At 47.0% G+C, this 134,451-nt stretch overlaps 1 protein-coding gene across 1 annotated transcript; it reads left to right on the top strand.

Moving 5' to 3' along the window:
- The first annotated feature begins 45,952 nt into the window (after nucleotides 1–45,952).
- Nucleotides 45,953–121,350, top strand: ANAPC4 (anaphase promoting complex subunit 4). Its single transcript, XM_040425568.1, has 29 exons — nucleotides 45,953–46,106; nucleotides 49,964–50,114; nucleotides 51,923–52,028; nucleotides 52,109–52,241; nucleotides 54,194–54,268; nucleotides 57,684–57,710; nucleotides 60,646–60,687; nucleotides 62,610–62,694; nucleotides 66,203–66,307; nucleotides 66,745–66,828; nucleotides 76,083–76,169; nucleotides 81,784–81,848; nucleotides 89,613–89,655; nucleotides 89,736–89,812; nucleotides 91,185–91,285; nucleotides 92,938–92,989; nucleotides 94,595–94,650; nucleotides 94,839–94,885; nucleotides 94,998–95,054; nucleotides 108,165–108,221; nucleotides 108,863–108,956; nucleotides 112,026–112,123; nucleotides 112,227–112,288; nucleotides 113,959–113,997; nucleotides 114,076–114,177; nucleotides 115,617–115,694; nucleotides 117,319–117,489; nucleotides 117,975–118,098; nucleotides 120,838–121,350. The coding sequence occupies exons 2-29, from the start codon at nucleotides 50,007–50,009 to the stop codon at nucleotides 121,021–121,023; spliced, it is 2,361 nt and encodes a 786-aa protein (XP_040281502.1). The 5' UTR covers nucleotides 45,953–46,106; nucleotides 49,964–50,006; the 3' UTR covers nucleotides 121,024–121,350.
- The last annotated feature ends 13,101 nt before the right edge of the window (nucleotides 121,351–134,451 follow it).

Raw genomic sequence — 134,451 nt, 5'->3', positions numbered from 1 at the left:
CGCAGAAACGGTCGTTCCCGATTAATCTGCCTGAAAATCGGGCAGTGAACATCCACCTTAAAGCTAGGTTCACACCTGAGCATTTTACAGCGCGTTCCTACGCGCTGTAGAACGCTCAACAGGCAAAAACCAATGTTTCCCTATGGGCATGGTTCTCACCTGAGCGTTTTACAGCGCGTACGAACGCGATGTAAAACGCCCTACGCCCCAAGAAGTACAGGAGCTTCTTTGGGGCGTATTGTTGCGCGCAACACCTCTGTTTTTCATTGTACGCCTCTGTGGTCAATAGCAAGAACGCGCGTTTCAAAAATACAAAAACACCCCAAATTACGCCTCAAAAACGCCTTTAAACAGCACTTATCGAATACGCTCAGGTGTGAACCCAGCCTTACTTTCACCTTGTGCTGTAATCTGATAACCCTCTGAACTACTAACAGCTCATAAACACTTATTTGAGCCATATTCTTATCAGTAAGATAAGAATTGAATGTTTATGAGCTCTCACGAAATCAGATAAAGGTCACATGAGCTGTCTGACGGGACGCAAACGGGGAGATTTATCATCTCCCTTGCGCCAGAAAATTGGCTTTAAAAAGTTGCAAGCTGTATGATTTTAAAGGAAAAAAAGTGCAAGTGCCTCTTTTTCGCCGCCTTCGCAACTTTTCCAAAAGGGGGTGTGACCAGAGTGGGGAAGGGTTGTGGTCAACAGCCGAGACAAATTTATCTTCATTTACACCAGTTTTTCTGGTCGTAGATTTCTGTTTAGACGCATGGACGGCCGGAGGATTTGCCTAATTTGTAACGAGGCGTGTGCCTCATTATAAATTAGGTGCATTCTCTGCCAGCGCGAGGGAGATCAAAACCATCGGTCTTGATAAATCTCCCCCATAGAGCCTGATAAGAGAACCTCAACACTGTACAGAGAAAGGGGCTGACATTTTTTTTTTAAAATAAAGTCCAATTGAAAAAATGATTTTTAGCTCAAAATGAGTATAATGCAATAATTAAAAAAATATATAAATGCCCTCAAAGGTGTACGTAGCCTTTAAAGGGGTTGTCCCATTATAACAACTTATCCCCTGTGCACAGGATAGGACATAAGTATCTGATGGGTGGGGTTGCGACCGCTGGGTCCCATGCTAATTGTTTGAACAGAGCAGCACACATACATGTTTGCTGCCTCTCCATTCGAGTCTGAGGGACTGGCAGAGATACTTGACTGTCTCTGGCAGTGCCATAGAGTTAAATGGAGCAGCAGCACACATGCATTTTCATAACTCCATTCAGACGGGGGAACACAGGCCCCAGTTCTGACTGGCAGAGGCTTCAGTGGCTGGTACCACTCCTGTGGAAAGGGGATAAGTTGTTGTAATGGGACAACCCCGTTAAGTATAATGATAGAGCAAAGAAACGTAGGCAGAAAGACGAGTCGTCTCAATGTGTACTTAGATATTAGGTAGAACCTGTAAATGTGCAATAACCGAGGTTAATAAAGTATAAAATCTGTGTCTTGTCTGGCATTTCATTCCTTTTAGTAGTTACAATATACATATAAGTCTATATAAGATGCAGAAAGGACCTTGCTGCTGGAAAGTCATCTGGATTCTGCAAAAAAATAAAATATATACCGTGTGTATGTGTGTATATATATATATATATATATATATATATATATATATATATATATATATATATATATATATATATATATATAATTATTTTCTTTCAATAGGAAGCTGTACTGCCATTCACGTGGCTGCGATTTATCTTCTGCAACCGTTCCAAGAAAGGACATGTACAGTTGTGTTCAAAATTATTCAACCCCCAATGCTGTAAAGGGTTTTAGGGAATTTAGTGTACATTTGTAATTGTGTTCAGAATGAAATCTTACAAGGACTTTTTAAAGAACCAAATGCAACTAAAATTACATCAATTGTTTTTTTAATACAGTATTAAATGTTTTTTTTGTGATTTCTTCATTGACACAATTATTCAACCCCTTAAAGACTACCATTTTTAAGAACAGAGGTTCATTCAAGTGTTTTCGATCAGGTATTGAAAACACCTGTGGATGTCAAGGAGCAGCAATCAAGCATAATAAGCACCAATTAGGCAGATTTAAAAGGACTGTGATACTCAGCTCCTTCTAGACATTTAGGCCTCATGCACACGACCGTTTTTTTTTTTGCGGTCCGCAAAACGGATTTCTGTTGTTCCGTGATCCGTGACCATTTTTTCTTCCGTGGGTCTTCCTTGATTTTTGGAGGATCCACGGACATGAAAAGTGAAAAAAAAAACTAGGTCAAGTTTGCATTGAAAATGATAGGAGACACGGACGCGGATGACTATCTTGTGTGCATCCGTGATTTTTCACGGACCCGTTGACTTGAATGGGTCTGTAAACCGTTGTCTATGAAAAAAATAGGAAAGGTCTTATTTTTTTCACGGACTGGAAAAAACGGATCACGGACGCGGAAGCCAAACGTTGCATGTTCCGATTTTTCCACGGACCCATTGAAAGTCAATGGGTCCGCGAAAAAAAACTGAACAACGGCTGCGGATGCACACAACGGTCGTGTGCATGAGGCCTTACTGGTGTGTTTACAAACATGGTGAAGTAAAGAGAATGGTCCAGGAAGACAAGAGAAGAGGTGATTTCTCTTCACAGGAAGGGCAATGGCTATAAGAAGATTGCAAAGATGTTAAACATACCAAGAGACACCATAGGAAGCATCATTCGCAAATTCAAGGCAAAGGGCACTGTTGAAACGCTACCTGGTCGTGGCAGAAAGAAGATGCTGACTTTGACTGCTGTGCGCTACCTGAAGCGCAAAGTGGAGAAAAGTCCCCGTGTGACTGCTGAGGAACTGAAAAAAGATTTGTCAGATGTGGGTACTGAAGTTTCAGCTCAGACAATAAGGCGCACACTGCGTAATGAAGGCCTCCATGCCAGAACTCCCAGGCGCACCCCCTTGCTGTCTCCAAAGAATAAGAAGAGTCGACTGCAGTATGCCAAAAGTCATGTGGACAAACCACAAATGTTTTTGGATAGTTGTCTGTGGACTGATGAAACAAAATTAGAACTGTTTGGGCCCATGGATCAACGCTATGTTTGGAGGAGGAAGAACAAGGCCTATGAAGAAAAGAACACCTTGCCTACTGTGAAGCATGGCGGGGGGTCAATCATGCTTTGGGGCTGTTTTGCTTCTACAGGTACAGGGAAGCTTCAGCGTGTGCAAGGTACCATGAATTCTCTTCGGTACCAGGAGATATTGGATGAAAATGTGATGCAGTCCGTCACAAACCTGAGGCTTGGGAGACGTTGGACCTTTTAACAGGACAATGATCCCAAGCATACCTCCAAGTCCACTAGAGCATGGTTGCAGATAAAAGGCTGGAACATTTTGAAGTGGCCATCGCAGTCACCAGACTTAAATCCGATTGAGAACCTCTGATGGGACTTAAAGAAAGCAGTTGCAGCGCGCAAGCCTAAGAATGTGACTGAACTGGAGGCTTTTGCCCATGAAGAATGGGCGAAGATACCCGTAGATCACTGCAAGACACTTGTGTCAAGCTATGCTTCACGTTTAAAAGCTGTTATAACTGGAAAAGGATGTTGTACTAAGTACTAAGATTGAATGTCACTTGGGGGTTGAATAAAACTGATAATGATGTGAGCACAGAAAAGACATTTGTGGTTATTTCATTATAAATGTTATGTTATATTTGTCTGACTTACAAGTGCCTCTTTGATTTAATTGTAAACAAGATGACTGAAATGATCAAAATCAATGTCAAACTGGCCAAAACACTCAATTTCAGTGGGGGTTGAATAATTTTGAACACAACTGTACTTTATTTCTCGCCCATTCCATTGGGGGACACAGACCATGGGTATAGCTTAGGCCATTACTAGGAGGAGACACTATGCAAATAATAAAAAACAGCTCCTCCTCCACTGACTATACCCCCATGCTCCAACAGGAGGACCTCAGTTTTAGCTTAGTGTCGGATAAGGAGGTGACACTCCTGCTCCTGCACGGTTGTCCCTGTAGTTTTTTCTTCTCCTTTTTGTTTTTTTCTAAACAGAGGACGCAGGGTCGCATGGTGTGTCCCTGGTCTCTCAGTGGAGCGAGCGCCGGGTCGAATGGACGTCCCCGGCTACCTCTCTTTTCCCCCAGAAGATAAGTGGAATCGGGCTCGACCTGCAGCTCCGGTGGCCTACTAGATCCGGGGTCACCTAGTCCTGCCCTCTATCCAGTGCACTGCCACTCCTTGTGCCAGGTGACTGAAGAGGTGACCCCCCCTGCTGGTCCAGAACAGAGGGTGAAGACTGCAGGACTCATCTCTTTGTAGTGCCAAAGAAGGAGGGATCAGTGCGTCCCGTTCTAGACCTGAAGCTGTTAAACTAGTCCCTGCGGGTGCGGAGGTTCCGGATGGAATCCCTCCGCTCCGTTATTGCTTCTCTTCTTCCAGGAGAGTTCCTCGCGTTGGTGGACATCCGGGACGCCTATCTGCATGTCCCTATCGCAGAATCTCACCACAGGTTCCTGCGCTTCGCCATTGGCGACCGTCATTATCAGTTCGTCGCCCCCTTCCCTTTGGACTGGCGACAGCCCCGCGGGTATTCACAAAGATCTTGGCGCCGATCATGGCGCTTCTCCGTACCAGGGGCATATCTCTGCTGCCCTACCTGGACTACATTCTGATAAAGGCTCCCTCTCGTCCCCAGGCCAAAGACAGCGTTAGGATCACTGTTCAGACTCTGCAACAGTTCGGCTGGCTGATCAACTTCCCGAAGTCCTCTCTCCAACCTTCCCAGAGGGTGACCTTCCTGGGGATGGTTAAGGACACTACTGCAGCCCGGGTATTCCTCCCGGATTGCAAGTTCTCACGGATACGGGAGTCGGTGTCTCGCCTCTGCATTCCCTGTGTCTCTCCATCCGGGAGTGCATGCAGGTTCTGGGGCTTATGGTGGCCTCCTTCGAGGCAGTTCCCTTTGCCCAGTTTCACACTCAGCCTCTTCAGCAGGCGATCCTGTCCTTCTGGGACAGGACATCGAGGGGTCTGGACTCTCGGATCCGCCTTCCTCCTCGGGTTCGCATGGACCTCCCGTGGTGGCTGTCCCCTCAGAATCTGACTTTGGGGAAATCCTTCCTCCCAATCTCCTGGACAGTCATCACCACCGATGCCAGTCTCCTGGGTTGGGGCGGCGTTCTCCGGGCTCGGACGGTTCAGGGGGTGTGGTCAGAAGTGGAAGCCCGCCTCCCGATCAACATATTGGAGCTCAGAGCAATTTTCCTCTCTCTGTCTCATTGGATCCCGCTCCTAACGGGTCTCCCGGTAAGGATCCAGTCGGACAATGCCACAGCCATGGCCTACATCAATCATCAGAGCAGAACCCGCAGCCGGCCGGTGATGCAGGAGGTGAAGAGGATCCTCCAGTGGGCGGAGGCTCACGTTCCAATATTGTCTGCAGTGTACATCCCAGGGGTCGAAAACTGGACGGCGGACTTTCTCAGCCGCAACAGGGTGGATCCGGGAGAGTGGTCTCTGCATCCGGACATATTCGAGGACGTCTGTCGCCGTTGGGGCCGCCCGGACGTGGACTTGATGGCGTCCAGGCTCAACAACAAGGTTCCCACGTTCCTGGCCTGAGCTCGGGATCGGGAGGCATACGGGGTGGATGCTCTGGTGTCTCCGTGGCAAGACTTTGCACTCCTCTATGTCTTCCCACCACTACCTATACTCCCAAAGGTTCTTTGCAGGGTCGCGGCAGAAGGAATCCCGACCATCCTCATCGCCTCGCCGCGCCTGGTTCTCGGAGGTCGCTCGGATACTGGCGGTCGTTCTGTGGCCTCTTCCTCTCAGGGAGGACCTGCTGTCTCAAGGACCTCTCTTCCACCAGAATTTACAACCACTTCGTTTAACGGCGTGGCTGTTGAGACCACCATCTTAAAGAAGAGGGGCTTCTCGGACTCTGTCGTGAAGACCATGATCAAAAAGCCAGGAAACCAGCTTCCTCCTGGATATACTATCGTACCTGGAAGGCCTTTCTTGCCTTTTGTGAGAAGATAGGCGTTTTTCTCCTTCATTTCTCCGTTCCGGTGGTCCTCTCGTTTCTCCAGTCGGGTCTTGAGATGGGAATGTCTCTGAGCTCTCTGAAGGGTCAGGTCTCCGCTCTGGCCATTTTCTTTCAGCGGTTCCTCCGTATGTCCCTCCTCTGCCCCCCTGGGATCTGAACCTGGTTCTGTCTTCTCTCCAGGCGGCTCCTTTTGAGCCCCTGAGGAACATTTCCCTGAGTTTTCTCACCTGGAAGGTGGTCTTTTTGGTGGCCATCACCTCTATCAGGAGGGTATCAGAGCTGGCCGCCCTTTCCTCTAAAGAGCCCTTTTTGGTCTTCCACAAGGACAAGGTGGTACTGCGCCCTGTCCCTTCCTTTTTGCCCAAGGTGGTCTCCGCCTTCCACCTTAATGAGGACATAGTCCTGCCATCCTTTTGCCCCACTCCGGCGAATCCCAAGGAGCGCGCTCTCCATTCTGTTGTCCGTGCTTTACGGGTGTACCTGTCGGTTACTGCCCCATTTCGCCGCTCGGACTCCCTTTTTGTGGTTCCCGAGGGGCCTCGTGAGGGTCTGGTGGATTCGGTCGACTATTGCCATGGCCTATCGATCCCGGAGTAGGGTTCCCCCAGCTAGGCGCAATCGAGCCTCTACATCACAACTTTGTAAGGCGGCCACCTGGTCGTCCTTACATACCTTTACAAAGTTCTACCAGCTGCACTCTTTGGCGTCGGCAGATGCTGCCCTAGGGCGCAAGGTATTGCAGGCTGTGGTTCCTGTTTAACCGTTGGACGTTTTCCCTCTGGAGGTGCTGGTCTTCCCACCCCATTGACTGCTCTAGGACGTCCCATGGTCTGTGTCCCCCAATGGAATGGGCGAGAAAAGGAGATTTTTTTGTGAAACTCACCTGTAAAATCTTTTTCTCGTCTTTTCCATTGGGGGACACAGCTCCCACCCATTCTTGTCTGTTGCAGGAGGGGTTGATTCTATTCTAGTGGGACCTTATGGTTAATGGCCCGATGGCAGTGTTCCTTGGTTCTGCTTTTCTTTGTTAATATTCGGTTTCTGATCTCCTTCTCCTACTGCTTTTGCACGCACTGAGGTCCTCCTGTTGGAGCATGGGGGTATAGCCAGTGGAGGAGGAGCTGTTTTGTATTATTTGCATAGTGTCTCCTCCTAGTACTGGCCTAAGCTATACCCATGGGCTGTGTCCCCCAATGGAAAAGACGAGAAAAAGATTTTACAGGTGAGTTTCACAACAAATCTCCTTTTATGCGGTGTCCACACAGATGCCTCTGGATACTACAGTGGGTGTCCGTGTGTGGTTTAAAGTAGTTTTTCCAAGACTTTTATACTAATGACCTATCTTCTGGATAGTTCACCAGTATCTGATTAGTGGGGGTCTGACACCCGGGACCTCCGCTGATCACCTGTTTGAGAGGGCACTGGCGCTCGCAGCTTGGCCTAGGCCATGTGAAGTCAAGTTCATTGGTCACATGACCTAGGAGCAGCTCAGACCCATGGAAGTGAACGAGGCTGAGCTGTGATACCATGCACAGCCGCTATACAATGTAAGGTGCTGTACTTGGTGAGCGGAAGTCCCGAATACGACCGTCCCCCATCCCAGCCAAATATAATTTATCATCCTGCATTAGTAACATCATCCTAAAATCCTCCCAACACCCCTTCTGTATCATCAGCGCCACACAGACTTCTTACTTCAGTATTCATCACCACTCACTCCCCTGCCTGCCGCACAGACTGTCGACAAAGCCCCGCCCCCTTCAAACTAAGCCCCACCCCTTCAAACCAAGCCCCACCCCTTTCAGTCTCTCCTCCAATGGAGCTCCGCCCTTCTCTCACTCCACCTTACTTCATGCAGTGACCAGCGCGCGCTGTGTGTGTCAGCGTTCACCTCGTGCTGCCGATACACCAGCTGGCACTGCTGACATAAGGTCATTCGTAACCTCTCCTCCTCTTAAACAAACGACATTTATATATCACAGTTTGGGTAACCCACCATGGGTTCCCCAAACTAATAGTTTGTTTCTACTATCCTTTCATATCTTTATATATATTTAACCCATATTTAACCCACTATGAACCATTAGACCAACTGAATTAACTGTTTATATACAACAAGGTAATCACCAACAATGTTGGGATATTATGGACTAGTGATGGCACCTGCAACTGATCTCTGTACATGTTATCATGCATTCTCAGCAATTCCCTGCAACAAGTCAATTTTTCATTCTTCATCCACTACCTTCTGCACCCTTGTGTGGACACACATGTGCATGTGAGTACGTAAGTGAGCACGTTTGTTTGTGCACATGTGTGTGCACATGCGCTTCCGTGATGTATATTAAGAGCCCTCACATTGACATTATCTCCCCGCACGTCCCCGTCCCCGACTCCTTACACAATACTTTACACTACCACACAACATTGTTGTTCAAATTATACTGCTATTTTATTTAACCACTGACCTAGTATCTTCCTTACTGAATAGGTTTTTGACCAACAACCTAAAAACCTCCGGTATGTGCAGACTATTTTCTATTTTCCACATTATGGTTTATTTTTCAAAAATTGGTACCAGTCTTATTTTATAGAAAATAGGTTTGACTTTGATCGCACTGTAGAAGAAAGAGGTTTAGCTTGAAGAATCTTAGACATATGATACTTTTATCCATCTCTTGATTTGTTATGCGCACTTTTTAAATGTAATGATATATTCATTTACACTCCTTTTTTATGAATCTAAGTATATATTATTGCATATCCATTTTATTTATAGGTATTATTTATACACCCAAGCATTTCTGTATGTCCATTTTATCTTATATATAAGATGTCTCACCGCTATTATGGTTATTATCATTATTACTATTGTTATGTTTTTCATCTCTAGTCTAAATTCAATTTTATCTTTAATTTCAATTTTATCCTCATCCAATGTTTATTTATAATTATTATTATTATTATTATTATTATTATTTTGTTCCTGACTCAATTTTATCTTCCAATTATGTTTTTAATTTTTTTTTTTTATGTGTTTTTTTTAATGTATATTTAAATTCATATATTTTTTTTTGTATATGGTGTCCTTTAGACTTGATAAAGGGGTCATAAGTACCCCGAAACGCGTTGTCTAGCAATAAACCTGAAAAATACAAATCATCCAGTTGTGATAGTGCGCCTCCTACTTTCCATACGTTCGACCAAAACAGTCAAGCGTCCTTTATTCTTGTTCCCAGGCCTCTACTGCAACTGTCTTCAGTTCCTGCTTGTTCTTGGGGCATTTTCCCTTCAGTTTTGTCTTCAGCAAGTGAAATGCATGCTCAATCGGATTCAGGTCAGGTGATTGACTTGGCCATTGCATAACATTCCACTTCTTTCCCTTAAAAAACTCTTTGGTTGCTTTTGCAGTATGCTTTGGGTCATTGTCCATCTGCACTGTGAAGCGCCGTCGTCCAATGAGTCCTGAAGCATTTGGCTGAATATGAGCAGATAATATTGCCCGAAACACTTCAGAATTCATCCTGCTGCTTTTGTCAGCAGTCACATCATCAATAAATACAAGAGAACCAGTTCCATTGGCAGCCATACATGCCCACGCCATGACACTGCCACCACCATGCTTCACTGATGAGGTTGTATGCTTAGGATCATGAGCAGTTCCTTTCCTTCTCCATACTCTTCTCTTCCCATAACTCTGGTACAAGTTGATCTTGGTCTCATCTGTCCATAGGATGTTCCAGAACTGTAAAGGCTTTTTTAGATGTTGTTTGGCAAACTCTAATCAGGCGTTCCTGTTTTTGAGGCTCACCAATGGTTTACATCTTGTGGTGAACCCTCTGTATTCACTCTGGTGAAGTCTTCTCTAGATTGTTGACTTTGACACACATACACCTACCTCCTGGAGAGTGTTCTTGATCTGGCCAACTGTTGTGAAGGGTGTTTTCTTCATCAGGGAAAGAATTCTTCGGTCATCCACCGCAGTTGTTTTCCACGGTCTTCCTGGTCTTTTGGTGTTGCTGAGCTCACCGGTGCGTTCCTTCTTTTTAAGAATGTTCCAAACAGTTGTTTTGGTGACGCCTAATGTTTTTGCTATCTCTCTGATGGGTTTGTTTTGTTTTTCAGCCTAATGATGGCTTGCTTCACTGATAGTGACAGCTCTTTGGATCTCATTTTGAGAGTTGACAGCAACAGATTCAAATGCAAATAGTACACTTGAAATAAACTCTGGTCCTTTTATCTGCTCATTGTAATTGGGATAATGAGGGAATAACACACACCTGGCCATGGAACAGCTGAGAAGCCGATTGTCCCATTACTTTTGGTTCCTTAACGAGTGGGAGGCACATATGCAAAATGTTGCAATTCCTACACCGTTCACCGATTTGGATGTAAATACCTTCAAATTAAAGCTGACAGTCTGCAGTTAACCCCTTAAGGACTCGGGGCGTACCGGTACGTCCTAAGTTTAAATCGCGATTGCGGTGCGGCAGGGGTTAATCGCAACAGGATGTCCGCTGAAATCATTCAGCGGGCATCCTGTCACAATGCCGGGGGGGTCCCGTGACCCCCCCCCCCGTGTCGGCGGTCAATTCAGACCTGCGGTTTGTGGCTTTTACCTTATCCCTGTAGGGGGAACCTGATTGCATGGAAGGCAGCGCGCTGCCTTCCGGTGACGAGCCTGTGAGATCCAGCCCCCTGGATCTCACAGGCCGGAAGCTGTATGAGTAATACACACTGTATTACTCATACAGCCAATGCATTCCAATACAGAAGTATTGGAATGTATTGTAAAAGGGATTAGACCCCCAAAAGTTGAAGTCCCAAAATAAAGTTTTCCCCCCCAAAAATTAAAAGTTTCAAGTAAAAATAAACAAAAACGTCATTTTCCCCAAATAAAATTGGTAAAAAATAGGGGGAAAAAAAAGTATACATATTAGGTATCGCCGTGTCCGTATTGACCGGCTCTATAAACATATCACATGACCTAACCCCTCAGATGAACACCGTAAAAAATAAAAACTGTGCTAAATAAACAATTTTTTTGTCACCTTACATCACAAAAAGTACAACAGCAAGCGATCAAAAAGGCGTTAGCCCACCAAAATAGTACCAATCTAACCGTCACCTCATCCCGCAAATAATAAGCCCCTACCTGAGATAATCGGCCAAAAAATAAAAAAAACTATGGCTCAGAATATGGAGAGACTAAAACATCATTTTTTTTTGTTTCAAAAATGATATTATTGTGTAAAACTTACATAACTAAAATAAAAGTATACATATTAGGTATCGCCGCATCCGTATCGACTGACTCTATAAACATATCACATGACCTAACCCCTCAGATGAACACCGTAAAAAATAAAAAATAAAAACTGTGCTAAAAAAAACATTTTTTGTCACCTTACATCACAAAAAGTGTAATAGCAAGCGATCAAAAAGTCATATACACCCCAAAATAGTGCCAATCAAACCGTCATCTCATCCCGCAAAAAAATGAGACCCTACTTAAGATAATCGCCCAAAAACTGAAACAACTATGGCTCTCAGACTATGGAAACACTAAAACATGATTTTTTTTTTGTTTAAAAAAAGAAATCATTGTGTAAAACTTACATAAATAAAATAAAAAGTATACATATTAGGTATCGCCGCATCCGTGACAACCTGTTCTATAAAAATATCACATGATCTAACCTGTCAGATGAATGTTGTAAATAACAAAAAATAAAAACGGTGCCAAAACAGCTATTTCTTGTTACCTTGCCTCACAAAAAGTGTAATATAGAGCAACCAAAAATCATATGTACCCTAAACTAGTACCAACAAAACTGCCACCCTATCCCGTAGTTTATAAAATGGGGTCACTATTTTGGAGTTTCTACTCTAAGGGTGCATCAGGGGGGCTTCAAATGGGACATGGTGTCAAAAAAAACAGTCCAGCAAAATCTGCCTTCCAAAAACCGTATGGCATTCCTTTCCTTCTGCGCCCTGCCGTGTGCCCGTACAGCGGTTTACGACCACATATGGGGTGTTTCTGTAAACTACAGAATCAGGGCCATAAATATTGAGTTTTGTTTGGCCGTTAACCCTTGCTTTGTTACTGGGAAAAATTTATTAAAATGGAAAATTTGCCAAAAAAGTGAAATTCTGAAATTTCATCTCCATTTGCCAATAACTCTTGTGGAACACCTAAAGGGTTAACGATTTTTGTAAAATCTGTTTTGAATGCCTTGTGGGGTGTAGTTTCTAGAATGGGGTCATTTTTGGGTGGTTTCTATTATGTAAGCCTCGCAAAGTGACTTCAGATCTGAACTAGTCCCTAAAAATTAGGTTTTTGAAAATTTCAGAAAAATTTCAAGATTTGCTTTTAAATAAAATATCATTCCCAAAATTATACAAACATGAAGTAGACATATGGGGAATGTAAAGTAATAACTATTTTTGGAGGTATTACTATGTATTATAAAAGTAGAGAAATTGAAACTTGGAAATTGACAATTTTTTACAAGTTTTTGGTAAATTTGGTATTTTTTTATAAATAAAAATTAAAAATTTTTACTTCATTTTACCAGTGTCATGAAGTACAATATGTGACGAAAAAACAGTCTCAGAATGGCCTGGATAAGTCAAAGCGTTTTAAAGTTATCAGCACTTAAAGTGACACTGGTCAGATTTGCAAAGATTGGCGAAGTCCTTAAGGTGAAATAGGGCTGAGTCCTTAAGGGGTTAAAGCACATCTTGTTCGTTTCATTTCAAATCCATTGTGGTGGTGTAAAAAGCCAAAAATGTTAGAATTGTGTCCATGTCCCAATATTTATGGACCTGGCTGTAGATGACAATGGGGCAGAGGTGGTGAAATGGGCAAAAAGGAAACCTGTCCTTGTTGCCCATAGCGACCAATTACAGAGCAGAATGCAAAATGAAAGCTGCTCTGTGATTGGCTGCTACAGGAACCAAAGTTCTACTTTTAGATGGTTTCATAAATCTGCCCCATAATTCCACCTCTGGGGTCATATATCCCACCACTCACCCCAAAATCTATAGGAAGAGAATGAACAGACATGAAGAAAATTATATACAAGAACATGTATGTAGATGCTGTGATATTACAAAAATTGTCCCTAGAACACTCCTAGGGGCCAAGTGTGAGCCCATTACATTCAAAATGGCCGCTATCATGCTCACGCACTTCTTGTGATGTCATCATTAGAATGCCACCGTCATACTTGTCTCCCCCCCTGTGCCCCCCTTGCTATGCCGTGACCCTTTCACTTGTGATGTCATAAAGGGGAATCATGACATAACAATCAGGGGGTGTGGTCTAATCCCATAAATCAGGGTCGCGCCCTGACAGTGTCCGTTTCTCTAGCTGGCTGTCACCATGGGGAAGTCTAGGAAGAGGAGGAGGTTGACTGTACCTGTGGTGAATGCAGTAGAGAGCATGGATATCGGCCCACGGCAGTATCCAGATGATGAGGAGATGGAGTCTGTCCACGAGGATGAGAAGATGGATGTTGGCCCTCGCCAATATCCCGACGATATAGCTATGAAAGACCTTCAGGGGGCCACCACCACCATCAGGGCCTCAATCCCCGAAGGGGAAAGCGGCCATCGTGCATCATCTGCCGCCGGCTATAAGATCTGACCTCGGCCCCTTTAATAACATCTGCCCCTCAGCCAAATACCATCTGCTGCCTGGTTCCCACTACCATCTGCCGCCTGGGGCCATTTACCATCTGCGGCTTGGGGCCACTTACCATCTACCCCTTGGGGCCACTTACCATCTACCCCTTGGGGCCACTTACCATCTACCCCTTGGGGCCACTTACCATCTAGCCCTTTGGGCCCATTTACCATCTATCCCTTGGGGCCCATTTACCATCTATAGATGGTTTTCACCATCCAAACCCTCTGAAATTCCCTTGAAGATGAGCGGTGCACGACCAGGTCCGGTAAGTTTGGCCGCTTCCCTCCGTCTTCTCCTTGTGTATTTGTAAACAGTTTTTCATATGTGGATATTTGCTCTTCTAGGATCCGACTACAAAACAACATGAGGAACCGTCTCTGAAATTCTGCCAGAAGTGCGACCACAGACCTCCTCTTTAGAAGTTAGCGGACCTGAATCCAGCCAATCCTGAAGATGGAGCCACCGCCTCCTTTAAAGAGCCAGAGCCGCAAAAAATGTACTGAAAACCCAAAATGTTTCATAATAAACAGTTGTTTTTTTAAAGAAAAAAAATGGTGTTTTAATTCTCTTACTTATCAAATTTCACAAATTATAATCAGTCCTTATTTTCTATGGGTAGAGCTGGAGCCTGAAGGGGTGAGTTACCAATTTTCAAAAGTGTATTATTTAGCCACACATTTTTGCATAAAATCTGTGTGTACCAAAAAATCCTCCTCAGTTAATACTTCATCCACTAGTAATATATTTCCCTTAAGAGTATGTTCCTAAAGTGTTAGCCCATTACATTCAAGATGGCCACTGTCATGCTGAGGCACTGCTTGTGATGTCATTATTAGAATCCTGGCACGAAAACGCTTCTTGTTTCCATAGAAACACTATTTGTGAAGTCATCGGCCACAGAGTCTGAGTGTGTCATAATCAGTGGCCTGACTGAAGGGCATAGCTAGGGGTTAAACATCTGTCACCTGAGTGGCCTTCAATCCATGTAATGCCACACCATGCCTACTAGTAATACAGCTAAATAGTGACTGAATATTACCACCGTACTGGTACTAAACAAACCACTATAGGAGATCAGTATTACCCCCATACATAATAATAACAGAGTCACATAATGTGTGAGGCTGAAAAAAGACATCTGTCCATCCAGTTCGGCCTGTTATCCTGCAAGTTGATTCAGAGGAAGGCAAAAAAAAACATGAGGTAGAAGCCAATTTTCCTCATTTTATGGGAAAAAATTCCTTCCCGACTCAAATCAAGGAATTCAGAATAACTCCCTGGATCAACGACCCCTCTCTAGTAGCCTGTAATATTATTACACTCCAGAAATACATCCAGGCCCCTCTTGAACCCTTTTAGTGAACTCACCTTCACCACCTCCTCAGGCAGAGAGCTCCATAGTCTCACTGCTCTTACCGTAAAGAATCCTCTTCTATGTTTGTGTACAAACCTTCTTTCCTCTAGCACAGTGATGATGAATCTTTTAGAGACCGATTGCCCAAACTTAAACCCAAAACCCACTTATTTATTGCAAAGTGCCAACACGACAATTTAACCGGAATACTGAGGTTTTCGTTTAGAAAAAACAACTCAACCATTAACATGGGCCGGACTGGGACTTAAAAGCAGGCCTGGCACACAAATCTCACCAGCCCACAAACATAAAATGGCTACACAGCGATTTGGGACACAACGATGACCTATGTATTATACTGCCCTGTGTATGGATTCCATATACTGGGCTGTATGTTATATAGGTCATAGTCTCCTTACATACATCCTCCATATACAGGGCAGTATAATACATAGGTCATAGTTAGTGATGAGTGGCAGGGGTCATATTCGAATTCGCAATATTTATTGAATATTTTGTAGAATATTCGTTATATTCTACTATTTTCTACTCGAAAAATCGGCAAGGTAATGATCGCGTAATATGCGAATTTCTCGTAATGGGAATTTTCGGAATGCGAAGATTATAGCACTATATTAGCTAAAGTGCTCTATATTAGTTTTTTTTTGAATATTCGCTATATTGCTATAACTTTGTTTTTCAAATATTCGTAATATTCTAACATTCAGATGAGAAAAAAATTACAACTATTAAAAAAAAAGATTATAGCACTATATTAGCTAAATTGCTCTATATTCGGTTTTTTTGAATATTCGCTATATTGCTATATATTATTGTTTTAGAATATTACGAATATTCGAAAATCGAAGTTATAGCAATATAGCGAATATTCGAGAAAAAAAAAACGAATATAGAGCAATTTAGCTAATATAGTGCTATAATCTTCTTTGTCTAATAGTTGTAAGTGGAAAAATTCGCATTCCGAAAATCCCCATTACGAGAAATTTGCATTTTACGCGATAATTACCTTGCCGATTTTTCGAGTAGAAAATCGTAGAATATAACGAATATTCGAATTTGCGAATATTCTACAAAATATTCAATAAATATCGCGAATTTGAATATGACCCCTGCCGCTCATAACTAACTATGACCTATGTATTATACTGCCCTGTATATGGAGGATGTATGTAAGGAGACTATGACCTATATAACATACAGCCCGGTATATGGAATCCATACACAGGGCAGTATAATACATAGGTCATCGTTGTGTCCCAAATCGCTGTGTAGCCATTTTATGTTTGTGGGCTGGTGAGATTTGTGTGCCAGGCCTGCTTTTAAGTCCCAGTCCGGCCCATGTTAATGGTTGAGTTGTTTTTTCTAAACGAAAACCTCAGTATTCCAGTTAAATTGTCGTGTTGGCACTTTGCAATAAATAAGTGGGTTTTGGGTTTAAGTTTGGGCAATCAGTCTCTAAAAGGTTCATCATCACTGTGCTAGAGGAAAGAAGGTTTGTACACAAACATAGAAGAGGATTCTTTACGGTAAGAGCAGTGAGACTATGGAACTCTCTGCCTGAGGAGGTGGTGAAGGTGAGTTCACTAAAAGAGTTCAAGAGGGGCCTGTATGTATTTCTGGAGTGTAATAATATTACAGGCTATAGCTACTAGAGAGGGGTCGTTGATCCAGGGAGTTATTCTGAATTCCTTGAGTCGGGAAGGAATTTTTTCCCATAAAATGAGGAAAATTGGCTTCTACCTCATGTTTTTTTTTGCCTTCCTCTGAATCAACTTGCAGGATAACAGGCCGAACTGGATGGACAGATGTCTTTTTTCAGCCTCACACATTATGTGACTCTGTTATTATTATGTATGGGGGTAATACTGATCTCCTATAGTGGTTTGTTTAGTACCAGTACGGTGGTAATATTCAGTCACTATTTAGCTGTATTACTAGTAGGCATGGTGTGGCATTACATGGATTGAAGGCCACTCAGGTGACAGATTTTTAACCCCTAGCTATGCCCTTCAGTCAGGCCACTGATTATGACACACTCGGACTCTGTGGCCGATGACTTCACAAATAGTGTTTCTATGGAAACAAGAAGCGTTTTCGTGCCAGGATTCTAATAATGACTTCACAAGCAGTGCCTCAGCATGACAGCGGCCATCTTGAATGTAATGGGCTAACACTTTAGGAACATACTCTTAAGGGAAATATATTACTAGTGGATGAAGTATTAATAACTGAGGAGGATTTTTTGGTACACACAGATTTTATGCAAAAATGTGTGGCTAAATAATACACTTTTGAAAATTGGTAACTCACCCCTTCAGGCTCCAGCTCTACCCATAGAAAATAAGGACTGATTATAATTTGTGAAATTTGATAAGTAAGAGAATTAAAACACCATTTTTTTTCTTTAAAAAAACAACTGTTTATTATGAAACATTTTGGGTTTTCAGTACATTTTTTGCGGCTCTGGCTCTTTAACCACCTCCGGACCGCCTAACGCAGATTCGCGTTCCGGAGGTGGCAGCGCTGCGCACAGTCACGCATATACGCGTCATCTCGCGAGACGCGAGATTTCGCTCCAAGCCGGCCCGCGCATGCGCATCGCGGGCCGGCAAAAGTTAAAGAACAAGTTAGTCACCAGCCTGCCAGCAACGATCATTGGCTGGCAGGCTGGCGATTTTTAAAAAATCCAATCACAAGCCATATAACAGATCATATTAGTAAATATGATCTGTTATATGGCTTGTCTGCTCCTGTGCTGGTCCTTTTCGTCGGTTGGATCCAGCACAGGAGCAGACTTCACAGTGAGTAGCACCAACACTACACCTTAGCCCCAGATCACCCCCCTGCACCCCAATTAACCCTTTGATCACCCCTTTGATCGCCCCTGTCAATCACCAGTGAAAGGAAAAAAAGTGATCAGTGTAAACTGTCACTTTTTTTTTTTCACTAGTATTGGCTGTTAGGTTTTAGGGATAGTTTAGGCCCCTTGGTTAGGTAGTTAGCGTCAGTTAGCGCCCACCCCACCGCACCGCAGTCACTTTTATTCGCTGAATAGCGTATCGCTAATCAGCATTTGTACTTTTATAGTATCTGTAAGTGATCAAAACTGATCACGGTCAGATCTATAATAGTATTAGTGTCACTTTAGTTCGCCCTCCACCCAAAACGCAGTGTTTGCCCGATCAGGCCTGATCGGTCGCCCACACGTGCGTTCACCCACGCCCGCCCCACCGCAGTGACAAAAAATATATATTTTTTGATCACTGCACATTCATTTTACACGCACTGCGGCGATAAAAAAATCAGTTTTGATATTTTTTATCAACCGCAGCGGCCTCCGGTACTTCGCTAGCCTCCCCTTTGTAAGACAGGTTTGCTTTTTTTCTTGGGTAGTCTCAGGGAATACCCCTAAATTTAGTAGTCCAAAATGTCAAACAGGGGGTATTCTTCTGAAGAGGCCTACAGGATTCTGACCCAGTCGGATGAGGAGTGGGAACCCTCATCTGATGAATCTAGCGGGTCAGAATATGAACCTGTGGAAAGCAGTGGCTCTCTGACCCAAAGTTCGGACGAGGAGGTGGAGGTCCCTGGCAGCACCAGGCGTACCCGGCCCCATGTCGCTAGACCACAGGTTATGCAGGATCCGCTTCAAGAGCAGCAGAGTGGGGCTGTCGCTGCCGGATCACGTGGTGAGGCATACACCAGCAGCGCAGCCCTCCCTGGACCTAGTACCAGCACTGCCGTACAACATGGTGACGTGGCGAGCACCAGAAGGGCAGTTGAAGCTGGTACGGTGGCACGTGCACTAGTTACCCCGTCGCAGCCACCGCAAAGACAGGCCCGTAGAGCCCCTAGAATCCCTGAGGTGCTGGCAAACCCTGATTGGCAGTCACCAACTTCAGCCGCACCTGTAGTTCCCCCTTTCACCGCCCAGTCTGGAGTTCGGGTTGAGACGGCTCAAATCGGTTCGGCCCTGGGATTTTTTGAGCTGTTCTTGACTGCGGAGCTCTTGGACTTAGTCGTGGCAGAGACCAACCAGTATGCCACACAATTTATATCCGCCAACCCGGGAAGCTTTTATGCCCAGCCTTTCCGGTGGAAACCAGTCCAAGTTTCCGAAATTAAAATTTTTTTGGGCCTTCTCCTCAACATGGGCCTGACAAAAAAGCATGAATTGCGGTCATATTGGTCAACGCACCCGATTCATCACATGCCCATGTTCTCTGCTGCTATGTCCAGGGCACGATTTGAGGCCATCCTCCGTTTCCTGCATTTTAGCGACAACACCACCTCCCGTCCCAGAGGCCACCCAGCTTTTGACCGGCTCCACAAAATTCGGCCCCTCATAGACCATTTCAACCAGAAATTTGCAGATTTGTATACCCCCGAGCAAAACATCTGCGTAGACGAGTCCCTAATACATTTTACCGGGCGCCTTGGCTTCAAACAGTACATCCCAAGCAAGCGTGCCCGGTATGGGGTCAAATTGTATAAGCTCTGTGAAAGGGCCACAGGCTATACCCACAAATTTCGTGTCTATGAGGGAAAAGATCAGACCCTGGAGCCGGTCGGTTGCCCTGACTACCTGGGGAGCAGTGGGAAGACAGTCTGGGACTTGGTGTCACCCTTATTCGGCAAGGGGTACCATCTTTATGTGGACAATTTTTACACAAGTGTGGCCCTCTTTAGGCATTTGTTTCTAGAACGGATTTGCGCCTGTGGCACCGCGCGAACTAGTCGCGTGGGCTTCCCCCAACGGCTTGTAACCACCCGTCTTGCAAGGGGGCAGAGGGCTGCCTTGTGTAACGAAGAACTGCTCGCGGTGAAATGGAGAGACAAGCGTGACGTTTACATGCTCTCCTCCATTCACGCAGACACGACAATCCAAATTGAGCGAGCAACCCGTGTCATTGAAAAGCCCCTCTGTGTCCACGACTATAATGCGCTCATGGGAGGGGTGGACTTCAATGACCAGATGTTGTCTCCGTATTTAGTTTCCCGCAGAACCAGACGCTGGTATAAGAAGGTGTCTGTATATTTAATTCAATTGGCGCTGTACAATAGTTTTGTTCTCTACAGTAAGGCTGGGAGAACACGATCTTTCCTCAAATTCCAGGAAGAGATCATCGAGAACCTCCTTTACCCAGGAGGTTCCGTGGCCCCATCCCCCAGTGTAGTTAGCCGTCTACACGAGCGACATTTCCCCAGTGTCGTTCCTGGTACCTCAACCCAACCGTCACCCCGAAAAAGATGTCGTGTCTGTAGCAGGAGTGGAATAAGGCGTGACACCCGCTATTTCTGTCCTGACTGTGCTGACCACCCTGCCCTATGCTATGGAGAGTGTTTCCGGAAGTACCACACACAGGTACACCTAGCATAGGGATTGCATCTCACAGGACAGGCACACAGGGCTATTAGGGCCCTTTTACTCTCAGCTGCTGCAAACCTCTCCTTTCACCTGGGATAAAGTGCATAACGTACTTCGCCACATCTTTGGGCGATTTGCGCTTTGCACATTGTCCCATGGGGAAGGAGAGGTTTGTTCTATAAAGGTAAAAAAAACTAAACAAAAAAAAAATTACCGGTAAGTAAAAAAGTTAAAAAAGTTTAAAAAAGTTAATATGTTCTGTTCTAAAGTTAATAAAGTTATTGCTTTGCGGCCTGGTTTTTTCTTTTTTGTTTTGTTTTTTTTACCTTCCAGGTGGACCAACCGATCGACCAGCTGCAGCACTGATGTGCATTCGGACAGAAGCATTGTGCTGCTGTCAGATTACACGCAAGTCGGTGTATGCGGCGCTGCAAGACGAGATTTCTCCTCTGCAGTAAAAGATATGTTTGCCGAGGCATATGAGCTGAGGAGGTGGCGGTGTTCATATACTTTGGCAAACACTTTGTATATATAAAAAAAAAAATCCCGGCAATGATTTATTCATCCACATCGATTGATGTGAATGGAGAAATCTGGTTTGCCAGGGCATACGAGCTGAAGTGGGTATGGATGTTGGGCGGAGCTCCTATGTCCTGGCAGACGCCTTTCCCCTCCTTTTTCTTTTTTTGGCAGAGATTTTTTCATCCACATTGATCGATGCGAATGAAGAAATCTGTGCCGTTCATTTTTTTCTTTCAGCCCAGAGGCTGAACGGAAAAAAAAAATCTCATTACCCGTATGCTCAATATAAGGAGAATAGCAGAAACTCCTAATGCTGGGCATACATGTAATGATTGCGGAGACCCTCAAATGCCAGGGCAGTACAAACACCCCACAAATAACACCATTTTGGAAAGAAGACACCCCAAGGTATTTGCTGAGGGGCATATTGAGTCCATGAAAGATTGAAATTTTTGTCCCAAGTTAGCGGAAAGGGAGACTTTGTGAGAACAAAATCCAAAAAATCAATTTCCGCTAACTTGTGCCAAAATTTTTTTTTTTCAATGAACTCGCCATGCCCCTCATTGAATACCTTGGGGTGTCTTCTTTCCAAAATGGGGTCACATGTGGGGTATTTATACTGCCCTGGCATTTTAGGGGCCCCAAAGCGTGAGAAGAAGTCTGGTATCCAAATGTCTAAAAATGCCCTCCTAAAAGGAATTTGGGCCCCTTTGCCCACCTAGGCTGCAAAAAAGTGTCACACATGTGGTATCTCCGTATTCAGCAGAAGTTGGGGAATATGTTTTGGGGTGTCATTTTACATATACCCATGCTGGGTGAGATAAATATCTTGGTCAAATGCCAACTTTGTATAAAAAAATGGGAAAAGTTGTCTTTTGCCAAGATATTTCTCTCACCCAGCATGGGTATATGTAAAATGACACCCCAAAACACATTCCTTACCTTCTTCTGAGTACGGAGATACCAGATGTGTGACACTTTTTTGCAGCCTAGCTGGGCAAAGGGGCCCACATTCCAAAGAGCACCTTTCAGATTTCACAGGTCATTTACCTACTTACCAGACATTAGGGCCCCTGGAAAATGCCAGGGCAGTATAACTGCCCCACAAGTGACCCCATTTTGGAAAGAAGACACCCCAAGGTATTCCGTGAGGGGCATGGCAAGTTCCTAGAATTTTTTATTTTTTGTCACAAGTTAGTGGAAAATGATGATTTTTTTTTTTTTTTTTTTTTTTCATACAAAGTCTCCTATTCCACTAACTTGTGACAAAAAAAAAAAATTTCCATGAACTCACTATGCCCATCAGCGAATACCTTGGGGTCTCTTCTTTCCAAAATGGGGTCACTTGTGGGGTAGTTATACTGCCCTGGCATTCTAGGGGCCCAAATGTGTGGTAAGGAGTTTGAAATCAAATTCAGTAAAAAATGACCTGTGAAATCCAAAAGGTGCTCTTTGGAATATGGGCCCCTTTGCCCACCTAGGCTGCAAAAAAGTGTCACACATCTGGTATCTCCGTACTCAGGAGAAGGTGGGGAATGTGTTTTGGGGTGTCATTTTATATATACCCATGCTGGGTGAGAGAAATATCTTGGCAAAAGACAACTTTTCCCATTTTTTTATACAAAGTTGTCATTTGACCAAGATATTTATCTCACCCAGCATGGGTATATGTAAAAAGACACCCCAAAACACATTCCTCAACTTCTCCTGAGTACGGCAATACCACATGTGTGACACTTTTTTGCAGCCTAGGTGGGCAAAGGGGCCCATATTCCAAAGAGCACCTTTCGGATTTTACTCGTCATTTTTTACAGAATTTGATTTCAAACTCCTTACCACACATTTGGGCCCCTAGAATGCCAGGGCAGTATAACTACCCCACAAGTGACCCCATTTTGGAAAGAAGAGACCCCAAGGTATTCGCTGATGGGCATAGTGAGTTCATGGAATTTTTTATTTTTTGTCACAAGTTAGTGGAATATGAGACTTTGTATGAAAAAAAAAAAAAAAAAAAAAAATCATCATTTTCCACTAACTTGTGACAAAAAATAAAAAATTCTAGGAACTCGCCATGCCCCTCACGGAATAGCTTGGGGTGTCTTCTTTCCAAAATGGGGTCACTTGTGGGGTAGTTATACTGCCCTGGCATTCTAGGGGCCCAAATGTGTGGTAAGGAGTTAGAAATCAAATTCTGTAAAAAATGATGAGTGAAATCCGAAAGGTGCTCTTTGGAATATGGGCCCCTTTGCCCACCTAGGCTGCAAAAAAGTGTCACACATCTGGTATCTCCGTACTCAGGAGAAGGTGGGGAATGTGTTTTGGGGTGTCATTTTATATATACCCATGCTGGGTGAGAGAAATATCTTGGCAAAAGACAACTTTTCCCATTTTTTTATACAAAGTTGTCATTTGACCAAGATATTTATCTCACCCAGCATGGGTATATGTAAAAAGACACCCCAAAACACATTCCTCAACTTCTCCTGAGTACGGGGATACCAGATGTGTGACACTTTTTTGCAGCCTAGGTGGGCAAAGGGGCCCATATTCCAAAGAGCACCTTTCGGATTTCACTCGTCATTTTTTACTGAATTTGATTTCAAACTCTTTACCACACATTTGGGCCCCTAGAATGCCAGGGCAGTATAACTACCCCACAAGTGACCCCATTTTGGAAAGAAGAGACCCCAAGGTATTCGCTGATGGGCATAGTGAGTTCATGGAAGTTTTTATTTTTTGTCACAAGTTAGTGGAATATGAGACTTTGTATGAAAAAAAAAAAAAAAAAAAAAATCATCATTTTCCACTAACTTGTGACAAAAAATAAAAAATTCTAGGAACTCGCCATGCCCCTCACGGAATAGCTTGGGGTGTCTTCTTTCCAAAATGGGGTCACTTGTGGGGTAGTTATACTGCCCTGGCATTCTAGGGGCCCAAATGTGTGGTAAGGAGTTAGAAATCAAATTCTGTAAAAAATGATGAGTGAAATCCGAAAGGTGCTCTTTGGAATATGGGCCCCTTTGCCCACCTAGGCTGCAAAAAAGTGTCACACATCTGGTATCTCCGTACTCAGGAGAAGGTGGGGAATGTGTTTTGGGGTGTCTTTTTATATATACCCATGCTGGGTGAGAGAAATATCTTGGCAAAAGACAACTTTTCCCATTTTTTTATACAAAGTTGTCATTTGACCAAGATATTTATCTCACCCAGCATGGGTATATGTAAAAAGACACCCCAAAACACATTCCTCAACTTCTCCTGAGTACGGGGATACCAGATGTGTGACACTTTTTTGCAGCCTAGGTGGGCAAAGGGGCCCATATTCCAAAGAGCACCTTTCGGATTTCACTCGTCATTTTTTACTGAATTTGATTTCAAACTCTTTACCACACATTTGGGCCCCTAGAATGCCAGGGCAGTATAACTACCCCACAAGTGACCCCATTTTGGAAAGAAGAGACCCCAAGGTATTCGCTGATGGGCATAGTGAGTTCATAGAACTTTTTATTTTTTGTCACAAGTTAGTGGAATATGAGACTTTGTAAGGAAAAAAAAAAAAAAAAAAAAAAATCATCATTTTCCGCTAACTTGTGACAAAAAATAAAAAGTTCTATGAACTCACTATGCCCATCAGCGAATACCTTAGGGTGTGTACTTTCAGAAATGGGGTCATTTGTGGGGTGTTTGTACTGTCTGGGCATTGTAGAACCTCAGGAAACATGACAGGTGCTCAGAAAGTCAGAGCTGCTTCAAAAAGCGGAAATTCACATTTTTGTACCATAGTTTGTAAACGCTATAACTTTTACCCAAACCATTTTTTTTTTACCCAAACATTTTTTTTTTATCAAAGACATGTAGAACTATAAATTTAGAGCAAAATTTCTATATGGATGTCGTTTTTTTTGCAAAATTTTACAACTGAAAGTGAAAAATGTCATTTTTTTGCAAAAAAATCGTTAAATTTCGATTAATAACAAAAAAAGTAAAAATGTCAGCAGCAATGAAATACCACCAAATGAAAGCTCTATTAGTGAGAAGAAAAGGAGGTAAAATTCATTTGGGTGGTAAGTTGCATGACCGAGCAATAAACGGTGAAAGTAGTGTAGGTCAGAAGTGTAAAAAGTGGCCTGGTCTTTCAGGGTGTTTAAGCACTGGGGGCTGAGGTGGTTAAGGAGGCGGTGGCTCCATCTTCAGGATTGGCTGGATTCAGGTCCGCTAACTTCTAAAGAGGAGGTCTGTGGTCGCACTTCTGGCAGAATTTCAGGGACGGTTCCTCATGTTGTTTTGTAGTCGGATCCTAGAAGAGCAAATATCCACATAAGAGAAACTGTTTACAAATACACAAGGAGAAGACGGAGGGAAGCGGCCAAACTTACCGGACCTGGTCGTGCACCGCTCATCTTCAAGGGAATTTCAGAGGGTTTGGATGGTGAAAACCATCTATAGATGGTAAATGGGCCCCAAGTAATAGATGGTAAATGGGCCCAAAGGGCTAGATGGTAAGTGGCCCCAAGGGGTAGATGGTAAGTGGCCCCAAGGGGTAGATGGTAAGTGGCCCCAAGCCGCAGATGGTATTTGGCTGAGGGGCAGATGTTATTAAAGGGGCCGAGGGGCAGATGTTATTAAAGGGGCCTAGCGGCAGATCTTATAGCCGGCGGCAGATGATGCACGATGGCCGCTTTCTCTTCCGGGGGATTGAGGCCCTGATGGTGGTGGTGGCCCCCTGAAGGTCTTTCATAGCTATATCGTCGGGATATTGGCGAGGGCCAACATCCATCTTCTCATCCTCGTGGACAGACTCCATCTCTTCATCATCTGGATACTGCCGTGGGCCGATATCCATGCTCTCTACTGCATTCACCACAGGTACAGTCATCCTCCTCCTCTTCCTAGACTTCCCCATGGTGACAGCAGCTAGAGAAACTGACACTGATGTCAGGGCGCGACCCTGATTTATGGGATTAGACCACACCCCCTGATTGTTATGTCATGATTCCCCTTTATGACATCACAAGTGAAAGGGTCACGGCATAGCAAGGGGGGCACAGGGGGGGAGACAAGCATGACGGTGGCATTCTAATGATGACATCACAAGAAGTGCCTGAGCATGATAGCGGCCATTTTGAATGTAATGGGCTCACACTTGGCCCCTAGGAGTGTTCTAGGGACAATTTTTGTAATATCACAGCATCTACATACATGTTGTTGTATGTAATTTTCTTCATGTCTGTTCATTCTCTTCCTATAGATTTTGGGGTGAGTGGTGGGATATATGACCCCAGAGGTGGAATTATGGGGCAGATTTATGAAACCATCTAAAAGTAGAACTTTGGTTCCTGTAGCAGCCAATCACAGAGCAGCTTTCATTTTGCATTCTGCTCTGTAATTGGTCGCTATGGGCAACAAGGACAGATTTCCTTTTTGCCCATTTCACCACCTCTGCCCCATCATCATCTACAGTCAGGTCCATAAATATTGGGACATGGACACAATTCTAACATTTTTGGCTTTTTACACCACCACAATGTATTTGAAATGAAACGAACAAGATGTGCTTTAACCCCTTAAGGACTCAGCCGTATTTCACCTTTAAGGACTTGGCCAATTTTTGCAAATCTGACCAATGTCACTTTAAGTGCTGATAACTTTAAAACGCTTTGACTTATCCAGACCATTCTGAGATTGTTTTTTCGTCACATATTGTACTTCATGACACTGGTAAAATGAAGTCAAAAAATTTAATTTTTATTTATAAAAAAATACCAAATTTACCAATAATTTGTAAAAAATTGCAAATTTCCAAGTTTCAATTTCTCTACTTTTATAATACATAGTAATACCTCCAAAAATAGTTATTACTTTACATTCCCCATATGTCTACTTCATGTTTGGATCATTTTGAGAATGATATTAAATTTTTTGGGGATGTTACAAGGCTTAGAAGTTTAAAAGCAAATCTTGAAATTTTTCAGAAATTTTCAAAAACCCAATTTTTAGGGACTAGTTCAGGTCTGAAGTCACTTTGCAAGGCTTACATAATAGAAACCACCCCATTCTAGAAACTACACCCCTCAAGGTATTCAAAACTGATTTTACAAAAGTTGTTAACCCTTTAGGTGTTCTACAAGAATTAATGAAAAATAGAGATACAATTTCAAAATTTCACTTTTTTGGCAGATTTTCCATTTTAATATTTTTTTTCCAGTTACAAAGCAAGGGTTAACAGCCAAACCAAACTCAATATTTATAGCCCTGATTCTGTAGTTTACAGAAACACCCCATATGTGGTCGTAAAACGTTGTACGGGCACACGGCAGGGCGCAGAAGGAAAGGAATGCCATACGGTTTTTGGAAGGCAGATTTTGCTGGACTGTTTTTTTTTTTTGACACCATGTCCCATTTGAAGCCCCCCTGATGCACCCCTAGAGTAGAAACTCCAAAAAAGTGACCCGATTTTAGAAACTACGGGATAGGGTGGCAGTTTTGACGGTTTTATTGGCACTATTTTGGGGTGCGTGTGACTTTTTGATCGCTTGCTATTACACTTTTTGTGATGTAAGGTGACAAAAAATTGTTTATTTAGCACAGTTTTTATTTTTAATTTTTTACGGTGTTCATCTGAGGGGTTAGGTCATGTGATATTTTTATAGAGTCGGTCGATACGGACGCGGCGATACCTAATATGTATACTTTTTTTTTATTTATGTAAGTTTTACACAATATCATTTTTGAAACAAAAAAAATTGTTTTAGTGTCTCCATATTCTGAGCCATAGTTATTTTTTATTTTTTGGGCGATTGTCTCAGGTAGGGGCTCATTTTTTTGTGGGATGAGGTGATGGTTAGATTGGTACTATTTTGGTGGGCAAACGCCTTTTTGATTGCTTGCAGTTCTACTTTTTGTAGAACTGGAGCGCCGAAATCTCGCGATGCGCGAGCTAGCGCATTCGTAGTTCATTCCCTGTGCTGATGCCAGCACAGGGAATGAACATGATGCCGACACTGCGCATGCGCTAGCTCGCGCATCGCGAGATTTCGGCGCTCCAGCTCTGTGACGTCAGCCAGCAAGGAGGAGATTCGTAGGACGCGGGGCGGTGCTGGGCTCCTTTTCGCTGGACTCATCTCCGGACACAGGACTCATATCAGGTCATTTGCATATTGATCAAAAAGGTTTTTTAACACAATAAAAGCACAGAGAGCTGTGGGGACTGGGTATTGCAGATGTGCTAGCGGCCATCTAGCAGCCCATGTCCCCAGCTCTAGTCACAAAATCCTGGTGACAGGCTCCCTTTAAAAGACACAGGGTGGACAGATTAAGAACAGTAACATTGAGAAATGTTCGTGGGCATTAAGCTGACTTCATCAGGCACATATAAAATTGATAATAAAATTACCGTAAATAGAAATTAAAAAATTGAAAAATTCCAACAGCAATACAACTGGGAAACTGCTCAAAAGGTAATTGAAAAAAGGTTTCGGTGAAGGCGTGAAACTGTGGCACATGGCCAAAACTGATGACACAAGGCAAAATCTGTGGCTGACGACATAGAGAAGAACTACATTTTACAGAAGCAGCAGAACTGCATCACATCTACCACAACTAAGTGGTACGGCAGCATCTTGGCCAGTGGATCCGCCAATGTTATGTAGAGGCCTGCGTCTCTTCATAACTTTTGTGGACCCACCGTCAGATTTAGGGGTTCTTAATGCAGCGTCCTACATATGTGTGTAAAAGGGACACATTAAACATCTGCCTATTTATCTAATGTATTTGCATGTATGGTTTTTCCTATTTATCAGGCTGGCAATATCATTACACCCATTCGCCCCTAGGTGGTGCTGGTGCCACATAATATATAGCCAGGGGTTTGCTAATAAAGCTAGAACAGGAAGTGAATTCAGTTTAGAGTGTTGTAGAGAGGAGGAAAGCAAGTGTATGGAGGAGAGAAACAGGCCTTATCCACTATGTAGCTGCAATTTCATTCCTCCGGGACCTGATCAATCCTGGAGAGGACAAACTAAGAGTAGTTACAGCAGCTTCTCTCTGGACAGTAAGTCTATGTCTAAATATGAAGCAAACCTATAGAACCGACCTATCAGGGCCACATGACTTCCCCTGACGAAGCCATCCGGCGAAACGCGTTGGGTAGGTGGGGGACACTGGGATGTTTTTTTTTGCTACTAGATCATTTCCATGAACGTCAGAGGAGCTTTTTGATACTCTTGATCTCCCCGGCACTGTTGTTGTGTGGCACTATTATGCATTTTAACTGATTGGAAGCCAATATATGCACTACTCTTTTGGGAGATTTGAGCCCTACCCTATTTTACCATCAATAGATATTGCTGTAAATTACTTTGTATGCATTTTGGTCAAAATTATGTTCATTAGATTTTTTGCTATTCCTATATCTATCATGTATTACCAGCCCCCTCCCATTGGTCCCCCATTGTGCTTGTTTTTATTCCACTGAATCATGCAGACTCCATTGTATGTCTTATATTAATTGTATTCAATAAAGATTTTTTGTCAATTGAATGGTCATGTGTATTTCCATGACCTGGGTATGCACATGTAGCTGTAGGTCTTAACTATGAAGCAAGCCTAGTGAAGGTTAGAGCTGAGTCTGGCCTATGGACTTCACAAGCACAAGTGACCAGGGGCGTAGCTAAAAGCTTATGGGCCCTGGTGCAAGAGTTCAGCTTGGGCCCCCGTCCCTCAGTGCTTGTTGGCAAGGGGCAGGGGAGCACATAGCCTTCCTGCTGCCTGAGGCAAACATTGAAAGGGCACCCCCTCATGCCAAATTCTTAACCTAACCCCTTCCCTCCACTGTCTATAATGCCACTGTCTTATGTGGCACAAGGGTCTTTGGGCCCCCTCTGGCTCCTGGGCCCGGTAGCGACTGCTACCTCTGCACCCCCTATAGCTACGCCCTTGCAAGTGACCAAGAGTTACTTTCCAAGTTCCTGGACACAACTGGATGATTAAAGGCCATAATTATCCTTATTCACTAGAAGCCTTCCGGGATATAGTGAACCTGAATACTTCAGGAGAGCATCCTGCAAATAATGTCGCAGAGAGTTTGCCTGCCGTGAAGGAAAAACGCCCTTATTGGATAGCTTAACATAAATAGAAAACAGTATATTTAGTACCTGAGTGCTATAGTTTGGACCTAGAATAATTACAGAAGTCTTGCCTGTAAAGTGTCAGCCTTAAAGAGAACTCCTTAACTGACAATTGCCTAAACCTGATAAAAGGAATACTACTGAACCTATTTCTGAGTCATCACTCATGCCATACAAATGAACTGTATCTGTACTGACTACCTGAAGACAATTGATTCAGTAAATGTTCAACTGTTTGATTACAACAGACTCCTCATCATTTCTACTACTACACTCTACTTTTGCACCTTATGGTGTTGGCGTCACGAACACAGGGGGCCAGTCACCAAAGCACCTTAAACATCTATACCATCAAGGGCACCTCAATTTCCATCTGGCTGGTGTTCCCTGCAATAGAGAGTGCCCCGGAGGATTTAGTGCTGTCTTCCCATCCACTGCACTGCCGACCCAGGGAGGCTCTGCTAACCGTGAGCACAAACAACTACTATCCCCATCGGCCCACCGTAGCCTCACGTGTTTCCCCTGCGGTCCGGCTCGCTGCATTAAGACCGACATCTAAAACGCTGTTCTTAATAAATGACCCCCTAAATGCCCAGAGATCTGATCACTGCCGGTCCTTGCTGACTATGCAGTGCTGACTGGTTGATTCCTCATCTTTATGCATACCTCCCAACTTTGTAAACGAACAAAGAGGGACACACTGTGCGGCGAGCGAAGCGCACCGCAGCAAATGTTTTCCGCACTAGGCCACGCCTTTAACTCCACCCAAACACAACTATACACTTAATCCTACCCAGTCCCTTTAATGCCCCACAAAGTAATTATTCCCCCTTCATGCCACCACACAGTATTTATGCCCACATTTTGGCTCCTTCACAGATTTATGCCCAGTTATGTGCCCCCAGGAATATGCCGTTATGTGCCCACAGTAATATGCCCAGCTGTGCCACCAGTCATATTGTAATGGATGTTCCCGTGGCAGGTACCAAGAGATCAAAGAGACTGGCAACACGAGGAGTTAAATTGACAAGTTCCTTGTGGATCTTATTGTGTCTGTGTTTTCGTGAATGCTACACCCCTTGCTTCAGGTGTTGCTTTTTGGTAATTTACCTTCCCCATAAGTAGCCGCTTCTCACTCTTGGAGGTGCGGTTTATAGATTTTCTTCCTGTCTGGTTTCTTACTAGCTGGTCGGTTGTACTCTGTGGTGCTTCTGGAGTTGCCAGTTTTCTACTTTAAGCCAAGTCTTGTCTTTTCTTATTGTACAGGGTGGGCCATTTATATGGATACACCTTAATAAAATGGGAATGGTTGGGGATATTAACTTCCTGTTTGTGGCACATTAGTATATGTGAGGGGGGAAACTTTTCAAGATGGGTGGTGACCATGGCGGCCATTTTGAAGTCGGTCATTTTGAATCCAACTTTTGTTTTTTCAATAGGAAGAGGGTCATTTGACACATCAAACTTATTGGGAATTTCACAAGAAAAACAATGGTGTGCTTGGTTTTAACGTAACTTTATTCTTTCATGAGTTATTTACAAGTTTCTGACCACTTACAAAATGTGTTCAATGTGCTGCCCATTGTGTTGGATTGTCAATGCAACCCTTTTCTCCCACTCTTCACACACTGATAGCAACACCGCAGGAGAAATGCTAGCACAGGCTTCCAGTATCCGTAGTTTCAGGTGCTGCACATCTCGTATCTTCACAGCATAGACGATTGCCTTCAGATGATACGAGATGTGCAGCACCTGAAACTACGGATACTGGAAGCCTGTGCTAGCATTTCTCCTGCGGTGTTGCTATCAGTGTGTGAAGAGTGGGAGAAGAGGGTTGCATTGACAATCCAACACAACGGGCAGCACATTGAACACATTTTGTAAGTGGTCAGAAACTTGTAAATAACTCATGAAAGAATAAAGTTACGTTAAAACCAAGCACACCATTGTTTTTCTTGTGACATTCCCAATAAGTTTGATGTGTCAAATGACCCTCTTCCTATTGAAAAAACAAAAGTTGGATTCAAAATGGCCAACTTCAAAATGGCCGCCATGGTCACCACCCATCTTGAAAAGTTTCCCCCCCTCACATATACTAATGTGCCACAAACAGGAAGTTAATATCACCAACCATTCCCATTTTATTAAGGTGTATCCATATAAATGGCCCACCCTGTATTGTGTTGTTTGTATCTGGGCCTGAGACAGAGACTTCCATTTGTCCATCTGGGGAGGAATGGGTTGTCTCTGGTCCTAACCGTATTCTAGGGCCTTATAGGGAAATAAGGGCCTAGGTATACAGCATATGAATATTCCTACCTTCAAGGTCTGTTCATATTGTTAGGTATTTAGGGCCTGGACTAGGGTTGTCTAGGAAGTGACCTGTTTCTTCCCTAGTTTCCAGGACCAGTTACTGTTCCCCTTCCCTCCTGTGTTCAGTGTGGAGTCCCCCCCCCCCCCCCACACACTGACCGTGACACATATGCCCACATTGAGCCCCCAGTAATATGCCCACTTTGTGCCCACCAGTAATATGCCCACATTGTGCCCCAGAGTAATGTGCCCTCCAGTAATATGCCCACATTGTGCCCCCCCCCCCCCCGAAATATGCCCACATTGTGCACTCCCAGTATTATGCTCACATTGTGACCCCCCAGTAATATGCCCACATTGTGCCCCCACAGTAATATGCTCGCATTGTGCCCCCACAGTAATATGCTCGCATTGTGCCCCACAGTAATATGCTCACATTGTGCCCCCTCAGTAATATGCCCACATTGTGCCCCTCACAGAAAGTAAATATATAAACACCACATACCTGGTTCCTAGCAGCAGCAGGACATCGGCTCCTTTAGTCTGAAGGAGGCGGAGACGAGGCAGACTGCTGGCTGGCCACGCCCCCCACACAGACCAGAGGTGTGGAGAGTCGGCAGCAATGATGAAGCATGGAGCCGATGCCGGCGATGGCTCTCTGCTTCATTATGGCAACTGTCTCTGCTTCCTATGGACGCAGGGACAGCTGCCATAAAGCGGAACATAGTTCCCCCGTACCGGGACAACCACTGCAATCCGGGACTGTCCCGACGGTTTGGGAGGTATGTTTATGTGTGATATTTCCACCCTTCAGCCTGAACCGTGCTTGTATTAATGTTGTCCTATTTTCAGCGGGTAAATCACCCATAACAAGCAACCAGATTACTTCTTTCATTTTATTACTTGAACATGAAAAATGAGAGCTGAAGTGTGATTGGTTTTTATGAGCAGAGCCTCCATTTTTTGCCTGCGGTCTCAGAAATACTGCGGTCAGACTAACTAATAAATAATACCTCTCCCTGAGATTTTGGTTAACATTTAATCCGTTCCTTGTAATCTGTCTTTGTGACACTGAACCGTCGTGATACGCAGGTACCAGCGGTGCCGCACAACATCCGGTCCATTACAGGAGTGAGTGATCGTCTTGGCTTTCAGTTTAAGGGCTCATGCACATGGCCATTGCCGTTTTTGCAGTCCACAAACTGCAGATCCGCAAAACACAGATACCGGCCATGTGCCTTCTACATTTTGCGGAACAGAATGTCTGGCCATCTATAGAATATCCTTGTAAATATATTTTTTTGCGGGGCCGCAGAATGAACATATGGATGCGGACTGCACACGGAGTGCTGTCCATTTCTTTTGCTGACCCATTGAAGTGAATTAGTCCGCATCCGATCCCCGAAAAATGTGGACAAAAACAACGGTCATGTGCATGAGCCCTAAGACTTTGCTCCACATTTTAACATGAGGGACAAACACCTCTGATTATTTTAGCAGCCAGGGGAAGGGAATAGCGGGGCCCAGTGACATCATTGGAAAGAAGTAGAATTTACATATGCAGTGGCATGCCAAAGGGGGGGGGGGGGGGGTCCGCCCCTGGTGCCAGCTGTGAAGGGGGCGCCACAGCACATGTTGCAGGCAGTCGGGTAAGAGATAAACCGCTATAGCTTTCCATGACAGCCGGCTTTCTGTGTTGCTGTGCGAGGCCTGTAATCCTGTCTCGGGACGCCTCTTCTCAATATCCATAAGTGTCATATGGTGTGTGTGAATAGGGTGTCATCTATACAGTGTGGTGTGTGTGTATAGGGTGGGCATCACAACTGCGAAGGGGCATAACAACTGCATACCACCCATATTTTTGACCAGTCAAAGAAGGACACTTGCAGCTCATTGTGTGGAAGTCCCTGTCACTGGCTAAGGTGTGTCTTGGCTGTAGCCAATGTTTGCCTGAGCAGCATTCACAGCCATTTCCTGCCATGTAGCAAGAAGTGGGGTGCATAAGTGTGCTGGAATACCCCTTTAAATATTAGCGCAAAAATCCACAAATATAGACATTTTAAGGTTTAAATTTGCCCAAAGAATGAAAAAATATATAGTTCATAAGTTGAGATATAATGTACAGGTAAAAACCAGATGGACTGACTCTGGAACAACTAATTAATGTCCATTTATTACCCAGGTCAAAAAGAGGGACATTTAAGTAGCAAAGAGGGACAGAGGGACTTGGATCAAAAAGGGGGAGTGTCCCTTCAAAAGAGGGACACTTGGGAGGCATGCAACTGTTATGGGGGTGTAGCGGTCAGAGGAGGGAGAGACCGCAAAGCAGGATTCAAGTACAGTACAGCAGACAAGGAGACTGAAGCAAAAGCCGGCTTTATTAAAGAACCAGATGTAACTGCCGGAAAATCGAATTAACAGTATAAACAGGTTTACACAGATTACATGAACACGAGTTAGAATAAATGCGTTCCACAGTATACACATCAGAGTCCAGGCTACACTCAGCTAGTATACTCCTATCTAGCCCTGCTACCCAGGGGACGCTTCTACAGCGCACTGACTAAGTCCCTGACTCTATAACCTATCACAGATAAGCACCGGTGCCACTCACAGTTCTGCAGATTCTCCTGGATCCAATAAGATGCAGTCTGGATCCAGGTCCGGTCGCTTGCTTGGCTGTCTTTCTCTCTCTGATCACAATAGATGCAAATCTCCACCTAGTTCCAGCTCCGGCAGGAAGGATCCGGCTCGCACGGGTCTGGTACTGGTCTCTACACACGGTCCCACTCCTCTGGAGCACACAGTGAAGTCCTCTGTGTGCAGCTTCACAGCTGTCAGGAAAATCTCAGCTAATATAGCCTCCTGCTGCTACAGTCTTTTACTGTTATCTCTCAGCAGTCCATCTCTCCCTGTTATCTCAGCAAGGCCCCCAGCAACTTCTGGAACAGCCCGGGAAAACTTCTTAACTCTTTCTTAGCCTCTGGCCAGCACAACTCGGGTTACTGTTTAGTCACAGTTGCCTCTGGTGGCCGGAGGGAAACATGACAGTCTGCATAGATATAAGTGCTGGAAATGCTGCTGGTTGATTCAGGGCTGCCTCTTACATGCCTCCCCACTTAAAGGTGGCCGTCCTTGGCCTCGCTATATAGTCAATGGAAAACAAAGGGGTTAATGAAACATTTAAACGGCAGTACAACATTGTCCACAATACCTACAGGCAGACCAAATGAAATCATCATCAGCGTACCTGTTTGGTGGAACCCCTGCAGTAGACCTACTGGATCTCCGAAGGTCTTGACTATCTGCTAGGACTTGACTTTCTCTACTGGGAGTTGTTAACCTGGGCTCTTCCATTACAGCAGGAGATCTGGGTGTGGTCGCGGGTTCCTCCTCACTGCGAGACGGTAGTGGTTCTGCAGCAGGAGCCTCATCACCTACGGCCTGGGGACCTTCCGCAGTGTCAGGAACGGTCTTCACATTCGTTTCCATCTGAGATAACACATTCTGGGTATGGGGAAGGAGAAGGTGTCCTCTGAATAGGTGCAGGATCTGCGGACCGGCATGGCCGTAGCATATTCTTATGTAAAGTCCGTGAAGCAAACTCCTCATTTTCAACTTGCACTTCGTAAACCGGACCATTAGGGTACACTCTCTTGATCACTTTGTATGGCTGTACTTTCCAACGCTCACTCAATTCGCCTCTGGGGCGTTTCTCTCGTACCAGGACCCGGTCTCCAGGCTTGAGTGGCACCTCCTGGACTGGAGGACGGTCCGTATGAGTTCTCTCCTGTAACCGCTGGCCTGCCAAACGGCGGATGGTCTGGAGTCGCTGACGGTGTTCTTTCACCCATGAGGTGGTTGATCGCTCCATTAGGTCTTCTGGCTGTTCCAGGTTCAATTCAACGATTTCTCTACCAGCTCTCCTAAACAGTAACATATACGGGGTGTAACCGGTGGTGGTATGGACCCGATTATTGTAGGCCCAGACTAGTTCCGGCAGGTAATCAGGCCAGTGTATCCCTCTTGTCTTCCTCTAGCGTTCTCAGCATTTGTAGCAGCGTCCGGTTGAAGCGCTCACAGGCCTCATTCCCTTGGGGATGATAGCGGGTCGTTCTGGATATTTCAATACCGTACAGTCGGTGTAGCTCCTCCATTACTTTCCCTTGAAAGCACGCCCCATGATCTGAGTGGATCCGCTTTGGACACCCGTAGACCCGGATGAAATCCTGACAGATAGCGCGTGCTGCGGACTCAGCCGTCTGATCCCGAGTTGGGGAGACTACTGCAAACTTGGAGAAGTGGTCAACCAGTCATCAATAATTCCAGCGGTTCTTTGGTCTGTATAGACTGGAGGGGTGCCCTCTGTTCCGTGCTTTTAGTGAGTTCACACACTCGACACTGTCGGCAAACTTCCTCCACCACTGCCTCCAGTCGCGGACAATACACATAACGCTGCAGCCACTGGTAAGTCTTGGCGGGCCCGAAGTGAGCTCCAAATTCATGGGCTTCTTTGGCTATCTCACATGCCATGCTTCCGGGTATGACTACTTGCCACCTCGCCTCTAGGTCATTAAGCTGTTGCCACTTGCGGTACAGAACAGCTCCGTGCATTTCCAGTCTGTCCCATTGATGTAGAACGGACTTCATCTCGGCATCCAGGTCAGCCCTTACTTCGTTGTTGGGCTTCCTTCGCTGGGTTACCCAGCTTTTCATCTGCCGCAGTCCAACATCTTCATCCTGTAATCGGCCCCAGTCCTCATTAGTCCTCCTCAATGCCCTGGGTAGCTTACGGGCCTCCCCACTTGTCTGGGCCGCAACTGTGGGCAGAACGAACTTGCGGAAATCCGGAGTTTCATCTTCTTTTTGTTCATCGACATCCCCTATTGGGGTCTCGAAAGTAACCCTCAACAGGCCATCGGCATTAGTGTTCTCCGTAGCGGAACGGTAGGGAATTGAGAAGTCATATTTTGCAAGGCGAGCTGCCCAGCGTTGCTCCAGGGCTCCCAACTTGGCAGTGTCCAGATGGGCCAGGGGATTGTTATCAGTCCGTACAAAGATCTTAGCTCCAGTCAAATATCCTGCAAACTTCTCCGTCATGGCCCACACCAGGGCAAGGAGTTCTAGCCGGAAGGAACTGTAGTTGTGGGGGTTTCGCTCTGTCTCTCGCAAGGATCTACTGGCGTAGGCGATCACCCTCTCATGTCCATCTTGTACCTGCAACAGGACTGCCCCGAGTCCGTAGAGACTGCCATCAGTAGATAAGAGAAATGGTTTCTCAAAGTCGGCATAAGCCAATATGGGGGCCGATGTCAGAGCTTCTTTCAGGGCCTGGAAGGCCTCTTCCTGCTTCTGCCCCCAGGTAATATTTTGGCCCTTGGGTTGCCCAGCCGTTCCTCTCAACAACTCATTCAGAGGGCCCGCTATCTTGGCATAGTCACTCCAAGGAAGGCCTTCCACTCCCGCAGCGTTTTGGGCACTAGCCATTGTCGTATTGCAGCCACTTTGTCTTGGGACGGCAACACTCCGTCTTGGGACACCCTATGGCCCAAGTACTCGATCTCCCTCTTGAAGAAATGACACTTCTTTGGCTTTACCTTCAGGCCATGGGATCGCAGTCGCTCGAGTACCTGCCCTAGCCAATTCAGGTGTTCTTGAAAAGTAGCAGAGTATACGATGATATCGTCCAGGTATATCAGAGTGGCTTCAAAATTCAGGTCTCCCAGGCATCTCTCCATCAGCCGCTGGAAGGTCCCCGGGGCATTAGTCAGCCCAAATGGCATCCTGTTGAATTCGAATAGTCCCATGGGGAGTATGAGTGCCGTCTTTGCCTTGTCTTGCCAGTACCCGCTCGCCAGGTCCAAGGTAGAGAAGTATTTGGCTCGTTCTAGAGCAGTCAGAGACTCCTTGATACGTGGCAGAGGATATGAGTCTCGCGCGGTGCATGCATTCAACCGCCGGTAATCCACATAAAACCGAATGGTGCCATCCTTCTTCTTAACAAGCACCACTGGGGCCGCCCAAGGGCTCTGGCTACCCCGCACCACTCCGGAATCTATCATCTGTTTCAACAACGTTTTTACTTCCTGGTACAACTTGGGCGGAATCTGCCGATATCTTTCCCGAATTGGAGGAGTGTCCCCCGTCGGTATCTCATGTGTGATAGCATCCGTGCAGCCAAAGTCATCGGCGTGACGGGCGAATGCAGCCTGATTCTCCCACAGCATGTTTTCAACTGCCTGCTGTTGGTCTGAACTGAGAGCCTTCACATCTATTTCCATTTGATCCAAGATGGTTCTCCCATTCCATTCTGGGGTCGGCATTTCTTCTACACTGGCAGTAACTGCCAGGGTCCAAACAGCATCACCTACCGGAGCTAGAGTCACTTCTCTCCGACTCAATACTTCTCCCCGATGTAGGTACACATGAGCCAGTTCCACTCCTGGCGTCAAGGAAACTTCTAGATTTCCCATATTCATAGCTCTTATGGGTACTCGTCCATTCTGGACCACTCCCAGTGTTCAGGCCACCAGGACTTCCTGACCCAACTCTCCTAGGGCCGTCGGTTCGATGAACACCTCCATACCTTCAAGATTGCGGAAGGTTCCCACGGGTAACGTCAACACGGTCTCCCGTCCAGGGGGGATGGTGAGGGTAGCCTTTCCTGGCGCTCGGATCGTTCCCACAGACTGGTGTGCTGGGACATTTTTCTGTGTCCCACAGAATCGGATCAGCCATTGAAACGCTTTCTGAGTAGGTTTGTGCGGAGTGGCTTGCTTCCAATAGCCTGGCCCCCGTTTGGTGAACATTATCTAATTCCATTATCACAGGCACATCTTCTTTGAACGTCTCAGGGACCAACAGGATACCTTTCCGTCCCACTTCTTGCCCACATAGCCGTACATTTATCCACACGACTCCTGTGACAGGGATCTGTTGTTGATTGGCCGCTGTAACCCGGACCAGCGTCTCTCGCTCAGGCTTGGCCAGCGCTTGGAAGTAACGGTAGAAGAGTGACTCAGGCATAGTCGTTACTTGTGACCCGGTATCCACTAAGCAGTCGACCGGAATGCCTTCAAATTCAGCTTGAATGGTGGGACACCCTGCGATCAGGTGTTCGGAGCCATACTGGGTATCTTGGCTCTCCACCTCCCCCGCAGTACGCACCACTACTGCGGGGGCAGGAAGTTTAACGGTGGCTCTGGGCCTCTAGCCACATCACTCCGACACTCTCTGGCATAATGTCCATAAATTCCACACCGCCAACACTGTGCCCCTTGACGGCCTTCTCCTTGTCTGCGTATGGGGGGTGACCTTAGGACTTGATTGACGGGCCTCCTTGGAGGATATTGAGGAGCTTGGTGAGAAGGCGAATTAGGGTGAGGATATTCTGATATAGGAACCCATGGGGGCGCCTGATAAATTTGTTATCGGGCCGGGTAGGCAGTTTCAGGGGTATAGTGCGACTCCATCCGTTTTTCCAGATGTGTCAACTTTTCGTGCATAGCACTCAGAGAGCTCTGTAAGTCTTGTACTACTCTGACTAGGACCTCATCGCACTTTGAAACCCCGGGGGAGGTGACGGTCTGGGTCCGTATCACTCCGGACACACAACTTTCTTCTTTGCTCCGTGCCACTGCCTCTGCTAATATTTGTCTAAAGGTTAGTGTAGAGTCCACCCTAACTCGTTCCTGCAGGGCCCGTTTCAGGGGAGTGCTGTAGAGTCCCAGAATGAATTGTTCCCGCAGGATCCGATCTGCAGTTCCCATGGCGGTTACTCCGTCCGCCTCTTTTTTCTGCACCTCGGCCAACACTTCCTGTAGCGCCATTGCATACTGCGAGACACCTTCGTCTTCCCGCTGAATTCGGTAAAAGAATTTCGCCCTGAGGTGCCCTGCGCTGGCTGTTTCCCCGTATATCTCTTCCAGGAATCTCTTTTAATGTATTGCTCGTGGTTTCCGGTTGTAGTAGGACATTTTGTCGGGCCTCACCCTCTAGAGCGGCCAAAGCGATTTCTACTTGTAGTTCTAAGCTGACATTGTAAATCCTAGCAGCGCTCTGTAATCTTGACACCCAGAGTCCGACAGTGACATATTCTGGCCATCGAATTTAGGTAGCAAGTTAAACAACGTTCCAATAGGGAGGGCTCTTGCAGGGGTTCCACCATTGCCTGAGGTGCTTACATTAGCATTATGCACATTGCGTTCAGCTGCCTCCATCTCTGTGACTGTACCCTGCTCGCAGCGCCACTTGTAGCGGTCAGAGGAGGGAGAGACCGCAAAGCAGGATTCAAGTACAGTACAGCAGACAAGGAGACTGAAGCAAAAGCCGGCTTTATTAAAGAACCAGATGTAACTGCCGGAAAATCGGATTAACAGTATAAACAGGTTTACACAGATTACATGAACACGAGTTAGAATAAATGCGTTCCACAGTATACACATCAGAGTCCAGGCTACACTCAGCTAGTATACTCCTATCTAGCCCTGCTACCCAGGGGACGCTTCTACAGCGCACTGACTAAGTCCCTGACTCTATAACCTATCACAGTTAAGCACCGGTGCCACTCACAGTTCTGCAGATTCTCCTGGATCCAAAAAGATGCAGTCTGGATCCAGGTCCGGTCGCTTGCTTGGCTGTCTTTCTCTCTCTGATCACAACAGATACAGATCTTCACCTAGTTCCAGCTCCGGCAGGTACGGGTCTGGTACTGGTCTCTACACACGGTCCCACTCCTCTGGAGCATACAGTGAAGTCCTCTGTGTGCAGCTCCACAGCTGTCAGGAAAATCTCAGCTAATATAGCCTCCTGCTGCTACAGTCTTTTACTGATATCTCTCAGCAGTCCATCTCTCCCTGTTATCTCAGCAAGGCCCCCAGCAACTTCTGGAACAGCCCGGGAAAACTTCTTAACTCTTTCTTAGCCTCTGGCCAGCACAACTCAGGTTACTGTTTAGTCCCAGTGGCCTCTGGTGGCCGGAGGGAAACATGACAGTCTGCATAGATATAAGTGCTGGAAATGCTGCTGGTTGATTCAGGGCTGCCTCTTACAGGGGCAGAGAGATGGCATATCTACTTTGAGGGGGGTAAAATGAGGGCATAACTACTTTGAGGCGGCACAATGAAGGGATAACTACTGTGAGGGGGCACAACATAGGCATAGCTACTGTAAAGGGGCGCAATGAGGGCATACCTATTGTGAGGGGGGCACAATTAGGGTATAACTACTGTATAGGGGCACCAGGGGCAGACACAGACAGCAGAGGGCCCCTGCCTGGGCTCCCCCCTTCCCTCAGTGCTTTGTGGCAACGAGCAGGGGTGCACCTCACCTTTCTGCTGCCAGAGGCGAAAAATGAAATTGAAGAGGAAATTCTCAACCTAACCCCTTCCCTCCTGCCCTACTGTTAAAGACATGCATCACTTTTGCGTTGCGTGAAAATCGCAGCATGTTCTATATTCTGCGATTTTCACGCAACACTGGCCCCGCAGAAGTGAATGGGGCTGCGCAGACAACTTCAATATACTGCGTAGATAGCCACCCATATACTGCACAGAAAGCACACCAATATACTGCGCAGACCACTCAAATATACAGCGCAGACACACACAATATACTGCGTAGATAACCCCCCATATACTGCGTAGATAGCCCCCCAATAAACTGCGCAGACCCCACAACTTCAATATACTGGGCGGACACCACCCAATATACTGCGCAGACCTCCCTATATAATGCACAGACATCCCCCCCATATACTGTGCAGACAGACCCCCATATACTGTGCAGACAGACCCCCATATACTGCGCAGACACCCCCAATATAATGTGCAGACACCACTCCCATATACTGCACATACCTCCCTATATAATGCGCAGACATCACCCCATATACTGGGTAGACAGCCCCAGAATATACTGCGGAGACACCCCCCAATAGAATGTGCAAACACCCACATATACTGCGCAGACCCCCCGCAATAGAATGTGCAGACAGATCCCCTATATAATGCGCAGACACCCCCTATATGATGCGCAGACAGACCCCCATATACTGTGCAGACATCCCCCATATACTGCGCAGACATCCCCCCATATACTGCGCAGACAGACCCCCGTATACTGCGCAGACCCCATATAATGCGCAGACACCCCCCATATACTGCGCAGACAGACCCCCATATACTGTGCAGACAGACCCCTATATAATGCGCAGACACCCCCTATATAATGTGCAGACAGACCTCCTATATAATGCGCAGACAGACCCCCATATACTGCGCAGACAGACCCCCATATACTGTGCAGACAGTCCCCCATATACTTGGCAGACAGACCCCTATATACTGCACAGACAGACCCCCGTATACTGCACAGACAGACCCCCATATAATGCGCCGACATCGCCCCCATATACTGCGCAGACAGACCCCAATATACTGCGCAGACACCCCTCCTATATAATGCGCAGACAGACCCCCATATACTGCGCAGACAGACTCCCATATACTGTGCAGACATCCCCCCATATACTGCGCAGACAGACCCCCGTATACTGCGCAGACAGACCCCCATATAATGCGCAGACATCCCCCCCCATATACTGCGCAGACAGACCCCCATATACACTGCGTGCAGAATTATTAGGCAAATGAGTATTTTGACCACATCATCCTCTTTATGCATGTTGTCTTACTCCAAGCTGTATAGGCTAGAAAGCCTACTACCAATTAAGCATATTAGGTGATGTGCATCTCTGTAATGAGAAGGGGTGTGGTCTAATGACATCAACACCCTATATCAGGTGTGCATAATTATTAGGCAACTTCCTTTCCTTTGGCAAAATGGGTCAAAAGAAGGACTTGACAGGCTCAGAAAAGTCAAAAATAGTGAGATATCTTGCAGAGGGATGCAGCACTCTTAAAATTGCAAAGCTTCTGAAGCGTGATCATCGAACAATCAAGCGTTTCATTCAAAATAGTCAACAGGGTCGCAAGAAGCGTGTGGAAAAACCAAGGCGCAAAATAACTGCCCATGAACTGAGAAAAGTCAAGCGTGCAGCTGCCAAGATGCCACTTGCCACCAGTTTGGCCATATTTCAGAGCTGCAACATCACTGGAGTGCCCAAAAGCACAAGGTGTGCAATACTCAGAGACATGGCCAAGGTAAGAAAGGCTGAAAGACGACCACCACTGAACAAGACACACAAGCTGAAACGTCAAGACTGGGCCAAGAAATATCTCAAGACTGATTTTTCTAAGGTTTTATGGACTGATGAAATGAGAGTGAGTCTTGATGGGCCAGATGGATGGGCCCGTGGCTGGATTGGTAAAGGGCAGAGAGCTCCAGTCCGACTCAGACGCCAGCAAGGTGGAGGTGGAGTACTGCTTTGGGCTGGTATCATCAAAGATGAGCTTGTGGGGCCTTTTCGGGTTGAGGATGGAGTCAAGCTCAACTCCCAGTCCTACTGCCAGTTTCTGGAAGACACCTTCTTCAAGCAGTGGTACAGGAAGAAGTCTGCATCCTTCAAGAAAAACATGATTTTCATGCAGGACAATGCTCCATCACACGCGTCCAAGTACTCCACAGCGTGGCTGGCAAGAAAGGGTATAAAAGAAGAAAATCTAATGACATGGCCTCCTTGTTCACCTGATCTGAACCCCATTGAGAACCTGTGGTCCATCATCAAATGTGAGATTTACAAGGAGGGAAAACAGTACACCTCTCTGAACAGTGTCTGGGAGGCTGTGGTTGCTGCTGCACGCAATGTTGATGGTGAACAGATCAAAACACTGACAGAATCCATGGATGGCAGGCTTTTGAGTGTCCTTGCAAAGAAAGGTGGCTATATTGGTCACTGATTTGTTTTAGTTTTTGAATGTCAGAAATGTATATTTGTGAATGTTGAGATGTTATATTGGTTTCACTGGTAAAAATAAATAATTGAAATGGGTATATATTTGTTTTTTGTTAAGTTGCCTAATAATTATGCACAGTAATAGTCACCTGCACACACAGATATCCCCCTAAAATAGCTAAAACTAAAAACAAACTAAAAACTACTTCCAAAAATATTCAGCTTTGATATTAATGAGTTTTTTGGGTTCATTGAGAACATGGTTGTTGTTCAATAATAAAATTAATCCTCAAAAATACAACTTGCCTAATAATTTTGCACTTCCTGTACTGTGCAGACAGACCCCTATATAATAGAACCTATATATAAGAGAACAATCAATCAAGAACCAATATGAGAATAGCTCCTGCAAAGGGTTAAAAGCGCTTTTGAAATGGATATTTATACTACCCTCGGCAATTGCACACTGGGACGTAATTTTTCCCTACCCCCACACTGCGCAGACGCGTATATCGGGTGGATTTTCATGAGTTAACCGCGCTTGCGCACTGGGCCGTAATATTTTCCTACTTCGGCTCCCTGACGCATGCGCAGTGTCCCGGTGTGCTGCTGAAATCGGCAGTGAGATTTTCCCTATACTGTCCTTTTGCGCATGCGCAGATCGTCAAAACTAAGGCACGCCTCCACACGTCATCTCCGATGCGACAGGAAGTCAGGAGGTAGGGAAATCTCACGAAGTAGGGTAATGTAACGTTACACAGGTGTAACGTTACATTACCCTACTTCGTGAGATTTCCCTACCTCCTTACTTCCGGTCGCACCGCTAATGACGTGAGGAGGCGTTCCTGAGTTTTGACGATCTGCGCATGCGCAAACTGACAGTTTAGGGAAAATCTCACAGCGGAGTTCAGCTGCACACCGGGACACTGCGCATGCGCCGGAGAGCTTCAGTAGGGAAATATTACGGCCCAGAAGATCCATCCGATCTCCGCGCCTGCGCAGTGTGGGGGTAGGGAGATTTCATTGCCATATTTTCTGTTAAATATATATATATATATTTATAAATCCATAATTATTTATCTATAAATTTATCCACACTTTGCCTAGGGAGATCTCATGGCCATATTTTTAAATAAATATTTATTTAACAGAAAATATGGCCATGAGATCTCCCTACCCCCACACTGCGCAGGCGCGGAGATCGGATGGATCTTCTGGAGTTAGCCGCCCTTGCGCACTGGACCGTAATATTTCCTACTGAGGCTCTCTGGCGCATGCGCAGTGGGACACTGCAGCTAAACTCCGCTGAGATTTTTCCCTAAACTGTCCGTTTGTGCATGCGCAGATCGTCAAAACTCAGGAACGCCTCCTCACTTCATTAGCGGTGCGACTGGAAGTAAGGAGGTAGGGAAATCTCACAAAGTAGGGTAATGTAACGTTACAGGGGCACTCCAGATGTTCTGAAACTACAACTCCCAGAATCCTCCTTTCACTTCTGTGGGAGTTACTAAAACAGCCAAATAGGTTTGCATGCTGGGAGTTGTAGTTTCACAGCAGCTGGAGTGCGGAAGGCTGCTGCTCCCTCACACACCGCATCCGAAATTCCGAATCTGCCGCTCACAGCCCGGACCTCCCGCCCTGGGCGGTCATGTGACCGTGACGTCATCCAGCCTTTGTAAAGAAGATAGGAACCGATAGCGCGAAAGAGGAGCGGTGACGTCAGCAGGCCGCGCTGTCTGCAGGTCCGCCGTGGCGAAGCCGGTGCCGGGCGGTGAGTGAGCTCGGGTGTAACCTCCTGTCACCCTGGCAGACGCTGCAGGTGACGTCATCAGACGTGTGCCGCCTGGGAGAGGATGCATGTGACCTGTCATCCACACTGTACTGCACGTACATGGAAGTCTTTCCTTCTTCAGCCCGCACATGTGTAGCACCTATACAGTAACCTACATGACCGCTGCTGGGGACCTCCATTACTAGTGAGGTGTGCAGCACCTATATAGTAACCTACATGACCGCTGCTGGGGACCTCCATTACTAGTGAGGTGTGCAGCACCTATATAGTAACCTACATGACCGCTGCTGGGGACCTCCATTACTAGTGAGGTGTGCAGTACCTATATAGTAACCTACATGACCGCTGCTGGGGACCTCCATTACTAGTGAGGTGTGCAGTACCTATACAGTAACCTACATGACTGCTGCTGGGGACCTCCATTACTAGTGAGGTGTGCAGCACCTATATAGTAACCTACATGACCGCTGCTGGGGACCTCCATTACTAGTGAGGTGTGCAGCACCTATATAGTAACCTACATGACTGCTGCTGGGGACCTCCATTACTAGTGAGGTGTGCAGCACCTATATAGTAACCTACATGACTGCTGCTGGGGACCTCCGATACTAGTGAGGTGTGCAGCACCTATATAGTAACCTACATGACCGCCGCTGGGGACCTCCGATACTAGTGAGGTGTGCAGCACCTATATAGTAACCTACATGACCGCTGCTGGGGACCTCCATTACTAGTGAGGTGTGCAGCACCTATATAGTAACCTACATGACCGCTGCTGGGGACCTCCATTACTAGTGAGGTGTGCAGTACCTATATAGTAACCTACATGACCGCTGCTGGGGACCTCCATTACTAGTGAGGTGTGCAGCACCTATATAGTAACCTACATGACCGCTGCTGGGGACCTCCGATACTAGTGAGGTGTGCAGTACCTATATAGTAACCTACATGACCGCTGCTGGGGACCTCCATTACTAGTGAGGTGTGCAGCACCTATATAGTAACCTACATGACCGCTGCTGGGGACCTCCGATACTAGTGAGGTGTGCAGTACCTATATAGTAACCTACATGACTGCTGCTAGGGACCTCCATTACTAGTGAGGTGTGCAGCACCTATATAGTAACCTACATGACCGCTGCTGGGGACCTCCGATACTAGTGAGGTGTGCAGCACCTATATAGTAACCTACATGACTGCTGCTAGGGACCTCCATTACTAGTGAGGTGTGCAGCACCTATATAGTAACCTACATGACCGCTGCTGGGGACCTCCATTACTAGTGAGGTGTGCAGTACCTATATAGTAACCTACATGACCGCTGCTGGGGACCTCCATTACTAGTGAGGTGTGCAGTACCTATATAGTAACCTACATGACCGCTGCTGGGGACCTCCATTACAAGTGAGGTGTGCAGTACCTATATAGTAACCTACATGGCCGCTGCTGGGGACCTCCATTACTAGTGAGGTGTGCAGTACCTATATAGTAACCTACATGACCGCTGCTGGGGACCTCCATTACTAGTGAGGTGTGCAGTACCTATATAGTAACCTACATGACCGCTGCTGGGGACCTCCATTACTAGTGAGGTGTGCAGCACCTATATAGTAACCTACATGACCGCTGCTGGGAACCTCTGATACTAGTGAGGTGTGCAGTACCTATATAGTAACCTACATGACCGCTGCTGGGGACCTCCATTACTAGTGAGGTGTGCAGTACCTATATAGTAACCTACATGACCGCTGCTGGGGACCTCCATTACTAGTGAGGTGTGCAGTACCTATATAGTAACCTACATGACTGCTGCTGGGGACCTCCATTACTAGTGAGGTGTGCAGCACCTATATAGTAACCTACATGGCCGCTGCTGGGGACCTCCATTACTAGTGAGGTGTGCAGTACCTATATAGTAACCTACATGACCGCTGCTGGGGACCTCCATTACTAGTGAGGTGTGCAGCACCTATATAGTAACCTACATGACCGCTGCTGGGAACCTCTGATACTAGTGAGGTGTGCAGTACCTATATAGTAACCTACATGGCCGCTGCTGGGGACCTCCATTACTAGTGAGGTGTGCAGTACCTATATAGTAACCTACATGACCGCTGCTGGGGACCTCCATTACTAGTGAGGTGTGCAGCACCTATATAGTAACCTACATGACTGCTGCTGGGGACCTCCGATACTAGTGAGGTGTGCAGTACCTATATAGTAACCTACATGACTGCTGCTGGGGACCTCCATTACTAGTGAGGTGTGCAGTACCTATATAGTAACCTACATGACTGCTGCTGGGGACCTCCATTACTAGTGAGGTGTGCAGCACCTATATAGTAACCTACATGACCGCTACTGGGGACCTCCATTACTAGTGAGGTGTGCAGTACCTATATAGTAACCTACATGACCGCTGCTGGGGACCTCCGATACTAGTGAGGTGTGCAGTACCTATATAGTAACCTACATGACTGCTGCTAGGGACCTCCATTACTAGTGAGGTGTGCAGCACCTATATAGTAACCTACATGACCGCTGCTGGGGACCTCCGATACTAGTGAGATGTGCAGCACCTATATAGTAACCTACATGACCGCTGCTGGGGACCTCCATTACTAGTGAGGTGTGCAGTACCTATATAGTAACCTACATGACTGCTGCTGGGGACCTCCATTACTAGTGAGGTGTGCAGCACCTATATAGTAACCTACATGACCGCTGCTGGGAACCTCTGATACTAGTGAGATGTGCAGTACTTATATAGTAACCTACATGACCGCTGCTGGGGACCTCCGATACTAGTGAGATGTGCAGCACCTATATAGTAACCTACATGACCGCTGCTGGGGACCTCCATTACTAGTGAGGTGTGCAGTACCTATATAGTAACCTACATGACCGCCGCTGGGGACCTCCATTACTAGTGAGGTGTGCAGCACCTATATAGTAACCTACATGACCGCTGCTGGGGACCTCCATTACTAGTGAGGTGTGCAGCACCTATATAGTAACCTACATGACCGCTGCTGTGGACCTCCGATACTAGTGAGGTGTGCAGTACCTATATAGTAACCTACATGACTGCTGCTGGGGACCTCCATTACTAGTGAGGTGTGCAGTACCAATAAATGGAAAGAGAACATCTGGGACACTTAGGGTTGTTCCATCTGCTGCTACATGGGACTAGGCAGCGGTCCTAGGGAGGAGTGGGCCGGGGGTCCCACTGTAGTGAATGAGAACCCCACCGAGCGGGACAAGTGTCGCCGTCATTCCTGGATTTCCATGTAACAGTATCTGCCTAAAAACACTGTAAAAAAAAAAGTCACCAAAGCCACAGACCCCCTTAAAATGCCAAAAGGAAACCCCTAGGTGTGACAGCAGCCTTTGGAACATATAGCATATCGCCACTACTGATATAGATCAGCCTCTATAAGTGATGGTTTAATATATGCAAATGAGCAACCGGGGCGTTACCATTGCACCTACAGGCGCAGTTCTCTGCACTCTGACAGGGCCAGGCAGTTAAACATCATCACTGCCCGGTCCTGTCAAAGTGCAGAGTGTGCGGCCATTGCAGAGAGCAGAGCCTCTAGGTGTACTGGTAACGCCCCCGTTGCTCCTAGAGGCTCATTTGCATATAGTAAAACATCATTGTTCTCAGTAATGCGGGCACATATGAACATGGGACCAACACAGATTCCTTCAGCTGCCAAGTGCACATGTAACAGGTCAGCCAGTGTCATAGGGACAAAACTGCTGACAGATGCCCTTTAAGCTACTTTCATGACATCATAATGGCAACATTTGTAATCTAGTTTCTCTTCCTCCAGATGCCGGTGAATTATCGTATTTGGACGTAGTTGAAATTCTGCCATGCCTTCGTTTCGGCAAGTCGGGGAGAAGCAGTTGCCCCATGAAATTATATTTATGTCATGGTCCCCCAAGAGGGACCTGATTGCGCTTGTCAACAAAGTTGGAGAGGTAAGTTTCTGAATGATCGGCTGCAGGGCGTAGCTAAAGGCACATGGGCCCTGGTGCAAGAGATCAGTGCTTTTTGGCCAGGCGCAGGGACGCACTTAGCCTTTCTGCTGCCTGAGGCAAAAATTTAAATGCCCCCCCCCCCCCCCCCCGCCAAATTCTCAACCTAACCCATTCCCTCCAGTCCTACTGTTAAAGGGGTTGTCCTCTTTTTACTACTGATGACCTAATATCCAATCAGTGGGGGCCCGACCCCCTGCGCAGCCAGCACTTGGAATGGAACAGGAAGCACAGATCCGTCCAAAATAAAGTGGATCCTGCAGCACAACTCCCATTCTCTTCTCTTCAGTGGGAGCTGAGCTACAGTAAACCAGCACGAACACTGCACTTCGAATGGAGCTGTACTTCCCGCTCCATCCAAGAGCTATTTCCTGCAGGGACCAGCTGGGTGTCGGACCCTCACCAATCAGATATTACTGACCTATCCTGAAGGGTAGGTCATCGATATCAATAACCCCAAAAAAGGGAACCTGTCACCTGGAAAACACATATTAAACCGGCCACAGTACCTTAAAGTATCCCCCAGTGTGTTGCTAATCATGATTTTCTTTCCTCATTCTGTCTCCTCATATTTGTTAAAATCGCAGTTTTAATGTCTGTTGGCGCCTTCTCCAAGTCAGGCTTGAAGTCGTGGGGGCAGCGGCCTCCTTGCTTCAAGGCACGATAAGCCCACCCCTTACCCCTCCTCTCTACAGTGTGATGGACATCTTGCCGTGATGCCGGGACCGTGCTCTTCTCGGGCATGCGCCGTGCGCTGCCTGTTACAGTGCTATCCCGGCTCCCTCACTCACCGCCTTAATTTTGCAGACTGTGCATGCGCCGTTCAGTTCTATCGTGCTCGCGCCCAGCCGTCACTTCTCGTCTTTAGCGCGAGCGTGATCACTGGCTTGCGTTCTGATCACGCTCACGCTAAAGACGAGAAGCGACGGCCGGGGCGAGTGAGGGAGCCGAAGCCGGGACCGCGCTGTAACAGGCAGCGCCCGGCGCATGCCCGAGAAGAGTGCAGTCCCGGCATCACGGAAAGATGTCCATCACACTGTAGAGAGGAGGGGTAAAATATTGTCATAAAATAATCAAGGCACATAAACTCCCCTTCCAGCATTGGCGCTCAGATCCTTCCTGCTGGGCTTTGCTTGCAGGCAGTGATGATGCGCTGTAAACTCCACATGACCACTGCAGCCAGTGACTGGCCTGACCAGTATCCTCTGCGTACAGACACACCATCACTGCAGCCAAGAAGATGACACCATGGATGCAGTGGCAGGGAGGATCGGAGCAGCAACACCGGAAAACGGGTGAGCAGTTGTTCTCTTTATTATTTTATGCCATTGCTGGCTTTGGGGGGCATATTTTTAATACGTTGGACAACCCCTTTAATGAACTGTATGAGCAACGTCTTACTATGGGGCTCCATTCACACGTCCACAAGTGTTGTCCACACCCGTTCCGCAATTGTGCGGAACGAGTGCGGACCCATTCATTCAGTGGATGTGGAGAGTACACTATGTGCTCTCCGCATCCGCATTTCCGCAGCGCGGCCCCGATCTTCTGGTCCACAGCTCCAGAAAAAAATAGAGCATGTCCTATTCTTGTCCACAATTGCGGACAAGAATAGGCAGTTCTATGGGGGTGCCGGCCGGGTGTATGCGGGTCCGCAATGCACTACGGACGTCTGAATGGAGCCCAAGATGACTTTTTCTAAATCGGTGATCAGTGTGACTGTATTCTTCCTGTTGATGTTGTCTCATCAGGTTTTGCTCCATAGACTGGCAAATATTCAGAGGGTGTGGATTTTACCCCCTAATGAAAATACCGGGAAGGAGGTGACATGCTTAGCGTGGAGACCTGATGGCAAAAGTAAGTGGCTCTTCTTTACTTTTTGTCTTTGATAAATCTCTATTCTGTGAATATTTTTCTTCCTTTCTTTGTCCCCGCAGTCTTGGCCTTTGGTCTCGCTGACACCAAGAAGGTGGTGCTTTGTGATGTGGAAAAGCCTGAAAGCCTTCATTCATTCTCAGTGGAAAGGCCAGTGTCCTGCATGCAGTGGATGGAAGTAACAGAGGAGAATAGGTGGATCCACAGATAGGTCACTTCAGAAACATATTAATGGGAATTGTCTGAGTTTAGAGGAAAAAATTAATAAATAAAAAAACAAAATACAACGTTTTAGGCTACTTTCACACTAGCGTTCGCGGTTCCGCTTGTGAGCTCCGTTTGAAGAGTCTCACAAGCGGCCCCGAACGCATCCGTCCAGCTACCAATGTATTCTGAGTGGATGCGGATCCACTCAGAATGCATCAGTCTGGCAGCGTTCAGCCTCCGCTCAGCAAGCGGACACCTGAACGCTGCTTGCAAACGGATCCGTCCAGACTTAAAATGTAAGTCAATGGGGACGGATCCGTTTGAATTTGACACTATATGGCTCAATTTTCAAACGGATCCGTCCCCCATTGACTTTCAATGTAAAGTCTGGACGGATCCGTCTGAAGCTACTTTCACACTTAGAATTTTTTCTACAATATAATGCAGACGGATCCGTTCTGAACGGATCCCAAGTCTGCATTATATGAGCGGATCCGTCTGGGCAGACCCCAGACGGATCCGCTGTGAATGCAAGTGTGAAAGTAGCCTCAGATGTAAAATACTCAGACACTCTTCAAACACTGCACACAAGGTGTTCACCCACATGTCAGCTATCTTAAAGCTGACCAGGCCTGGGGTTGTGCCTGCAAAGCGCCTTAGGACAGTAGTGGCGAACAAGAGGCAGCATTCAGAGCCCTCTCTGTGGGCACACAGCTCTCTGTGGGCATGCATAGGGTTGCCACTTGTGCACTATTACTAATGAGCACTCCCATTGTGGAGCGCTCGTTAGTACTGCCTTTGCCCCCCTCTTCTCCATGTGTTAAAAAAATAAAATAAAACTCACCTCATCCATTTGATCGCGCCGCGGGGAACAGTCGCTGCTTACTGGATGCACAGGGCAGGACCTGCTCTCCAGCGTGATGACGTTTCGCAGCATTGATTGGAAGCAGCAGGACCTGCGGAACATTATCATGCTGGAGCGCAGGTCCTGTCCTGCGCAGCCTGTGAGCAGCGAGTGTTCACCGCAGCACGATCAAATGGATTAGGTGAGTTTTATTTTTATTTCTTTTTTGCACAAGAAGAGGGGGAAGGAGGCATTAATAATACTATGGCCTCTAAGGGTCCATTCAAACGTCCGCAAAATGGGTCCGCATCCGTTCCGCAATTTTGCGGAACAGGTGTGGACCCATTCATTTTCAATGGGGCCGGAATGTGCTGTCCGCATTTGCGGATCTGCACTTCTGTTCCGCAAAAAAAATAGAACATGTCCTATTCTTGTCCGCAATTGCGGGCAAGAAAAGGCATTTTCTATAAGAGTGCCGGCGATGTGCGGTCCGCAAAACACATACGTACGTGTGAATAGACCCTAATGGGGAAAATATTAATACTGTGAGCCACTAATGGAGGCAAAATAATACTAGGGGAGCATTAATGGGGACCTTATTAATACTGGGGGCCTTATTAATACTGGGGTCACTTCTGGGGCATTATTAATGCTGGGGGGCCTCTAATGGGGGCTTTAATAATACTGGGGGCCACTAATGGGGGCCTTATGATTACTGGGCGCCACTAATGGGGCATTATTAATACTTGTGGTCACTATTGGGGCATTATTAATATTGGGGGCCACCGTTTATTATTTTGCAAATGTAGTGGAATCTGTGCCCCACCTTTGTTAAAAGAAAACAAAAAAAAAGACACATAAATCATCTACCAAAGGTCTTATTCATATTCATCCACTTATCGCCCACCTATTAGAAAGTGTTGCTGTGGCTGGATATATGTGTCAGTATCCACTGCTTAGGATAACAATAGATCCAGAGCTTGAAGTGTGTGAGCGTCCGTCCATCCATAGAATCGATTTATAGATTTCTATTGTATGTGCTTCACATGATGATTTTATATTCTTAATTTTTTTAATTTTTTCTGTTTTATCCCAGTGTCTTGAAGTCATTTTATAACGCAGAAGATGAGTCCAGCGTTCTTCTTCCAAGGCTGCCTGCTTTGCCCAAAAAGTAAGGATATCTTGTTGCTACACTTTTTTTGTTTTGTTTCTTTGGTTTGGTTAGTTTTCTCACTTTTCCTATTGGGGGACATAGAACTATGAGCTGTGTCCCCCAATGGACTCGGTGAGAGAAACTTTACAGGTGAGTAAAGGCTCATTTACACGAGTAATTAATCATTTAGCCGATTGACGACACAAGTGACCTACCGACACCACACCAATGATAGCGACAAGCAGTTAGATGCAGGGAGTATTGTGTACAAATTTGTTTATATTCGATCCCACACTCACTTAAATGATGACGGTTGACTGTGTGCAGACAGGTTTAGTCATCGTGCCTATCGGCGGAAGGTCACAGAAAGCACATTTACATTACCACAATTCATTAACGACAAACGATAATTTACTTTTCTCATCCGTGTCATTGGGGGATACAGCAAAGACCTTGGGTATAGGTAGGAGGCAGTCCCACCAGCTATACCCCTCCTGCAGGCACTGAGCTGATCAGTTTTAGCTTAGTGTCCATAGGAAGCAGACATCTGTTCTGCTGTCTTGCTTTTTCACGCACTTCGGCCCAGGGTGGAATTATCTCCCAGTTACCCACCTGGCAGCACAGTGGGATGCCCCCAACATCCTCAGTAACCAGGACAGAAGAAAAGGTGGTGTGGAGGACCATCAAATCCTCCACTGCCTGCCAGCCTCAGGTCTTATCTATCTCGGACACCGGTCTGCCCCAACCAAAGGGAGCAACTTGGGAGGCTGAAGGACCTTGCTGGAACCAAGGCTGGAGTCAGGTGAGTATGGGACAAAAACAGTGTCCCCCCTTCCTTCCCGGATCCTCTTGGATGACACCACTGCCTTCTGCCTTACCTTTGCTGCGGCACTGCTGTCCCCAGCAAGCCCCCTCCCTGCTGCAGCTATGACGCAGCACCACTGGCCCCAGCAAGCCCGAGTCCTGGGGTAGAGGTGGTACTCCAGCCACTATCGGAAGGTTTCCCAAGCTTTCCCCGTGCCCTCTGGTTCCCTCATCTTGCGCGCGGTGCTGGCTCTAGCCTCCAACTCTGGCCGGCACATCTGCGTCTTCCATCGCAGCAACCCCTCATTTCTACTTTAGGCCCTGGCTTTTTTCGCGCCCCTTCCAACTGGGGGAGGGCCTGCCACAGCTCTAAACATTGACCAGCGTACCAAGGACTCCCTCCTGAATGGGTTTCGGCCTTCCTTTTTTTCTCCACCTCCGTTCTGGTTCTTCCTCCCAGCTCTTGGATGAAGGCTCAAGTGTTCTGGCCTGCTTCTCGAACACGTGGCTCTACAAACGGGTAGGCTCTGCCCTAGGTGGCACCCCTGTCCTCCTATATCTCTCCTGCAAGCTATTAGATTGATTTTGTTAGGCGCTCTCTGTTTCCATAGTTTTGTCATCCACCAGGGGCTCACTTTCCTCCCTCTAGGTCCCCATAATTTCCTACCCTAGAGGGGAAGCACACAGACAGGGGTCCACCATTGCTACCTACTTTGCTTGCGCACGCTGTAGTACCAAATTTAAATGTGGTCAAACCGAGCTGTTATGCAGCATTTGTTTGGCTCCAAGACCCCCCATCCCCCAGGGTTCAGAACCCGAGTCAGCACGCTCCCTGTCTACAGCGGTATCCGACCTGTCTAAAGCGCCCCTATCCATAGTCAACATGTTAGGTTGCTTGGCCCCGCAATCCTCGCAGCAGCCCCCCTCCTCAAGAGACATTATGAATTTGTCTAGGGACCAGTCCCGTAAATGGAGCAGATCCTCAGTGGCATCTTGGAGATCTGCTTCTCCTCCCTCCTCTGTTTCACCGCTGCTCTTAGAGAGCTGTGCTCCTATGTCGAAAAGGAAGGACGACATTTCTGATGGAGAGGTTATCGACTCTGAGGACTCCTTAGATGAGGATCAATTCACTAGCCTCGCTTCTAAGGTTGACAGCCTCATTGCAGCAGTGAATGACACCTTGCACCTCCAGATTCAGGAATCCTCCAGCACACAAGGATCCTTTCGAAGCCCCATAATAGAGCATACGTTTTTCTCCTCTCATAAAGACTTCGAGTGCGCTATCAAAAAGGAATGGGTGGTTTCGGATAAGCGCTTCTCTAAACCTAAGTGTCTGGATCTCGTATACCCCTTCCCAGTGGAGGTGGTAAAGACTTGGTCTTTCCCCCCGGCAGTAGACTCCCTGGTATCATGCCAGTCCAAGCACACCACCCTTACCCTGGCTAAGGCAACCTTTTTCCAAGACCCGAAAGATAAAGAGAAGTCTTTCGCTAAATCCACCTTTGAGGCCGCAGGTTCAACCTTCCTCCCAAATCTTTGCCTTCTTGTGGGTCAGCAGGGCAACCACTGACTGAGCAGAGCAACTTAGGCCTGGCCTACTTGCTGGTAGTTCCCGGTAAGAATTTGCGGACTTGGCATTCCAGATTACGCAGGCTAGCGAGTATATCTGTGAGGCCTCACTTGATGTGGCCAAGATAGTGGTAAGAGCATCATCCATGTCTGTTGTCATTCATAGGACTCTTTCAGTGAAAGACTGGGCAGCGGATCAGTCTTCAAAGAATTCCCTTACGGCTCTTCCTTTCCAGGGTCATTTGTATGCAGGACACAGTTGGCGTACCCAGGTTTTTAATTAAAAAATTGAGTATGCATAGTCACTGGAAACATGAATAGTCAGGCTGCAGCTGTAGAAGAATGTGAATAATTTACCCTATAAAGAGTATATCTGATCGGTGGGGGTCTGATTGTTGGGCCCCCTATTCATCAGAAGAATGGGGGTTCCATGCCCCCATGTAAATTGTACAACGTCTTAAATAGGCGACTACACAGTTGTTTGGCCTTGCAGGTAGATGAAGCATCAGTCGGATCTGGTAGCTAAGCTATGAACAGAGAAGAGTGGATGTTACAGTATTTCCACTTGATTTCCCAGAATTTTAATATTGATGACCTGTCCTCAGGATAGGCCATTAATATCTGATCAGTGGGGGTCTGACACCCTGCACCCCCACCGATCAGCTATTTCAGGGTGGCTCTGAAGCTGGAACTACACAGCAGTCCGTGGTGTAGTGGATGGAGCTGGTAGCTGCATTCATTTTATGGGAGCAGCGCTGCAGTTTCCAGCTCTGTCCAGTATACAATGGATGGAGCTGTGGAGTTCTGGCGCCAGAGCACAACTGTAACAGCTGATCGTCAGGGGTGCGGGGTGTCGGACCCTTACTGATCAGATATTGATGTCCTATCCTCAGGACAGGCCATCAATATAAAAATCACAGAAAACCCCTTTATCCAGTGTGTGATACATCTGAGGGGCATCAATGGGTATTTACTCGAGGATTTAGAGGGATTTTCTAGAAAGGAAATGAAGTCGTGTGTGTTGTATAAACTAATTCTTTTCTTTTCTGTTTATTTATAGTTACAATGCCACAGCTAAAATATTCAGGTAAGGAAAAATTCGAATTTGCATTAGTAACATAGTAATATATAAGGCCGAAAAAAGACATTTGTCCATCCAGTTCGGCCTGTTATCCTGCAAGTTGCAAATTTGTAAAACATTTGTATAAAGGAATACAAGAAGCAAGGCACATTTTCTGTTGGAGAGGTTTAAATAAATGGATCCTGTGTCTAGATATTAATGGTTATTGTGCCACTGCTGTCCTTTTCTTGTTGGGGGGGGGGGGACGTTCTTCTAATGTATCCAGTGCTGGTGAGACGGAGAGGCCTTTACTACATAGAATTCACAATAGCAGCAATCACTGTGCAGACCCCTGTTCAAATGTCCTTCTCCACTGTCTAAAGAGAGACACACCTCGGAGGGGAGGGGAGCAGGGAAGCTACTGAGCATGTGTGTCCACCTCTGTAAGCAGAAGAAGGTGGACCGGAAGGAGGAACAGCAGGGGCCCTACTAGAGAGGAAAATGTGATGTATAGAAAAGAAAGAACAGTTCTTTTAATGCATTTATATTGTATTAATACTGCATTTGAGATGCTGTATTCATTCCACAGTAACACATTTTGTGGGATAATCCTGTTAAAAAACTCCCTTTTCCCAACACCCCCACCCATACACTCCCACTCTAAGGCTACATGCACAGGAACGTTGTTTGTTTCCGTGTCCGTTCCATTTTTTTGCGGATAGGATGAGGACCCATTCATTTCAATGGGTCCGCAAAAAATGCTGTCAGCACACCGTACTATCTGCATCTGTATGTCTGTTCCGTAGCCCCGCAAAGAAAATAGAACATGTCCTATTCTTGTCCGTTTTAGGCATTATTACAATGGATCCGCAAAAAAAACGGATGGCATACAGATGTCATCCGTTTTTTTTTTTGTTTGTTTTTTTGCGGACCGCAAAACACATACGTTCGTGTGCATGTAGCCTAAGTCAGAGTTTAGTTACATACACAGATCCAATATTGCGCACTGTGTCAGTAAATACCATAAAAAGCATCTAAAATAAAATGCACTCACACCATTGATGTTTTGGAAGTCGCCTAAAGGGTTATCCAATCCCTATAATGACCCCCCCCCCCCCCCCAATGCCCGGGCCCCTTGTATACATTATATGTACCTGTTTCCCAGCACCTGCGTCGCTCTGGTCCCCTGCATGGCCACCGCTGCATCTCCCCGTCGCGTGGATCAAAACATCCAGCAATGGATGGGGAGCATCCAATAGCAGGCTGCGACGGGGACAAGCATCCCAAGCGTCACCTATGATGCTAGGGAGCCTCCAACCTGTCGTTACCTGCTATTGGTTGCTCCCCCTGTTGCTGGATGTTTTGATCCGCACGATGGGGAGATGCAGCAGCGGCCGTGCAGGGATCAGAAGCAATGAGGGTGCTGGGAAGCAGGTACGTATAATGTATACGAGGAACCTGAGCATTGGGAGGGGGGGGCATTTTAGGGGTTGGATAACCCCTTTAATTCAAAACCTCTGCAGCATTGCGCTAAAATCTCCTGCGTTGGAATGGGTGAAATTTTCAGCAGTCCCAGAAGAAATCTGCGACAGCATGATGCAGATTTTGGCAATTTGACAATTTTTTCTGTAGCATGTGACAGAGATTTTGTTAGGCTACTTTCACACTTGCGTTAGTGGATTCCGGCAGGCAGTTCCGTTGCCAGAACTGTCTGCCGGCTCCGGAAATTCGTATGCAGATGGATAGCATTTGTTTCTGGATCCAGATGCGGATCCGTCTGACAAATGCATTGAAATACCGGATCCGTCTCTTCGGTGTCATCCGGAAAAAAACGGATCCAGTATTATTTTTTTCGCATTTTTAAAGGTCTGCCCATGCTCAGACCGGGAAACCATTTTTCCGGAACACTTGGTACCGGATCCGGCATTAATACATTTCAATGCAATTAATGCGAGTGTTCCGGAATTTCGGCCGGAGAAAATACTGCAGTATGCTGCGGTATTTTCTCCGGCCAAATACCGTAAGAGTGACTGAACTGAAGACATCCTGAACGGATTTCTCTCCATTCAGAATGCATTAGGATAAAACTGATCAGTTATTTTCCGGTATTGAGCCCCTAGAACGGAACCCGATACCGGAAAAGAAAAACGCTAGTGTGAAAGTGTCCTTAGACTTCATTCTCATTCACACAATGAATTTGCCACATGTGAATGTGACCTTGTAAATCTCTGCTGAGCGGACTTGTGCTACATTTGTGCTCCTTCACACAAGAGGGTTTTCCATCCGGATGGATGGCATCCGGCCTGAATCCTGACCCATTCATTTCTAAGGCTCTGTGCGTTGAGGAAAAATCGCAGCATCTTCTATACTGTGCGTTTTCCACACCGCTCTGGCTCCATAGAAGTGAATGGGACTTGCGTGCAAATGTGTTTTCCACTGATGGCTGCTGGGAGATGTAAATTGTTATTCTTTAGATTTTTTTTTTTTTTTTTACACGTGTCAAAAACGCATTGAATCGAGATACAATCCGGATGGAAAAAAAACAGTGAGCGCAGTCGCAGACAAAACTGATTGAGCTTGACTGCAAATCCATCAGTTTTTTCCTAAACCCATCCTGACACAATCCTTATCGCCTTACTGCCTGGCTGCGCAGGGAGACACGTACACGGCTGAAATCTTGATAAAAGCAGCTGTTTAATCCATAAACTGCATTGTCATTGCAATCTGCCACAAGGTTATGCTGCTAAAACATTAAACGGCCTCTTAACAGTCAGCCTCCTGCAGCCACGCTGCTCTGATGTTCTGTCACATCGGTGCACGCGATCCTCTAATGCCATCACTAGAGCAAATACTCCCAGGTGAACTGGTTGTCTGTTGTGGGAGTCTCACCTGATACCGCGTTATACAGTATTTAGTGTCAGAAGTGTGACTTACTGTTCCCTATGTTTTTGTTATGTCACAGTGAGGAGAAATCTGATGAAATGAAGCTTTTGGGAGATGTTCGGTAGGTGAACGCGATGACAATTTCCATAAATCGTCCTAGCCTGTGCTCTCCTTGTTTCGGTTATTGCAGGATAGGTGATAAATATAGGATTGCTAGGGTCTGACCGCTGCTTGAATGGAGCGGTGGTCACACATGCGCTCTACAGCTCCATTCATTGTCTATGGGACTGACGGAAATAGTCGAGTACAGCACTTGGCTATATTTCTCAGCCCTAGGGCTCATTCAGACGGCCGTACATTTTTTTTTTTGCGGTCGGTAACAATGCGGCTTGTTTTTTTTTGCGGACAGTTCAGTCTGTCCGCAAAAAACGGAATATATGTTTCAGTTGTTCTGTATGCATTCCGTTTTTTGCGGATCCATAGACTTGAACAGGGCCACGGAGCTGTTTTACTCACACACACGTTCTCTATTTTTTGCGGTGCAGCGGAATGGAACTGTGTGCTGTTCGCATCTTTTGCAGTCCCATTGAAATGACTGGGTCCGCACCTGTTCCTACAAAAATGTGGAACAAAACATACAGCCGTCTGAATGAGCGCCTACAGACATTGACTGGAGCCACAGGACAAGTGTGACCACAGCTGCATCCAAACTCCTCGTTCTAGTGATTAGTGGGAGTCCCAGCAGTAGGGCCCCAGTAATCATGTGTGTCACCAATCCTAGGGATAGATGATGATATTATTTTTCCTGCTTAATCCAAAGGACCCTTGCTTGGCTTTTTTGGTCTTCGCTGTATGCTATATGCACAGTATATTTACACCCCAGCTGGGACCACCTTCCACTCATGCAAAACTGAATAAAATATTAATTAAATATGTTTATCTGTATTTATGTATCTATAGTGCCATGTTACATAGCCAGTAATCTAGATCTAGATCTCTCCACTATCCCATATAGTTAAAGTGTAACTGTCATTCATTTTTTTTATTCTTGTAATGTATAGAGGCAGTGATACTGACCATTTTTGTAATATACTTTAATTACTGAAATTGTACATTTCTATTCGAAAAATAGCTCTAAAATGACCCATATTGAGCCTTAGCAATGCTCCTGTCTTCTGTTTACATAACACAGTGTTAGCAAGTCTCCATTGTTATTAAAACAGAAGACAGAGGAGCGTTGCTAAGGCTCTAATGGGCCATTTTAGAGCTATTTTTCTAATAAAAATCCATGATTTTAGTAATTAAAGTATATTACAAAAATGGTCAGCATCACTGCCCCTATACATTACAAGAGAGAATGCACCAAACGGATATGCCACTGACTATACTGGCAAGTCATAAATGCAGGTATAAAAAGCTGAGACTTTCGCCAATATATTCCTGTCAGGAAAATATCGGAGCCCATCATGCACCTCTGCCATGCTGAGTGACCGTGACGTGGTGCATGATGGGCTCCGATATTTTCCTGACAGGAATATATTGGCGAAAGTCTCAGCTTTTTATACCTGCATTTATGACTTGCCAGTATAGTCAGTGGCATATCCGTTTGGTGCATTCTCTCTCTGTGTTTCATATGATTATTTGCTACATTTTGGTGTAGGATGCTTTTGTGGTGCATGTGGACCGCGCCGACATCCTCCATTGTATGCATATTTTGCTGGGGATAGTCGTCTGCTGTGGTCCACATTCGGTGGGGCTGCTCCCCTAATGAAAGACACGCCACAGTGTTAGGGGTTGAGCAGCTCCTCCAGAATTGCCACTGTATTTCTGTGTTTTTGCTCTATACATTACAAAAATAAAAAAAAGAATGAAAGTTACACTTTAAGCTTTGCCCTCCCTTGTTTTTTTTTACAAATTCTATTAAATTTACTAGATCCATCAGTAGATGGTGATGGGCATCACTGGTACTTTATCTTTACAAAAATTTACTAGCAATGTGTCTCTGCAGTCAGATGTTAATATTCTTTCCTTTTGTTCTGTAAGACTTAATGCTTTAGTCCTTGGTGGAGTCTCGGGAGAGATCGAGATCTATGCGTATGGGATGTACAAGATCGCAACAATCGTAGAGGTATTATATTTAACACTGTGTAACGTATCCTTATATTTTTTTCTTGTGCAGTTTACGTAAGCATGTGATGTCTTTTACTGCATGCCTATCCACAGATCTGTTTTTTTTTTTTTTTTTCAGCAAGGCGCACACCATAAGCCTTTATTGATTTGATATTCTCAGCACTGTCCTCTGAACACGTATCCCATTTCCCGGTGTTTCTCACCCTCTACACCATACAATTCTAAGAGCTCATGCATTTTGCCTTTTATCGATTTGTATTGTACAGAGCCTTAATACAGCTCCCATAGTTTGCTTTAAAGCATACCTAACCTTTCAACTCACTTTGCATTAATGAATAATACAATGTTTACAGGGGGAAATTATAACACGATTTCTGTCCGTTATCACTTCTATCTGTGCATTCTGAATCTCTAGTTTGCAGTTCTCCTAGATCTGGTGGGTGGAGACTAGTTGCCATCCACTGCATACAGAAAGTAGAGGAGAATCTGCTTCCTAACGTTCTCTTACGCACTCAGAAGCAGCCCAATGATGATGGATGACATTACAGAGTAGTACTGACCTGTATGGTTGTGAAGAAAGCACTTGGTATGAGATATAAACTTCCTACTTAGCTGAAGCAGTCTCTCTTCCTGTGCGTGTCTCTTAAGTTCCTGCTCACTTCTCCCCCCACCCCTCTCCATTGACTTGTGTTGACATGTGTAATCTGACCCTACTATGATCTGCTTCAGTCCTGGGTGCATTCAAAGCAAATTTCAAAGAGAGAAGCATTTAGCAAATAGTGGGGCAGAGAGATAGACAGCTGATAACAGAACTAGATATTTCTCTCTGATAAAACATATTACATAGTTTCTTATGGTCGCTTGTAATATTGGTTCATGCAAAGTTGTGTGAAAAGTTAGTGGCCATTTAAAGGGTACCTAAACTTTGCTGAAACCACAAAAGTGCAGCAGCGCTTATCAGACTTTTCCAGCGTGTGGATCCCTATTCCGCCTGCTGGAAAAGCCAAGTAGAGCCGATTCTTCGTGGTATCAGCAAAGCATTAGGTCCCCTTACATATTTTTCTTTGAGCCTAAACAGGAGTGTATACAAAGGAGGGGAGAAGTGTCAGTCTTTTCTTTACAGGTAACCTTCCTTGTGGATCCACTTCTGACTTTGGTTTAAAACTGCAAAAAAAAATTGCTGCATGGATTTGCCATAGATTTCCGTCTTTGCGTTGCAAAGGCTGAAATTTGCAACAGAAGTGGAGCAGGCTACAGATTTAAAATCCAGACTGCATGTCAGATTATGTGCGGGTGTCATTGTGGAAACTTTGCTGCTACTGTAAATGCCATGGATTTACCACACAAGTGGCCATAATCTGTAGGTTCATGCCCCGTACGTGCCAGATTACACAGGTATTCTTTCCTAGAAGCATTGATAATGGAGGCACCATACGGCAGCACATGAAGCAGCTATAGCTGTGCAATATGGACACATAAGGACTCGCTCTGCAGCCGTACATGGTCCATGCCATGTCCACGGACCCTGACATAAATTCTTGGAGTGTTTTAGGAAACTGAAGCACCCATTGGAGAAGAACATGTCGATATGAGAACATGCATACTCCATACAGGTGTTGGGAGGATTTCTGCTGAGATTTCTTAAAGGGGGTTTCCGAGATTCTGATATCGATCACGTATCCTCAGGATACATAATATCAAATTAGAGGGGCTCCAACACCCAGAAATCCTGTTAATCAGCTGTTTGAAGAGGCCTGCAGCGCCACAATCTCTTTCTAGGCTAGTATTGTCACCTTCATCGGTCATATGACCTAGGTGCCGCTCATTCCTATTCTAGTGAATGGGGCTGAGCTGCAATACCAAACACAACCACTATACAATGGATGGCGCTGTGCTTGGTAAGCTGTGAGGAGAGGACTATTTCTTAACTCTTGGCTACCGGAGGTTTTTGCGTTTTCATTTATATTTCCGGTCACATAGCTGTATGAGGGCTTATTTTTTGCGGGACAAGTTGTACTTTGTAATGCCACCATTAATTATGGCATAAAATGTAGTGGGAATTGGAAAAAAAATGCAATCCCTCCACCGTTTTATGGGTTTTGTTCCCACGGCGTTTCGTTTACGGCAAAACTGACCCATGCCCTTCATTCTCTGGGTCAGTACAATTACAACGATACCCCATATGTATAGGTGTTTATTTTTTTACATCACCATATTCTGACCCCCATAACTTTTTTATACTTATGTCTACTGAGCTGTTTAGGGGCTAATTTTTGCGGAACAATCTGTACTTTTTATTGATGCCAATTTGGAGTGTGCGTGACTTTTTGATCACATTTTACCCAAAAATTTTTTTGTAAGAGTAGCAATGAAAAAATGGCAAATCGCCACACCATTCGCCATATTGGAATTATTTTTCCCTCTTTTAGGCTATGTTCACATAAGCGTTCAGCCTTTCCGTTCTCCTGCTCCGTTATAGGAGCAGGAAAACGGAAAGGACGGATTCGGTTCATAACTGAGCCGAACGGAGCCTACGGATCTCATAGACTATAATGGGGTCCGTTAGGTTTCCGCTCAGAAGATGATTTTGGAGCGGAGACAAAAGTCCTGCATGCACAACTTTTGTCTCCGCTCCAAAATCATCTTCTGAGCGGAAACCTAACGGACCCCATTATAGTCTATGGGGGTCTATGAGGTCCGCAGGCTCCGTTTGGCTCAGTTATGAGCCGAATCCGTCCTTTCCGTTTTCCTGCTCCTATAACGGAGCAGGAGAACGAAAAGGCTGAACGCTGATGTGAACATAGCCTAAATTATATGGGCGTTTTCAGTCGCAGTGATACCCATGATGTTTATATTTATTGTTATTTAGGTATTTATTTTTTAATTATACGGAAAGGGGGGGTGATTAAAACTTTTAAATATATATATATTTATTTTTTTAAATTACAAATTTTTGTGATAATTTTGTGGCTCATATATGAGCTTATTATGTTTTTTAAATTTTTAATTTTGTTCTTTCAGGGATTTTATATTTGCCATTGAAAGTCAATTTTGCTAATTTCTTATCCTGGCCTGCCATCTGTTTTTGCACATTTAGATGCCGTGACCTCACTTGGTCACGGCATCTAAAGCATTTAATTACCGCGATCGGCATTATTGCCGGTCACGGTAATTAGTCGCAGGTCTCTGCTGTATGAAACAGCAGAGATCTGCCGGCCATGATGCCCGCTGCACATGCGAGCAGGCGCCATGTTTGCACATCGCTCTAGCGCCGTACATGTAGGGTTTTCCAAGATTTTGATATTGATGACCTATCCTCAGGATGGGTCATCCGTATCAGATCGGCGGGGGGTCCAACCTCTTTATGTGAACAGTTTTGACTACTCTGCCACTTTGCTATGTTCTCTCAGTGCAGCACATGAAATGGCGCCATCTTCTCTGCACATTGTTCATGGAGGGATTTAACATTCATGTGCCAATTATGTTTGTCTCATTTCGACTTTCAGGTGTTTGGGTCTTGTCTTGGATTGTGCCTGTCCAGTGACTTAAAATCCCTTTCTGTAATTACTGAGCTGAAAACAAGCACCACTCCTGTGGTCACCTACTTCCAGGTGAGTGGTCGTGTCCTTTACAGGAAGGACAGCTTGCTTTTTATACTGCTTCCTGGCTCACTAAAACATCCATTGGGGCACGTTTATTAAGACCGGAGTTTTGTACGCCGGTCTTAATAAAGGCGCTGGCGGTGGTTCCGCCGAAGTTATAAAGAGGTGCAGGCCTCTTAATAATTTTGGCGCATCCAACGCTAATTCTAAATGTAGGACATCTTCCAATCTGTCTTACATTTAGACCATTTTCTACTCCTAAAACAGGCTTAGAAAGTGATGAATGAGCCTGCCCACGCCATGCCCACAATTTTAGACCTGGCGTGAGCGGGGAGAAGTCACAGATAGCGGGGCAACTAACCTTTGCACCGCCATCTGCGCCAGAAATACACCTAATTTAGGAGAATTTCAGAATGGTAAATGACCCCCTTTTGTTTCCTTCACAGCTGGATACCAGTTTACTGTCTGAATATTTACCAGAGGTCACCCGAATGGCGAGAAAGTTTACCCACATTTCGACCCTTCTTCAGGTAGGTTTTTCTAAGTAGCCTGCTTGAACCCTGGCATTGTGTCATTATTACAGTGTAGCTCCACCTCTGCTGATGTGTTCATGCAGTTTTAATGTGGGTTCAAGCACTACAGTTAAAGGGGTTGTCGCACGTCAGAAAATGGCATTTATCATGTAGAGAAAGTTAATACAAGGCAATGTATTGTGATTGTCCATAGGTGGCAATGTGGAAATCACAGTACGTTAGTAAGTGCTTTGTATTAAAGGGGTTCTCCGGGCTTTTAATATTGATGACCTATCCTCAGGATAGGTCATCGATATCAGATCGGCGGGGGTCGACACCCGGCACACCCGCCGATCAGCTATTTGAAGAGGAGGCGCGCGCCGTGCCAGCGCTGCCTCCTCTTCACTGTTTACCTTCTCGCCGTCGCCTCTGCAGCAGTGAGCAGGTGTAATTACACCCGAGCTGTCCCATTTATTTCAATGGGACTGATCGCTCCTATACAATGAATGGGAAGGTTAGGTGTAATTACACCTGTTCACCGCTGCAGGGGCGACGGCGAGAAGGTAAACAGTGAAGAGGAGGCGGCGCTATCCTGAGGATAGGTCATCAATATTAAAAGCCCGCAGAACCCCTTTAGCTGTAGCTACATAATGATGTATCTCCCATGGCTTTCAGTATAACTTTTATGCTGACGACACACAAATTTACCTCTCTGGTCCGGACATCACCACCTTATTATCCAGAATTCCACAATAATATCTTCTATTTCTCGCTCATATCATTGGGGGACACAGGACCGTGGGTATAGCTTGCTGCTGCCACTAGGAGGCGACACTAGGCTGAAAGCTGTTAGCTCCTCCCCTGCAGGCTATACCCCCTCCAGCCTGGAGAGAGCATTTCAGTTTTTAGCTTAGTGTCGTAGGAGGCAGACCTCCCTGCTATTTTTTCTTTTGATTTTATTATTTTTATCTTTAATTCACAGACTACTGGAAGGGGGCACAGGGTCGCCTGCGTCCCTGTATCCCCGGGAGGCTGGCCGGTGTATCTAAGTCACCGCCTTGCCTCCCCCAAGAAGGCAAAGTGGACCAGGGCAGCCTCGCTCCCCTGCTTCCCCCCAGCAAGAGGGCCACCCTCTCTTCAGCCCTTCTCTGCCCGGACCCCTGTCGCATGGTGCCAGCGGTCATAGGGTGGCCCTGCTGGTGTTGCATCATAGGGTGAAGAACACAGATGAAGACAGGTAAGTAATCTGCTTCATCCCCCTAGCTGCAGGAGAACTCCTCCATCTTCCACCCCCCACCCGCCCGCCCGTCCGTCCGTCAGCCCGATCTCCGGCCTCACTGCTCTCGCCGCATGGGGGGGAACGTATTGCAGATTGGGGCGCCGGGCATTACCTTTCAGCCGCAGCGGTTCCAGTACCGCTGTGGTCAGGGCCGGACATGGGGAACATAGGCATTCTGACCTCACTTCAGCATTAGGCTGCCGTTCCCGGGCTGGAAGGGGGAGTGGCTTGCCGTTCCCGGGCTGGAAGGGAGCGTGGCTCGCCGTTCCCGGGCTGGAAGGGGGCGTGACTTGCCGTTCCCGAGCTGGAAGGGGGGGTGGCTTATTCTCCCGCCCTGATTCAGCTTCCTGATTCTTCCTCGGCGCTGCGTGGGTAGGACACAGGACCTGGGACCTCCATACTGGTAGGCAATCGATACCCCCATCCAGCAGGAGATTTGACCATGTCTGACCCGGCCACTGACCCCCACCAGGCACCCTGTAGGACCACTTACTATGCCTGCTCCTTATGTTCGGAGAAATTCCCTCGTAGTCAGTCACTATCACTGTGCTCTGCATGTCAGAAACCTGCACAGAGCTATCCCCCTAGGGCACAACAGCCCACAGAAGCCCTGGAGCGGCCTGTCCAGGGGGAACCAGACTGGGCAAGGTCCCTGTCACGGGCAGTGGAAGACCTCTCAAAAATCTCCCATTCCACCCTTTCATTGCTGGGTCGTTTGGTAGAGAAATCACCACCGGCGCAACCCGCACAGTCGCATAGCGCACAAACCAGAGGCAGACTTCCTAGTAAGCGCCCCAGAGCAGGCACCCGTTCCTCTGACGCTTCAGCATCCCCCCCTGCTCCTGGATCCCATTCACAGGCGTCCTCCCTTTTAGGCGACGCACTGTCAGAAGGAGAGCTTGGGGATTCGGATGCAGATATGGATCCGGAGCACTCTTCTTAGATTGCATCCATGGTGGATAGCCTGATATCGGCAATAAGGGACACCTTCCAGGTTCAGGAGGACCTTCCCTCCACTAGCCAACAAGGGGTGTCATTTCTGCGTACGAAGCAGAACCCCAAATCGTTCCCACTACACAACGATTTTTCTATCGTTGTCACGAAGGCTTGGGACCAGCCAGGTTTGCGTTTCATTATTCCGAAACGCCTAGACCTACTCTACCCTTCTCCACGCGAGTCCGTGGACAAATGGTCCTCCTCACCGAAGGTGGACCCACCGTTTGCTCGCTTGGCAAAATTCACTACCATCCCGGTGGCGGATGGCTCGTCCCTCTAGGATCCAGTGGACCGCCGCATAGAGTCACTCTCTAAGTCGATCTTTACGGCGAGCGGTTCGGCATTGCGGCCGATTTTCGCCTCTGCCTGGGTAGCCAAAGCTGTTTCGGAGTGGTCCCTCCGTTTGAACCAGGACATAACGTCCGACCTCCCTCCCGCTGAACTTCAATCGTCAGCGCTCCAAATTTCTCAGGCAGGGAAATACCTCTGTGAAGCGGCTCTGGATGCTGGGACTATGATCGCCCGTTCCTCAGCTCTCGCCACTTCCATCCGCCGGGAGTTGTGGCTCAAGGCCTAGAAAGCCGATTCCTCATCTAAGCGCTCCCTGTTGAGGCTTCCGTTCTCGGGGTCTCGGCTATTTGGGTCCAAATCGATGAGATTATTTCGGAGGCTACGGGTGGAAAAAGCACCCATCTGCCCCAACCCAGGGCAAAGCGGCTTTTCGGGCACCCGTTCAGCACCCACCTCAGCGGCGGGGCCGCCCAATCAGGATCGGCGGAAAGGACCGTCCGCGGCCTCAGCAGCCTCGCACAGCCCCAGGTAAGCAGCCTTCAGCATGAAGGTTTGTCCCCACCCTCACTGGTGGGGGGGCGTCTTCTCCTGTTTCAGGAGTTTTGGCACGCCCATATTCCGGACGCATGGGCGCTCGAGGTTGTCTCCTCGGGCTACAAAATAGAGTTCAGGTCTCTTCCCCCCAACTGCTTCTTCCTCTCCCAGCCCTCCAGGGATCCCATTCGGGCCGCGGCTCTTTTGCACGCAGTCCAGTCACTTCTCTCACGGGGGTGATTTCCCCTGTCCCCTTGGAGGAGCGGTTTACGGGTTTTTATTCCAACCTGTTTGTGGTCCCCAAAAAGGAGGGCGATGTGAGGCCAGTGCTGGACCTAAAACTGTTGAACCGTTATCTGCGGGTTCAAAGGTTCAGGATGGAGTCCCTCCGTTCCGTGGTTGCTTCACTGGTGAAAGGGGAGCACATGGTGTCCTTAGACATCCAGGATGCATATTTCCACATCCCCATCGCCACAGCCCACCAACGGTTCCTTCGATTTGCCATCCAGGCAGCTCATTACCAGTTCGTCGCTCTGCCGTTCGGTCTGGCAACGGCCCTGCGAGTATTTACAAAAGTTCTTGCCCCTCTTCTGGGGATTCTGCGGTCCAGAGACATTACTCTTCTCCCGTATCTGGACGACATCTTAATCAAGGCACCTACAGCGGCTCAATGCGAAGAGAGTCTTCAGATTACGATGAGCACCCTCACACGCCTGTCTCCCACCACTCAGATCAGATTCTTGGGCATGACACTGGACTCTGAGGCTGCCGTGGTGCGTCTACCACTGGACAAGAGATCGGACATTCAGAGGACGGTGCGTCTGCTCATTCAGCGCCACAGGGTGTCGATTCGCAGCTGCATGCGAGTACTGGGCCTGATGGTGGCCTCCTTCGAGGCGATTCCATTCGCCCAGTTCCACACCAGGGATTTTCAGAGGCTCATTTTGTCCTCCTGGGACAAGTCCCAGGATTCTCTGGACCTCAGGATCTCTCTGTCCCACCCAGTGCGCGCGGCTCTTGGCTGGTGGATGGTACCGGACCACCTGTCCTCGGGGAAGTCCTTCCTCCCAGTGTCATGGACGGTGGTCACGACCGACGCCAGCCTCCGCGGCTGGGGAGGGGTCTTCGGTACCCGGACAGCCCAAGGCGTTTGGTCTCCGTCGGAGTCCAAACTACCTATCAATATACTGGAGCTCCGGGCCATCTACCTCTCCCTCTGCCATTAGACCCCCTACTTGCAGGGCCGTCCGGTCAGGATACAGTCGGACAACGCCACAGCGGTTGCCTATATCAACCACCAAGGGGGGACTCGCAGCGGGACGGTGATGAACGAGGCCGCAAGGATTCTGCAGTGGGCGGAAGCCCATGTTCCGGTGATCTCGGCTATATTCATCCCGGGTGTGGACAATTGGACAGCGGACTTCCTCAGCCGAACGACAGTGGACTCGGGGGAGTGGTCTCTCCATCCGGAGGTGTTCGAGGACCTTTGTCTCCGGTGGGGACGCCCGGAAGTGGATCTGATGGCGTCCAGGCTAAATCACAAACTCCCGTGCTTTCTGTCTCGCGCAAGAGATCCGATGGCGTACGACGTGGACGCCCTCGTGGCTCCGTGGGACAACTTTACGTTTCTGTACGTGTTCCCTCCGTTACCGCTCCTACCAGAATCAGGATGGAGGGCATTCAGACGCTTCTGATCGCCCCAGACTGGCCTCGTCGAGCTTGGTACTCAGAGCTCATTCTTCTTCTGGGAGACGTGCCGTGGCCCCTTCCACTGAGGCCCGACCTGCTCTCACAGGGCCCAGTCTTCCACCAGGGTTTAAATACGCTACGTTTAACGGCGTGGCTATTGAAACCTTCCTGTTGAAGCAAAGGGGTTTCTCCGATGCGGTTGTTCGCACGATGATTAGGGCTAGGAAGCCCTCCTCCGCCAAGATCTATTATCGGACGTGGAAATCTTTCCTCAAATTCTGTGAGGACAGGGATCTTCCTCCCAGGCAGTTTTCCCTCCCTACGGTGCTGGCTTTCCTTCAGGCGGGTTTAGAGCTGGGACTAGCTCTTAGTTCGCTGAAAGGTCAGGTTTCTGCTCTTTCCATTTTTTTCCAGCGTACACTGGCGGTGTTGGGTCCGGTCAAGACTTTCATACAGGGAGTGGCTCACACCGCAGTCCCTTATCGGCCACCGTTGCATTCCTGGGACCTGAATCTGGTGCTGGTAGCGCTCCAGTCCGAGCCATTTGAACCTCTGCGATCAGTCTCCCTTCGCATGCTTTCATGGAAGGTTGCGTTTCTGGTTGCAATTACCTCCATCCGGCGGGTGTCGGAACTGGCGGCTCTCTCGTCAAAAGAGCCCTTTCTTGGTGTTTCATCAAGACAAGGTAGTACTCCGGACAGTGCCGTCCTTCCTGCCGAAGGTGGTGTCAGCGTTTCATGTTAATGAGGACATTGTTCTGCCCTCTTTTTGCCCTGAGCCTTCTCATCCTAGGGAGGTGGCTCTACACCGTCTGGATGTGGTACGGGCCTTGCGGATCTACCTGGCAGTGGTGGCCCCTTTTAGACATACGGGCTCCCTGTTCGTAATCTCGGAAGGTCCTCGTAAAGGTTTGGCAGCCTCGAAGGTGACGATTGCTCGGTGGATTAGATCGGCCATTGCAGAGGCCTACCGCTCTAAGGGCAAGGTTCCTCCTCCCGCTATCACGGCTCACTCTACCAGGGCGGTCGGGGCTTCTTGGGCTCACCTTCACCACGCTTTGGCGTCTCAATTGTGTAAGGCAGCGACTTGGTCCTCTTTACACACCTTCACGAAATTTTACCGAGTGCATTCTTTCGCCTCGGCGGATGCTGCTCTTGGCCGCAGAGTTTTGCAGGCCGCAGTGTAGTGTCTTACCGGAAGGAGTTGGTTTTGTTCTGGGCCAGTGGTTGTTTCCTGCCCCGGGGACTTCTTTAGGACGTCCCACGGTCCTGTGTCCCCCAATGATATGAGCGAGAAAACGAGATTTTTGTGAACTCACCTGTAAAATCTCTTTCTCGCTTTATTCATTGGGGGACACAGCACCCACCCATTTTTTCTTTTATTATGAGGCCAGTGGGTCCGAGTTGCCGGTTGGGGCTGGTGTCCGGTTTGGTTTTTTTGTTGGGCAGTGGTCCTTACTGGTTGTGTTTTGTTTCGGTACTGTTTCTCCTACTGCTGAAGCACAAACTGATATGCTCTCTCCAGGCTGGAGGGGGTATAGCCTGCAGGGGAGGAGCTAACAGCTTTCAGCCTAGTGTCGCCTCCTAGTGGCAGCAGCAAGCTATACCCACGGTCCTGTGTCCCCCAATGAATAAAGCGAGAAAGAGATTTTACAGGTGAGTTCACAAAAATCTCGTTATCCTCCTCCTCCTCTCGCTTTCTAAAACTTAACATGGATAAAACAGAATTCATCATCTTTCCCCCATCTTGCTCAACATCCCCAACAGACCTATCTATCACGATCAATGGCTCCACACTCTCCCCGGTCAACCAAGTCCGCTGCCTTGGAGTGACCTTGGATTCTGCCCTTTCCTTCCGACCGCACATCCAAGCCCTTTCCACCACCTGCCGCCTCTAACTCAAAAATATCTCCCGCATCCACGCTTTCCTCAACCAAGGGTCTGCAAAAATTGCTTGTACATGCCCTCATCATCTCCCGCCTAGACTACTGCAACACTCTCTCCTCTGTGGCCTTCCATCTAGAACTCTCGCACCACTCCAATCTATCCTAAACTCTGCTGCCCGAATAATCCACCTTTCACCCCGCTACTCCGCTGCCAATCCCTTCACTGGTTCACCTATTTCCCAGCAAATTCAGTTAAAAATTTCTAACAAATACATACAAGGCCGTCCACAACCTGTCCCCTCCCTACATCTCTGAGCTACTTTCCCGATACACCCCCACACGCAATCTCCGATCCTCACAAGACCTCCTTCTCTCCTCTTATCACCTCTTCCCACAATCACCTCCAAGATTTCTCCCGTGCATCCCCCATACTCTGAAACTCGCTACCCCGACATATCAGACTCTCACCTACAGTGGAATCCTTCAAAAGAAACCTGAAAACCCACCTCATCAGACAAGCCTACAAACAGTGACCCTGCTGCCTCTATACCGCCATGACCAGCTTCACCCGCACCTATTGTGTCCTTCTCCCATACCATGTATACCCTGTAACTCATCATGTTCATGCTTAGTGCAATTGTCTGTATTATGTATGTGCACCCCTTATCATATGTACAGCGCCATGGAATGAAGGGTGCTTTAATAATAAATAATAATGATAACTGCCATTTGCTGAATGAAAGGGGCAGAAGATCTCATTTGGGAATTGTGCCCTTTTGTTTCTGACCAGCTTTATTCGGCCATCCTCAGAGACCTACAGATCCATAGAAAGTCAATAGATCGTCTATGGATCCATAGATTGGCTTTGCTCAGAGAGCCGAACGTGCAATCCGAAAAGAAGGGCCACAGAGCTTAGCTAGAGGCTTCGGCCCTTTCTTTTTTGCAACCATCCAGACCTCAGTGATCAGAACCTCTGATAATCCACTATGACATGTCAGAGGTTTTATAAAATGATAGGCACCCTTTGAAGGTTTGTACCCTTCTTGAATTTTGGATCCAGTTCTTGTTTGTGGCAAGAAAATGTTAAGTGATGTCCGCCTAACACCATAGTATGACGCAGTATAATGGATTTCCCCAGCAGTCCCTTAAATTTACAATATGAATTGGTTCCGGGACGACCATTGTATGTTGAAACATTTGTAACTTGAGTCCATAACTCTATGGAAAACTGGTAATTGGTCCCAAAGCCTCAAAAATGTCATCCCAAGATAAGAGAAAATGAAGATTTAGGAAAAGTAAGCAGATACCTACGATACATAAAGCAAGTCCTACGTATAACAGTCAGGAATAGATGCTGGAAGTTACTCTCATCGAAGACACAAACTTCTTCAGGATCCCTTGTAGTTCAGTGTACCATGTCCTCACCCGGTGTCCAAAGGAGCAGTTCACCCTGGCACAGACAGAGGGCAGTACAGACCAGTTCAGCGCATTTTTTCACATGTTGTTTCCTGTGATATTTGAAGCTGTATTTTGCCGCTTCTTTTTTTAACCAATGGATGTTCAGTTTAATACAAAGCTGCTTTCCATTGAAATGAATGTGAGGCTGTTTTGAGGCAAAAAACGCTCCAAAATCAGCGCCAAAAAACGGTGTGTGAACTGACCCTAATGCTGCACTGTACTGAGAAGCTACTAGACAGCCAATACAGGTGTTTTACCAGGGAATTGCCCACTACAAGTGAATGGAAGCGTACCGCACTTTCCCCGCTCCGTTCTCGGTGTAGTTGCGGGACCTGCACTTATCAGACAATGGGGGCATATCCTAGCGATATGCCCCCATTGTCTGTGATGGGAATAACCCTTTAAGTTCAGTTTCAAGATACAATGGCCCAGAAAAAAGCATTGTATGCTGAAAATATCGTGTCCCGACGCCATTGTATCTTCAGGGAGTACTGTACACCTCTAAAGGCCCTTTCCTCGGGCCGAGAATCCAACAGATAACAAACGCTCGTTGGCGATTATCTGGCAGTACAAAAGGTGCCGCCGATTACCCGATGAACGAGCGGAACACTCATTCATTGGGTTAATCGCATCAGTCATGTGGTGACAAAAATCATTGTCTGCAGGCAGCAGGTCGTGCTGTGTAAGCAGCCTCTGCGGCCAACAAACAATCCGTCTGTATGGGAACGAGCAATTTCATTAGCGATCGCTCTTACCTATACTGTGGAGGAGATCACGGCAGACGATTGCTGGGAAGGAACGCTTTCTTCCCGACAATCTCTTTCAAAATTGGCCCGTGTAAACAAGCAATGCTTCTAGGGGGAGAATAGATTCATAATGAAGCCTCCGGTGGAACATGGCACGTTTCTTTCCATATGAAACCAAGAAAATGCCTTCCCCGTACAGATTTACAGAAGTGGGCGCTGTTATCACCGCTCTCTACAACTCGGAAGGTTATATGTTCATGAATATGAGCCCTAAAGCAAGGGTCAGACGGGTAGCAAGCTGAAACAAATGTTGAGGAGGTTTTTTTTTTTTTTCATTTTAATTTCCATTTCCACATTTTTCCGATAACAATCATATTCTTTTCATTGTGTGCAGTATATAAAGTTATCGCTGACTTGTATGTGTGAAGCTTGGGAAGAAATTCTAATGCAAATGGATACTCAGTTAACAAAGTTCGTACAGGTTAGTACATCCAAGTGTGTGTGTGTGTTTTATGTAGGGATCACTAGTTAATAAATAAATCATTGAGCAAAATCTGCCGTCAGATTCTTGCTATTTCTTTTATGTGCGATGCACCCTGCATGATAAAGAACATGTCTTCGATAACGATGTCTGCTCTCCTGACATGAAGTAACACTTCCAGAGCATCTTTTCTTAGAACCGTCATGTCTTTCTACTGGTATTCCTCCTGTTAATAAGTTGACAGCTGGGTGTTACCATTTTGCATAGCACAGGTTTGTAAGGAAAGATGCTCCAGAATTCTTATATTATGAGGAATGCAACCAAGGGCAGACCGGGGGCTTAAAGGGCTTCTGCACTTTGTTTAAACTGATGATTTATCCTCTGGATAGATCGGCATCTGATCGGCGGGGGTACGACACCCGGGACCACCGCCGATCAGCTGTTTGAGAAGGCAGCGGCGCTGGCAGTAGCACTGCAGCCCTATTACTGTTTACCGCAAGCCCAGTGACGTCACGACTAATACTAATAGCCTGGGCGGGGCTAAGCTCCATTCAAATGAACAGAGCTTAGCCCTGCCTAGGCCATTGATACAAGTCGTGACGTCACTGGGCCTGCGGTAAACAGTGAGAAGGCCGCGGCGCTACTGCCAGCGCCGCTGCCTTCTCAAACAGCTCATCGGCGGGAATCCTGGGTGTCGGACCCCCGCCGATCAGATGCCGATGATCTATCCAGGGGATAGATCATCAGTTTAAAAAAACTGCAGAACCCCTCTCATGTGTCCCTATTTTGTAGTTTGGCCCTGATTGACAGAAGGCCAGCAATACCATATTGCGACACATTATACCACCCCAGCAGAGCCAAATATCACAGTGCATCACAAAATACTGCCCCAGCAGCACTAAATACCTCCCCAGAAGCTGCCCCTCTGTGGTGGCCAGTGCCAGCTGCCACGTTTTGTCCTCCTACGCCACTTGCCTCAGGATGGCAATACAGCTGAATTCAGGAGTCAGGAGGAGAGTGTCAGATCACTACTTATCATGGCTGGCAGCCGTGAGGAGGGCTCAGGCAGCCACTGGGCATCAGCCCACCGGGAAATTTCCCGGTAGGGTCTATGGCCAGTCCGCCCCTGAATACTACTACTCACTAAAACCTCTAACTACACGCATCCCTTCTTGAAAGTACATCTAACACAGGAATGGCTTTCTCTTATGAAACATCTGCTTAAGATAGTATATATGATATTAGGGGTGGGCGGTATAGGCGATATGCAATATAAATTTGGGCCACGATATGGATTTTCGCCATATCGCCTATATCGCCGGACCGCGATATGATCGCTCTCTCTGCGCGCACCATTTTCTCCTGAGCCGGCCGGCACAGTGGAGGGAGAAGGAGGGAGTCCCTCCCTCTCCACTGTGAGCGGCTGCCGCTGAACACCAATGAGGACAGAGTAGGAGGAGGAGGGGAGGGACTGTGGCCACTGCACCACCAATGAATGTGCCGGCCATATCCCACAGGGTCCCCCTCCTCCCCCCCATCATTAGTGGCAGTTCCGATCGGAGTCCCAGCAGTGTAATGCTGGGGCTCCGATCGGTTACCATGGCAGCCAGGAGTCATGCTACTGAAGTCATGGCTGCCATGGTATGTTAGTGAGCAGCATTATACTCACGTGCGCTGTGGCCGCCGGGCGCTCCTTCTTCTGTCTGTGCGGCGGATTGCTAATGCTTATAGCATTAGCAATGCGCCGCACAGACCTATGAGAAGGAGCGCCCGGCGGCCACAGCGCACTTGAGTATAATGCTGCTCACTAACATACCATCGCAGCCAGGACTTCAGTAGCGTCCTGGCTGCCATGGTAACCGATCGGAGCGCCAGCATTACACTGCTGGGACTCCGATCGGAACTGCCCACTGCCACCAATGATGGGGGGGGGGGGGGGGGGGGGGGGGGGAGAAGGACCCTGTGGCCATTGCCACCAATGATGAGGGTCAGGGGGACCCTGTGGCCACTGCCACCAATGATTAATACTGGGGAGGGAGGGAGGGGGGTGGGTTTGAGTTACCAGAGGGGGCGGATCAGAGGCTGGGGGGCAGATCAGAGGCTTTTGGGGGGGGCAGATCAGAGGCTTTTGGGGGGGGCACATTAGAGGCTGGGGGGGCACATTAGAGGCTGGGGGGGGCACATCAGAGGCTGGGGGGGCACATCAGAGGCTGGGGGGGGCACATCAGAGGCTGGGGGGGGCACATGAGAGGCTGGGGGGGGCACATGAGAGGCTGGGGGGGGCACATGAGAGGCTGGGGGGGGCACATGAGAGGCTGGGGGGGCACATCAGAGGCTGGCTGCCATGGTGAGTTCCCTGCTGTTGTGTGCACAAAGCACAGGACAGCAGGGAGAGTGTAAAGTCCTATTCACCCTAATAGAACTCTATTAGGGTGAATATGACAAGGGTTCTAGCCCTTAAGGAGGCTAATAGTTATTAAATAAAAAGTTTAAAACCCCCCCCCCCCCATATAGAAAACAATATATCGCAATATATATCGCATATCGCACATGCTTAAAATTATATCGCAATATAGATTTTAGGCCATATCGCCCACCCCTATATGATATATAATTATATATCATATATATTATTTTTTGTGGGGGAGGGGTTGTTGTATACTTTGGCCATTACTTTAAATTTGTGGCCCAGGTCGTATCAAAACAGAACCAGAATATTTAAAGGAGTTTTCCAAGATTTCATTACTGATGACCTATCCTCTAGATAGGTCATGAGTATCTGATCGGTGGGGGTCCAACACCGAGGACCTCCGCCGATCAGCTGTTTGCAAAGACAGCGGTGGTCCTCTGAGAGCCATGGCCTTCTCGCAGCTTTTCCTAGGCCAGTGACATCACATTCAGGACAGGTCATCAGTTTAAAAATCATCGGAAAACCCTTTTAAATTTTTAAAGGGAAAAGAAATTGCATATTTTCTTGGAAGACAAAAAGCTATGAGTGGTAATAATTTGTGTGGGTTTGATATATATTGAGTGATATGGATGCATTATACAGTCATGTGAAAAAATTAGGACACCCTTTGAAAGCATGTGGTTTTTTGTAACATTTTTAATAAATGGTTATTTCATCTCCGTTTCAACAATACAGAGAGATTAAAGTAATCCAACTAAACAAAGAAAACTGAAGAAAAGTCTTTTCAAGATCTTCTGTAAATGTCATTCTACAAAAATGCCTATTCTAACTGAGGAAAAAGATAGGACACCCTCACATGTATTCCCTCTTAAATTGGCTCAGATCTCACACAGGTATATCACACCAGGTGCACATAATTAGTAGATCGTTACTCTGCATGTTGAATGAGGCTTGCCCTATTTAAACCTCAGACATTTAGTTTGGTGTGCTCCTGACTGTTGAAGTGAGAGTGAGCACCATGGTGAGAGCAAAAGAGCTGTCAGAGGACTTCAGAAAAAAGATTGTAGCAGCCTATGAGTCTGGGAAGGGATTTAAAAAGATCTCAAAAGATTTTGAAATCAGCCATTCCACTGTCCGGAAGATAGTCTACAAGTGGAGGGCTTTCAAAACAACTGCCAACATGCCCAGGACTGGTCGCCCCAGCAAGTTTACCCCAAGAGCAGACCGCAAGATGCTAAAAGAGGTATCCAAAAACCCTAAAGTGTCATCTCGAGAACTACAGCAGGCTCTGGCTACTGTTGATGTAGAAGCACATGCCTCTACAATCAGAAAGAGACTGTACAAGTTTAACTTGCATGGGAGGTGTGCAAGGAGGAAACCTTTGCTTTCCAAGAGAAACATCGAGGCCAGACTGACATTTGCCAGCGATAAAGTTGACAAAGACCAGGACTTCTGGAATAATGTTCTTTGGACAGATGAGTCCAAAATTGAATTATTTGGACACAACAGCAGAGGACATGTTTGGCGTAAACCAAACACAGCATTCCAAGAAAAGAACCTCATACCAACTGTGAAGCATGGAGGTGGAAGTGTCATGGTTTGGGGCTGCTTTGCTGCAGCAGGACCTGGTCAGCTCACCATCATAGAATCCACGATGAATTCTACTGTGTATCAGAAGGTGCTTGAAGAACATGTGAGACCATCAGTTAGAAAATTAAAGCTGAAGCGGAACTGGACCATGCAACATGACAATGACCCAAAACATACTAGTAAATCAACCAAAGATTGGCTGAAAAAGAAGAAATGGAGAGTCCTGGAATGGCCAAGTCAAAGTCCAGATTTGAATCCCATTGAGATGCTGTGGGGTGACTTGAAAAGGGCTGTACGTGCAAGAAACCCCTCAAACATCTCACAGCTGAAAAAGTTCTTCATTGAGGAGTGGGGTAAAATTTCCTCAGACCGATGTCGAAGACTGGTAGATGGCTACAAGAACCGTCTCACTGCAGTTATTTCAGCCAAAGGAGGTAACACTCGCTATTAGGGGCAAGGGTGTCCTATCTTTTTCCTCAGTTAGAATAGGCATTTTTGTAGAATGACATTTACAGAAGATCTTGAAAAGACTTTTCTTCAGTTTTCTTTGTTTAGTCGGATTACTTTAATCTCTCTGTATTGTTGAAACGGAGATGAAATAACCATTTATTAAAAATGTTACAAAAAACCACATGCTTTCAAAGGGTGTCCTAATTTTTTCACAAGACTGTATGTCTTCATGACATCCAGGTAAAATGCAGATATGTCACAGAGGATTGGTCCCTGGCGGTGCGGAGAGGAGTTGGAAATTTCATTTATTTCACAGGCTTGTTATTGATATTTACTTTTTGTCATTTTTATTTCTTTTTCTTGTGTCTGGAGGAAGTTTCCCGACAGGAGCCAGTGTTATCCAGCTTTGCAGATCGTATTTAATAGTCACCTAATGGAGTCTGTTCCTTAGATGGTTATTAGCAGTGGACGGCATACAGATCATGTCCTCTCCCCATGTTTCAGTTAGAAGCCTCTGATGTTATCACACTTTTTCATGGCAATGGTCCGCATGTAGAAAGGAAGGCTCGCGCATTTTGGTCCCAGTTTGCATGCGTCGTTTAACATGTTTTGTGACCGGGAGCTGATCATTTTAGGAGGAACTGGGCTGACAAGGAGCCTACCCAAACTAATGGCATAGCACGAAGGCAGCATGATTTGCTATCAAAGGCGATCGCTTTGTATTTATTTTCTAGCAGCATCTGTGGTCAGTAGATAGAATGGGAAATACTGATTGTGGCGTCTACAGCTCAAAGGGGGCGTCCCATCTGCTCTCCTAATGGGAAAAGCAGCACAGTTCAGGGAAATAATGATAGTAGTAGTCATTCTGATCTCTCGAGAATAACCGTATACAATATCATTTATTATGATTCTGATTATGAGAAATTTTGTTAAAGGGATTCTGTCACCAGATTTAACCCTATTAAGCTAGCTGACATTAGCGATGTACTAATGTCTTTTATCTTTTGCCCCCGTTACGCCAAAAATCTAACTTTTATAATATTCTAATTAGCCTCTAGGAGGGGGGGGGGGGTTGATTTTCCCACACATATAGGATTCTGGATTCTGAGGTTTATTAATTAATCCAATCACATGATCCTTTACTTTATATTTTTATACTTTCAGGAAAAAAATACAACGACTTCTGTTCAGGATGAATTTATGGATCTCCTGCTTTGGGGTAAAGCAAGGTAATCTGATTTTATAGCTCAGTCGATTTAATAGTGATGCAGAAAGGAGGGTATATTTCAAAAATGTGTTGGTTTAATCAACAATAGTGTTGTCTTGCGCTTTGAAATAACTTTCCCTTTAAAGGGGTTATCCGACACTAACAAATGCTCCCCCGTATGCCGGGCCCCTCGCACTGAATCTACTCACCTGGCATCCGCGTCGCTCCTGGTCCCTGCACTGCCGCAGCTGCTTTTCCTCGTGCGATAATGAAAACATACAAGGGGGGGAAGGGGGGAAGGGGGGGGGATCTCAATAGCGGAATTGGAAATGCTAATGTGAAAGTACCGTAGCCTAAGTAGATTCAGTGTGAGGGGCCCAGCATATGGGGGGAGCATATGGGCGGATAACCCCTTTAAAATAAGTGTGTACCCTGGAGTTTTACAGAGCAGTTGTGGTCTACTGTACCACCACTCTGGGTCTCCAATTTCATATGAAGCATTCTGTATGAATAGGATAGCAGTAAAATGATGCGGTGGTCAATTGTGTGTGCTGCTGCTCCATTCAAAGGCTATAGGACTGATGCAGGTAGCTTCACAGAATATTCAGCTGTTCTTGTCAGTCCAGTCAACTTCGAACGGAGCAGCAACACACAAAGTGCTTCCTACTGGGGGGCGTACAGAGAGACAGAACGGGGACATTGAGACTCCAATTCACATGTTTGGTGGGGTCCCTAGCAATCAAATGACTAACAGATGCTAAGAACTGGCAGAGATTAAAAGGGTTTTCCAAGATTTTTGGATAGGTCTTCAGTATTGAGAAACTGCACTCCTCAACATTGAAATGGCAACACCAAGAAGGATAAGCCGTAAGGTTATGCAAATGAAGAAGGTAGCAGCTGTCACATTGATCTGCAGATGATAACATTTTCCAGCACCTAGCTCCAAACTGTGGCATGTGAAAGGGGAGTAAACGCTAGATTGAAAGAAATGTTTTTTAACCACATGAAACCTCAAAAATTTGATCAAGTTGTGTTTGATGATTGTACAATGCTTCCTATTCATTGACATGCCAGTTATCACCACTTGTCGCACACTGAGAGGAACAGAATCCTTGAACTGAGAAGAGACCTTGGGTTATCACCCCAGCAGATCACTACACACCTAGGCCGAGATGTCGACACTTTTCCGGTGAACAATAATGAGCTGGAATGACAGCAAGAGGTGCACAGAGGCAAATCTCTGCACAGGCGCATCATCTGATTATAAGAATGGTGCGTAATGATCCATTCTGTACTACAAATTGGACATCACGTCCCAAGCCTAGGGCAGCGAACAGTGTCTACACAAACCATCAGAGGGTGTTTGTACGACATTGGGCTACGAGCCAGACATCCAGCTACAGGTGTTCCAGCAAGACGGCAGTGGAGGCTGGAATGGAGGTCCGTCCTCTTCAGCTATGAGTCCTGCTTTCTCGCCCAGTTTCCTTGGGGGACACAGAAGACCTTGGGTATAGCTCATCTCCCTAGGAGGCGTGACACTAAGTGAAGACTGTTAAGCCCCTCCTCCCCAGCTATACCCTCAGCCTGGAGAGAGAGACTGCCAGTTTTTGCTTAGTGTCCAAGGAGGCAAGACACTCCCTGCTCTGCAGGGCTGGTTTCTCCTTGTTTAAATTTTAGATTTTTACTTTTTTCTTTTCTTTTTGTTCCAGATCATCAGGGACAACAGAGACGCACTAGACCTCTCTGTTTCTCCCGGGGTTGAGCTGCGCCAGTGCCGGTCACCCGCACGGCTGCCTCCCCCACAGAAGGCAAGGTGGATCAGGGCAGCCCAGCTCCCCTACATCCCGCCAGCGCAAGGGTCGCCCGCACGCCAAGTCCCCCTTCCAGCGTCCTGCCACTACGGTGCCAGTAGCTGAAGGGGCGACCCTGCTGGAACGGACCGAGGGTGAAGACGTCTATGGTGAGAGATTGGCTGCTCCAGCCCAACGTCCCCGTCCCCCCCCGGTCTCCTGCGTGCCTGACCCTATACTGGGCCTATGGACCCTTCTGTCCCTGCTAGACCTAGGCTGGCCCCTGGGCTGCCGCAGGGCGACATTCTGCTCCCTCTCTCCTGGCCTCCATAGGTCATTGGCACCCTTCTCCCTACAAGAAGAATGCCTGGGGAGCTGCAGAGGTCCGCAACTAGCTGCCCCTGACTGAGGGGTTATGCAGGCGTCCCACCCTCACAGGCACCCGGTCTCAGGGTCCCCCTCCCTCTTACCGGCTACTGCTTCAGGGCCAGAGCCTTGCTGCTCCTGACCCTCCTCTGCCCTCACGGGCACCGGCCCAAGGGCAAGGTGGTTGTGGCTGTTGGCCACATGGTGCGCTGTTATAAGCCAGGGCCCGCTCCATGGGTAAAATGGCTGCCGAGCGCAGGGTCCTCGCTTCTGGGCAGCGGGGTGGGCACCCGCGGCCTGCAATATGAGCGCTATGCTTCAACAGCCCCAGGCCGACCGTCGGAACATTCCGGTCGGCCGGGCACCGCAGGTTTTACGGCCGCGATCCCGGCGCTCTATCCGGGTCCCCGCCTCTTCCGGCCCGCGGGGTGGGCACCCGCGGCCGGCATGTGCATGCGCCGCTTCGTTCCCCGGCCGGTACTTGAATACTGTGCGGCCCCGGTCAGCCGGGCGCCGCTAATAATTTAGGCCCCGGCTTCACGGCCTACAATTACTAGGCCTCTGTTGGAGGGGGCTGGAACTTCTCCAGGCGGGAATTCTTCCCGCCGGGAGGTTCCCCCGCCCCCAGGGGATCGCAGCGCCGCCCTCCAGGCCGGATCCCTGTTAACCCTTTGGGTACAGGCCGGCTTCAGATGGCCTGTATGGGTGCCCCCAGGGGATCGCAGCGCCGCGGTACAGGCCGGCTTCAGATGGGCCTGTATGGCTGCCCCCAGGGGTTCGCAGCGCCGCCCTCCTGGCCGGATCCCTGTTTAACCCTTTGGGTACAGGCCGGCTTCAGATGGGCCTGTATGGAACCCCCCAGTGCCCCTGTAGGTGGCTCCCCTTTTCTGTTATATATATATATATATATATATATATATAAAAAAAAAAAAAAAAAAAAAAGAAAAGAATTTTTTTATATATATAACTTGTGGGCTGCGCAGGACGCTGCAGCCTCATGTCAGTACATGCCCCCCTTCCCTAGGCGGCATGTCGCACTCCCCGGCTGCGGCGCTGCCAGGGTCATTTTACCCTTCTAGCCCTCTCTCACGATACGGCGCTGGTCAAGTGCATGCGGCCTTTTCTGTAGGCAGCATTCGTCACCCTCTTTAGTTATGGTACTGCCATGTGCGGGACCCCCCTCCTGGGCGGGATACTGTACTCTCCCTGGCTACGGTTTGGCCTTGTGCATGATCCCCCTTTCATTGGCGGACTACTGCAGTTTCACCGGATACGGTGCTGGCCGTGTGCACGACCTCCTTCCATAGGCGGAACGCTACACTCTCACTAGATTCGTTGCGATCTGTGCATGACCCCTTTTTTCTTAGGCGGAATACTGCACTCTCACCAGATACGGTGCTGGCCATGTGCACGATCCCTTTCCATTGGTGGAACGCTGCACTCTCACTGGATTCGTTGCCGATCATGTGCGTGACCCCCTTCCATAGGCGGAATGCTGCACTCTCTGATTTCGCTGACGCCCATAGGCATGACTCCCTTCCGTGGACGGCATTTGGCACTCTCACTGGATTCACTGCCAGCCATGTGCATGACCACTTTCCATAGGTGGTATGATGCACTCTCATTGGATTTTCCCTGTGGCGGCATACATACACTCCCTCGGTCGGTGATGTTCTCTCGCCGGTACGTTGTTGGCCATGTGCATGAACCCCATACATGGCGGGGTGCTTGCACTCTCACTGGATCCGCTGCCGGCCATATGCATGACCCCTCTTCCGTGGGCGGTGTACGCACTCTCACTGGATTCGCTGCCGGCCATGGGCACGCCTCCTTCAGGTGACATGCACACATTCTCACCGACTGATCGCACTCTCCCTGGATGCGATGCTGACCGTGTGCATGACCCCCCCCCCCCCCCCCCTCTTTTCTGGGCGGCATACTACACTCTCACCGGATACGTTGCTGGCCTTGAGCATGGCCCTCTAACATGGGTGGAACGCTTGCGCTCCCATTGGATACCGTGCTGGCCTTGTGCGTGACCATCCCTCATTCCATGGGCGGAATTTTGCACGCTCACGAGATCCAAGGCTGTCCTTGTATGTGCCGTATTGGACTTGCACATGTTCCCCTTCATTGGGAGTAGTTACACTCTCACGAAGTTTCGGGTTGGGTGAGTTGTTGCACACTCACTTAATGCTAGGATAGCCCTGTGCATGCCCCCCTTTCACTAGGTGGACCTCCTGCATTCCTGCTGGATACTGTGTGGCTATGTGCATGGCGCCCTTCGGGGCGAAGTATGGTATGCCCTACTTCTCTGACGTAGGTACGGCCTTGGGCATTCCCCCCTTTTTTTTTTTGGGGCGGGCTTTTGCACCCTTGCCGACTGCAGTTTGCCAGGTAGATACTGTGGCACTCTGGCTGGCCTTCGCTGAGTGATATTTTGGCAGTGAGTGGACGTTTTTGTGCGTTGTTGGGCCGTGTATACCTTCTCGTCCCGTAGGTGGGTTGGCCTTCTCACTGCTTACGGGGCTACTCGTACGTATCCCTCCTTTCCTCCTGCGACATATTTTTTTCTCTTGGGAGACGGTGTTTGCAGCAAGCCTTGCACTATTCTCTAAAGAGATCATTCTGTCCACCTGTGTAAGCCTAAGGTGTTGTCCAACAAACAATAAATGAATGCCTTATAGATAAGTAGACGGCCTCTACCTGCTCGCTACTGCTCCGAGCTGGGCGGTGCTCATTCGTCTTCCCGCAGCATTGTTTCCCTGCGCTAGTGGTCACATGGTCGAGAGTGCTGTCTGCAGCGCCCTTCGCATTCTATGTTGGCTCTGGTGGGACTACGGTCCCCTCGCCTACTACTATTTCCTTCTACCAGGTTCGGGCCGCTCTTCTTGGGAAAGGTCACCCAACTTCTCTTGGGTGCTCGCTTACCCAGGTCCGGAGGACATCCACCTTGAGTTCTTCAGGATATTCGCCTTCTGCGAAGCGGTGAACGGGGCGTCTCAGTGTAGCGGGGTCCTGCTTTTGAGCTGTCCTATGGCTTCTCTATGCCCACTCCTCCTTTCTTTTGGAGGGTGTTATCCCGGCCTCTGTCTCGACTGCCTTTTCTCGCCGGTTCTGTTTGGCTCCCACTCGGTACGGATCTCTCCGATGTGGCTTCTGTTCCGGCCACGCTTCAGAGGATGTTCCTTCTCTGCCCTCCCCTCTGGGAAGAGCATGGTTGTTCAGGTGGATGGTTCTGGTGTCTTGTCCACACTGACTGTACTAGCTGTGTACCTATCTAACGGGTCTACCGCGTTCTGTCCTCCCGCTGGGTGCAGATTGCGTTTTTTCCATTCTAGGCAATGTTTCTGCTATGGATTTACCTTCTCGGTAACTTGGGAGGACTACCATTTAGTCCGTCTTCCTGTGGTGGCTACATCGGCTTGGGCTTTAGCCTGTCTTGTCCTGGCATCGGGCGGTTGCTGGGCGGACCCTTCGGTTCCTGTCCGTCTGCTCCCCCACTCCGGGTGGATACGGGACAACATTGTTCGGGGCCGACGGGACCAGTTCTACTGACCGTTCTGCCCGTGTTACTGATCATTGGGTTTTCGCCCGCTTGCCCAGGCGACTCTAGTGAGCTCGCTAGTGTTCGCTTCTAGCCGAGTTTTCGTCCAGGATCTGTGGTAGGACTTAGGACTTTACCTGGGGTTCTGTGGGAAGCTGGGCGTTCCCCCACTCTGCCTTTCTCTCTCCATGGTTCTGTCTTTCTCCAGCCCGGCCCTGGGGCTGGGACTCCGTTGCTTGAGGTATCAAGTGTCGTTCCTGTCCTTCCTCTTTCAGCGTTCCCCGACCCTCTGGGCCTGTCAGGAACTTCTTCCATGGAGCGGCTCTTGGGTTCCTTTGTACTGCCCTCCGTTACCGTCCTGGGAACCACATACTGGGCTCTTGGCGCTCCAATTTTTCCTTGGAGTCGTTACAGAAGTCCTCTGTACTCCTTCTGTCCTGTACGGTTGGGTTTCTGTAGCCATCGTGTCTCTGACTGGTGCCTGAGTGGCGGCCCTTCTTGTTCCGAGCCTTCTGTCTTCCCCCAGGACAGGGCTGTTCTCCATTCCGTCTCTTCCTTCCTTCTGAAGGTGATGTTTGTCCTTCATTTCATTGAGGCAGTCGTCCTCCCCTTCCCACCCCCGGGAACGGACACTTCACCGATTTGGACGTTTGTTTGGGCCTTGCAGTTTTTTACTTGGAGATCTCCGACTCTTGTCGACGTTCGGTCTCTTGTGTTCCCAGGAGGTCCGCGCAAGGGTTGAGGGCCTCCAGGGTGGCTTTCCTCCGCTTTCTCAGTGTGGCTCTTGCTGTGGTTGTCGCACCAAGGGCAGGGTTCTGCTTTTGGTGTCACCATTCATTTTGCCAGAGCTGTCGGTTTTTCCTGGGCCGGAGGCATTAGGCTTCGGCCATGCATTTGTAAGGTGGTCACTGGTCTTCCTTGCACACCTTACCGAGTTCTACAGGGTGCATACTCGGCCTTCGGCGTATGCTGCCTTGGGCCGCCTGGTCTGCAGGCGGCGGGTTTTTTGTTGCCTTCGGGTGCTTCGCCTTGGTGCTGTGGTCTCTCCCCCTTTGGACTGCTTTTGAACGTCCCAAGGTCTTCTGTGTCCCCCAAGGAAACTGGGCGAGAAAACGAGATTTTTGTATAACTTACCAGTAAAATCTCTTTCTCGCTCTTTCCTTGGGGGACACAGCACCCACCCATTCTTTGTTCTTCTCTGACTGTTTCCGAGTTTGTTTTACCCTTTGGGTAGTTGGCTTGTTGGTTCCACTTTTTGGACTTTGCCTTTTCTCACTACTTGGACACGCAACTGGCAGTCTCTCTCTCCAGGCTGAGGGTATAGCTGGGGAGGAGGGGCTTAACAGTCTTCACTTAGTGTCACGCCTCCTAGGGAGATGAGCTATACCCAAGGTCTTCTGTGTCCCCCAAGGAAAGAGCGAGAAAGAGATTTTACTGGTAAGTTATACAAAAATCTCGTTTTTGTCTCGGATTCAGTGATGGCCAGAGATTGTCTGAGGACCACATGAGCATTGCCTTGAAGAGGCCTTCACAAGGAAACGTCACGCCAGGCATACTCCCTGGATTATGGTGTGGGGTGGCATAATGTACGGTAGCTGGACCCTTCTAGTCCTTCATTTCAGGTACACTAACAGCTCGGCGTTACATTGATTTGGTTGTAGAACCAGTAGTACGGCCATTTCTCCAAAGTGTTTCAGGAGCCGTTTTTCAACAGGACAACACCAGACCGCATGTTGCTCATACTACTGTGAGCAGCCTATATGGCCTAAACGTGCTACCATGACCAGCAGCATTTCTGGACTCCCCTCTAGCACATTTGGGATGTCATTGGTCGGCAATTGCAAAAGGAGCTGCTAGTAGCAGATCTTGATGATTTGTGTGCCTAAGTGCATTCAGCATGGCAGAACATTCCTCAGACAACCATTGATAACCTCAATGATAACATGCCAAGGCTGGAAGTGCGTGTGTTTCTGCGTATGGTGCTCATACTCAATACTGAATAAAACAAGATGTTTTGAATATTTAGTTTCTTTTCTTATCATTTGCACTTGTATTTTTGTATTATTATTTTTTTTGCCTTTAGTCCCGAGCTCCAAGAATTACTGATGAATCAGCTAACAGTTAAAGTGAGTTCTCATTTATCTCTTCTCAATCAGATTTCCAAAGGGGTAAACATGAGGCGCAAACTAATAGAATTTCATTTCAGGGCTTGAAGAAGCTTGGACAAGCTGTAGAATCTTCGTACTCCACTATTCAGAAACTAGTCATCAGTCATTTACAAAGGTAAGTTCCACTGATGTACATCCCACAGTTAAACCAGGCATAATGCCTTGTAGGACTAGCTCCGCTGAATGAAATGATACCTTTTACTTAAGGACCCTTTATACGGGCCGACAATTGAACAGATTATCGCTAACGAGCATTACTAGTAATGATCTTGCAGTGTAGAGGCACCACCGATTACCTGATGAACGAGCAAAACGCTTGTTCATCGGGTAATTGGATCTTTTGTGCAGCACAAAAGATCATTGTTTCCCAGTGGCAGATCTGACTGTGTAAACACGATCTGCTGCCGGGAAACAACGAGACAGTATGGAGAAGAACGACGACATTAGCGATTCCTCCTCCCCATACTGTGGACTTCTCCGCTAGCGATCAGTCGTCCCTTGTAAAGGAACCTTTTGTGATCCGTTGCCTCATTCTGGAGAAAAAGTACTTTTAATCCATATGCAAATTAGCAGTTAAGAGCACCAAGGGCGGGCCCAAGTCACTCTGTGCACCCTTTCTCCTCTTGCTTCCTCTGCCAGCCCCTTCATTCCTTGATTGACAGGGCCAGGCAAGATGACTATGCAATAATATGGCCGCGTCCTTCAAGAAGAAGAGTGGGGTGTTGGCAGTGGAAGCAGGAGGAGCAAGGGTGCACAATGATTTCTCCAGAATCAAGCAACGGATCACAAAGTGAAGGGTATCATTGCATGAAGATGAGCTATCCCCACAAAGGATTTTGCCTGGTGTATGGTACGGCTTTCAGATGCAGTTTTGAATCTGAAACAAGGCATGGATCGTAAAAGAAAGTAAAGAGTGTATGAAAGGGCAGATTCAGCTTATCCTCTTTTTGAGTTCACACCTGGTTTTAACATCAAAACTGCATCAGAAAACTTGATCAAAGCCTGTCCATGTATTTAACACAAACGATCGTATGGATGGCCAACAGCAGACTTCTGTCTTCTAAAAGTGGGCTCTGTCAAGATTAGGGATGAGCGAACTTGTGTTCTCAAGTTCGACATACAAGGCTCGGGTTATCTATGAATTCGGTTATGGATTCCGCTACCACAGACCATAACGCAATTCTTAGATCACCTGAACCCGAACCATGTACGTCATACTTGAAAACACAAGTTCACTCATCCCTAGTCAAGATGTAAAATTGCAGCTCCAAGTTAAAGTGTATGACATGATTGACCAAGTTTGCCATTTTGCACAAGGCTCGAGGAGTCAGTGACTCTCCTGATCAGCCAGTCTAGCCTGTAATGTTGCTGGTGGAATCCTTTAGATGAACGATCTTACAGACGATTGATCAACTGCATTGCAACCGATCAAAATCCTTTGTATGTTGGCTAAGTGATTCCATAACATGTATCCTCTGTTCTTGCAGTGGTTCAGAGGCATTGCTGTACCACCTCAGTGAGCTGAAAGGGATGGCCTTATGGAAGCAGAAGTATGAGCCTCTTGGGCTGGATGCAAAAGCTATTGAAGGTGCATTTATGAGCGGATGAACTTAGTCTCACATACTGTACATGGTCCCTAAGTGCACGGTAGAACGGTTTTTATGCGTAAAGGCCATTATACAGCGTGGAAGGGAGGATTGGAGTGGAAAATTGGCAGCAGCACGTTCCAAGGCTGTTAGATTCCAAAAAAGTAACACCTTTACCTAATGCACTTCTGTCACGAGACAAAAGCAAGGTATTTATATAGAAATTGCCCATAGGGGTTGCCCAGATCTCCTGCTATTCAACTCCTGTCATCCAGCTGGAATAACCATTGTGAGCTACTGGGTATTAGGCAGCCTTTATTCTCCAGGCACTCCTCCTACATGTCCTTTTCAGCTGGATGCTAGGCACAGTATACAGCCCTCACACTCTTGTTTTGAGAGTAGCTGAGGTGGGTCCTAAACAGGTTACCATAAAACACATAAAGACAAATTTATCACTGAAATATGCCCCTTTTGTGGTATGAAAAATGTGCAAACTGTACGTTTGTGACTTTTCCAATGGCAGTTGTGCAAAAAATGTCCCTAAAAAGGGGCGCGGTGAGGGGCAGGGCTGGCGGCCCTACAACATTTATCATCTTCTGTGCCAGTTTTCTGGTGTAGATGAACATTGAAATTAACCCCAGACAGGTGCTAGCGTAGATTTTAGTTCAGGCGCACAGACTGCCGGATGCTGCGCCGAGGCGAGATGTTCTGTAACCTTAGGTACTCCAGCTGTTGTGAAACTACAATTCCCAGCATGCACACTTACTTGGCTGTTCTTGTAACTCCCATAGAGGTGAAAGGAGGATGCTGGGAGTTGTAGTTTAAAAACAGCTGGAGTGCCGGAGGTTGCTGATCCCTGCTCTAATAGGAGAGTGGAATAGGAAAGCTGCAGTATCTTTTTTTTTTTTTGGTAAAATTGGTAGGTTTAAGGATAAGACAAATTTATCAAACAACATGCAACATTTGATAATTGTGGCATAAAGTACAGGAACAAAGACTGAAGCAAAAACTGACTTCACATATTCTGGAAGCAGAAGGAGGAGCAATAAATAAAGAATGGGCCATTAAATGGGAGATCAGAGTGGCGAGTAAGATTATATGGGCATTACGTGTCATCAATAAAAAGAAAAAGAATGAAAGGGGTTGTCTCACTGCAGCTAATGGCATTTATCATGTAGGGAAAGTTAATACAAGGCACTTACTAATGTATTGTGTTTGTCCATATTGCCTCCTTTGCTGGCTGGATTTGTTTTTCACATTACATTACATCACATTATACACTGCTTGTTTCCATGGTTACGACCACCCTGCAATCCAGCATCGGTGATCGTGCTTGGATACTATAGGAAAAAGCCTACGCCTACGCACCCTCCCACGGTCCTAGCCACCAGAGAGCCTGACGTTTTTTTTTTCTAAAGTGTGCAAGCACGCGACCACCGCTACTGGATTACAGGGTGGTCGTAACCATGGAAACGAGCAGTGTATAATGTGATGGAAAAATGAATCCAGCCAGCAAAGGAAGCAATATGGACCATCACAATACATTAGTAAGTGCCTTGTATTCACTTTCTCTACATGATAAATGCCACTTGCTGAAGTGAGACAAGTCCTTTAAGTTTCCATGTGAATTAATGTTTGCCATTTTCTGTTGCAGATGCAATCATGTCTGTTGGTTCCTTCAGTCTTAAAGCAAATGAGCTTCTGCAGTAAGAACCACGATTATTTGTATGGATTATGTATTTCAGGAGTTTTATTTATGACGCTGGATAGGTCAACCCTCGCAGGTCTGTCAGCATCATATGATACTGTATGTAAGGGCATATTACAGTCAACTACAGGTGCATACTACTAGTAGCCAAAAGGGTATAAAACAATGTTGTATGGCATGGCTACTAGAAGTCCTGAGAGAATCCACCGGGCACCTAGCTCACGAGGAGAGCAGCGACAGGCTACTGTGTTTGCTCGAAGACACACAAGCCATCAGTCACTGCAAGGAAAGGTGGAAGCTCTCCACTCATGAATACTCTGGACTCCTAAACGATGTGTCCAATGAATTGTTTCTGGACCACTAGGAGCCAAACAACAGAACATATTTCTATGCCATAAACCTACAAATATGTTCCACAAGGGAACACAAAGACACCATGCCCAATATAATATCACAAAATATAGTCAATTTATTAAATAGAAAATCAAAAATACATGAATAAAAACATAAAAATGGGACAAACATCAGAAAGGGTAACCATGACCACAATTGCTATACCAAATCTCTGACCACTGATTTCAATGCACCCGAAAAAGATGTAAAACATGTCAAACATATCAGAGGGAAAGAGGAGAAAATATATCAATACTCACTCCTATAGGTAGCCCAGAGATAATTAAGCATACATATTAGAGGGGGGCGTCCTATTCGACCCTCATAGTGCCATACTATATAGGGCTACATAAATATCACAAAAAAGTGGCCTAAACGGGTGAAAATGCTCCAAACCCAGACACTGTAGCAGCGTGTCTATAACCGGGGAACAATTCCTCCATATGCGGTCCGCAGACAACAGTAATCTCCAGCAGAAAATGCGTACAATGGAGGATGCCGGGGCGGACCGCATTCACCACAAGGACATCTTACACAAAATGATACATTGTGCAGATGAAAAAATATACAGAAATCACTGCAAAAAATGCACCAAAATGATACGCAACTGACAATACTAGCTAATTCCTCAGGCCGATGTTAAAAGCTGAGAACTTTGCCAATATCTTCCAGTCAGGAACATATCTGAGCCCCTCATGCACCACGTCACGGTGTCTCAGCACACATGGGGTCTCGCATGCCTCCACAGTGGTATCACCAATGCACTGTGAGTTGATTTCTAGCACTGATTCAGACCCTGTTCACACACCATGGGCAGGTTAGTGGTAGGACCCCATGCGTGCTAGGACCCCCTGCTGAAGTTGAGTGACCCTGCTTGAGGTCACGACAGAGACACATACAAGATGTGTTCCTCGTAATGCCCTTCTTTATTATAATGAGCAGTGCACTTATTTATACACCCAAAAAGCTGTAAAAGTGCCCTAGTGGAGACAAGCTTTCAGTTGCTATGTTTAGTTTGAGATAAGAAAATGAATGATCACTATTGGGGGGGACTAGGGGCCCACTGTTGAATTTGTACTCCTTCCTTCCAAGGATAAATCCCCCTCCTATTTAAGTGCAGGTTATACATAGATATAAAATGAATATATATACAAAATGGCCACCTTTATGCTTTCCCTCAGTCTTAATACAGATTTCCTGCTTTTTTCAGAGTTATAGACAGTGGTATGAAAAACTTCAAGGCATTTTTTCGATGGCTGTATGTAGGTAAGAAGCATAATAGGTTTTTACTACAGGGATGACACAGTGGAGCATAACAGAGGAGAACTTTGACTACTTTCACTACAGTTTGACATAGACATTTAAGAATTACATGTTCATTTTAGAAACTGACTTATAAAATATAAGGACAAGTTATAGTCTGTATAAAAAATAATATTGAATTGACTTTCTAGCCATGTTGCGGATGTCAGAAGATCATGTTCCTCCTGAGTTGAATAAGGTAAGATGTCATTTTTAATGTTCAACTGAACCTAAATATCTCTTAGACATGTAATGACTGGTGTGTATAGAGTAACTTTCTTTTATTATATGCTTAATTGCTTTGTGTTTAGATGACTCAGAACGAAATCACTTTTGTGGCAGATTTTATAACAGAACATTTTGAAGAGGTAAGTCTCGATGATATACACCGCGTTCCAAATTATTACGCAAATTTAATTTAAGTGTCATAAAGATGTAATTTTTTTGTTTTTCAATTAAACACATGGACGATATCGTGTCTCAGGGCTCTTTGCATCACTGAAATCAATCTCAAACACCTGATAATTAGTTTGCCAGGTGAGGAAAACTACTTAAAGGGGTTGTCTAATGAAAAATATTCTTCGGTTTTCAAACCAGCATCTGGACCTGAATACTTTTGTAATTGCATGTAATAAAAAATTTTGCATAGCCATCGAGTTATTCAATGAAATGTATCTGTATAGCACCACCTGCTGTTTGTTCTTTTTCTTATTTCTTTGACCTGCTTACTGAGATGGCCGCACATGCTCAGTTCAATCCTTCATCTGCCCCCTGAGCTGTGATAGGGAGAGCTGAGACACACCCCCTGAGCTGCAGCAGAAAAGACACGCCCCTTGAGCTGTCAGCTTGATATAAATCTAGCAGAGCAATGAATGGGGAGATCTCTGGATCCATGTGAGGTCCAGGGCTGGTTCTAGCTTTGTTAGAAAGAGATGGTCGTGTACTGTATGATATCTGATTTTCATTTTTTTTAAATCAATCTTGAGATAACCCCTTTAAGAAGGACACATTCCACATTATTAAGCAGGCCACCGTTTTCAAGCAATATGAGAAATAAAAAGGAACTCTCTGCCGCCGAAAAGCGTCTAATAGTGCAATGCTTTGGACAAGGTATAAAAACTTTAGATATTTCACAAAAACTTAAGTGTGATCATCGTACTGTGAAGAGATTTGTGGCTGATTCAGAGCACAGACGGGTTCGTGCAGATAAAGGCATAATGAGGAAGGTTTCTGCCAGACAAATTCATCAGATTAAGACAGCAGCTGCTAAAATGCTATTACAAAACAGGTATTTCAGCTGCTGGTGCCTCTTGAGTCCCGCGAACCTCAAGGTTCCATAAGCCTATAACTTTTTTAGTGAACTCACCATCACCACCTCCTCAGGCAGAGAGTTCCATGGTTCCACCAAAAAAACGGAATGTACTCCATATGCATTCTGTTTCCGTATTTCCATTTTTCCGTTCCGTTTAAAGATAGAACATGTCCTATTATTGCCCGCAAATCACATTCCGTGGCTCCATTCAAGTCAATGGGTCCGCAAAAAAACGGAACACATACGGAAATGCATACGTATGTCTTCCGTTTGCGTTCCGTTTTTTGCGGAACCATCTATTGAAAATGTTATGCCCAGCCCAATTTTATCTATGTAATTACTGTATACGCCATACGGAAAAACGAAACAGAAACACAACGGAAACAAAAAACGGAACAACGGATCCGTGAAAAACGGATCGCAAAACACTGAAAAAGCCATACGGTCGTGTGCAGGAGGCCTTAGCCAGTGTTTTACCATTTAGTATGTACGGGTGACTTGCATTATTCCTTCCCATGTGCATAACCTTACATTTGTCAGAGTTAAACCTCATCTGCCACTTCTCTGCCCAAGCCTCCAATCTATCCAGATCCCTCTATAGCTATGTACTGTCCTTTGTAGTATATATGCAGTATACTGTCCTCTGTAGTATACAGTATACTGTCCTCTTCCGTGTCCGTTACTTTACACAGTTTAGTGTCATCTGAAAAAATTTATATTTTACTGTGCAAGCCTTCTACAGGATCATTAATAAATATATTGAAGAGAATAGGGCCCAATACTGACCCCTGAGGTACCCCACTAGTGACAGTGACCCAATCTGAGTGTGTACCATTAATAACCACCCTCTGTTTTCTATCACTGAGCCAGTTACTTACCCACATACAGACGTTTTCTCCCAGTCCGAGCATTCTCATTTTATATACTAACCTTTTATGTGGTACAGTGTCAAATGCTTTGGAGAAGTCCAGATACACGACATCCATTGATTCGCCGCTGTCAAGTCTAGAACTTACCTCCTCATAGAAACTGATTAAATTAGTTTGACATGACCGATCCCTCACAAAGCCATGCTGATATGGCGTGATTTGCTTATTTTTATTGACGTACTCCAAGATAGCATCTCTTAGAAAACCTTCAAATGGTTTTCCCACGACAGATGTTAAACTTACCGGCCTATAGTTTCCAGGCTGTGTTTTTGGACCCTTTTTGAATATTGGCACCACATTTGCCATGCGCCAATCCTGTGGGACATTCTTTGTCAGTATAGAGTCCGCAAATATCAGAAATAAGGGTCCGGCTATGACATTACTTAATTCTCTTAGGATACGGGGGTGTGTGCAATCTGGTCCTGGCGATTTGTCCATTTTAATCTTTTTAAGACGCCGCTATACTTCTTCCTGGGTTAGACAGGACACTTTTAATGGGGAATTTACTTTTACATTCTGCATTTCATCTGACAGTTTATTTTCTTCAGTGAATACAGTGGAGAAAAAAATATTTAAAAGCTTTGCTTTCTCCTCATCGCTCTCTGCAATTCCCCTCTCATTACTCTGTAGAGCGCCGACACCTTCAGATTTATACTTTTTACCATTTATATAATTGAAGAACATTTTAGGGTTAGTATTACTTTCTTTGGCAATTAATCTCTCGGTCTCTAGTTTGGCGGCTTTTATTTGTTTTTTACATATTCGATTTTTTTCCTTATAGTTTTTCAGTGCTTCCTCACTACCCCCCTGTTTTAGTGATTTAAATGCTTTCTTTTTGTCATTTATTGCTTTCTTTACAGTTCTATTTATCCACATTGTTTTTTTTCTTGTTCCTTAACCTTTTATTCCCATACGGTATGTACCTCTCACAATTAGATTTTCTCGTCCATATTCATTGGGGGACACAGGAACCGTGGGTATATGTCCTCTAGGAGGCGTTGACACTAGTAAAAGCTGTTAGCTCCTCCCCTGGCAGCTATACCCCCTCCAGCCTGAAGAGAGAGCTTCAGTTTTTTCTAGTGTCAATAGGAGGCAAGACCTCCCTGCTCTGCAGGGTAGCTCCTGAAGATTTTTTATTTTAATTAATTTTTTTTCCTTCTTTTTCAGATGGGAAACAGTGGACGCCTTGCTGCCTCCTCAAGGTGGACCAGGGCAGCCTCGCTCCCCTGCGTCCCGCCAGCAGAAGGGTCAACCGTCCAAGCTTCTTTTCCAGCGTCCTGCCACTACGGTGCCAGTAGCTGAAGGGGTGACCCTGCTGGACCAGAGGAAGGGTGAAGATGGCGACCGGGAAGAGAAGAGGATGAAGAGAGGCGAGTACACGGGACTAGGTAAGTATGTCCCTCCTGGGTCGCCCCCTCCCTCCCTACCTGGTGGCAGTAATGCAGAGGTTAACAAGGCACAGGGCTTCAGTATAGCCCAGGACCCTGCAGCCATTCCCTTCTTCCCCCTATGGTAGGTTTTATTCATTGCCTAGCAGGGCGGCACATAGGGGGTTAATGTCAGTGGACCCCTGGCAGGCGTTCCATGACAAGCGGTGAGCAGGGAGTCCGAGCGCACGGCCAGACAGATAATTCTCCGCCTGTGTTATCACTGAATGCAGAGCGGAGATCATATTGGGCTCTAGACCGCCATGACCAGAGATCCGGAACGGACGCCGAGCGCACCACTCCGGAAAGGGTTAGACTGCAGGAAACTCGGCCGTGCACTGCATGGTGTTCCAGCCACCATGTTTTATTTGCCCAGACGCGCCGGTGTCCGGCCACGGGGTGGAGCCTCCGTCCGTTGCCGGGCGGGCTCAGATCACGATGCTTGGTCCCTCTGCGGTCCGGCCGATGCACTAATCGGCTGTGCGCAGGGGCCTTGGATTGCCGCCTTGCGGCTTGCTGAAGGGCCGCAATTCCTCCCCCGGGGAGGGTGCGCGCTCCGGCGCGAAAACTTTGCGCCCTTAACCCCCTCCCCCAGTAACCTGCTAGCTCCGCCCCAGTCATGAAGATGGCCTTAACCATAAGGGGGCGTGGCACTCCCAGTGCAGTGTTCCTCATGATGGAGGAATTTAACCCTTTCCTGCCTTTTCTGCCTTTTGTGCTTGAGGCCGTCATTTGAGTAAAAAAAAAGAGATGTGCGTCCCCCCTCCCCACCCCTCATTACCGACTGTCTGTGCGGTACCACATTGGGCCCGTGTCCTATCTCGGATAAGGAGCACCTCTCATAGTTCCCAATCCGCCCTCCGAGCTGTTTGGTTGATAATTCTCCTTTACAAATTCCGTGGAGGACAGCTGATGTTCCCAATCCACCCTCTGGGTCGTTTGGTTGATAACTCCACCTGCGCAATTTAGTGATGGAACTCTGAAGAATTCCAATCTTGATTATTCTCCACCTCCGCAATACAGTGGAGAGCCTCTGGAATCCCAATCCACCCTCCGGGTCGTTTGGTTGAGATTTCCACCTGCGCAATTTAGTTAGTGATGGACCTCTGAGGAATTCCCAATCCGCCCTCCGGGTCGTTTGGTTGATAATTCTCCACTTGCGCAATTCAATAGAGGACCTCTGACATTCCCAATCCACCCTCCTGGGTCGTTTGGTTAATTCTCCACCAGCGCATTCAATAAGGGACCTCTGACTTCCCAATAACCCCTCCCGGGTCGTTTGGTTGATAATTCCACACCTGCGCAATCCAGTAGGGGTCAGCTGGGACTCCCAGTCCACCCTCTGGGGTCGTTTGGTTGATAATTCTTCACCGGCGTCATTGAATTAGGGACCTCTGAACTTTCCAATCCGCCCTCCCGGGTCCTTTGGGGGATAATTCTCCACCTATGCAATCCACCTCAGAAGTCGCTTGATTGATACTGCACCGCCTGCGCAATCCGATAGACGGACCTCTACAAGCTCCCATCACACCCCCTGGGTAGTTTGGTTGATAAGTCCCCACCTGCGCAGTCCACAACTGCCAGGGGCGAGATTCTGAGGAGTAGACCTACGTGCGAGTGGGAAACAGCACATCTTTTTCCTCGCAACACCACCCTTCCTCCTTGGGTCACGCTCAGACAAGGACTCACCATATACATGAGTCCAAAGCAATCTCCTAAGATTGCGTCTAAGGTGGCCAGTGGTACTTGTCATATGCATTAACCCTTCCTTAGGTGGAGTAATTGCACTACTTCGGGATACAGCACCTGTCTTATACATTATCCCCTGCCATAGGTGGACTAAGTACAATGACATGGGGTTCGGGACCTGCTATATGCATATCTATTCATGATGACATTGTCAGTGGTACATTGTGTGCTGTATGCATTACCCCCTTACTTAGGTGCAACAATTGCACTCCCACGGGTTACAGGATTCGCCATATGCACTAGTTCTCGCCGTGGGCATTCTCCCCCCCCCTCCCCCCCTTCATAGGTGGGGTATTCTCCCTACCACTGACTAGTACTTGCCGTATGCATCCACCTCCCTTGGGTAGCTAATTGCGCTACCATTAAATACGGTTCCGACTGTCGCACTATCCTTCCATAGGCGGAGTGTTGCACATCACCGTGCTTCTGTTGCATTACCCCCTTCCGCAAGTGATCCAGTAGCGGGGAATAACTAAACCTCTTTGGATGCTGCAATTCTGCGGCACCACGGCTCTAGGTGCCTTCACTTATTTCCAAGGGGGCGTGGCAACAGTCGGTTCTCGCAGGTGCCTGGCACTCTTACCCTAGTGCTATATGGGTGCCACCAGTGGACACGGTGGCTATTCCTTTCTTTGGTGCTGGTTTCGCCCATGATTACAACATCCTCTGTCTTCTCAGGGGGTTCCTAGCATCACTTATGTGTCCTAGAGTACCCCCATCTCCATGTACCTTCGTTGTTCCAGTCGGTCATGATATTGTCCGCATTAATACGTAGTGCGTACTCCATTGCACATGTATAGTGAGTACGTTCCAGCAAGTCGAGTGTTTCACTGACTCCGTATTCTCTATCCACCACTCCCCCTTCTCTGGGAAAGTGGTTATGCTGGCACTCTGGTTTAGCTCCCACAGCTTGTTCTACTCCACAGGTGCAGCTTTTCGCTAATGCTCGAGTTCGTGGTCACTCCAGTGGGACATCCCCCTCAGGTAGGGGTCCTACCCTGGAGCTAGCTGGGCAGTTGCGCCAGTTCTGCGCTCTTCCAGGTAGAGTTTTCAGGTTAGCTCTACTTAACTGGGGCAGTATGGTACGTGGCTTCTACGGATAGTCTCAGACCTCCCCCTCAGTTTTGCGCTGACTGGGCAAGCGCTGGCTACTACTGTGGGAGCGGTGTTGCTTACCACTACATGCTTGGGTTCTTACTGCACAGTTCTTTCGTCAGGTGGTGGACTCTTTTAGCACTGAATTCGGTGGCCTCTACGGGTGACCCCCTCCTCTGCTGGGGTATGGGGCTAGCTATACAGTGTGACTCCCCTTGCCTGGCTTCCTCCTCAGGCGGTGTTTTTGCACAGCCATTTAGTCCTTGGCTACTTCTGTATCGGTATCTACACGAAAGCTTCCCACCTTTCTCTCCAGGGCCAGAGTTCCGGAAGCATACGACGTGGACGCCCTGATTTTCCTTGGCGGGAGTTCTCCCTCCTTACGTGTTTCTTCACCTCCTTCCCAGGGTTCTACGGAGGATCCAGATGGAGGACTTTCCGACAAATCCTAGTCGCTCCGAGTTGACCCCGTCGCGCGTGGTATGCTGACCTCGTTCTCCTTCCTGGAGACGTCCCTTGGTCACTGCCACTCGGAGACGACCTTCTTTCCCGGGGTCCGGTCTTACTTCAGTATTTTCGATGACGGCGTGGCTATTACAACCACCATTCTGACGTGGAGAGGGTTTTCAGCGGATGTCTTCCGCACTATGATTCAGGCCAGGAAGCCTGCATCGCCCAGGATCTGTTGTGGGACCTGGAGGTTCTTTCCTGGGCTTCTGTGAAAGCCGGGACATCCCCTCACTATCTGTTTTTTTCTCTCCCCACGGTCCTATCCTTCTACATTCAGGGTTGGACCTTGGTTTAGCCCTTAGTTCCTTGATGGGTCAGGTGTTAGCGCTTCTGTCCTGGGGCAGCTTCCAGCGTACTCTGTACCGTCCTTACAGCCTTGGGATCTGTATATACACTGCTCAAAAAAATAAAGGGAACACAAAAATAACACCTCCTAGATCTGAATTAATTAAATATCCTTCCGAAATACTTTGTTCTTTACATAGTTGAATGTGCTGACAACAAAATCACACAAAAAAAAAAAAATGGAAATCAAAATTTTCGACCCATGGAGGTCTGGATTTGGAGTCACACTCAAAATTAAAGTGGAAAAACACACTACAGGCTGATCCAACTTTGATGTAATGTCCTTAAAACAAGTCAAAATGAGGCTCAGTAGTGTGTGTGGCCTCCACGTGCCTGTATGACCTCCCTACAACGCCTGTACATGCTCCTGATGAGGTGGCGGACGGTCTCCTGAGGGATCTCTTCCCAGACCTGGACTTAAGCATCTGCCAACTCCTGGACAGTCTGTGGTGCAACGTGACGTTGGTGGATAGAGCGAGACATGATGTCCCAGATGTGCTCAATTGGAGTCAGGTCTGGGGAACGGGCGGGCCAGTCCATAGCATCAATGCCTTAGTCTTGCAGGAACTGCTGACACACTCCAGCCAAATGAGGTCTAGCATTGTCTTGCATTAGGAGGAACCCAGGGCCAACCGCACCAGCATATGGTCTCACAAGGGGTCTGAGGATCTCATCTCGGTACCTAATGGCAGTCAGGCTACCTCTGGCGAGCACATGGAGGGCTGTGCGGCCCTCCAAAGAAATTTCACCCCACACCATTACTGACCCAATGCCAAACCGGTCATGCTGGAGGATGTTGCAGGCAGCAGAACGTTCTCCACGGCGTCTCAAGACTCTGTCACGTCTGTCACATGTGCTCAGTGTGAACCTGCTTTCATCTGTGAAGAGCACAGGGCGCCAGTGGCGAATTTGCCAATCTTGGTGTTCTCTGGCAAATGCCAAACGTCCTGCACGGTGTTGGGCTGTAAGCACAACCCCCACCTGTGGACGTCGGGCCCTTATATCACCCTCATGGAGTCTGTTTCTGACCGTTTGAGCAGACACATGCACATTTGTGGCCTGCTGGAGGTCATTTTGCAGGGCTCTGGCAGTACTCCACCTGTTCCTCCTTGCACAAAGGCGGAGGTAGCGGTCCTGCTGCTGGGTTATTGCCCTCCTACGGCCTCCTCCACGTCTCCTGATGTACTGGCCTGGCCTGTCTCCTGGTAGCGCCTCCATGCTCTGGACACTACGCTGACAGACACAGCAAACCTTCTTGCCACAGCTCGCATTGATGTGCCATCCTGGATAAGCTGCACTACCTGAGCCACTTGTGTGGGTTGTAGACTCCGTCTCATGCTACCACTAGAGTGAAAGCACCGCCAGCATTCAAAAGTGACCAAAACATCAGCCAGGAAGCATAGGAACTGAAAAGTGGTCTGTGGTCACCACCTGCAGAACCACTCCTTTATTGGGGGGTGTCTTGCTAATTGCCTATAATTTCCACCTGTTGTCTATCCCATTTGCACAACAGCATGTGAAATTGATTGTCACTCAGTGTTGCTTCCTAAGTGGACAGTTTGATTTCACAGAAGTGTGATTGACTTGGAGTTACATTGTGTTTTTTAAAGAGGACCTTTCACTAGTGTACAAACTAAAAACGAACTATATCTGTGGGCAGATCGCCAATCGCAGCGCATAGCTCATAGCCTGGCTATGAGCTGTGCGCTGCGATTGGCCAGCGCTGCAGCAAGGGACACGCCTCATACAAAAAATCAGTCCAGTACATCAGACGGAGCTGCAGACACCGGAGCCTATACCGGGCGAACGGAGCGGCGCCCAGACATACTAGTAAGTGCAGGGGGACCCCTGGGTGCCGCTCTGCCCACTGTTATAGTTCGTTTTTAGTTTCTACACTAGTGAAAGGTCCTCTTTTAAGTGTTCCCTTTATTTTTTTGAGCAGTGTAGTTCTCTCAGCCTTGCAGTCTTCTCCACTTGAGCCCTTGCGGGAGTTCTTACTCCGGCTCCTGTCCTACAAGGTAGTTTTTCTTGTGGCTATCACATCCATCAGGCGGGTATCTAAGTTGGGAGTGCTCTCTTGCAAGATCCCCTTCCTGGTTCTTCACAAGGATACGGCAGTTCTCCGGCCCATTCCTTCTTCTCCCGAAGGTGGTCTCTGACTTCCATATTAATGAAGGAATTGTCCTTCCTTCACTGTCCCTTTCCTTTGCACCCTACGGAAGGGAATTACATTATTGGATGTTGTTAGAGCTTTTCTTATTGTTAGCAGCCTCCAGTCCCTCTCGGGTATGGATCCCCTTTTTTTCTCCGGAGGGTCCTTGCTAGGGATTGGCGGCCTCCAAAGGGCAATTGCACGTTGGATTCGGTCTGCATGTGCTTACGCATACCGCGCCCGGAGCAGGGTTCCACCCTTAGGTGTCACGGCTCACTCTCTCAAAGCGGTGAGCGCTTCTTGGGCTAAGAGGAATCGCGCTTGGGCTGCACAGTTGTGTAAGGCGGTTCCGGTCCTCCTTACACATGTTCACAAGAAATTACCAGGTGCATACTTATGCATCGATGGTCGCGGCGTGGACCGCGGGTCTTGCAGGCAACAGTTCCTAGATGCCTGCAGGGACGCTTGCTTCCATGGGTCTGTGGCTTTTTCCCTCCCTGTGGACTGCTTTTGGACGTCCCACGGTTCCTGTGTCTCCCAATAAATATGGGCGAGAAAAGGAGATTTTTGTATAACTTACCAGAAAAATCTTTCTCGCTCTTCATTGGGGGACACAGCAACCACCCAGTAATGTTGTCCGGCCACAGTTGTAGCTGTTGCTGGTTTGAACCCCGTTGGGTCTTTTGGCATGGTTGATTTTCAACATGTTTTCTCTCCAGGCTGGAGGGGGTATAGCTGCCAGGGGAGCAGCTAACAGCTTTTACTAGTGTGAAACGCCTCCTAGAGGACATAGCTATACCCACGGTTCCTGTGTCCCCCAATGAAGAGCGAGAAAGAGATTTTACTGGTAAGTTATACAAAAATCTCCTTTTTGGATGCTTTTAAAAATATCCCATTTTGTGGCTGTATTTTTATTTTTGAGGACTTTGTCCCAGTTAGTTAGGCCTATGGCCTCTCTTAGTTGGCTAAATTTTGCCTTTTTGAAGTTTGGTATTTTTGTTCCTCCCTTAAGAAACACTCTTTTGAATGATAATTGGAAGGTTATTACTTTATGGTCACTATTTCCCAGGTGTCCCCCGACCTGCACGTCTGTTGTTCTGTCAGGTCTATTGGTTAATTCTAAGTCCAGTATGACCGTCCCTCTAGTCGGGTCCTGAACCAGTTGGGAGAGGTAATTGTCTTTGGTTATTGCCAAGAACCTGTTTCCTTTATGAGATGTTCAGGTTTCTGTTTCCCAGTCTATATTTGGGTAGTTGAAGTCTCCCATAATAACTACCTCATTATGATTTGCTGCCTTGTCTATCTCGTTTAGGGTCCATTCAGACGTCCGTAGTGTTTTGCGGACCGCAAAAAACTGACCCCGCACATCGCCGGCACTTAATAGAGGATTCTTATTCCTAGAACTGCGGAATGGATCCGGACCCATTCTACGACGTCTAAATGGACCGTTAATATTAGATTTTCTGTGGATCTGGTATATTAGGCTACTTTCACACTAGCGTTCGGAGCGGATCCGTCTGATGTTTTATCAGACGGATCCGCTCCGATAATGCAGACGTTCGCATCCGTTCAGAACGGATCCGTCTGCATTATAACTTAGAAAATTTTCTAAGTGTGAAAGTAGCCTGAGCGGATCCGTTCAGACTTTACATTGAAAGTCAATGGGGAACGGATCCGCTTGAAGATTGAGCCATATGGTGTCATCTTCAAGCGGATCCGTCCCCATTGACTTCCATTATAACTCTGGACGGATCCGCTCGCCTCCGCACGGCCAGGCGGACACCCGAACGCTGCAAGCAGCGTTCAGGTGTCCGCTCGCTGAGCGGAGCGGAGGCTGAGCGCTGGCAGGCGGATGCATTCTCAGTGGATCCGCCTCCATTGAGAATGCATCAGGGCCGTCCAGCTGCGTTCAGGACCGCTCGTGAGCCCCTTCAAACGGAGCTCACGAGCGGACACCTGAACGCTAGTGTGAAAGTAGCCTTAGGTGGTTTATAATAAACTCCTGTTAGTATTTTATTATTGTTTTTGCCTCCATGTATTTCTACCCACAGTGACTCCACATGTTCATTTATATCTTCTCGGACTGTGGGCTTTAGACAGGACTTTACATAAAGGCAGACCCCTCCCCCTCTCCGGTTTTGGCGATCCTTTCTTAAACAGACTGTAACCCAGTCATAGCTATCATCCAGCCATGTCTCAGTTATTACCACTTTGTCATAGTCCTCCTCACACATCACTAATTCCAGTTCCCCAGTTTTATTAGTCAGGCTTCTGGCATTAGTATACATACATTTGAGAGGTTTATGTATATTTTTTACCCTACACCTTTCCTTCTGAACTGTTCTAGTCCCTCCTTCCATTCCTCCCCCAGTCCCACTACCTTGCCCCCCGTCTCTATCTGCACTATCTTCCCCTCCTATAATGTAATTTCCCTCCCCCTAGTCCCTAGTTTAAACACTCCTCCAACCTTCTAGCCATCTTCTCCCCCAACACAGCTGCCCCTTCCCCATTGAGGTGCAGCCCATCCCTACGATAGAGCCTGTAGCCGACAGAGAAGTCGGCCCAGTTCTCCAGGAACCCAAACTCCTCCTTCCTACACCAGTTCTTGAGCCACTTGTTAACCTCCCTAATCTCCCGCTGCCTTTCTTGTGTGGCTCGTGGTACTGGCAGTATTTCGGAAAACACTACCTTTGAGGTCTTTGCCCTAAGCTTGTGACCTAAATCCCTAAGTCATTTTTAAGGACACTCCACCTACCTCTAACTTTGTCATTGGTTCCAAAATGGTTCATGACCGCTGGGTCTTCTCCAGCCCCTCCCAGTAATCTGTCAACCCGATCCGCGATGTGTCGAACTCGAGCGCCAGGAAGACAACACGGTCTTTGTAAAAGATCTCCCTATTTGTACCCCTAATAATTGAGTCTCCCACTACCACCACCTGTCTGGCCTGCCTTGCTCTCCTGGCCCCCTGCTTACTGGAGCTGACATTCCCCTGACTGGCAAAGGAACTGTCCGGCTGCAGCAGTGCTTTCCTTGAACTGACATCCCCCTCATCTGCCAACCGTGCAAACGTGTTGGGGTGTGTCAGATCAGGGCTAGCCTCCCTGTCACTCTTCCCTCTACCCCGCTTTTTAACTGTTACCCAGCTAGCTCACTCACTTTCCTCTACCTCCTTGCTACCACCATCCCCCACATCTGCCCCATAGAGTGCTTGCTCAGTCAAAATTGTCAACGCCTCTCAGTGTTGAAATTCACCCGTTTAGATACTCGATGTGCGATTCCAAATGGGCAATTTGCTCACATTTTGAACAAAGATATACACCCTCAAACGGCTATTCCAGGACTGCATACATTAGACAAGATGTGCACTGGACTGCGCTGTCAATATTGGAACACATACTAAATGGGGGTTACACAAGAAAAGAGAAAAATACGATATAGTGCAGTGATAAGTATATAACTTACTGTAGTCCCTGAATCTCAAGTCACGTAATCTAAAGTCTCACACTTAATACAACCACACACTTGCTAACAAACACGTGAATGCTCACAAACTCGCGTTGTTTGTCAGCTTGTATAAGTGCAGCTCTCAAACCAGACTGCTTTTTTTTTTTTTTCCTCTGGGTTCAAAGGCAGTAAAGTGGGTTCTTTACTACCTATAAAATGCTTTAAAACTGTTGTGCATGATAATTTGGAACAGTGCATTTAGAGTTTTTTAATTTGTGAAAACATACTGTTATCATTGGAAGGTTTGTTCAACAAAATTTGATTTATACTTATGGTCGATGACTTGAAAATTATACTGACTGTCAGTTGCATCGACCATTTAGGAAAATCGGATAAAAATATAATTTGCATAATAATTTGGAATGTGGTGTATAGATGGCTGTTGATATACAGTATGTGTTGATGTATGAAATATAATCTTTTTGTTTTAGTCACTCTATACATTTTTATTGTAGGCGGCTGACCTGTACGACCAGAAAGGCAAATACTTCAATGTAGAACTTGTTGGTCAGGTAAAGAGTTAATTATTTTAACTTGGAGAACTTTCACATTCCTCACCAAAACCTCCCATTCACTATAATGATTCCTTTGTACGGCACTGTTTTCGTGGTGATTATTAAGAATGAACATTCACATGAACGCTTGTTCCCAATAATCTGCCCACCAGGAATGGTACCTTGTTGATAATTGCCTGCTTCGTCAGCACAGATGAATGCGCCATAAGGGTGGGTCCAAATGCAACTGATTTTTCTGCTGTGAATCTGCAACAAAAAACCCTGCTACATTAAAAAAGGTTGAAATTGCAGTAAAAATGTGCCAAAAAAAAAATCACATGCTGCGCATATTAATATCTATACTGCTGGTGGGTTTCTGCAGCATGTAGATGGGATCTGTGAAAACATCCACTTGCCTGTTACTGTATTTCACTGCAGATTTTACCTGTGCAAATTCACAGGTAAAATCTGCAGCAATTTCAGGACGGATTGACTTATATGTCCTAAGATCATCCAACAAAGGAGCCCATTGCTTGGGTGCACAATGCAGCCATTGAGGTTCACTGCGTGCAGACACCCACCGATCACACCTGAAATCTTTCAGTGGCATGTCATAAGATGTGTAACACTGAAACCTTTCTCTCCAAACTCTCTTGTAGTATTTGAAAGATGAAGATGACATCTTGATGTCTCCTCCTAGAACAGAAGGGAACCAGTGGTTTAACTTCCTCCAGAACAGTGCACCCCTGAAAGGTATTTACAGCATTAACCAGAACAGGACAATAACTTGGAGGGGGCTGGATTATTTCCGTGCTGCTGGATCACTCAGATGGATCACAAAATGTGTATGTTCTTTTGTCTTCAGCGAAGCACCGATTTAATGAATATTCATTAGGTGATCAATACTTGTCCAGACGTCTTAAGGTGGCCCTACATCTTCAGTAGCTGCCAGCCGAATGCTTTTTTAGCTGATGGCTATTCTTCCCTCCCCTATACACATGCATACCTAGTTCAGCTTAGCGTGCATGTCTGCTTAAGGGTCCATTCACACGTCTGTGGTTCTGGGTCCGCATCCATTCCGCAATTTTGTCTAACGGTTGCGGACCCATTCATTCCAATGGGGCCGCCCGCATCCATCGTTCCGTTCCACGGCCCCACAAAAAAAGAGCATTTCCTATTCTTGTCCGCAATCAGAACGCACACGGCCGGTATCGGTGTTTTGCGGATCCACAATGTGCAGACCACAAAACACTTACGGACGTGTGAATGAACCCTAATGGGGAGTGAAGGATACCCATCTGTCAGGAACCTTGATGGCCATTTATCTCCCTTGAGAACAAAGGATTAGGCATGTTGAAATTCAACACGTCCAGTCTTTTGTTTCAAACATATAATGCACATAAGATGGTCAGTTGGTCCAGCTGAAATCAGTCGGTTTGGTAGAATTTAGTCTACTGTGCATGTGCTCATTTAGGATATGTAGTTTAGCAAGTTGCTCTACATGCAAACAGCTGACCGACCTCTCATATGGCCTCATACACTGCTAAATAACAGGGACTGCTGCTGGTCAAACCTTCACTGGAGCTCCAGCCTATATACTTCCATACTAACAGGTAAACCCTTCAGACATAACTGAATACTGCCACGGCAATCAATTGGATTGTCTAGGGCTACACAAGACCATGTCGCCATAATGACTAGAAAATAATCCTTGGTGACATGGTCTTGCTCCCTGTTCTGTGCGCATTTAAAGCTGGGTGGTGACACCTTCTATGGAATGCACAAAGCCAGACTGTCCGGCACTTATTGGCTTTCAGATGATGAAGCTGGAGCAGGAGGCTACATGCAGCATCTAGGAATAGGCTGATGGTGGTAGTTAGATTCTGCAGTGCTTAACAGAAATGATCATTTCTTGCTGTCCCCAATGGGGCTAACAATCTAAGTCCCCTATCAGTATGTCTTTGCAGTGTGGGAGGAAACCCGAGAACCCAGGGGAAACACACAGAAACATGAGGAGAACATACAAACTCCATGCTGATGATGTCCTTGGTCAGATTTGAACCTAGGACCTCAGCGCTGCAAGGCACCAGTGCTAACCACTGAGCCCAGCGTAAAGGAACGTGGAGTAAGACCTACAGTGATCACAGGGGAGCTTGGTACAACGGCCTCAGGATGCAATATTTTCAACATACAGTGGTCTTTCCTGGGCCATCGTAAGTTAAAACCAGACTCCACATACAATGCCTCAGACTCTAATCTAACCAATCAACATGGCCATTTCTCTGGTAAAACACCTGTATTGGTTGTCTAATAGCTCCTCTGTACAGTACAGTGCGGTATTACTCGTCTGGTACTGCCCCCTGTCTGTGCCAGGATGAGCTCCTCCTTTAGACACCAGTTGACGGCAGCTCCATTTTACTTTTCTGGTACACAGTGTGCTATACAGGACCCTGACTATTATATGTAGGACTTGCCTTATCTGTCTTAGTTATCTGCTTATTTTTCTAAAACCTAAAGGGCTATTCCCATCACATACAATGGGGGCATATCGCTAGGCTATTCCCCCATTGTCTGATACGTGCGGGTCCCACTTCTGGGACCTGCACCTACAAGGAGAACGGAGCAGGAAGAGCTGTGGCTGGAGGGCTCAGCTTTTTTCATCGGCCCCATTGAAATGAATGGAGGCTGGCCCTACATTAATTTCCCAGCTCCGTTCTCGTTGTAGGTGCGGGTCCAACCCCTGGCTCACCTATTTCCATGTGCCCCATAGAAATGAATGGGAGCAGGGGCTGAGTGCGCGCGGTGCACTCCTATTCACTTCTATGGGAGTAGCACTTTATGGTGGTTGGACCCCGAGGTCCTCCAGCCGCAGCTCTTCCTGCTCCGTTCTCCTTGTAGGTGCAGGTCCCAGAGGTGGGACCCGCACTTATCAGACAATGGGGGCATATCCTAGCGATATGCCCCCATTGTATGTGATGGCAAAACCCCTTTAATTTTCTCTTATCTTGGGATGACATTCTTGGACTTTAGAACCAATTACCATTTTTTCAGATCGTTATGAACTCAAGTTACAATGGTTTCAGCCTAAAATGGTCATCGCGAATCCAATTAATATTGTAACCTGGGGGACCTCTGTATACTAATGCGTGATTGAGAAACTTGACGCATAAATATATTCTCTAATAAAGAAGCATTGCGAGTATATGTATTATGGTTGTAAATTTTTGTTTTATTGGAAAATATAACAAAGGCATTACAAGCTTTAAACAGTGCAAATTAGGGTATCAATCACCATTATTATTGCATAAGTACATAAGTGATGTCAATCAATGATATAATAACATGAATATGATGTAATTCCTAGTTCAAAAAAGAGAAACCTATGATTGGTATGTCTAGTGTTATTATACTAATATTTAACCTAAGCATAAAACATGTAAAGAAAGGCATTCTTTATTTATGATTACTATTTAAAGAAACTGATATATAGCATTTGAGATAGGCGCGTAGAATGGTGAGAGGAGGGAGGGGGAATGGGAAGGGAAACCTAGAACAAAGGGACATAAAGGGGGAAACAAAAATAAAACATTGTCACATGTTGTTTTATAAAATCAAAGAAAAAGGACAATCATATCACAAAGACATGCTTTAATCAAAGTATTTGGATATATTGTTGGTAGATGCATAGTCGTTCCATTTGGTCCAGATCCTGAGATACTTCTTGAGATTCCCTGCAATTGTCCACTTGAGTTTTTCAAAGAGTATATGTATTATGGGATGTAATACATGTGCAGGTTTAATATAAGCATCTTTCCTCCATAGAGAGTCCATTGCTGTTTCCTTACTATGCTGAAAAATCCCTTCATTTCGTGAAACGACAGATGGAAGCCGTTATCGACCAGTGCCTGGCGAAGCCTGCTGTAAGACCATGTTCTTTGCTTCCTTGGGGGCTTTTCTGGTTTTTGAGGTACACTTGTAATTCTGTGCAGTGTGCATTTTATTAATATGTGCCATATCTTTCAGGACGTTATAGGGAAATCAGTCCAACAGAAGCTATGCATTCCCTTATATTATGCATCAGAGAGGTAACTCTTTCATATAGATTTTTTTGCTTTATTTGTTTAACTGTATAAGAGTATGTCGTATATATCAGCAGCAGATGTATATAGGTTTAGTCTGGAAAGGTATACACATACACTCGGCAGAACTCGACTCCCCCCAAATCAAGCCGTGCTTGCTTCGACCGAGCAAAGTGTCATGTCCAACCCTTAGTTCACCTCACATCTGCCGTCGGGGGGGAAAAGTGAGGGCACGGCTGTGCACATTAGAGGTCAGCCTGTACTTCAGAAACCTTCCATAACCGTTGATTAGAAATGTTCTGTGAGATGGAGTTGTGAGGAGTGATGTGAAAGTATAACCATGAAGAGGTTTGCTGCTCTGCAGCTTCTTTTCTAAGGTCAGCTTCACGTATATCAGCTGTGCCCGGCCAGTAATTTTATTCCGGAGCCGGACACAACTGATATATGTGCACTGCTATTCTGTGCACACATCCGGTGTCTGCCACTGATAACGCCAGACAGAAAAACTAGCGTTTTTCTATGTGGTGTCATGGTAGAATTTTTGTATGATAAGGGATTTAACCATGTTAGATCTGCAATGCTCCGAATCTTAAAATTTTGTCTCTTGGTGGTATTTGAGTCTTCCAATCAGCAGAAGACCCCTTTTATTATAAAAAACCAGGGTGTTATCCTTATAACCTTAGAAGAAAGGATTGCAAACAAGCTCAGCCCCCTAATGCCACCAGATACAAGGCAGCTATCTTATAAGTCAATATTCTACACTTTAAACAGGCCTTGAGACATGACTCGGATATTAAATAAGCCAGCACCTTATCTGCAGACAGCTGTTTCGGGTTGATTGCCCCTCATCAGTGCAGAGCAGAGAGAACCGTCTTAACTGGGTGAGAGGCCAAGTCTGGATTATAAGTCTCCGCACGCCAACTAAGGCGCTCTTTCCCCAAGGAGAGATAGTACCCACCAAGTCCTTATAACCTAAAGATACAAATGAGCCAATAGGATTTTGACATGCGTTATATCCTCATAGTATGAATCTGGACACAATTAGGATACTCCAGGTGAGAAAACCAAAGGCAAAAGAAATTCCTCTCTCTAAATACGTGACGTCCCCTCTGTAGCCATCTAGCTTTTATACCAAATACTGCAACCTAGGTATATCCAATATTTCATTATATTTCATTAATTCTACTATATCGCCGTTATTGCAAGTGATGCACCGGATGGATGAGACCGATCCTGTCGAAAAATATGGAATCCGTTCTGGCTTCAGTTCCTCTCTGGTATTTTCTTCTTTACGTGGGGAACGGGCTGAACTGGGTCACCGGATATATGTGAAGGGGCGCTAATAGATTATTAACTAATGTGATGTGCACACACATTTCCTGCAATACCAGCAGCAGAAAATGGTTTATGCACAACGCTGTGAGGACGAGCTAATTCCCTTTTCTTCAGTGCTAGAAGCTCACAAATACAGTACAAGTAGAGAGCAGGTAGCATTGATGTTTCTGAAGGATTTAGTGCACTCCTTGTACTGGAGAAATACACCAGCAGCCTTGTAGTGGTTTGCATGTCTCTGGACGGTCCAGCAGTTTATGGGTTTCCGTTCTGTACCACGTAGAGTTAGTCACGTAGTAGGACTAGAGTTGAATGACTGAACATCTTTCTGATTTTCTTTGCAGTGAGGAGCCTTGTCCAAGGCTGATTTCTTTACCATCCCTGTAAGTGATTTACTATAGAACTGCATATCCCCGGACTATTGGAAAGATCTCCAGATTATGTTGTGTCTTATTTTCCAGCTGGAACGATAAATCGCAGAATCTGCACTATGTCCTGTTCCGTATGATGGAAAGCTCAGTCACCAAGCTGTTCATTTTCAGGCAGCCAACTGATGTCTCTAGGTATAAAAGGAAGGCGCGCAAAGTTAAATAAGTTGATTTAAAAAATTTGGATGTTTGGGTTTTTAGAAAACTTTTTAAAAAGAACGCAGCAGACCAGGCCTTACACATAACGACGCGGCCCCAGGGCTAAACTTTCATACCATACTACAGAAACGTAATGTAAATGCTGCTCTTAAGCTGTGGGCATACACAATCCATAGCTGTTGAAGGCTATCTCTAGTGACTCCCTCCCCGCTCTTCCATACACGTTCAGCCAAATGTGTATTGTATGGAGGGAGCGGAGAAAGCTGCTGCTAGAGACCTCTGCTGCCTCCTTGTTTCCTGGGAGAACGAAAGGATTGAGAGAAAATAATCGCCTGATCCTTGTGTCCCCCAACATCATCTGTGGGGGTAGAGTTGGGAGTTTCACACATACATAACAGCGCCGGTGGGTTCAGCTGAACGTACACTAATATGTATGGGAGTCTACAGGATTAATCATAATGGCTATTGCTGCCTAGTACATGGCGCTAGAAAGGAGAATGACGCCCCCTTCCTCGCAGGATGGAGATGTCCTTGCTGGAAGGGATCCTAACCATAAAGCTGGAAGTGTCCATCAGATGCTCAGCAATGGATTTTCCGACCACCAATCATGGTGTTAATTCAAAGGCTATAAAGTATAAAGTTAAAAAGATGAGATACACTCAGTACCTTTGTTTTCCTCAAGATTTCCGGAGGTATCTATCAGTGACTTATCTCCCTCCCAATATAACTATAAGGGGGAAAATGGTGGCCAGCCAACAACTTGTGTTTATTGCCAGCTCTCGCATTAGGAAAGGTAATTAACGGAAATATCTTGAAATAAAATTATTACGACAATCGTAACCTTGATAAGTTGGACTAATAATAAGGTTGCAGACTACAGAGAATTACATTTTTTTTGCCAGAAACATTGGGTCCACCAGCAGAATAGAGGCTGATTCCCGTGTGCCCCGCGGCAGATACAGATGTAAGATGGCGCGTCTGCGGACAGTGAGAGCGTGCAGGATTTGACTTAACTTTGCTTGCTGTATTATTGGATCGCTCCTGCTTACACCTATAGATTGTAGAGTCCATAGAGCTCCCTGGACTTTGATTTTGCTAACCTGTACTTAGGAAAGGCCATTAATATCAGATGAGTTGAGGTCTGACTCTCAGCACCTCAGTTGATTGAAGGGGTCATGGCATACTGGTGAGCATGGCATTGCCACTCCATCAGTGGGGATGCCAAACACCTACCAATCTGATCTCTTAGGATAGGCCATCAATACCGAGGCAGTATCATACATGACAGAAAATTATACTTTTTTGTGTTCAGATTTAAAGATGTATGAGATCGGAAGGAAGGTCGCTGTTGGAAGATGTCACCCGGCATTTGTTGTTTGCCATATATTCATCTTTTCTGTCTGTTTTTTTCCTAGAACTGTGAATAAAGCATTTGTTGCTGTGGAATTCGGAGGTTCCTTAAACAGTAGCACGTGTGAAAATCCAGAACCAGCGTGAGTATGGTCTGTGGGTAGTATCTTAAAGGGGTTTTCTGGGGCTACAGCATTGACGACCTGTGCATTGCATAGGTCATCACTATCAGATCAGTGGGGTTCTGACTCCCAGCACCTCCACCGATCATCTGATTGAAGGGAGCACTGTGGCCTCTTGATTGGGACTGATCTGCAGTACCAGACACATCCACTATAAAACGTAAAGCGCTGTGGCTGAGAGACCAGAGCATTACAGCCCCTCTAAACCCCAACCAGTGGACACAAACCAATCTTATATGATGACCTATACCAAGGGTCCAGAAAACTCTGGATTAATTTACAGTAATGGCTACAGCCCCCAAAAATAGCGGTCTCCGCAGGTGAAACTGTATTGCTGTCCTCAGAACGGCAATACTGTTGAATAGTGTGGCAGGGCACAGGAGCGGGCATTCCCAGCCCTGCTGTTCACTCTCATAGGTCAGTACGCCTGAAGCCCATGAGGCCCTACAGGCGGTTATGAAGCAATGACCACCCCCTAGGGTTCGAGCAACTCAGGCCATAGCTGGAAGCGCCCTATGACCATGCTTAGTTTACGGAAGCATGGAACAGGACTCAAGTGAATATTTAGTTTTTGCTGTCAATTTGGGGGAACATACTACAGGGGGTCGGCGCTGTAGAGTGGCGTTATTAGTATAGGGGGCAACACAGGGGGACATTAAAAGTACTGAGGCAATACAGAGGGCTTTATAACCAATAAGGGCACTACAGGGGGGCATTATAAGCACTAGGGCAATACAGGGGGGCTTTTCAAGTACGGGGGGCACTATGGGGTGACATTATTACTGGAGCAATACAGGGGGCATTATAACTACTAGGGCCACTACACAAGAACTTTATATCTACTGGGGGCACTATAGGGGTGCATTATAACTACTGGGGGTACCATAGAGGGGCCTTATTACTACTGGGTGCTCTATGAGAGGGTTTTATTACTACTAGGAACACTAGAGGGGACCTTTATTGCTTTTGGGAGCACTTTGGGGGGCCATATTTTAGGGGGCATTTTTTCTACAGGCACTTTTGGGAGCATTATTACTACTGGGGGTGCTGTGGGGGACATCATTATTGGGCACTATATAGAGGGCACTACTAATAACAGGGGCACTCTCGAAGTATTAATTCTATCGGGGACACTGTTAGCAATGAGGGTACTGGGAATGAATTATAATTGGTGGGACTTTTAGGAGCACTATTAGTATGGGGGGGGGGCTACATAATTGGTACTGATAGTTCTTCAGTATAGTATTTGGGGGCATTGGAGATGTCTGTGTGGCGAACTCTGCAGAGATGAGACATGGCTGAAGGAAGTAGTCATGACGGTCTGGGACAAATGGAGAAGATGAGGAAAGAGAACTGGCATAATCAGAGGAGATGTCTGGATGTAATAGGTATGTAGAGGTATACGTGCCTGTATGTTTGGCCGTTCTGAATATAATGTCAATCCAAATAGTCCATTAGCACTGGGGCGGGAGAGGGAGTGCACACTAACATATCGGGCATGTCTGTTTTATAATGCCAGGGCTGAATTTCAGTCCCAGGCCGGCTCTGTTGTAGAGACTAATATAAAATCATTTCTCATTGTCAGACATTACAGTTGTCTCGATGCTCGTTTTTATGAAGATGAAGTTGTGACTTTGGTACTAAGAGATAAGACTGAGCCAGAGGGAAAAGACAGGATTTTGGCTCTTCTTCCACTGTCTTCGGTCTATTCTGATGAAGAGGCAGATTATCATTTCATTAGAGATCCAAATAAGAGGTAAGTAGTCATATATTTTATTTATATAGCCCCAACGTAATCCACAAGGAGAAAGTAAAAAACATCTACTAAGGCAATAAGCTTTTTAGAGCTTACAATCTTACAATATATAGGATTATTCATTTTTGGGGCTATCGGTAGATGTACTGTGTGATAGTGATTCATAAGAGGACCTATTACTTAAATTTCACATGAATCTAACAGTTGTGGAGCATCTATTCTTAGAACTGTGTGTTGTTATTCCTCGGTTATTACTCTTGGAAATTTATAAATAAATTGACCACATGGTTTTGCCATTCCCCCCTGTCCTCCACACTTGTCAATGCATTCATAAATTTCTGGGAGGGATAATAGAGGGACAGCACGACAATGCAACTGTATACATCTAATGAAATCAGGTACACTGAGTTTGTGATTTCACACGTCCATTGATTGTGTTTTTAACACAAGATTTATTAACGTTTTACTCCGGTTATATTGTACAGGCTGGAAGAGCAGTGCGCTGACCTCCCCTCTCGCACCGTTAACCTGGAGAGTCAGTGGCGCGTGCTGGAGAATATCAAAGCTCATTATGTGTCTGTGAATGGTATACGCAAAGTGGCATCTGTGGTAAGTAATGCCAATAATATATTCCCTCCTGCACACAAAACTATTAAAAGGGAAGGTCCACCTGTGCGACCAGTTTTATTTCTCGTCCGTGTCATTGGGAGACACAGCAAAAACCTTGGGGTAATTTAAAAGCAACTTTGCCAATAGCTTAAACTTAAATATAATACCGTTTTATGTCTGCATCTGCCATGGAGACCTATGGGGGTCATTTATCAAGCTGAAATACAGATAAATTAGGCGTATTTCAGGCGACGATTGCGGCGCAACAGTTAGTTGCTCTGCAATCTGCAACGTCTTCCCAATCACGCCAGGTCTAAAAAAAAAGTGGGTGGAGAGGAGACCGGCCGGCGTAGAAAAAGGTCTAAATTTAAGACCGATAGGAAGCTGTCTTACCTTTTAGAAGCTGCGGTGGATCCGCCAATGTTATGAAGAGTCATGCGCCTATTCATAACTCCGGCGATCCACCGCCAGCTATAGGGCTTTATTAAGTCCGGCGTCTAAAACGACTTAATAAAGTCTCAATTAATGTGCCACTACGCGTCCAAGGTAACAGACTAACCACAAACCCTGTGGCGTCTGAACTTATAGTAATATTCCTGCTTCTTACTTACGCATTGAACTAGTTAGCAAAAAAAGGAGGTTCAGAGTTTGTTTGTAGTCTGTTACCATGGATACACATCAGTCTGAATTGGAGCTGTAGACACAAACCAATAGGAGAATTTTAAACGCAAAGTTGCTTTAGTTATCATTTAGATGCATTGGAAAAAGTGTTGCAAAGTCCAGCTGAACTTTTCTGCCCTTTTTTTTTTTTTTCTTAAGGGTTCGTATACAATTAGAAAAACATGGCTACTTTATAAAAAAAATAGCCCCTCACCTGTCCATGGGTTGTGCCTGGCATTGGAGCTCCACTGCATTGAAGTGAACGAGGATGAGCTGTAATACCACACACGACCTGTGGACAGGGTTGGTGCTATTTTTTGGAAGAAAGGAGTTTTCCCACTAACAATACTTCTCTTCTAACCACAGTACAGAGTATACGAGTCTAATCACTGAGGGTCCTGCCACCTGGACCCTCCGCAATCACGAGCCTCATAAGAACGGAGTGGGGGTGTGCATACGTGACCAACTCTCCATTCATTTCTATGGGACTGCCAAGTATCCCACTCAGCTATCTGCATCATTTTCATAGAAGTGAATGGAGCAGTGGTCACACGTGCACACCACCACTCCATTCTCATGGCACACTCTGGGACCTCTGATCTCTTGCTTATGGTAGGTCCCACCGTCAGGACACCCACTGATCAGACACATAGACCCTTTGGATAGAAGATAACTGTTGTTAGTGGGGAAAACCCCTTTAACTCTTATGTTAATCATGGTGACTCTGCAATACTGGTGCCACGGGTCCAAACTCAACTACGTAGAACATATTCATGTAGCTTATGTGTTCTCTCCGTCAAAGATGTGCAGGGCAAATGCTGATGACAAATGGATGATCCTAAAGGGGTTCTGAAATAATGGCAGGACCTGTAAAAGGAAGCTTACTTACCTGCCTTCCGGGGCTGGCTCTCCACTCCTTTTCCTATAGGTCTGCAATGCTCCGCTGGACTCCCTCCCTGTAAACATCTGGTTTAACATCACCTGCAGCCATTGACTGGGCGTAGTGGTGACTGGCTCTCCTTATATCATGACAAATGGTCACATGACACAATGGGATCCGGCCTGTGCTGCGGCCAGTGATTGGCAGCTGCGATGTCAAACCGGATGTTTACAGCAAGGGAACCCAGCAGAGCATCCCAGGCCTGGAGAAGAAGAAGCGGAGAGCAAGCACCGGGAAAGCAGGTGAGTAAGCTTCCCTTTACAGGTCCAGCCAAGTGGAGGGGTTTGCCTCCATCCCATTTTTGTATAAAAGATGCAATCAGTGAGTGTTTGCTTGTTTCTTGTCTGATCGTTGCCGGAACTGCCTGCCGGATCCGGAAATCCGTCTGCAAACGGAAATCATTTGGATCCGGATGCGGATCCGTCTAACAAATGCATTGAAATACCGGATCCGTCTCTCCGTTGTCATCTGGAAAAACTGATCCGGTATTTTTTTTTTTTCACATTCTACGCATGCTCAGACCTGAAAACCGGATCCGTCAATGCAGCAATTTCCTGAACACTTGGTACCGGATCTGGCATTAATACATTTCAATGGAAATTAATGCCGGATCCGGCATTCCGGCAAGTGTTCCGGAATTTTGGCCGGAGAAAATACCGCAGCATACTGCGGTATTTTCTCTGGCCAAATACCGTAAATGGGACGGAACGGAAGACATCCTGATGCATACTGAACGGATTGCTTTCCATTCAGAATGCATTAGGACAAAACGGAAGCGTTTTTTAACGCCCCTATGGCTGAACTCATTACCGGAAAACTTTAACGCTAGTGTGAAAGTACCCTTACAATGCAGATGTGGGTTCTTCATTTTTGATATAATACAACCGGATCTGTTCTGAACAGGTGCAGCCGGTTGGTTAAAACAAAAGCGTTTTGCTGTGGTTATGAGATCCCATGCCAGATCTCAAAACTGGACAGCAAAAATGCAGATGTGAAAGTAGCTTTAGAGATAAAATCTGCTTCCAATTATATTATTGTAATGGGGCCTCTTTATACCAAAGTCGTAACCAGCAGAATAGAAATGTAGGGTATTTTTGAGTGTGGAGTTATTAGCTGTGGTTTATATCTTTATTGTGCAGCTAAGTTCCAATCTACGACACTTGCGAGTGTTTGAAATGGACGTGGAAGACGACGGAGAAGAAGAGGAGGAAGAAGGGTCTCATTCTCAAGATGTCACTGAGGAAGACTTGGATCATACCACAGACGATGCACAGAACAACAGCCTAGAAGCAGCAGATGTTACAGAAGAAAGTCTGGAGTCCTGAGTGTATGTGAACGCTCAGACCTCCAATCATGTTCAGTAGACTTCTGTGAAGCTCATTAGGTGATTTCTGTCTGTGTGGTCAATAAAAGTGTAGACAACAGGATCCAGAAACAAAGGGCCCACCAGTAATCTGTGTATACTGAACCAGCGCTCGGACCACTCCTAATTTTAACACTTGATGCCATTTACCTTCCAGGGGGTGGGTTTGTAACCAAAATGCATCTTGGACAACTGCTATGTATGGGAGCAGATTACAGTGTCCACAAATTTGCTTGTTTGTTTCTCAAGTGTTTTTAGTCTTGAAACATCCAGTAATAAATGTGAATATTTTCTACGGTTTCCTCATTCTTTTTAGTTTGGCAAGTTGTACGAGCGTGTTTACACTTATCATCTCCTGTCATGTAAGATTATGGGGGTAGATTCATAAATGTGCATGTGATTACACACACAAAATGGGTTATAAAACTCTGCATTTTACATATAACAAATGCAGTTTAGCTGCAATCCTACATATGTTGTTATCACAAGCAGTATGTTGCAGTGGAGCCCTGGCCTAAAAAAATAGAGCAAGAACAAATGACTTGGAAATAGGGGTTCCCAAGAGGTCCGCTCATGTAAATTCTGCCTCTAATCTATTCTGCTGCTTCTGTGTTCTCTGACGGGTAAACTCCAGTAATGGCTTATACATCTGTATTACTATATCCATAAAATTGCAGATTCGGGTTATGGTCGTATCGGCACTGTAATGGCTGCCGTAAGTGTTGTCAGCATCATCCAGTAATCTCTAGATAAAATGAGGCAGATGGGATTGTGTAATGTTCTTGTTATCTGCTTGTTTCCATGGTATAAGGATCTGGTGAGCTTTGAACTCTGTACCTTTGATTGTAGTGAAGCATCTCCTGGTATTTATCTGGCGTTCTATTCCTGGAGTCAAATACATTTAATGTAATCCCATCTGTTCACATTACTTGTGGTCCATGTTTTTTCACTATTACCCACATGTCATGTACCGCTTGAGGGGGCTCTTTCCCATCTCCAATGTAGTATGTGGGCTTGACTCTATTCTCTGTCCGAGATTTGGTTATTTCTTCAAGTAGAGAATGGTTTTCTGATCCGATAGATTCTCAGCTAAGTTGTAATCACCAAATCAAACAATGGTTTACAGTCTAAACATGTCTCAAATTTTGTTATTCCCCTTCTACAGTCAGTTTGTCCCCAAAGCAGAAAGAAACCTTAGGCTAATCCTAGGATTAGGCAGTGATTGCTCTCCTTAAAGAGACCAGCTATGTATGGAGATTTCTCGTGCATGGCATTGGGGGACACAGCACCATGGGTATATGTCCAACTACCACTAGGAGGCACTAGACACAAAAAGTGTTGGCTCCTCCCCGTTGGGCTATACCCTCTCCACAGGCACAAGGCTATTCAGTTTTTGTCTAGTGTCCGTAGGAGGCAGACCTGTCCTGCTTTTTTGCAGGTCCTGCTGTTTATTTTTTATTTTATTTTTTATTCTTTTTTTCTCTCTTCTGCAGGTCTCGGTGATCTCCACCGTTATACCTGCTGCAGGCTGGGGCTCCATCGTGTTCCACTTTAGTTGCCCCCCCTGCGGGCGCGTACTTCTGTACCATCGCCGGTCACCCAGTCCCCACAGACTGCATCCGCAGTGGCTTGCCGGCATTCCCACGGTTCCCGTGTTGAGTCTGCCGAAGGGGTGACCCTGCGGCGCCCGAAGACATCAGATGGTGAGTAAGTGAGTTTATTCCCCTGTCCCTGCCCCAGGGTTAGGTTCCCTCCTGTGGCCAGGGGGGTGGGATCCACCTTAGCTGGGGGTCCTGGGAAGCTTCCATCTTCCTCCACCTTTCTCTTCCCCCTTGGTTGGTTTTTTCTCTCCTCCCTGGCCACACAGTCCAGGCGTCGCTTCTCCTGGTCCTTCCCCGCTACTTTAGTCCCCGGCTTTTGCAGGGACTAGGCCTCATCTTCCATGGGCCGTTCCCGGCTCCCAGGTGCTCTGTTTGCCCTGTTCCGCCCACCCCCAGGCGTCGCTCCCCCCCCCCCCACCCTCCTCACCTAGTTTTGTGGGTCCGGAGGCCCCTCGGTCGGCCGCGATTCGTCCCGCCCCCCTCGCTCCATTCCCGGCCGCCTCATAAATCGAGGCCCCGGCTTTTGGGCCTGCTAGGCCGCGATCTTCCCGGCCCCTCCTCCTTGCTTCCCGGGCTTTTCTGACCCCGCCCGGCCCTCGGCAGGGGCTATCTCCTCCACCCTTTACTGGTCTAACGTGGGTTATCTATCCAGTGGATAGATCCTCAGTTTAAAAGAACTGCAGACCCCCTTTAGGTCATTTTCCTATGTACTGTGTGAAGGCAGCTAATGCTGTACATAGGGATCACTCAAGTCGTTCCCCCCCCACCCCTCCTCAATTGCTTCATTTCTCCTGCAGCCTCTATAGCTGCTGCAGCACCTCTTTGGGGAACATGGCATCCGGGTCCAGATATGACAGCCTCTGCTGGCTGCTCTATGAGGGTCTCCTCTCCCAGCCTCTCCTCGGATCGCCACGTCTTTTCACGTGCGTCCGCTGTCTACGAAGGCTGCCATGCGGTCGGCCTGTCCCTGCTTGTGTGCAGTACCTCTTTCCAGACCCCATTGTGTCCCCTGACCAAATCCTTTTGTGTAGGTCCCTTCTGAATGGTCTCCCTCTTTGTCAAAGCCATGGGAACCTTGTCCGACTCTCCCAATCCCTGGCGGAGTCGCTGGACCGCTACCTATCCAATTGCGGCCACCTATGCCCTCCCAGGGTCCTCCCTGTAGATGAGGCATGCTCAGATACCGGGTCCAGCAAGGGGTAGCTCACAGTACAACCTCGGGTGGTCTCAACAGGATTCCACCCCTCCTCGGCATCCTCGGGTCCTCCCCAGGACAGGCCTGAGGCTGGTGACGAATCCTTTCCCGTCACCCCATCCGTTGCCTCGGGGGACACCTCTGCACCGATTCCCTCGGAACAGAGCATCAGGCGGTCTTCCTCCATACAGAAGCCTCTGGGAGGTCAAGACTAACGTGCACGGAGGAACCTCTCCTACCCAGGGTTGGTATCCCCTCTAGTGGATTTTCGGATGGCGCTCCCCTGACTGCACAGGTATTCAACCGCACAGGTAAGGCAGCCGTCCCCGTGTTCAGCATAATGAGTCACCTACTTGGTGTCTCTGGTACGTACGCCTTCTCCTTAACGGGGGGGTGCCTGCACCACTGCCATAGGCTGTACCTGACAAGCCTTCCTGGTTCCCCTATACCAGGGGCTATGCCCTACACATTTGAGTGTTTCCACCGGGTCCCCATCCTGGTGCTGGTGTTCGCCACTCTACCTCATAACAGGGGGTCCCTGTTCTTGGCAAGCGCCTCCTGTTGGTTGGTAAGGAAAAGCAATTATATATGGCTGTTTCCATCCGCCTTGCTCTTTTTCATAGGTAGAGTACCTACACCTACTCCAGATGCTGAAGCCATTACTCCTGGCTGGCTCTATGGTGTTCCATGCGGCACCATTTCTCCCTTCTGGGCGAGATACACAGGCCGGCTTCAATTGCCATTGCAATTGCTCCTGTCTGTTCCCAGACTTTTTTTGCTCCCTTTCATAGGTAGAGTACCTACACCATCTCCGATGCTGTAGCCAATACCCCTGGCGGGCTCTATTGTGTTCCATGCGGCAACATTTCTCCCTACGGGCGAGATATAGAGGCCACTTTCAATTGCCGTAGAATTGCCTCTGTCTGGCTCTAGTCGGCACCAAGCTGCCACCTTGGTCCCTTCATAGGTAGAGTACCTGCACCATTTCCTGATGCTGTAGCTGTTGCTCCTGTCTGGCTTTATGGTGTACCATGTGGCATTTTCTCTCCCTTACCGGACGAGATATTGAGGCCTCCTCCAATTGCCGTGGTCATTGCACCTACCTCTGCATAGTGTGCACCAAACAGCCATCTTACTCCCTTCATAGGTAGAGTTCCTGCACCGTCTCTGATGCTGCAGCCGTTACACCTGTCTGGCTCTATGGTGTACTATGCGGCCTTGTTTCCCTTTTTTTCAGGCGAAATAGAGGGCCTCCTTCAGTTGCCATTTCACCTACCTGATTGTAGTGTGCACCTGTCTTGTTCTTTGTGGTACCGTGCGGCCCTATTTTCCCCTTCCCGGGCGGAATATAGGTACCATTGCTAACGCGGTAGCTGTTGCACCTCTCTGGTTCTAGGGTGCACCATGTGGCCACATTGCTCCGATCTTAAAGGTAGTACCTCTACCATCTCCAGATGCTGTACCCATTACACCTTTCTGGTCGTTTTCTGCACTACGCAGCCATATTTCTACTTTACAGGTTGAGTACCTGTACCCTCCAAATGCAGTAGCATTCCCAGATTCTGTGGCTATGTTTCCACTCTCCTTAGACATGCAACCACTTTCCCTATATTTTAGGCGTGTGGTTGTATTACTCAAGGTGCTGGACCCTATGGTGCAATCTGTGGCCCATACAGTTTCTGTATTACTGGGTGCTTTCTGCCCCCAGGTTCTAATCTGTGCTGCGGATGTTGGTTTCACCCTTTTGGTTCTTCCATACATCTCCACTCCGTTTCTGTCGTGCTCAATGGTCTCCTTGTACTTCTCAGGGCACTGTCTACAACAGGCCATCCTGGTTCTGCATGTGCATAGTTTCCATATCTGGCAGGGGTGGGCCAGCCCAACCCCCACCTTGTCGGTCTAGTGCTACTTATTGTAGCTCCAGTATATGGCTGATCTGTTCTGATCTGGCGGGTGGGCCACATACAACCATGCTCCCTACACCATGGCCAGGTGGTTGTTGGCCTTTGTGCTAGGGTTGCTCTTGCCATCTCTATAAGGTACTACGGTTTGCTGCGCTTCGCGTTACCCCATGTTATAGAGGAGTACTCGCGTTGTTTCCTATTACAGAGTGGCCTATTTCTGGTGGAGTACAGGGATCTCCACTGGATCTTCTACCTTGTTGGGGCACGTAGCTGGTGAGCATCGGCCGCTGCAGCAGTTTTCGGTCATCGCTGGATGTCCTCTGCCACATGGAATCCATCTGGGGTCATCAGCATTTTTCATCGCTGGACGTCCTCCCTGACGGGTCAGGGACAGGACCACTGAGCGCCACACACCTGCCTGGTAGGTAATTTTTCAGCTGATTGCTCTGGCTTCGGACAGGGTCCCGTAGTTCCTTCTGGGTCCAGGTGTTCTCGGTATTCCCTTATATTCTCTGCTTAGTTGTACTACATGACAGAGGGGCAGTCCCCTTGGACCTTGCCGTCGTTTGCACCTGTCAGGTACTTTCTCCCCCCTGGGAGTTTTCAGTACGCCGGTCGCGGCTGGTTTCTACATTTCTGTGTAGTCTCACCCGGCTTTTTCATGGCGACTTCTGCATTCCTTATGCATATGGGTGTCTGTCAATTTAGTGGTACATCCCGAGCTGCTGTACTTGTCTGGTCTTACGCTTCACAGTGATATCTTGTTTTCCGAGGCTCGGGCCTCATCTCCTGTTTTTGGGACGCAGGTCTTACTCTTTTTTCCTGGCTTTTACCTACAACCCCCTCCTTCTCCAAGGGTTGGCGGTTTTCCTCTAGCAGCCTTGGTTTTTCGCCTTTTAAATAGGGCGCATAACTTCATCACCTGCCTTGCGGTGAGGGGAGACCTGCTCCCTTCACATGTGAGCCTTGCTACGGCTTCTCTCACTCGTTTGGCTTCCAGTACTTCCTTGTTTCCTTTCTCCCCTGGCCTGTCAGGGGTTGGCCACAGGTTTTTTCGCTCTTTGGGTCTGAGACAATTTAGAGCGTTAGGTAGTCCCAACACGCGGTGCTGTCCTAATTTTTTCTCCAGCCCTTGGCTGAGCTCGGTGTTCCCTTTTGCCGCCTTCTTGCATTTGGGATTTTCTTCCAGGCATTTTTCCTGGGGTGCTGACAGTCTTCTCTGATTCTTCCTTGAGGTTTCTTCCTTGTTATGGAACCTCTTGCCCATTCCGTGTTTTCTACTGTTGGGTCACATGGTTCTCCTGCACCTGTATTCCCAACCGGTGGCATGGCTGTTCTTTTCCCACCCTCGGGGACTGCTTTGGGACGTCCCATGGTGCTGTGTCCCCCAATGCCATGCACGAGAAAATTGGATTTTTTGTACTCACCGTAAAATCCTTTTCTCGTAGTAGGCATTGGGGGACACAGATCCCACCCTATGTTTTTACTTCCGATTTTCCGGGCTGGTCTCTTGATCTTTCCCGGTACGGGAGTTGTTGGTTCCTTGCTTTTTTTCTCTCTCCTACTGCTTTTTGTACAAACTGAATAGCCTTGTGCCTGTGGAGAGGGTATAGCCCAACGGGGAGGAGCCAACACTTTTTGTGTCTAGTGCCTCCTAGTGGTAGTTGGACATATACCCATGGTGCTGTGTCCCCCAATGCCTACTACGAGAAAAGGATTTTACGGTGAGTACAAAAAATCCAATTTTTTCAGCAATGCTCTATCGCTATGCGTCCATGGGGTGTTAAAAATAAATAAATAAAAAATATTCAGCATTATCTCCCTAGTGCCACCAGCTGGAAGTGGCTTCCTATGCATCATAGCCAGAACCCTGCCTAAGCTGAATAAGAAGGGCGGTTCCTGGGGTTTGTTACGGTACAGTTCCAAATAGCTAAGTGAATCCATCGAAAAATTGAAGATTTAGACACCACCAGTCCTTACCTCAGGCTGTCTAGGATCACAGAGAGGAAATCCCCCTTCCGGAAAGATGACGTCTATGACAGATAAATGCGACTAGGCCGAACCTGATTCACAGTGTGGAGAGAGAGCTCTCAGGAAAGGGGCAAAAGGAAGGCAACACAATCTCAATCTTTGAGATGGAATGAGGATACCACCTTCAGAAGGAAAGACTGAACAGGATAGAGCACCAAAAAAGGAGAGCAGCAGGAGTGTGCCACAAGTTCTGACACCCGCTGAATGTAAGTGACTGCCACCTTATAGGAGAGAAAACAGCGAATTCTGCTGCAAAGGCTCACACGGCGATGACTGGAGGGTGTCAAGGACAAGATTAAGATCCCTCAGAGGCTGATGGTAGGGATGTACCAAATGAGCAACCCCCTGCAGGAAGGTTTGAACCGCTGAAACAGAGGCCAAGTTGAGCTGGAATAAAATTTAAAAAAGAGCTGAAACTTGGCCCTTGAGGTAGCTGAGAGCCAGCCCCATCTCCAGGCTGGATTGCAGGAAGGATAAGAGCTTTGGGAGCAAATATCGCTTGGTAAGCAGCTGGTTGCACTCGTCCCAACAAAAGCAGGATTTCCAGGTCCTGTGATAAATCTTGAAAGGAAGACCGCTTTCTGGCCTGGATCATCATTTGGATAACAGCTTCCGAAAAACCACGAGCATGACCCTTGGACTTTTTCAGGCCACGGAAGAGGTGGAAAGATGTATGGAAACTCAAACTGACTCCATGGAATCGCAAGTGTGCCAGTTGCCAGAGGATCATTTGTGCGCGCCATAAAGGTCTTGACGTTCCAAATTGAAGGAGGCCATGAGATCCAGCAGACCTCACCTGGGGATGGAGGCGTTCCCAACTAAGAAAATCTGCAATCCAATTTTCCACACCAGGAATGTGAACTGCCGACAGTGCTGGAATATGCCTCTCTGCGCATCAAAGGATGAGCGTAGTCTCTGCCATGGCTGCAGGACTCCTGATGACTGCTGTGGAGTTGTCAGTCTGAATGCGAACCAGATGCCCCAGCAGACGGTCTATCCAGTGAGCCGAATAGCCCTCAACTCCAGGATATTGATTAGAAGGGAGCATCCCTCAGAAGAACAAATGCCTTGCACAGAGACACTACCCAACACCCCTCCTCAGCCTCACTGGCTGGCATCCGTTGTAACCACGAGCCAGTGGAGGGGAATGAAGGTGCGACCCGAAATCAACATTGGCAAAGTGCTCCACCACCTGAGGGCTCGACAAGTCAGAGTAGAAAGACGCAGAAGCTGATCCAGTAAGGCTGGAGACCTCTCCCAGGAGGCAAAAAAAAAGCCCCTTGGCCTGACTAGTGCCAAACAGCATGCCCAGAAATGTTAGCTGCTGAGACAGATGACGACATGACTTGTAAAGGTTCAGGATCCAACCACAGCGATCCAAGGTGTCTAATCAATCCGTAGGCTGTCTGCCGCTACAGGACAGTACATTGACCAAAATGTCCTCCAGGTATGGAATCTCCACAATCCCCCTGGCATGGAGGAGAGCAGTGACCAAGGCCAGAATCTTGGTGAAGACCCCCTGAAGCCACAGCTAATGCAAACAAGAGGGCTAAAAACTGGTAATGAAAGGGGCCTATTGCAAATCAGAGAAACAACTGACACAAATGGGCACATGAAGGTAAGCGTCCTTGATATCTATTGAGTACAGATATACCCTCTGCTCCTGCTCAAAGACTAAATCCTGAAGCGCCACACCTGAAGGATGCTTTGAGGGCCAGACCATTCACTCCTTTTTGGGGACTACAAAGAGACTGGAATAAAAACAGGGAAAACAGTTTTGACCAGGAACCAGAACACTCATGCTCTGCCACAGGAGTGTGGATAGCTTGAGGGGAAAAAAAAAAAACACGGGCGATGGAGGGGGGAGTCTGTAGGAGAGAAATATTATATATATATATATATATAAATTAAATATAAAAAAAAGCAGCAAGAAGTCAACTCCAGCTTGTACCCAGACATCTGGGTCTCGCAAGTCATGTTGAGGTGGAGGCTTCACAATGAATAGGACATGAAACCGTGGGAATGAGGGCACAAAGAGGGACCTGGTTTGAAGGAGGGTTTGCACTTCTGATCCCGTGTAGACTTACCATACGGCGGCGTGGGGCTAGAAAAATGCTGAAAAAGAGGTCTTCTCTTTTTAGACCTGGTGAAGCGAGGGCATTTGATCTGTGGCAAATGTGTGCTTTTACCACCCATAGTCTCTGATGCTATCTCAGGCAGACGCTTACCTAACAGCCGACTACCAGCAAGGGGAAAGGCTGTTCAAACCTGTTTTGACACATTATACGCTGCTCAACCAGAACAGTGGATAGCTGCAAGAAGGGCTGAAGAACCTGACCACATCCAAAGAGGCCTCACAAATGTAAAAGCTGCAGAGTGTGAAATGTCAAAGCTCCTCTGTGAGGCAATACCTTGTCGCAGTTTATTCGCCTCGCGGGAAGGGATAGATTGAGCTTTCCCATGTCACAAGACTTTACCCTAGGAAGCGGTAAATTGGTAGACCAATGCCCCTTAAGTCGTAGAGGCTCGTGGAGAGACTTCTAGCGAGAGAAGCTGCTTAAGAAACCACAGAGAAAAAAAAAACGCCTGAGCCAGGCAATGCCCAAATGCAGGCCAAAGAACCAATACCTCGGAGAAGGGTAGCAGTAAAAGTCGATGTGAGCATCACCGGTGATTGTCAATATATGGTCACTGACGGGGCTTCCAATGTGGCAACCCTGCCTGGTAGGGCAGATGAGTAGAACCAAGATGAGAGAAATACTCTTGCCGGGTGGAGTGCAATTACGACGTCCAACGCCCCCACCGTACCAGAGGGAAAAAATAGAGATAGGATTCCAGAGTCGTACAACCCATAGCTACTGGTTACCTAGACAAAAGGGGAAGGTGGTCAGCCATCCAGCTCGAGGAGGGACAGGAAAATAAAAGGGGGTTCCATTCCAGGAACTAAACCCATACCAGCAGTGGCAAGGTGTGACAGACACCCACTCTGCCCGTCATGGGGAGACTTAGTCGACCCCTGGAATGAACAGTGAAAAGAATTACCACCATTGGGTTGAGGTGACGTAGACATTACTCCTATCTGAACAGAGGTAGCACCGATGGCGTCACAGCATCAACTATTAGCACCCAAGTTCCGCTTACGACAATCTAGTGGTAGACGAGTGCCGCAGGGATTAAGCTGCCCAGTATAACGCACCCAAAGGTAGGTGCATATCAAAGCCCGAGATGACGACAGAAGGACAACAGTTGTTAGAGCAACGGTCAATTATCGGTAGTGTAAACGAGTAAGAGGCCAGGGCTAAAGCCCATTTCCATCTAAGACTGGCGCTCGACAGAAGCTAGTGGTAATGCAATACTCTGCCTGAGGAGGAGGCCACCAATTCCAGTGTTAGAAGAATCCGTCACCTGACGAAGGAGATGTGCAGTAGGAACCCTAGTATGTAGTGGTGACGCGAATACCCCTTGTACAGTAAGAGCTACAGCATGCTCCGCCAGTGTAAAAGCTGAGGGGGAGGCCTGAGAACATCCAGTAGAATGGTACCATGCTGTCCCAGTTAAGTAGAGGTAACCTTAAACACTCCACCTGAAAAGGGCGCTGAACAGGAGCAACTGCCGAAGCAGTGCCAGGGTAGAACCCCTACCTGAGGGAGGCTGCCCCACTGCAGGGACTACGATCTTTAGCCCTAGCGTGAAAACTTCCCTTGCGGAGGGGAACACGCTGTAGTAGCCAATGCAGAGTGCCAGCATAACACCCTCACCCAGATAAGGAAGTGGTGGACAAAGAATACAGAGTGAGTGCAACATTCTGCTCGCTGGATCGTAAGCACAGAATTCTGTGCAATGGCATGCGCAATACACGTTGTTCAGGACAAATACCATGACCGACCTGAACGGTGGAGGCCCATGGGGGGTCTCTAGGACACATAAGTGATGCCCCCCCCCCCCCCCCCGAGATGTAAGTGTGCTTCCCCCATCCCCCCATCCCCCCCCCCGAGAGCACAAAGTTCGACATGTTTGCGCCCCCAACCAGTGCTAGAAGAAAAAAAAAAAAAAGGATACAATATGGAAGTAGTCACAGTATCCACTAGATCAGGGGTGGGGAACCTCCGGCCCGAGGGCCGTATGCGGCCCACGGTATCATTTCATGTGGCCCCCGGCCCCCTGCCAGAACATAATGTGAAAATGCTTATGACCCCTTCCATTATGGAAGCGGTCATTAGCATTCGGGAGGCACAGGAAGGTGAGAACAGCACTGCACTGGCTGTCCTCACCTTCCCTGGTCTTCTTTCAGCCCCACACTGTGTCCTGACACATCCAGCGTCAGGACGCAGTGCACGTAGACGTGCACTATGACCTGACGCTGTGCGGTGTGAGGTGACAATATAGTGCGGCAGGAAGAAGAACAGGGAGGGTAAGTGAATCTGCCAAGAGGCAGCGCCGTACGGAGCTGGAGAGGTAAGTTTATTTGTTTATCTTAAATACAGTATCTGATCTGATGTCTGATTGGGGCTGATCTGAGGCTAAAGGAGGGTGGGGAGGGTCTGATGGGGGTCTGATCTGAGGCTTGGGAGGGTCTGATCTGAGGCTGGGGGTGTCTGATCTGAGGCTGGGGTTTGATAGGGGTCTGATCTGAGACTAGGGGGGCTGATCTGGGGAGGGGCTGATCTGAGGCTAGGGAGGGTATTATGAAGGTCTGATCTGAGGCTGGGGGGTCTTATAGGGGCTGATCTGACCCTGGGGGGTCTGATGGGGGCTGATCTGAGGCTGGGCGTCTGATCCGGGTCTGGTCTGAGGCTGGGGGTCTGATGGGAGTCTGATCTGAAGCTAGGAAGGGTCTGATTGGGGTCTAATCTGAGGCTTAGAGGTCTGATGGGAGTCTGATCTGAGGCTGATGTAGGCCTGGGGGGTCTGATAGGAGGCTGATTTCAGGCTGATGGAGGTGGGGGCAGATATTTTGCTGAGAAAGGGACAAAGGCAGGGACAGTTGCGAAGAAAGAGGCAGGGAGAGTGAAAGCTGGGTGAACCCCTCTCTGGACCCCCTGGGTTTAGCTTCCTGCCATTAATGTCAAATAAGTAACATTCTGAACTTAAAAATTAGACTGCTATGTGTGGTCAATATGGCGCCTGTATTGTATGTAATATACTGTATATATATAGTGCAGGCGCTATTTTGTGCTGCAAAAATACAGCCCTCTAGATTATTTTAATTGAAGTGCAATTTCTGTAACTTATCCCTAAGTCAATTATATGTTTGACCAAATACAGCAGTAAAAATTTTTTATTGAGAATTTTGTATGGCCCCCGAATGATGTTACAAATATCCAAATGGCCCTTGGCAGCAAAATGGTTCCCCACCGCTGCACTAGATGGAGAGTACAAGGCACCAACTGTTGCCAAAGCCCACCTGTGAAGGAAGCCAAGGCATCTAGTGTCGTGGCGTAGTTGAATTATAGCATGCAAAGATGTTTAGCGATTCCCCAGTTAATGATCACTCGTGGAAGGGGGTAATGCCACAGAAGCATGGTGATGGCAAACGACTGATTGAATAGTATCCAGTGGTAGTGCAATCCTACGGTTAAGGAAGGGGGTAGTGCGATAGACAGAACCATTTCCAAAGGTAGTGTAATTACCCCACCTATAGAGAGGGGGGGGGGGGGTAATGCCTACAGTAAGCACAGTACTCGGTAGTAGTGCAATCACTCCACCTCTGAAAGGGAGTAACATATACGGCAAGTACTGTATCCCAAGGTAGTGTAAGTACACCACTTATGGAAGGGGGTAATGCACACAGCAGGAACTGAATCCAATGGTAGAGAAAATATGCCCCTTTTGGAAGGTGGTAATGCATATGCAGAGTCCTGTACCCGGTGGGAAGTGCAATTACTCCACCTAAATAAGGAGGTAAAGCATACGGTAAACACTGAAACCAGTGATAATGTCATAACGCCACCAATGCAAGAGGCTAATGCATACGGACAGTACTGTGCCTAGTAGGGCTGCACGATATGGGAATTTTGTGCGATTAGGGCCCTAAAAATTACGATAACGATATGTGATGCGATATTTTAAGGGAATTGTGCTAGAGGTCTATTTGCTTGGATTTTCCCATATGAGCCGCTGACGCAGCTGGGTATGACATAGTTGTGGAGGACGCTGTGTTGTGGGGGATCTGTGGAGGACGCTGTCATAGGAGAGAGATTGTTTCACACACTAGTAAAATACTTTACACCCAAAGCCAGTTATGTGCGCGGGGCCCCTTCATATATAATCGCGGCATTTTCGGGTCGGCCATATCGCATTTGCCGATTATCGAGATTCGATTTTTTTCGATTTATCGTGCAGCCCTAGTGCCCAGTGGAACTGCAATTCCGCCACCTATGGCAGCTATACCCACGGTCATGTGTCCCCCAATGATACGAGCGAGAAATAGATGCACAAGTGGTTGAAAAATGTCCATGAAAAAAAAACCTGTCCTTTTCAACAGCTGTTCTGGGAGTGTAGCCATACTGTAAATTTCTAAGGACTGCTTTATTGAATAGCAAAGGAGTTAAAAAAATTTAATCCTATACCAATTACAATCAGCATAAGATTATCAATTAGTTAATTTAAAGAGTTCAGCAACTATATTAAACAGAAACATAAAGGTTTTATTTCTTCCC

The sequence above is a fragment of the Bufo bufo genome, chromosome 1 (assembly GCF_905171765.1).
Source record: "Bufo bufo chromosome 1, aBufBuf1.1, whole genome shotgun sequence".
NCBI lineage: Eukaryota > Metazoa > Chordata > Amphibia > Anura > Bufonidae > Bufo > Bufo bufo.
The sequence above is the reverse complement of the archived record's forward strand: the minus strand, read 5'-3'. Positions and strand labels throughout refer to the sequence as shown.

What these genes read in the sequence shown, in the direction of transcription:
- ANAPC4 (XM_040425568.1), top strand. Translation starts at nt 50,007, where the DNA reads ATGCCTTCGTTTCGGCAAGTCGGGGAGAAGCAGTTGCCCCATGAAATT. An exon ending in CTGCTTTGGGGTAAAGCAAG is followed by an intron (nt 81,849 to 89,612) that starts GTAATCTGATTT and finishes TTTTGCCTTTAG; the next exon opens with TCCCGAGCTCCAAGAATTAC. An exon ending in GGATGCAAAAGCTATTGAAG is followed by an intron (nt 91,286 to 92,937) that starts GTGCATTTATGA and finishes TTTCTGTTGCAG; the next exon opens with ATGCAATCATGTCTGTTGGT.